Source organism: Macrosteles quadrilineatus, unplaced genomic scaffold (assembly GCF_028750875.1).
Source record: "Macrosteles quadrilineatus isolate MER2022 unplaced genomic scaffold, UCM_ALF_1.0 Scaffold_7__1_contigs__length_78375512, whole genome shotgun sequence".
NCBI classification, from domain to species: domain Eukaryota; kingdom Metazoa; phylum Arthropoda; class Insecta; order Hemiptera; family Cicadellidae; genus Macrosteles; species Macrosteles quadrilineatus.
The window spans coordinates 21,805,408-21,949,586 of NW_026542600.1; the positions used below are offsets into that span (position 1 = coordinate 21,805,408).

Genomic DNA, 144,179 nt, shown 5'->3' on the forward strand with positions numbered 1-144,179 from the left:
ATAGTATTAACATCGTATTGGTGGATCTTTTGTAGTTAAACACTTCCGTGATTTCATCAGTGTAATATGCTTTTATTTGAAAAGAAAATATTTGGGGAAGGCATATTCTAACTTCAAAGGGAGGTATATCCGTTACAGTGTAAGTTTGATCTTTCCTTCGTCACGTCGCGTCAGCTCATATCGTACCATATCGTACTTCTGTGCCAATTAATAACCCTCTAGCACAGTTTTGAGAAATTGGTTGTGGGGTTACTGTTAAATCTAGAATTCCTTGACATGGGGGGTGTCAGTTAATGACAGGGTGAATGACAACCACAACGTAAGCAGCTGTAGTGATAACCTGGGTATTTTACATAAATGCACCAAAGGCTCCTTAATGAATGTCCTTGAAAGCTATGAAATCTACAAAGCAACAAAAAGGTTTCCCCACGACATCCTGAATGAAAAGCTAAATTTTGGTCGCAACATAGTATTTGATAGGATTGAGGACATTGATAACAAAGGCGCTCATAATCAGCTGTCCCACCCCTCCTCCAAGGTCAATGTCACCAGACCAGCGGCAGTCGGTAGTTGAGTCGTGTTCGTCGTGCGTGTAATGGCCGGCCGCGCGTCTTTCTGTATATTAATGTATTTGTGCGTGTTAAATGTTATATTTGTGTACTTTGACGACGACATTATGTTCAAGTAATTTTATGTTTGACAAGGCTTGAAAATGAAACGTCAGTTTCGAAACTAGTCGCTAAAAAGACTAACCTAGGATTGACGACGTAAAGGTACGTAACCTATTTTATATTGTCTTAAATCAATCCTGGAGGCAATGCTGAATAAAGGTGTCAGTTAGTTATCTCAGCCTTATCAGTTACATAAAGTTGTCAATATAATCTATCTATGGAATGTTAGGTGTAGTGGAATATACTTGAAGTGAAGTTAGCTTTTATTCTTGAACTGTTAGGGGCCTCCTCATTTATATGGTCGTGCAGCTTTATTGGCAACAAATAATGCGAATGACATAGTAATGTTACATTTCCAAAAAGCAAAAAAAAATGTAAATTGGCTGTTACGTAAATATTGACGTTTACATGCATTGTTAATCAACGTATATCATAAAGGATGATGTGATCTAGCTGAAAAGAAAAGGAATATGACCTTTCTGTCATGACAGTAACTGCTTAAATATTATTTACTCATTGGGCCATTTTTACAGCCAGTCGTGTTATTTTCAATAATGTTACCAACCCAGTGGGCCACGGTCCGTAATATAGGCCACTGCAAATAATTTGCCAAGATAGGTACAATTTAAGGCAAGGTTTCTGTGTTTGGATGTTATTAGAAACGGTAAGGGAACAATAAAATTCTTCTGCAGATGAATTTTCTGTTTGAGAAATTCTTAGTCGAATTATAAATGTAACAATGTGAGTTTGAGCATTTTTTAACTATATTATATGGGTAAGTTACATAGATTTTTTAGGCTGCTGCTCTGTGCACTTAAGGAATATATATTTTAGAGATAAATTAAATGGTTTTTGTTGCTGATTAGCGCTAGTAAACATGCTCAACCCTTTTCGTTAGTCTAATAACATTCAAAGGCTCTCTAAGAGTTCAAGTTCTTATTTGTATACATATCTATATTATGTTTTCACTGAGCTGAATGAATATATCGAAGTAACCTCTCTGAAAAGTCTGCAGTATATTGCAGTTTTCCAGCTTAACGACTTTCTAAATCTATCTATATATTTCTACATAAATATTGTAAAATGTTTTATCCAGTTGCTGTAAACTACTATTAATTTAACAAAATATGGACACGGCTCAAATGGGAATGTGCCCATTCTGCACTTGTATTATTTTGTATTGTATTAAACAATCAAAGATTTTCTCAATGATTGAAAGCATGTATGACAATAATCTCATGAACCTATTATGATCCGTCTAGAATAATATGATAAAATAAAGGGAGAAGGTGTGAAAAAGTCAGACACCAACCTGTAAAATAGATATAAGATAGTTCAATAAGAAATAATTGTAAGAGTTATTGTGATAAAAAGATTTTCACTGATTTCGTACTGGAACTTTATATTGCAACATATGACATGATACAGAAGAAAATCAATTTTAAAATCAGAAAATAACATTGCAAATACTTCTTTTGGACAATTCAGTAACTCCCAATAAATGTGTGTTGTTTAAAATACAATTTTAAAATTAACAGCTGCTTTATTAAAAAGTATTTATTTATTATTATAAATCTAATTTTTCAGGTAAGTAACCTTTCCTTCCAGCTTCCTCCCCTGAATTGTAGTAGTTGACATTTGATATTTTGCTCTACAATTCTCAAAAATACTGAAAACATGTGTTTTGCTAATTACTTCAAAACTAGGGACATCATTAATCTAAGTGGCACCCTCATTATCCATGTTAGGAGGCTGCTATTAAATGTGTAGGTAGGCCTCACCACAACCATTATATAAGAAATTTTTTATACCTAATTATACATGGGCAAAAACTAGGAAAACAATAACAAAATATGTTGTTGAATTTTGAGGGTTTAATGGAATTAAGGGCGGGTTTCTGAGTCAGGGATTTATAAGTCCAGAACTAGGCTAGTCATGGATTAAAATTAGTCATGTACTAAAATGAGCTTTAGTCTAAGACTAGCGCTAATACCTGACTCAGAAACCCGCCCTTAGTCTCCTTAGTAAGATCCCGTGAAGGGGCCAAAGTATAAGGCAAGGCTATGTAATTTGTTAAGGTTGAAATTAGGCTACGGTTTAGTTTAGAATTTCTTCCTATAAAAATATGGGGTTTTCAAATCAGTCCCTCTATTATTCATTATCTACACCTTGGGCCCAAACATTTTAGCTTGGATTAGGCAGGCCTAACTCTTACGTCTTAACTTAAATCTTTCCTCTTCACCGCAGTTGTGTTGAGACTGGATAATCGAATCGTCATTCCCTTTCCATGAGTGTGTTTGTTAATAGGACTAAGTTAGTGCTCATGAGTGTTAAAACCTTGGTAAGTTCTGGTAGGGGCTGTTAATTTTGTGCAGGCTTAACTTAGGCCTAGTTAGAGTGTAAATTACTAAGTTACCGGTTGTGTATTACAGTGTGCTGTTGTTCAATGTAGGTTCTGAGCTAGCCTATGTGTGGATTCTTCACAATTTGTAGTTGATGTTGGTGTCGTCAGCGAACATTATGCAAGTTAGAGGGGTCCGAGTAGGCTACAGATCCTTGAAGGATTCCTCGTTTAGTTAGTTGAGTGGGTGATCTAGTTTTTGTTTGTAATTTTATTAACTTAATCTGATAAATTATTTCGACCTGTTGCCTATCTTTGAAATAGTCTTTAATCCAATTTAGGTGTTTTCCTTTAGGCCTATATTAATTTGGTATAGTTTGCCAAACAGTATATATCTCTATCTAAGCTGTCGATGGCTTTCTGGAGGTCTAAGAAGAGTCCTCATGCTGGTTGTTTATTTTCCCACAGGGTGGTAATCGCTTCGTGGAGTTCATATAACTTTAGTGCAGAGTTGATAGATTTGTTTTTTCTGAATCCGTGTTCATGAGGGAATGAGTTAGTATTTTTAGGTTGGTTAGGTGCTCCATGATTTGTGTAGGTATAGATTATGTTTTCAATGTATTTAGAAATGTTAAAAATGTTGGTTAAATTTAATAGAATTTAATTTATGTAATTCATGAATTTATATTTACAATATATTCAAATCATTTTACAATTCTTGCATTTTATATCCGTATTCAATGATAGGCCTACTAGGCACTCATTGAACAAATCCAGCTGTCAAGTCTTTTATTCTTTACTAATAGTGGTTTATACAGAGTGCGGCAAAAGTACAGGTGCGATAGGTCATCCGAGAGCGAGGTTGTCGCACCACAGTATTAAGAACCTCTTTGACAAATGTTAAAAACAATTTGTGACACTACAGTCTTGCACACATTTGGCAAATAAAAAAAAACAATTTACTGAGTGTCAAGACAAATTAATGATAATTGTGTAAAAGATAGGTAGGTATTGAAGCAAAAATGCAGAGGGCAGCTCAAAAGCAATTTTATGTATTAAATGTCTCATTTTACTGTAATTTTTTTTAAATTTAACTTAGTTCATCAATGTAATTAGAGGAACTATATAAAATACCTTCATTTATTTATTTTTCAATTCAACAATTAGGCTATCGAGATAAGAAATTGAAGTCGACTAAGATTTAAACGCAGTGCAAATGAAAGTCATCTTTTTCAATTAGGCCTACACTTTATTTGTATCATCAATGTTTACAAAAAAATAAGAAAGTTGCTTTTGGGCTGTAATGCAGGGTTCTGCTGTACTAGAAACCTGTGCATCAGATCACGGTCCCCACCCCGAAAAATGTAAGTCTTTTTATTTCTTGTGAAGGTCAGCAGATGTTTGTAAATATTTTACATAATATCATTTATTTTTATATACTGATGTGAGACATCCCATCGATCTATATGGTCGCCAATTTGAACACAGTTGAATGAGCCATTCATAAAGTTCTATAGTGTCAAATACGTTAGTATATTTCATCACTAGGGCCTAAAGCGACTCTTTTTGACCCGAGCGAGGGTTGAAAAGACACTTTTATGGAACTATATTTTTGACATAACTTATTTTAACATTATACGAACAAACTATGTTACAAAACTAAAATAGTTTTAATTTAAAGATAGCTTTTCAAAACTACCCCTAACTGTTTTGCAATTTCACTTGTTTTAAGAAACAAGCAGCTGTTTAGGCCTAGTGATTAAGTGATTCAATAGTTTTTGTTTTTTTTTTTTCTATTACGATTGTGTTAGTGTACACTATACTATCGCTAAGTCAAACTATTTGAACAATAAAGCTGGGTTTTCCTAGGCGCGGAAGCGGAGAGAGGAACATGGAGAGCGGACTCCTCTTGTCTTAGGAAACTTAATGTTACCGGTACGGTACTGTTTTCCTAGAAGCGGAGTGGAATGCCATGTTAATTGCTTTTCCGCTCTCCGCTCTCCTCTTCCCCGTATAGGAAAACCGGCTTAAGGCAATAGTTAACTACAATCGATTAAACAATCAATACTTAATCTCGACAGCATTCCTGCTCTACTACACTACTGTCCGATACTGTAGTCTGGTTCATGATGGCCCAGTTATGGTATGAAGTTGGTTAAACTCCTAATCATATTTCAAGCAATCTTATAGACCTAAGTTATTAACATATGGTAAAGGATTAGGCCTACTTAATAAAATTTTGCAGCAAGTAACTTAGGTAAGTTATTGGATTATCTTTTGTGTAAATCTTTCGCAGAATTAATCGAACCTCAATAGGTGCAGACTGAACTCATTTAGGCATTTCTATAAGGCATTCTTTAAAAATAAGATCTGGCTTTTAGCAAATTTCCCATATAGGGAATAAGCTATTACCGTAGATCTCAAGGTAAGATTAGATCCAGGACCGATTTACTTTTTCGTTTTGACGTCCCCAGAGGCCAAAAAACCATCCGTTCAAATTCGAGCCTATATTTATATATGATCAGATTTTGATGAAATTTTGGTACAAACGTGTAAACCTACGTTTTATTCGAACGAGTTCACGAACCAGCATAATCAAACTATGAAAACGGGGGTGTATTATGGAGTAAAAATTTTTTTCCCATTTTTTAACCCAAAAAGTTTCGAGATTTCTCTCCAAACCATTTTGTAGAGCTTAAAAAGAAATAATTTTGTATATTGAAGCGTTGTTGTATGCCCAACGGTTACGGAGATAATAAATAAATATATAAATTTAAAATTCCCATGACTGTTGTTGTTAGCTTGTTTATGGACATAATCAAATTTGGCAATTTTGTTTATTTTATACTAAGCTATCATCATTTGTAATAAGAAAACACTGCTCAATATCTTCCCCGTAGCAGTAGCAGCAAATCTACTCACTGAAATTAATGTTATTCAAAAATTGAATAAATCTGACTATTTGTAGGGAATATTTTAAGAAATCAAGCCGGGTAAATGGGAATTCGCTTAGTCTGTAGATTTGCTGAAGTGTTTTTTTTTTTAATAATCTCCATAAACTGCAGTTATTATTTCCAATCATCTTAAAAAAGCATCTTAAAACTTAATAAATTAAAAGAATAATCAATTGATGTATCAATTATCTTAATTAAATATATAATTTAATTATAAAATAAATGTAAGAATTAAATTTAAAAAATTGTATTATAGCGTCCTTGACTTCCTTGCTAACGGCTAGTATTTAAAACTTCCCTGGCAACAAGGCAATAAGTTTTGAAAAATATATATGGTTCCAGTAAATGTTGTATCAAAAAAGTAACTGTGATCCTTCAAACTCGGACATGTTAAATTTTGTTCAAAATGATATAAGCACAATATTTTTGTATCAGACCAATTCATATAGGAGCTTTCACAAAACCTACCGAGCTTGGCGTGATAAGTGATAGACGGAGAGATGGTGAGCTAATAGAGAAAATAATTCAAATATTCAACTACTTGCATCACAACTACCTTGTGGTGAGAGGTGTTAGATTATAACATATCAATTACAGTAATGTGGACTGGAATATAAAACTGTTATAACTTATTTTAATTACTGGAGGACATTGAAAAAAGCCTGGTGATAGGTTTCAGAGTGAGTTTATTTTCAGTTACACTGGATTGATTACACTACCTTTTAGTTGACTGTCATCGTAAATTATAACTGTTATTCATTTTGAAATAACGCCTGCAATAGTTTGCAATTGCTTTAATTTGGATATTATTTATTGTGCTTTGACTGAAATATGACATTAGAGACTTGAGACACTATTTTTAACAGGTTTTGTGTGAACTTTATTGAGTGTTTACCAACGACGTATATCTCGAGTATGACTTTATCACTTTAAATAATATTTATTAGTTGTAAAGTGGTGGTGGTTGTGGTGTTTAAAATATTAACTTAAAACATGTTGTTTATTTAGAATTAACTTACTCACATGAATTAAAGCCATTAACATAACTGTGTTAGATATTTTTATATCATCATATATATTTTAATGTTGCATATAAATATATTTTTGGGTTATTAACTCAAGAGGACTTACATAATGCTTGAAACAACTAGGTTCGTAATACAATTTTAGTTAAACATGTAATTAATAGGTGTTGGCAGTATTTACTGCCACCGTAACTCATGTACCTCTTTCTACGAACAGCATGATTAATTTTCCAATCTCGTCCGTTTCCTAGATTCAGTGTCTGGTATGTTTGATTGTTTTAATAAATTGCTACTAAATTAATTTTGATCCTCATAAATTAATATTGAAACATATGCTATCTTATGTGGTTAGGCAATAGCTTTAAATAGTGTTATTAAGTTTATGATAGAACTCAAATGCTGATGAAAACAGATTGAAAAAGATTGAAATGTTTCACGCAAATAAGAGGTTAGTCACCTTTTCAGAACCTCTTGACACTACATTTTACTTTTCTGACTATGAAGATCGGAGATGCACCAGTTTGTTGGATAGAGATCGTTTTAAGCGAAGGATTAGTCAAGTTGAAATTGTTTTACAAAACTATCTCATGCTTAAGGTACATCATGTTAGTCACTACTCTCTTGATGATCATTCTATGTGTTATAAATTCTTAGTAAAATTAGGAAACTAACTCATCTGTTGTGCACAGTGTAATACACACTAACTTGTCAATTGGTGTCTAAACAATCCAACATTAATTTATATAATGGCCCTGCAGGGAGGTGGATGACATTAAATGAGTGGAAACTAAAATCTTCTTCTGCTAAACATCTTACTGATGGAGACTTCATCTGGATGCATAGCTAAAAGGATACCACTAAGTGCGTTTATTGTGGAGTAAAAATGTTTAAAGTTGCTCATCAAAACTTTTTAAATATGTGCAGGATATAAATTTTTTTAAGTGTTGATGTTTTTAGCTTCATACACACTACTACGTTATAATGAAAATTGATTTTAAGAACATTGGAGTGGATAATTATGTCATGATGTAACATGCTTAACACTTTATAAGCATATTCCAAAAATGTGGTTCCACGCAACTATTAAAATGCCAAAAGTTTTGTCAAGAGTATTTTAGACAATTTGACGTTTAGTGTGTTGTTGAACAGATCACTTCAAAACCTCCAAAGTTGATACATTTAATACACCGGCTGCTAATACAGTATTTACTTTAATGATAGATCTTGCGATTATACTACTAACAAACTAAATAGCTAATATATCGTCTTTACTCAATTCAAATTCGTTTAGATCTAATTACTTCTTCATCAGAGGATGGTGGTTCTATTTCTTTATTAGGGACTTTATATAGTTCCCCCCAATTTAGATAATCACTTTCCCCAGCAATAGGTAAATTGGCAGACCTTCCCGTATGTTTTTTATGGATATAGTTAAATAGAATCACGCTGAATTTTTTCAATTCTCTATCATGATGTTCCTTGTTTTGCGTTATTAAACCTTGATGGTGTGATATTTTCTCATTGATGGTATTAATATCGGATTGAAGTTTAGCCAAATGTGTAGACATTGGTATAAATTTATCATTCATACTTTTCTCCAAGTATCCTTTTGTTACAGCACCATCTTTACCCTCAGGCTCAGCTAGATGTGTTATTTGTTTTCTCTGGGCATCATAATGGGAGGCCTTAAGTGATATACAGAGTCGTTTTACAGTCCGGTAGTTGACTCCGTCAGTGTCTTCAATAGGATTTCCCACATTTATTAACCTTTTACTTCTAAGATTATAGGAGCGTCTATCACCCGGTATTATTTTTTTATCGACATATTCCTTTGAAGCCGTGTCATTACTGTTTTTGGGTTTACCTATATTGGTCACGATTTTGCCCTGTAAGTTGTAGTTCCCCTCGGCTGTAAGAACATATCCCTCACCTTTAATAGGGTCTTTGCCCGATTTGCTACTACGTCCAAACTTATCAATAGTCATTATATTAATGATTTAAACCTAGAGTTTCCACCACCTCTTATACACCCAGCTTCACGCAGCTCTTCTATGATACTAATGATCTCATTGGAATGTACTCTGTTTCCGGTCTCTGTAGGCATGATAATATACCCGAGTCGGTTTACAAGCTCATTTACATCATCCCAATATAATGTCTCGAGAATGTATGTTTTTCCATAAGCCTCTCCCTTGTTCTAACATTAATGGCTGTATAATTCTAAGATATTTAACACCTTTACTCGATTTAACTCGACCTGTAGGCTCATATTTCTCTCTATGTGCGTTTGTAGCTTACAATATACTTTTGTATGTATTCAAATCGTTTTCCATGTAAGTACCTTTATCGGGTAATCGTTTAAATAATAGTTCGTAAAGACCTTCAGACGCTCCATAGTTAACACCACCGATATATATATATATATATATATATTACCTTAACACCACCGATATATATATATATATATATTACCTTTATCGTTAAAGTCCAAGTTTTCACTACCAACCATTAACACACTGCCAAATGTATAGTCTAAAGTTGCTCTATTTTAGAGGAGTTTTTATGGGGGACAGTTTACCATTGAGAGTTCATGAAAATGAATCAGCAGTTATTAACCTAGATAGTATAAAGGGAAATGGTACTCATTGGGTGTGTTATTATAAGAGAGGTTTTCATATTGAATACTTCGATATTTTTGGCAACTTAAAACCACCAATTGAGTTACAACAGTATTTCAACACAGGATTTCATCCTATATTGGTCAAATATAACTATTTTCTAAAACAAAAATTCAACTCTGTCAACTGTGGTCATTTTTGTTTGGATTTTCTTGCTAAAAGAAGATGATTTGTATTACTGGAAATTCATCTAATTTAAATTGCTCACTGTTCCCTCCAATGGACTTATCATCAGCAAATGAATGGGAGCTAGGATTCCTGGATTTAATGACATATAACTCAATACCAAACGTGGAGGAATGTATAAACAACATTTTACATGTTGGAAATGATATACAAATATCCTTACCAACAGGATCTTATGAAATCAGTGACATCAACACGTATATAAATAAGCAGATTAAAAAAAAGCATCCTTCTGTTACATTTCAGTTGGTTGCTAATAATAATACTTTGAAAAGTGAAATCAAGTGTTCAGAAACTTTAGATTTTAGCAAACCTTCAAATATAGGTTTGTTACTGGGATTTAGTGAAAAAGTCATTCTTGAAGCGAATAAATGGCATGTATCTCCAACTCAAGTCACCATTAATAAAGTTGATGTCGTAAGAATAACATGCAATATTGTGTGCGGATCATACAGAGACGGTATTGAAGGACATGTGTTACATGAGTTTTATCCTTTAGTTGGACCCGGTTTTAAAATAGTTGAAAAACCAACATCAATCATTCACCTACCTATTTTCAATAGAAAAAGTCTGTCAGAGTTTAACATTAAATTAGAGGATCAAGAAGGTAGGCTTGTTAATTTTAGAGGTGAGAACATAAATCTACGGTTACACATTAGAAAGAAATCACAACATCCATAATGGGATTTATTTTTGATAACCAAAAATCAGTAGGAAAACCGCAAAAAACATACAAGCCAATAAATCCCAATCACACGATCAGTAACAATCGAGAGGTTAAACAGTTAACACTGAAGAACCGTTTATTCTTAAAATAACTAGGGTTTTACAAAAAAAAGATGAATGACATCCTGAAGATTAGTGAAAATGTGAACTATGATGATACCATATGCAATATAGAATATCACAGCCACACACCATACTCTTCCAATTCACTAAAGAACAGCGATGAAATACGAATCCCAGTTCATCAACAAGATGTCTATACACTGCCTAGTAAGAGTTTTTTAGTAATCGAGGGGAAAATTGTAAAGGCCACCAATAAGAAAGATGATACTACGACTGAATTGATTACCAATGCCATGTCTTTTTTGTTTGATGAAATTAGATATGAGTTATGTGGAACAGAAGTTGATAGAGTAAAAAATGTTGGAATTACAACTACAATGAAGAACATATTGACTTCCCGCTCTTCTGATCAAAATTGGATGGAAAATGCTGGCTGGAAAGTTACCACAGTAGCAGTGCTAGATGAAAAAACTAATTTTTCATTTTGCATACCACTGAAATTACTCTTAGGGTTTTCAGAAGACTATAATCACATTTTGTTAAAAGTTAAACAAGAATTGATTCTTTTAAGGTCTTCAACAGATAAAAATGCAATTTTTCAAGCTGCTACAGCTCTTCACGATGTCAATATAATCCTAGACAAGGTCTTATGGAAAATACCCTATGTCCAAGTTGAAGACAATACAAGACTTTCTCTCTTAAAAATAACCGATAGGGATCAACCTATATCTATGCCTTTTAGAAGATGGCAACTGTACGAATACCCAACTCTCCCAGTATCAAAACTACATTCTTGGACAGTCAAAACAAGCTCAATGATGGAAAAACCACGATATGTAATTTTAGGTTTTCAAACCGATAGAAAAGATAAGTCAAATAAAAATGCAGCTCATTTTGATATGTGTAAGCTGGAAAATGTCAAACTATAAATGCAAAATACTATCCTTATGATAATGTTAACGGAAACAAATCTCTAATGTTTAACTTTTACTCATCATTCCATTCTTCTTATTATAATGGAATTGACGATCAACCATGCCTTGACAAGGAAACCTTTATTAATAAGGCACCACTGTTTGTAATAGATTGTTCAAAGCAGACTGAAACAATTAAAACTGGATCCTTAGATATTAGAATTGATTTTTAAACTTCAGATGACATGCCTGCTAACACATCAGCTTACTGTTTAATTATACATGATGCTTTGGTTCAATATTTACCGCTGTCTGGTTCTGTACGAAAAATAATGTAATATATGATTAATAAAACAATTTTATATTACTTTATTTTCATTATTATATCCCTACCTTAACCATTATGGTCCTCTTAGTTGTAACACATATCAAAATTTGGGTTTATACAAAAAAATATACACAAGTCTGGATGAGGTTACAACTAGGTACTTGACAGTATGCACAAGTGCCATTGTTGTTGTATCCATCATAAAAAATTATGGTTATGTTTTTTATTAGCACTCAACACAATTCTGTTGACTACTTAGATAGAGTCAGCTGATTTTTCCAATACATTTAATTCCAAAAAAGGGGTTAATATTTTTTTCTTGAATGTTCAAGGGCTAGTGAACAAAATAGATATACTAAATGTGTATCTTAACCAATTTAAAATTGATGTTGTCTGCATTGCAGAACACTGGCTGGGTTTGCATGAAGGGGAGCATGTTTCATTACCAGGTTATAAGAATGTCAGTTCCTTTTCTAGGTCTTCAAAAAATAGAGGGGGTACAATAGTTTTTGTAAAAGAAGTTTTTAAAAGTAAATGTTTAAATAAAATAAATAATATGTCCTTAGAAATGATATGTGAGGTTTCAGCTGTAAAACTTATATCATGCAATGTAATAGTTTTGTCCCTTTATCGACCTTACACTAAAGAAAAGGAGAAGTTTTTGAAATTTTTAAATGTATTAGAAAATATTCTTCAAGAAGTGATCAAATTTAAATGTGAAATTATTCTGGCTGGGGATTTTAATGTGGATTTAAATTCTAAATGTTCCAATAGTTTAGATCTTATCACTTTATGTAAAAGTTTTCACTTAAAAAGAACCATATTTGATGTAACCCGCCCTGGTAATGTAAATGAAGGTTCTTTCATTGACAATGTTTTTACTTCTCTTGACTCTTTTATGTTAGATGCTAGTACTGTACATACCATTGTTTCTGATCACAATGCAATTATTTGTAAAACACTACTACAGGGCCCAGAGAATAAGAGTAACTGTAAAAATAGCATAGTCTCACGTATTATTTCAGATCATGCATGTCAAGGTTTCAAGGGAGATCTAAAATGCTACAATTGGCTTAATACATATTCAGAAATTGACATAAATACTATGGTTAAAAATTTTCATAGCAATTTTATGGGGTTAGTTTGATAGAAATTTTCCGTTAAAGACATTTAAGTTAAGTAAAGCTAAATCAGATAATAAGTGGTTTAATATGGATCTATTTGAAACTAAAGAAAAATGTTGTATGTTATATGATATGTATAAGCAAACAAGATCATTAAAAATTAAAGAATCCTATAAATCACTCAGTAAAACATATAAACAGAAAATTAAGAAAGCCAAAATTGAATACAACAATAGTTTAATATCCAAAAGTAAAAATAAAACAAAGGCTGTGTGGTCGCTTGTTAAAAAACTATCCAACCATTCGAGAATGTCCTCAGGAATTTCAGAACTTACAGCTGAGGGATTCAATAAGTTTTTTATATCAAGAGTCAACGAAATTGCAAAAAACATACGGATAAATCATCATGAACCTGATTTCACTTTTTTTCTTGGAAAAGTAGATATGAGACAGCATATTTTTGATTTTAGATTTGTGTCGGTTGAAGAAGTTTTTAAAACTATTAATAACTTACGTACAAGTAAATGTTTGGATATCTATGGAATGAATTCAATTATTCTTAAACACGCTTCTTTTAGTATTTGTGAAGTATTGACCACGATATTTAATAGGATGATAGAAAACGGTGTATACCCAACAGTACTTAAAAAAATTAAAGTGGTTCCAGTTCCCAAGAAAAATAATGATAGTTATGAAAGCTTCAGACCAATATCAATTGTACCAACCCTATCGAAGTTGTTTGAATTACTAATGTATAACCAAGTGTATGAATACTTTGAAAGTAATAACATGTTTACTGATAGGCAGTTTGGGTTTCGCTCTGGGAAGAGCACAAATGATGCTGTTGTTAGTTTAGTTATAGATGTGGTTAAAAATATAGAGAACAAAAGATTGGTTTGCTTTCGCTCTTTTGACATGTCAAAAGCATTTGATACTGTTAATCACAACATATTAATACACAAATTAAAATTTTATGGTTTTCAAGACAATTTAATTAATCTTATCAATTCGTATTTAAAAAATAGAGAACAATTTGTTCGTTTCAAAAATGAGTTATCTCTTGGAAAAAATATAGACGTTGGTGTTCCTCAGGGATCTTCTTTAGGGCCACTGCTATTTAATATCTATATCAATGATCTGCCATACAATTTGATAGGTGAAAACATCAATAGTTTTCTTTACGCTGATGACCTAGGCTTGAATGTTTGTTCTGAATCTAGAGATCAAATGAATCACATCCTGCAAAATGCTACGGATCTGATTTATCAGTGGTGTAATGCAAATAGATTATGCCTAAATCTAAATAAATTGCAAGATTTAGAAATTTGTTTCTCAAATAGGCAGCCTCTATTAAATGAGGTAAAACCTTTAAAATTTCTTGGAATTAATCTAAATGCAAAACTAGATTGGAAGGATCACATTGACATAACCTCAACCAAAATGTCGAAAGGTGTATACTGCTTAAGAAGATTAAAAGGTTGTGTACACAAGATGTTTTGATAACAGTGTATTATGCACAGATACATAGTTTATTGAGTTACGGAATATTGGTGTGGGGTTTCCAATCATATACCAAAAAGTTATTTAAATTGCAAAAAAGAGCGATAAGGCTTGTAAGTGGTGTACGCTCTAGAACTCACTGTAAACCTATATTTAAACATTTCAAAATTTTAACTTTGCCTGCAATATATATTCTTCAAGTTCTGTTAAAAAATCAATGAAATGTTCTCAGAAAATTCAAATAGACATAATTATGAAACCAGATTTAAAAACAACTTGCAAACAGTGCTCTGTAAATACTCAGAGTCAAACAAACATTCAATACATGGCAGCTAAATTGTTTAATAATTTATCAGTGGAGTCTCGGGAGTTGTCCTTGAACACTTTCAAATCAAAATTGAAAACATATTTAATACAAAAATGCCCATATACAGTGGAGGATTTTTTTACATGTCAAAATATTTCTTTTTAATTGTGCCTGTATTTATATATTTATATATTTTTTAATACTAGAACTTATTATATTGATTTATTACATCTAAGTATTCATTTGCTGTATTAATTTATGTATTTTATGACGATTGTTAAAACATTGTGAAATGTCTACAACAATAAATTGATTTGATTTTTTTTATTTTTTTTTTATTTTACTACAGTATGAACAATATGTTTTTTAGATCTAAAATCCTATTTTTTTCTCTTTTGAACAATTCAATTTTCCAAACAATCTTTGTAATCCTTAAATGGCATATAATTCATCACTACTGTTTTTAAACATCTGCAGAACTTAATTTTTTAGTTGCATACATACTACTATTGATTATAACAAATAGAGTTTTTAAAACAACAAGAACAGATAATCACACCATAATGTAACATGCTTAAAAGGCATGCTTTTAGGTATATGCCTAAAAATGCAATTCCATGCAACTACAGTATTAAGATATCAAAAGTATTTTCAACAGTCCTTTAGACAATTTGAAAAGTCACATTTATTGTGTCGTTGAACATGAGAGGGTCAGACCACATCAAAACATCCAAAGCTGGATATTAAATAATGATAGTGAATGAAAGATTTATCTCAGAAATATATCTGAGTAAAAGATGCAAAATATCCAACTTAAGATATAAAAAGTTGAATTTATTAGGTGAGAATAAAAAAGGATTATAAACCCTTTCCACTAAAGTTTACAAAATGCCATATCACTATTTTAAATTGATGTAAATGAGTGATTATCAGAGACATGATTCAAAGAAAACACGTGGTACCTAGGTTCACAGTTCACAGTCCACTGCATGTTAGAATATTCCGCAAAATTCTATAAATTGCAAAAACTTAACTAGCAGGAGAGCGGAGATTAGTAAGAACCATAATTGAAGAAAGTCTCTGTTAAAAAAAATCAACTTCAAACTAAATAGATTTGAAAGAAAATTTGAGCGAGTACCAGGAGCGCTGAAGATACTAGGAATCAAAATCGACGGATTCAAAAGTGCGCGCAAAAAAAATCTACTCCAAACAAAATAGATTTGAAAGAAAATTCGAGCGAGTATCAGGAGAGCTGAAGATACTAGGAAACTGAATCGGCGGAGACAAAAGCGCGCGCAAATGGAGATAAAGAAGTGTAAACAACAATGGCTGACGATGTAAACAGACGCGGCGACCCGCAGGTCGGGGAATCCCCGATAACGGATAACGCCGGAATGCGATTAGCACTATCGGCTGATTACTGGAGGTCAGGGGTCAAGGATTGTAAACAATAAACAAGGTATGGCTTCGCGGGGGGCAATACTTAACTTACTTCCGTATACTTCACTACTAATAGGGACTCGAATATAAAACTATTTTAACTTATTTTAATTAGTGGAGGACCTTGAAAAAAGCCTGCTGAACATGGCATGATAAGTGATAGACGGAGTGACTGTGAGCTAGTAGGCAAAAATAATTCAAATATTCAACGACTTGCATCACAACTACCTAGGTGGTGAGAGGTGTTAGATTATAACATACCAATTACAGTAGTGTGGACTGGAATATAAAACTATTTTTACTTATAATAATTACTGGAGGACCTTGAAAAAATCCTACTGAACATGGCGTGATAAGTGATAGACGGAGAAACGGTGAGCTAATAGAGAAAATAATTCAAATATTCAACGACTTGCATCACAACTACCTAGGTGGTGAGAGGTGTTAGATTATAACATATCAATTACAGTAATAGGGACTCGAATATAAAACTATTTTAACTTATTTTAATTACTGGAGGACATTGAAAAAAGCCTGTTGAACATGGCATGATAAGTGATAGACGGAGAGACTGTGAGCTAGTAGGCCAAAATAAATCTAATATTCAACGACTTGCATCACAACTACCTAGGTGGTGAGAGAAGTTAGATTATATCATATCAATTGCAGTAATAGGGACTAGAATATAAAACTAGTTTAACTTATTTTAATTACTGGAGGACCTTGAAAAAAGCCTGCTGAACATGGCATGATAAGTGATAGACGGAGTGACTGTGAGCTAGTAGGCAAAAATAATTCTAATATTCAACGACTTGCATCACAACTACCTAGGTGGTGAGAGATGTTAGATTATAATTTATCAATTACAGTAATGTGGACTGGAATATAAAACTATTTTTACTTATATTAATAACTGGAGGACCTTGAAAAAATCCTGCTGAACATGGCGTGATAAGTGATAGACGGAGAAACGGTGAGCTAATAGAGAAAATAATTCAAATATTCAACGACTTGCATCACAACTAGGCCTACCTAGGTGGTGAGAGGTGTTAGATTATAACATATCAATTACAGTAATGTGGACTGGAATACTAAACTATTTTTACTTATATTAATTACTGGAGGACCTTGAAAAAATCCTACTGAACATGGCGTGATAAGTGATAGACGGAGAAACGGTGAGCTAATAGAGAAAATAATTCAAATATTCAACGACTTGCATCACAACTATCTAGGTGGTGAGAGGTGTTAGATTAAAACATATCAATTACAGTAATAAGGTCTGGAATATAAAACTATAATTACCTATTTTTATTACTGGAGGACCTTGAAAAAAGCCTGCTGAACATGGCATGATAAGTGATAGACGGAGTGACTGTGAGCTAGTAGGCCAAAATAATTCTAATATTCAACGACTTGCATCACAACTACCTAGGTGGTGAGAGGTGTTAGATTAAAACATATCAATTACAGTAATAAGGTCTGGAATATAAAACTATAATTACCTATTTTTATTACTGGAGGACCTTGAAAAAAGCCTGCTTAAAATGGCGCGATAAGTGATAGACGGAGCCCAACAATTATTCTCTATTAGGAGACGGTACTCAAGTACGAGTACCGATAACGTGCCCAGCATGTCATGCCATTGTGGACCAAAAAGTTAGGTTTTTTTAATTAAACTAATTTATGTTTTAAATATTTTAATTTACCCAATTATAATCTAACTGCTTCCATGATCTATGTTATTTCAATTTTACAGTCACTCACATATAAATACGGAAAACACTATATTCTGTAATATTATTCGTTAAGCATCTACATGCTGAAGCAACACTCTTTCCCATTTTGAAATGCATAATCCCATATGTATAATAATTTGTTTATCTTATGATGGCGGCTAAGGGATGAAAGCGTCCTAAAATAGTCTACTAGGCTAGAAACTTATTATCTTGCATTCGCTTTGTATTGATTTTGTACATATTGTATAGTTTTGTATTAAATTGTTTTAAAACGTGGAAAGTCTAATGTCATAGAAATAAATTGTTTTATGTTTCTTTTGCATTTATTGTGCGTATACATTGTATAGTTTCATAACAAAGTGTGTATCGAAATTTTCCTCCGATTTTAATATTTTATTATATACCTTTCCTAAGAAACCTAACAAAAGTCTAAGGGAAGCTATGTTCAAGTTGACCTGATGCATGTTGAAATTATTTATTTATTTATTTATTCCAACGGCAATATCACCAATTTACAATGTGGATTCAAGAATCCTATGTGGTAACAACATGCATTTTAACAGAAAACTTAACAACTAACTTAAATCTATGGAAGGAGCAGAGCAACATTGGTAACAGGAAATATAATCTTAACTAGGAAAGCAATAATTTAACAATAAAGTTAAAAATAATTGTGAAAAAGCAATAACAAAGGTAAGAATTTGGACTGACAATACAGTTAAACAATCGATCAGCAAAAGCAAGGTAAATCTTTGGCTAGGAAAGCTATAATATAACAATGAGGTCGAAATAGAATCCATTCATGAAATTCATTCATTAATAGTTGATGTATTTTAGTGAATGATTCTTATAAGTGGCAAGGCAACGGCTTGGTTACGGGACCATTATAGATTATATTTTGAATCTTAAAAAGAATGTAAAATGTACACACTACATGAGTATAAATATAAACGACTGGTGTTTGTTACTTCTAAGACCCCTAAAATGAAAAAACTTGAAATTGTTCCCCGCCTAGGTCTTACTGTAACGCCTGCGGTAAAAGCTGCTTGCTTATGGAGAAATTCGGTAAAATTTTGATATTAAATACCAGTTTTATTCAAGATTAAAAGGGTTTCCTCTGCAATAAGTTATTATCCTACAAAAATAGTAGCACTTCGGCTAACAACCTCGTTCATTGTTTGTAGAAATCTTTGTAGGTTTCCTTCATTATAAAGACTAAATGATAAAGATAGTAAATTCTAAAAAAAAACATCTCTACTACGCTTTGCCTACTACCTCACCGTCTTTCCGTCTATTACTTATCGCGCCATATTCAGCAGGCTTTTTTCAAGGTCCTCCAGTAATTAAAATAAGTTAAAATAGTTTTATATTCTAGTCCCTATTACTGTAATTGATATGATATACTCACCACCTAGGTAGTTGTGATGCAAGTCGTTGAATATTAGAATTATTTTTGCCTACTAGCTCACAGTCACTCTGTCTATCACTTATCATGCCATGTTCAGCAGGCTTTTTTCAAGGTCCTCCAGTAATTAAAATAAGTTAAAATAGTTTTATATTCAAGTCCCTATTACTGTAATTGATATGATATAATCTAACACCTCTCACCACCTAGGTAGTTGTGATGCAAGTCGTTGAATATTAGAATTATTTTTGCCTACTAGCTCACCGGTTCTCCGGTCTATCACTTATCACGCCATGTTCAGCAGGATTTTTTCAAGGTCCTCCAGTTATTAAAATAAGTTATAATAGTTTTATATTCCAGTCCACATATAAAACACATATTGGTATGTTATACTCTAACACCTCTCACCACCTAGGTAGTTGTGATGCAAGTCGTTGAATATTTGAATTATTTTCTCTATTAGCTCACCGTTTCTCCGACTATCACTTATCACGCCATGTTCAGCAGGATTTTTTCAAGGTCCTCCAGTTATTAAAATAAGTAAAAATAGTTTTATATTCCAGTCCACATTACTGTAATTGATATGATATAATCTAACACCTCTCACCACCTAGGTAGTTGTGATGCAAGTCGTTGAATATTAGAATTATTTTTGCCTACTAGCTCACCGGTTCTCCGGTCTATCACTTATCACGCCATGTTCAGCAGGATTTTTTCAAGGTCCTCCAGTTATTAAAATAAGTTATAATAGTTTTATATTCCAGTCCACATTACTGTAATTGGTATGTTATAATCTAACACCTCTCACCACCTAGGTAGTTGTGATGCAAGTCGTTGAATATTTGAATTATTTTCTCTATTAGCTCACCGTTTCTCCGACTATCACTTATCACGCCATGTTCAGCAGGATTTTTTCAAGGTCCTCCAGATATTAATATAAGTAAAAATAGTTTTATATTCCAGTCCACATTACTGTAATTGATATGATATAATCTAACACCTCTCACCACCTAGGTACTTGTGATGCAAGTCGTTGAATATTAGAATTATTTTTGCCTACTAGCTCACAGTCTCTCCGTCTATCACTTATCATGCCATGTTCAGCATGCTTTTTTCAATGTCCTCCAGTAATTAAAATAAGTTATAATAGTTTTATTTTCCAGTCCACATTACTGTAATTGATATGTTATAATCTAACACCTCTCAACACCTAGGTAGTTGTGATGCAAGTCGTTGAATATTTGAATTATTTTCTCTATTAGCTCACCGTTTCTCCGTATATCACTTATCACGCCAAGCTCGGTAGGTTTTGTGAAAGCTCCTATATGAATTGGTCTGATACAAAAATTGATTGATAAAAAAATTGTCTGATACAATTGGTCTGATTGTGCTTATATCATTTTGAACAAAATTTAACATGTCCGAGTTTGAAGGATCACAGTTACTTTTTTGATACAACATTTACTGGAACCATATATATTTTTCAAAACTTATTGCCTTGTTGCCAGGGAAGTTTTAAATACTAGTCGTTAGCAAGGAAGTCAAGGACGCTATAATACAATTTTTTAAATTTAATTCTTACATTTATTTTATAATTAAATTATATATTTAATGAAGATAATTGATACATCAATTGATTATTCTTTTAATTGATTAAGTTTTAAGATGCTTTTTTAAGATGATTGGAAATAATAACTGCAGTTTATGGAGATTATTAAAAAAAACCACTTCAGCAAATCTACAGACTAAGCGAATTCCCATTTACCCGGCTTGATTTCTTAAAATATTCCCTACAAATAGTCAGATTTATTCAATTTTTAAATAACATTAATTTTAGTGAGTAGGTTTGCTGCTACTGCTACGGGGAAGATATTGAGCAGTGTTTTCTTATTACAAATGATGATAGCTTAGTATAAAATAAACAAAATTGCCAAATTTGATTATGTCCATAAACAAGCTAACAACAACAGTCATGGGAATTTTAAATTTATATATTTATTTATTATCTCCGTAACCGTTGGGCATACAACAACGCTTCAATATACAAAATTATTTCTTTTTAAGCTCTACAAAATGGTTTGGAGAGAAATCTCGAAACTTTTTGGGTTAAAAAATGGGAAAAAAAATTTTTACTCCATAATACACCCCCGTTTCCATAGTTTGATTATGCTGGTTCGTGAACTCGTTCGAATAAAACGTAGGTTTACACGTTTGTACCAAAATTTCATCAAAATCTGATCATATATAAATATAGGCTCGAATTTGAACGGATGGTTTTTTGGCCTCTGGGGACGTCGAAACGAAAAAGTAAATCGGTCCTGGATCTAGTCTTACCTTGAGATCTACGGTAATAGCTTATTCCCTATATGGGAAATTTGCTAAAAGCCAGATCTTATTTTGAGCTTTACATATTTGAATCACTTTTGTATCTGTAGCACCCTCCCAAACATTAAGCTAGGGCGTTTACCTGAAATAGGAATGTTCTCCGAGGGTCGGGGTCGGGCGCATACTTTAGAGCTGAAGTTTCCCTAACCCTCCATAACATTACGCAGGTTTGCTAATCTGCCATTGGAATGATCTCCGAAAGTTTGCATGCTTACATAAAAAATATTTAATTTGAACTAATTTCTTATCATCTCTACTGCGTGTGTGAAGTTATGTTGGCAAGCTCAACGCCTTTACTAAAACACCAGGTCAAATTTTAACCAAAATAAATTAATAATAAGTAATAATCAACGAAATAGTTGGTAACAGTTAGTAAAAAGTTCATTATATCGTCACTGACATAATTATACACACATAGTATTTTCAAAGGTATCGTTATTCTAGAGTCTAGATAGAGGTCGAGGTCTACTTGATTTTGGATTCAGCTCTGTTTGCCCTCGGCCTGTCGTAAATCATAGGGGCAAAAAACCATGTCGTCAGATAGGTTCGTCAGCTAAATTCAGCCTGGTCAACTCATGGTGTCTGTCTATATCAGAGTCCCTTTCCCGCGTGATCTTTCAAAGTGAATAGTTGACTTTTAAAGGTTATCTTTCAATTAAAATTTACCCGGTTGCTTCCTGTCTAACTTTATGTGTTCTGGTATACAGGTAACAAAATTCTAATATGTAATATCTAATTAATCTACCTTTTTCCTTTCAAATTTCCTGTCAATCAAATATCTTTATTTACTAATTTTCATTCAAAACAAAATCACATTCTGTTACAAAACACCATATTCACACACACGGCTGGACCTGTCACAGGTCTCCATGGCACACAGTCAGGTGGATTTAGGTAATCAACATGAAATAGACTTAGCAGTATCTACTATTTTACCACAAAATGAAAACGTGTCAAATGAACTCAAAAGGCCCCTCAGTGATGCAGGTTCAATATCACCGCACAACACAAAAAAGATCCATTCAGAAGAGACCAGATATAGCCCCCAAAATAAAGGGCCCTTCGAGGTCATTATTATGAAAGAGGATAAAACCAAAATAAGCCCTTTCACAATAGGAAAAATACTTAAATCAAATAACAAAATAAACTCAGTACGAAGATCTGGTTGTAATGTAACTATTACATGCCAAGACTACAAATCTGCAAATGATCTATTGTTTTGTAGCAGTCTAAAAGGGTATAAGGTATTTATACCTAGACTAAGAATACACTCTGTTGGAGTAATTAACATAGATCGAGATATATCTGAGGATGAGTTCCTCGCTGATGCAGTTAGCGAATTTCCTTTTGTCGCTGCTGATAGAATCAAAAGAAAGGTAAATGAAGAACTTAAAGATACATACTTCATGAAAGTTACATTTAACTCGGATTCTCTACCAAGAGAGGTTAAATTAAATCATGTAATAATGAATGTAGAACCATACATTATTCCAGTGAAGCAATGCTTCAGGTGTTTTTCTTATGGTCATGTAGCCTCCAGCCCCTGCAATAAAGCTCGCATTTGCAGAAATTGCAGTGAAAATTTCCACGATGGTGAGTGTATCAGCATCCTTAAATGCGTCCACTGCAACGCAGAACACAGCAGCACATCAAAAAAATGCCCCGAGTACATCAGACAACTTAAAAATCACATGAGCATTAACAGACTGGACTATTTCACCGCAAGCAAAGACTTCCCTATTACTTACAAAGCAAATAACCAAGTTAAACACAATTTAATACCAGTAACATCCTACTCACAAGCGGCTAAATTTGGCATAAACACCAGAGACACAGAAGACTTTCCTGCCCTAAATAAAAAAGTAATACTTAGGCATCCTAATAGAACAAAATTGGAGAATAACGCATGGCCAGTGACACGCAACCAATATGAGATCCTAAGTACCGGTAACTTTGAAGAAGAAAATGTTAGGCCTACACAAAACCCAAATCAGGAACAGAACATTTGGCGTAACCCCTACAACAGGCAAATAAAGACGGATAAACTCAGATTTCATCAAGGCAACGACCACACATACAGCTCACGTCGACAAACAACATCTTTACAAAATAAGGAAAAGACAAAAACAAAACCCAAAACAATTGACATCCCCACCTCTGACCGAACCTGGTTATCCAGGACCCTCAGGGCTAAATAGAGCAACATAAAATATCACTCAAAGAATGTAACAATATGGAAAACATAGATGAACTATTTCAACAACACCTGCATGATTACATTTTTGATAATGAAGACGAACCTAACTTCAATTACAGCAAAGCCGCTGCGACAAAGTTTAAAGAAAAAGGCAACTACAACACTCAAGAACAATAAGGAATTTAAATAAATAGGCCTATCAAATTAGACCATAAAAAATGGCAACAAAATTTAATGTTAAGGATTTAAATATTTTACAATGGAATGCACGGTCAATTTCCAAAATGGCCTGAATTAATGCACATATTTGATACAAGCAACATACATGTTGGTATAATACAAGAGACTTGGCTTGGAAAAAATGATAAACTAACACATAAAAAATTCCACATTTTAAGAACTGACAGAAATGATGGATATGGCGGTATCACTTTCATTTTACACAAATCACCAGGCCCGCCGAGAGGGGGGGGGCCAGCGGGGGCATTGCCCAGGGGCCCGGGCCCGGGCCGGGCCTGGTCTAAAATGTAGTATGTAGTATAAGTAGCTATAACGTAATAATATAATAGAGAATATTGCTGAACGTACTTTTTCAATAATTTCACAATCCATGTTGTATTTAAAATAAAACATTTTTAACGTCTTATTGATGATTTATGATGAAGATTTATTGATGATAATTGTTACAAAAGTTTTAAGTTTAAGGCTTATTGCGTAAGCTGTGGGGCACTGGCACTAATGTCTAATGTGATATTATTACCGACCGCGACGCACGACGGGTGACCATAGAATTTAAACAAACACGGTGTTTATTTAAATTCCAGGCGGGTGACGCTCGCTACGATTCGTAGGATTGTATACCCGCCACGGGCAATTTCAGTTTCAGCCTGAGGGAAAAAAGGGAAATTTCGGGCTTTGGCGAGGGAGGAACTGTCGAAGCGAAGTGGAAACACTGTTTTAGTAGTGTCAGTTCGTTGTTTTGATTGTGCAGTGAGTGAGGTTAATGTTCTGTTCTGCTGTTTACCGTGTGAGAAGTGGCGTTGCCGGCGTTGGTTTTTCTAAGCTTGTTTTGTTGTGAAATGACGATCGTTCTGTGTATAGGCCTAGTTTATTAATTGAAAAACTTTGCGTTTCTGAGAGTTTTGTAACTACAACTACAACTGTAATACAACTGTCCGGTAACCCACAGTGAACGTGTTAACAGCAATAAACAGTATTTAAGTATGAAAATATAGATATCTCTAACTAGCTTCTTATTTAAAAAGCTAGAGATCTTTAAATAACAGATCTCTTTCGAAAAAAAAGAAAAGTCCTTTATGGCCTTAAAAATGTATTTAAACTCTGAGATTGTGTGATAAGTGCTATTAATAAGTTTAAGACCATCAACCGCCGCGCCGGCGCCGTTGCGTTTGGGGGATGGGGGAGTGGAGTGGGCCCGCGGAACGATTGCCCAGAGGCCCGAGATTTCTCTCTGCGGGCCTGCAAATCACTAGATTATAAGATAATAAAAGAAATAAATACAAATTCAATTCAACTAATGGCTATCGATTTAAGCAACATCAACATACCGATTACAATTTTCAATATACCTATATTGTACGAATACCAAAATTCAACCAAATTTCTGGTCTGACAATATATTCTGCTATGACAGTGGTAATGTCATTATATGTGGTGATATGAATGCACACCATACCCTTTGGAATTGTGCAAAAAATAACACTAGGGGTAGTGACATTGTAAAACATTACACTAAATCAATGTTCATATTAAATGATGAATCTTAAACAACTACTTCCACATTAAATGGACAGCAATCTGTAATTGACCTCAGTTTTGCAACACCAGCTATACATAGGAAAATAGGAAAATGGGTAGTTGGGACGGATCCCATGGGAAGTAATCATTTCCCAATATTTATGACCATTAATTTAAGTAATATAAATTATTGTAAAAACCCACATATAAACAATACCAAACAAAACTACAAGAAAGCAAACTGGACCTTATATGTTGAGTTAATTAATAAAGAATTAGAAGCCATAAAAAAATTATCTCACAAAGATCAAGGTGTTGAACTGATAAACATGATAAACAGAGCTGCAGATAAGTCTATTCCATATGTTAAATCAAACTTCAGCGACCCAAATAAAGATAATTTCCAAACAAAGCGTTGGTGGACAAATGAGTGCTCAAAAGCAGTAGCACTAAGGAGGCTAGAATTCAAAAAATTTAAATTAAATATGACACATGAAAACTACAATAATTACCATAAAGCACAGTTAAGAGCTAAAGAGACTATTCAGGATGCAAAGAAACAAGGATGGATTAAAACATGCCAAACAATAAGTGAGAAAAAATCATCACAACACGCATGGAAAGTTGTAAGAAAGTTTGAAAAACATGGACAAAAACTTTGAAAGTGTGATGGAAAATAACTCTGATTTATGTGACAGATTCATGAAACACATAGTACCTGACTACGTATCGCAAGCTCCTGAAATTATTCAACCTAATATTATTGAGACTAATCATTTACTGGAACAAGATTTTAGCCTAAAGGAACTATTAGGAGCAATCGAGCTAAAAAAAGAGAGATACTGCACCTGGAGTGGATAACATAGCATATTCTATGATAAAAAAAACTACCAATAGAGGCATTAGAATTTCTGTTATCAGTTTATAATAAGATATGGAACAACAAAATTGAAATACCAGAGGGATGGAAACATTTTAAAATTATAGCCCTTCTAAAACCTAACCAAAATAAAAATGAAGAAAAGGCGTATAGGCCAATTTCATTGATTCCTTGCATATTAAAAGTCATGAATTTAATGGTCAAAAATAGACTAGAATGGCTAGTGGAAAATATGCAAATTGTGCCCAACTCACAGTACGGTTTTCGTAAAGGCAGGGGATGTGGAGACTATTTGATTAGTTTGATGTCCGATATATATACATCCTCTTCTCTCAATGAAACAACCATATTGACATCACTAGACATTTCAAAAGCCTATGATAAAGTTTAAATACCTGAGCTACTAATCAAAATGTTCAAATTCGGAATACCAAACAAATTCATCCTACATTGTCATAAATTTTTGACGAACAGAACATTAACCTTATTCTTTCCAGAACATAGTCACTCTAGGCTTACAAATAGAGGGATCTTCAAGGAAGTGTGTTGAGCCCTACCCTATTTAACATATATATATATATCTGAAATAAATAAGCAACTTCCGCCATCAACAAAATCCATCCAATTTGCTGATGATGTTGCGCTATATACATCAAATAAAGATATTGACACTGCCCACGATAATATGCAAGAAGCTCAAGAACTATTGATTCCCTACATCTTAAATTAAACCCAGACAAATGTAAAACAATGTACATCACAAGAAAGAGAAAGCAATACAACTTCCAAGGTTTTAATCTAGCAAACAAAACTATTCAAATTATTCCAGTCACAGAAATAAGACTTCTCGGAATTACTATTGATAACAAACTTTCATTTAAAGCTCATATTGAAAACATTCCTTGCAAAGGAATCAAAGATTTAAACATAATAAAATCACTAGCGTGTGGCAGAAAAGGTACTCACCCAGACTTTCTCCTGCAAATCTACCAAAGTTTAGTGAGATCAAAATTTGATTATTGCTGCCATATCTTTGGACACATTGCAAAAAACACTTAACATAAACAGGACATAATACAGAACCAAGCTCTACGAATCATCACTGGAGCCTTTAAAACAACACCTATCATAGGTCTTCAAACAGAATGTTCAACACTTCCACTCAAGATTAGAAGAAATATTTTGACAGAACGTATCACGTACAAGATACTATGCAACTCTGAACATTCATCACATTACAAAATTATTTATCTAAACCTACTCACAAATATCAATAAATTTTGGAAGAAAAGGGCTAAACCAAGCTTCATAAACTGTATTAATGACATATCATCTGAACTTGACATATGGAATGAGGAAAGGGACATCTACCCAAAATATTATAATTTTACAATACCAACACAAATAATGAGGAGCAACCTTAATTGTAAACACAACATTGAAATCTGTGACATAAATAAGAAAAATAACAACCCAGAAGTAATCAAACAAATGTTTTATTGGGATATGGACATAACCTATAAGGACTTTGTTGTTGTTTACACTGACGGTTCCAAAACAGTAGAAGGAGTCGGCGCGGCTGTCATGATTCCATCTGCAGACATTGTTGAAAAATACAGTATAAACAAAATTTTTTCAAGCTATTCAGCGGAACTAATAGCAATCTTCAAAGCCATCGAGCTTATTAAACAACTTGAAGGATTCAACTTTGTAATATGTACTGACTCACAATCGTCGATTAGAGCCCTAGAGAGTACGTATAATGGAATTGAGAAGACAGATTAACGTCAGAAATTATTTATCTTGCTATTGAATGTGAGAAAAATATAATCTTCAAATGGATACCAGGACATTGCGGTATACTACACAATGAATTAGTTGATCAATTAGCAAAAAAAGCAATATCAGAAGGAATCACATTACAAAACATACAAATACCAATCGAGGATTTTAAAACCCCCAGGCAATCCCATTACGTAGAAATATATAATAAAACTTTCCTGGAAACAAACAAGGCAAATTGGTACAAAAAATCCAAAATGAGTACAAAAAGATCCCCTGGTTTAGAAACACCAAAATGAATAGATTCGATCTTATTAACATTTTTAGAACTAGATTTGGTCACGCAAACGTAAACAATAGCCTGCATAAAATCAAAAAGTATTTCACACCACTTTTTATGAACTGCATGGATAACAAAGTTGAAACAATAGAACACATATTGCTAGAATGTCCACAGCATAGTTACGCAAGAATAGCATGCTTTAAAAAAATAAAAAAAAGATAACCGACAGGAAAAATAGACAAATTATCACCTTGACAGATCTAATGAAGACCGAAGACCTAGAGATATACAAAGAGTTAAATGCATTCCTTCGCATGATTAAAAGACCTCTTTAAAGACAAAACACACTGACACACTCAAAACAAACCTAAATGTTTCTAGTGTGTTCCTGGCTGGTGGGTTCTTCATTCCGCGGTCTTATCCCCTTTCGGGTTAGGAAAGTCTGCTTGATAGACCCCAAGCAGTGAAGACACTCAACCCTGACCTTCCTCAAAATCCCATCTTACCACAGAAATATCCCAATCTTTTTGAAAAACAAATAACAAAATAATATAACCATGTGTGAATAGTAACTATGCTAACAAAATTATTGACAATTAACCATGTGACTAACAAACTGTTTCAGATGACAATACTAACCTGAAGGAAGCAACCGAAATAAAAAAGTTATATTTAAAATACTGAACCACGCGGCTGCATTGTTTTAACCGAGCAAAGCCGGCCGTTTTTGGCAAAATAGAAAAAAAAAAAAAATCAGAGTCAGAGAGGATCACACACTGCCTGCAGTAAGGTCAATACTCAATAGCTAAACTCAAACTCAAATCAAATCTGCCATCAGTGCCATCTGCCCCATGTGCTTCGATTTGTATGTTTTCTACGCCAATATCAATTAACAATTGAATAATTGCTACGTTTTGAAAGGGAACAATCCACACCCTGGACTTTTTACCATCTAATAACGTCGACCTTTTTGTCAGTTAGGCCTAGCTTTATTAAGTGAATTCATGACCCGATGGCAAATGGAATCTGGGTCTGGAAACTAGGCCTATCTCGCTTAGATTCGAATCAGATACCTACGGAATTGAAGCCGAGCACTTCGGCTACTCGCTGTTTCTCTCGGCATTTTAATTGAAGAAATTTTGGCAGTTTTTGTTGGTTTACTTCATCAAAATGGATCAAGGTACAGTAAGACAAGTTCTATCTGTTTAAGTATGTGTTAACTCTTGTCTTAAGGTTTCAAAGGGGATTAATTTGAGTAGGCCTACCTAAGTAATACAAAATTAGTTCCAAAGTAGGAACTAAATTGGCTTCATAATCATAGTAATTTGGATTGCTACTTTAAATTATCCCAACATCTGCTAGGCCTAGTTAAGGCAATTGGCCTAAACCATTAAATTATAGCATGTTGAACAAAAGAAAATTTATTTTGTGCACTAGGCCTAGGATAGCCTAGGCTTAAATATACTTGATTTCATGAAGTTTGAGACACTTGCACGGACGCAAAAAAAATGCCTTCAAAAGGGGTATGGTGGGCTGTCGATACAAATTGCCACATAAGTTTCCTTTGGCCTATTCAGTCAATCAAAAATCGAGATGCTAGCCTACTGGCCTTTCCTCTCCTTCTCTTAAACCATTACTTTGCCTGGTGACCTATCTATTAGACCTTGGTCTAGACATTTGATATAGGCTATCTCTTTACCACGTTGACTGCTAACCATACGTTTACACGCTGTGTTGTAATGCACAGGTCATCCATGGAACCGTGTTGCTCTAAAGCCAACTAGCCATACTCAGTGTGGGACAGCTTTCTTCCAGGGGCTTTATCGAGCCAGTTTATTGAGTCCTCTAACCCTCCAGTACACGTGCCGCGGACTCAGAGTCTGCACATTTGGAAAAGCGTGCCGAAATAAGTGAATCTATGAGCGAATGACATGACGTGCTATTTACCTTCTGAAAGTTAGACAAACTATCATTTTAGCCTTTATTTATATAAAAACGTATTAAACCCATTTATAATCAATCAAATTGCACATTAAAAACTCTTACTTTATATATTAAAAAAATATATAGCAAACAAAAAACCACCATAGGTGGCCCACGTAGCTTCCCCGTTCCGTGGAATCTCCCACGTGAGCAGTGACACCCGGAGCCAGGCTTCTTGCTACGCTACTCTTCAGGTTTCAACGGATTAATAGGGTTGAGCAGGGGAGGTTTGAGAGCAAAATAATGTTCAATCGGTTCCTAGAAAGGGGCACAAAAGTAGGCCTTACTTGCTGTTCCTTGTAAAACTGCAGGTTGGCGATAACACATAAAAAAAAACAAAAACAAATGTGCCCGGTGGAAAACTCTAGGGGAACGTAACTTTCCGCAGTGTGAGGGTAACGGCTGGGTGCACTCAATCAGCCAATCCCTGTCTCTGAGCCCGGAAGGTATGGTTATGTAGAGTGTGGGGGGTTTCCTCTGGAACCTCAATTGAGTTAAGGGTGTCGCCACCTTTGGTGGATAGGTTCATCCGGGCGGGTCGCACTTCTAAGCCCGCCTCCTTTTGGGAAACCCGAGGGCCTGGCAGTGATGTTGGGCTTGATGGGGAAACCAAGTAGATCAGGTGTTGGGATCAAGCCCGCTAGGGGTATCTGGGGATCTATCGCCCTGGGTATCCCTGATTTCCCAGCAATGGGATGGCCTTGATCGGGTAGTGGTGGAATAGGGGGGTGGGGGTTCCCCCGTCAGCTTGCTGGCGAACCCCTTCCTCCTGGCTTTGATGGCGGGTTTTGGCCTGTCAAGGATTGGATAGGTCCCGAGTGTTGCTTGCACTAAATGCGTCAGGGCATTTCATTATGGGCCTTCAGGTTTTCTACCTAGGCTGGTTTCAGGTGGAGTGACGCTTAAAACCAAGTAGCCGGTATCCCTGGTTAGGATTGAGGGGCAACCATCTTTCTGAAGGGTTGCTTCGGCAGCCGGTGAGCCGGTGAGTGCGTATGCTCCGACCTACACCATGGGGCCCGGGTATGTTTAATTATAGGTACCGGGTTTGTAGTTGAGGGGCTTCGGCTCTTTCGACAAAACAAAATGGAAATGGAATGGTGGAAAGCTCCGTCACATATGGAGGGTTAAGGATATATCTGAGTGAAAATGCAATCAGACACATGGGAATTCGCTTAGTCCGTATTCTAGGTTTGCTGCGGGCATTTGTCTTTGTTATTGGTATCTGCAATAATCTCTTCAATAAACCGGTTTACCATTTATTACTAATATTGCTATGACTAATCTTTTATGTGGAGACACCACAATGGTATTTTGTATGTTGCGTTAATTACTTCGATGTACAGTCGTAGGAGCTCTGTTGTATAGAGGTAATATGACCCTAGATAGAGATTGTAACTACAGGATATTACCTGTACAGTTATTGATATATGATTGCCATCAGAGACTATTCAAATTGTATTATACAGGGAGCGGCAGAAATATCTGACGGTTTTCAAGCGAGTACAGTCCGGCAGCCGAGTGGAGGGGGGTGGTGGGGAGCGGCTCATTCTCAAGGCCAAGTGACCCCATTTCAGTCGCCATGGAGCAGTGGACCGGTATACCGGTATACATCGCGCGTTTGTCGTTGAGGCGTATTTTAAAGTGGCAATTCTGTTGATACGCAACATAAGTTTCGTAGGCATTTTAATGTGGCTTGTGGGGAACCTGTCCCATCCCGAAACACCATCAAATTGTGGGTAGATACCTTTAGATCCACAGGATCAACTGCAAAACGTAGGCCTACAGGCCATCCAAGGTCAGTGAGGACGCCGGAGAACGTGGAGCGAGTGTGACAAGCTGTGCTAACAAGCTTGCATCGCCTGGCGCGTAGACAAGCTGCTGCTCTTGGCATGTCTGATCGCTCTATTCGACGAATTTTGCACTCAGACCTTCACTTTCACCCACATAAAATAGCAATCGTCCAAAAACTTCAGCTTCACGATCACGCTAATCGTCAAACATTTTCAGAGCAAATGATAGATTTGATGGATGACGAAAACATTCTTGTAATGAGTGATGAGGCCCATTTTCACCTAGATGGCTATGTAAACAAACAGAATTTTAGGTATTGGTCACATGCTATTCGTTTTGCAGTTGATCCTGTAGATCTAAAGGTATCTACCCACAATTTGTGTTTCGGGATGGGATAGGTTCCCCACAAGCCACATTAAAATGCCTACAAAACTTACGTTGCGTATCAACAACAGAATCGCCACTTACACCTCAACGACAAACGCGCGATGTATACCGGTCCACTGCTCCATGGCGACTGAAATGGGGTCACTTGGCCTTGAGAATGAGCCGCTCCCCATCACCCCCCTCCACTCGGCTGCCGGACTGTACTCGCTTGAAAACCGTCAGATATTTCTGCCGCTCCCTGTACTAGTGTGATGTTGCTCGAATTTGAGCAATTGCAAAGTATTAGGCTACATGAGTTATTTCAAAACGAATAACAGTCATATTTACAATGAGTTTAAAAGAGTCAACTCAAAGATTACCGGTGTGTAACTCAGACCATGTTTATCTTCATTATTGATTAAACCTAAAGCATTCCGCCCGGTTTTCTCCTTCTCAAAATGCCTCGCTGAACAGGCAACACAGGTCATCGATAGAGGGCCAATTGAGAACGAAAAGTCGTTTTGGGGGTGATGTTAATGCACATTTGTAACCTAATAGTTGAGATTGTCCAGGGTCAGGTACTGACTGTGATGAGTTAAGCCTATTACGCGCCACTGTTCTGTAACTGCGGTCGTTATCACGATTACGCCTCCTGTCTATGTTTTGTTGACGTCGCGTTGGAGTCATTTAAAAGAAAAAAAACAACAAATAAACCAATTAGATAGCTACACAAAACAATGATAAATGCACAAATTTAAGTTACAATCATGCTAACACAATCCGTCATAGTGACACAAAACAACGATAAATACACAAATTTAAGATACAACCATACTAACACGATCCGTCTTGGGGGTTATAATTACACTACTCAAATAGTAAATAAATGTAGGCCTACTCAATGCGTTTCATTGAATTGAAAAACAAAACAGCAATTAAATTACAGCTAATCTAAATGTAAACAATTATGTTCTTCTTAAGCATAACATGGGAACTTTTAAAGCCACTTTCAAAAATGTAAGGCCAGTTTGCAAATCTATGCGACACGCTCTTTCCAATGTGACGTCAATGGAAAACATCGGTTAAGAAATGGCGGAGGAGTTCAACCGACAAAGTTTGATGTAGCGTAATAATTATATAGGCCTAGATCGAAGTTTTGTAAATTATTGTATTTGTTTTGCAGTTTTGAAATGTACATGAATTATTATTGTGGAGATTAAAATAAAAGTTTTATCAGCAATTTGGTTAAATAAATAAATAAATCTTTATTGTCACATAACGTTTACAAAATATAGCAATGCTATAAAACAGTGTGACATTGTCAATACAGTATACAAATACCTTAAAACTAAGGAGTTATAAAAGAATAAAATAAACTAACGCTATGAAAATAGAAATAATTGTTGTAGACAAAATAGATAAACTTAAACATTGCATTTAAAATACCAAATAATTACACATCTTGATCACATAAAAACTCATCTATACTATAATATGTTTTCCTTAAAAGAAAATTAGTAAGGCTGCTCTTGAAATGCTTAGACTGTATTCTGTTTTTGAGCTCTTGAGACAATTTATTAAAAAACTTTTTGCCCATGTATGTCGGAGTTTTTTCTACTAATGAAAGACGGTGCCGCGGATATTGAAAATTATATTTAAACCTAGTATCGTACTTATGCTTGACATTTTCACTAGATAATTTTTCAAAATTTCCCTCCACCATCAAAAGTGTTTTAAAAATGGTTAAACTCGGAACAGTCATTATCCCTAATTCTTTAAAAATAGGTTTACATGATGTTCTCCAAGGAGCAAATATCATTATTCTTAAAAACCTTTTTTGTATCTTAAAAATTAAATCAATGTTTGATGCAAAGCCCCAGAATTCAATTCCATACTGAAGAATTGAATAGAAGTATGCATAATATAACATCAAACGAGTTTTTAAGTCAATTGTGTTTCTTAAACATATCATTTGATAACATGCCGAATTCAGTCTACTAATCAAATTTTCAATGCTTTTGTTCCAATTTAAATTTGAGTCTACGTACAATCCGAGAAATTTTGCATCATCTTGAACACATAAATTTTGGTCACTAAACTCTCTTGCCTGATCAGTACAAAACTTTACCAATTGGGTTTTATCTTGATTCATTTTTAAACCGTTAATATTGAACCACCGTTCCAATTCCGATAGGGCTTGTTTAACTTTGAGAGATAGTTCTGAATCATTTTTAGATTTGACAACTGCAGTTGTATCGTCGGCAAATAAAACAAGGTTGTTGGAAACATTTTTAGGCAAGTCATTTATATATAAAATAAAGAGTAAAGGTCCGAGAATTGACCCTTGGGGAACACCAACTGTAATTTTTTCCCATTCTGATATTGATTTTTCATTATTTTTAAAAATTACTGTTCTTTGAAATCGATTTGTCAAGTATGAAGTCAACCATAAAACAGATTCTTTTGAAAAGTTATAAATTTTTAGCTTTTTTAAAAGTATATCATGGTTGACACAGTCAAATGCCTTGGATAGGTCACAAAACACTCCCATTGTGGTTATACTGAAGTTTTTATTTTGAAGTTATGCCGAGGATTGTTTGTATAACACTATTGAGGTATTGCTAACCTTACTACTTTGTATATAACCCTGAAAAGCAAAAATCCTTTTAGCGAATTTCCCTATAGGGAAGTAGCTATTACCGTAGGTGGCACGGTAAGACCTAGACCTGGGACCGATTTACTTTTTCATTTTGATGTCCCCAGAGGCCAAAAACACCATTCGTTCAAATTTTTATATATGTATATATATATATATATATTTATATACTTTTGTACCCACCCGGAGAGGCAGTCACCGCGCTGGTAATTTACTCGGTGTGGCAGTCACCCACCCGAAAGCCAGTCAGCTCTCCCAAAAGCCAGTCAGGTATGGCTTCCCGTGCACTTTATACGTTTGAAAACAGCTTAACCGGTGCTGCTGCCTGTGTCGATAAGCGTAACTGCAATACCAATGCGGAGACTGTCTCATCGTGTGTTCTTGTTCTATCGTGGAGTAGTGTAGCCAGTACGGCACCCTCCTCGCCTACTTTGTAGCGGTAACACCCAGCGGTCTGTAACCTTCGTTTACTCCTTGTTACTATTTATGTTGGGATAGTGATTAAATACGTGTTAATGTTTAAACATGTTCATATTCCAAATAAAGATGATGCACCTCTAATAAGGAACTACGAATATTAATTAATTATAAATGGTTGAATCTTAAAACCTACCCGGTCATCATCCCAAATTTTAAGTTTTATTTTTTTCACCTTGAGTAGAAATTTTAGTCAATATCTCCTTTATTGACGTACAATATTTACAGTGTGTCCACGGACCGGGAAGATCGGAAATTATACGGATTTTCTTTATCTCGGGAAATATACGTGAATCTTCTCCGAGATACGGAAACTGTTTTTTTACGCTTACTAACTTTAATAACTACGAAACTACACTCGATAGATAAAAGATGTTTATAATAATTTTAATTTTACAAACAAACCATTACATGAATTCTATTTTGGGATGGATGAAAGATAAGGAAGCAACAAAAAGTGGTCACGAGTGCTAATACGGGGGGAGGGGTACACCATGACAAACGCCAGAAACGATTATTTGTTTACTTTTCAGATTCCTTATCAAATCTCTCTCTCTCTCTCCCTTTCTCTCCCTCCCTCTCTCTCACTCCCCCCCCCTCTCTCTCTCTAACGATGTACAGTTTGTGGACTTTACTGAATGGCTCGTTTTAAGATCGTATCATTACGAATCGTATCATTTTAAGATTTTCTTACACGAGAAATGCATTTTCCATTTTTAAATTTCTCAGGTACAAATTTTATGAAATAACATTATTGCATTGTTTGACAATAATATTGTACTTAGGAACTGAAATAAAATTCAGGAGGTCAGTTATCAAACATACAATAGCGTACTTAAATAACGTTAAGTATTACTAATTGACGTTAATCAAAACCAGTAGTCAATATTTAGGTTTGTTGCACTAGATTTAGACACTGCGGACTTGCATTTGCTATTTTATATTCAGGTCGGATTTATTTAAAACTAAACAAATACAAACTCATTCGTGGTCCGAAAATTCCCCTCTTCCAAGTAAGGCTATAACGGCACATTACAAAACGAGAAAGTTGAAATTCTCAGAACTCATCTGAATGTTCGTCTACCTCTTGGCGCATCCATTGCAGTGATTCAATGGTGTCAGACTCCGACCAGCTTGTCGTGTGTCGAGTGCTCGAAACTGTGCAAATTTGACTAGTAGAGTAGCAGTCATCTTCTATAGAAATAAAATTACAGTTTTGTCTGTCCATTGCGTAGAATCATGCAGTTTTTTGTTGTTGTTATTTTTACGTTTCATAGCCTAAGAAAGCCGAAACGAGTATCATCTCAATTTCTGTCTGTCTGTCTTTCTGTAATTCTGTATGTACCGACAAAATGTAAATTTACGCTGCCTACTCCGAGAAAACTAGATTACGGTATGCTATATAGTATAAACATCTACCATATCCATAATAATGTTCTACCGCTGCATCTAAACAGCAGAAAAAAGGAAATCACCAAAGATTCGCACAATACTACAAATTATTTATAAATAAAAAAAACATTAGCATAACTGTAAACAATCCTATTTTGTCACTTCCAATTGTGTATCAAAGGTTTTTGTTGCGGCTTGGTTCAAGTTAGCTGTTGTCGTAAATGAAAAAAAATAATAGTGCTGCACTCTATTGGTAAACCCTATAAATCCTTAATGCTGTTGAATATCATAGAACCAACATGTGTAATTGAAACAACAGGTAAAATTCTTTAATTGATTTCAAATATGAATACTGATAAGGTTAACATGGGAATTCCCAGGGCCACTAGGGTGGAGCCCGAAAGGATCTGAGCCCGAAAGGATCTTTGAGATAAGAGTATGTCTACAGTATATGTTAATCTGGAATGTGAGCTATCTTCATATCGAATTCCAGCTCAATCTGACCAGTAATTAATGCGTAATTGAACTTCAAACAAACAAACAAACACACAAACTTTCACATTTATAATATTACTGTAGTAAGATTAGTAAGATAGGGGGTGTAGGTGTATGACCGAGGCTGTAATCCTCTTAATCACGGTCGGTTGACCTGTCAGTTTTAGGTTGGTGTCGAACGCTTCCGCATCAACCGTGCATAGCCGAAGCCGAACTGTTCGCGGCTAATTGTTAGCTCTATCACCGTCGCTGTCAAAACGTATCGTTTGTAGGTTAAATTTAAATTTAATTTTACCGTCATAACCTAACCAAACTAACCAAACTTGCTGATAATGAAAAATCGAATGAAGGTTTACTAATAAAAAAATAGCTCTGTTCATAAAATAAAATTACAAATGCCTAACATTTAATTTTATAGTTTTTTAAATTATAAAATTAAACTATCATAACCTAACCAAACCAACCAAACTTGCTGATAATTAAAAAACCAAATAAAGGTTGATAATCGAAAAATAGTTTTGGTCATAAAGTTATAAATTATAACAAAAGATGTACAGTTAAGAAGTAATCGCATTCTAAGCGAAATCTTTGACAAAAGGTTAACGCCTCCAGTGGGATTCAGAATTCTCGGTTCCCCACCCCTCCACTGGTGACCACTACCCTCAGGCCATAAATCAGGTGATTAACCCAAACAAAGATCTGGGACGCTGTCCGTCTCCCGTAAGATAGGATGTATTAATTAAATATTGATTACTAGCTGTATGCCTGTTCTACGCACGGGGATCTTATAGTGGTCAGTTATATAAAGAACAGCAGATGGTTTGCATATTTTCAGATATACTGGCCAAACTATTATATAGAAACAAATACAGTATCTGACAGTTTCAAGTAAAAAAAATGCGTACCTAATAGATCTATGTGGGGTACACTTTTGTATCTGATGGCACAAACAACTAAATGATTATTCGATTGTTTAATTCGATATATCGTTTGGTTAGTTAGGTTAGGTTAACCTTACCTAACTCACCAAACGACATAAAGTTAAAATACTATACCTCAACCTCGCCATTAAACATTCAGGTTGGAAATTTCACTATCAAAGGTGCTCTTTTCCTGTCTGTACGGAACACTGAGTAATATGCGCTACCAACTTATAAATAATTGTTTAGGCCTACGAACCCAAGAGATGGGCAATTGGTCTATTGGCTGTATGGTCCAGCGAGCAGCACATAGCGTTGAGAAGACACATTGGAAAAGCGATTTGAGCATAATCCGTAAACCTCTGTTACAATCACCCACTGCAGTTGTCACTGTACATTTTACCACAGACAACACAACCACCATTCAAGTGTCGTCAATGAGTTGAAACCTTTTGTGTAAGCTATTGGTAACGCTTATTTAAAAAATATAAGTTTCCCAGCCATACAGAACACTGATTCAAGGTCTTTTCCCCAGTTATCAAAACTCAATAAAAATGTTATACACAAAGAAGCTCTTTTTTCATTTACAGTTACCCTACACATTATTGCACTTGCGAAAATCCGTTATGTAAGGAAACACGGTTTTAATCCAACTTGGTTTGGATTCGCTTTTGAAACGTGATCGGAAATGATTGCGGTATTTCTAAACAACGTTTAATGTAAACATATCAGTGACAGCTATAGAAAAATAATTTTGATCCGAACAGCTGTTCGCTATTTCATAGATGATTATGTGATAAAACTTGACAAAAATCACACAAAATAGGGTTTTTAAACGTCCGTAAGTTTTTTTACAAATTAGTGAGGCCATATTTTAATAGCTAAAGACACTTTTGCCAATCTAGTGAACACATTAAAATGATTTGGATTTTGATAGGTACTCTTGTTTTTCAGGAGAAGGCCGTGTAAAATGGCTTTTGGTCCGTGACAGACGGAAGACAGACAGAAATTGAGATGAGACTTGTTTCGGATTCTTGAATGTATAAAACGTAAAAATAACCTAAAAGTACAGACAAAACTCTAATTTTATATATATAGATTTGTACCTCTGGTGATTTTTATTAGAAGGTTATTGAAGTAAATAAAGAACAATTTACAAACCATCCGACCAGTGTTTTCATTTAAAAAGTACGTAGGCCTATTTGATTGGCTTTGTTTTCTGAACTAAAATATCTATTTTCTGATCTATTTTGAGTTCCTGGTTTCGAAACATAATTTGGCAAAACAATTATTTATTCATTAAACAACTTGATTGGAAAATAATTTTTTAACTTTGGAGGACAATTTTAATCATAAAAAACTTTTGAATTCTAATAAACCTAGCTGCTGTACCCGTATTTTGCATCGGAGAGGATTTTGAAGAGAAAAAGTTTGATACACGTCATATATATCAAATCCCACTCCAAACACGTCATGTTAATACGTTTACTTCCTTAAATTAAGAAAGTCACAATCTCCAATTAACAGGCTCGTAGCAAAAATTAAAAGTTTCACAATTCGAATAGTTTCTACCTTTTGGACCGTAAAATCAAAGCACTGCACTTACAGCTGACTTCGTTTAACATTCTGTTATCTACATTCTTCAAAAATGTAAACATTGTGAAACTTTGAAATCCCATGGGGCGTAATTCAAAGAAAACACGTTAAAAGTAATCGGTATATGTGTCAACCAGGTACAGGGTTACCTCTTGAATTTATATAGATAATAAATCAAAAAATAAAGAAAATATAAGTTTATTGATTATTGGCCGTTATAAGATAAACAATCGAATCACGAAACATGACTTGATTAAGTAACCACACATCACTGCGTCTATATCTTCATTCTCATGTAAAAATTGCTTCGATTGTGGCTATATATAATAGGGAAGTAAGATTTCACTGTACAACGCGCTCAGTAAGCTCGAGAACCAGCAATAAGTTGGAAATAACCAGCCGAACCAACCATCCAGTGCTTCGCTAGTCGCTACCCCAGGTCGGTCGGTAGCCCATCAATGGAACCCGTTAGGTTCGCCCCTGCCTCTCGCCGCAAGAGAGACAAGAATTTTGCCTTGTTCTCCCGCCTTCGATTGTTTGAGGCGGGAAAACTATCTATGTGCTACGGCCCGCACAACACAGGATATTGTTTTCGTATTATAACTGTGAACGTTAGCTTTTATGCACTCCCTTGGAGAATAATTCAAAACTGCAAAGAACATTTATAATCCCACAGTATACTAGATATTTAAACTATAAATACTTTGGTTGTTTGAAAAAATATTTTTGGACGATAAATTTTGCAAATGTTTGAAACTATCCAAGATGGCTGCTTGCCTCCAAGGACTCAACAATAGGCCTACTTGTGCGACTATAAAAAAATAACTCCCCCCCCCCTTGCGCTTGCTAATTAGCTCGGTACATATTTGTATCCACAGTTGGCAGGACAATAGCCATTAAGATGACCAAAGATTACATTGGCATTTAGGTATTTAACCTGTAGAATAGTAATTTTTAAGTAATCTGGAAGACTACTAATTAAAATGAAGTGCGAAAGATTGGTTATAAGAGTGATCAATGCTTGAAGCATTATCCGTTTGTTTGAGGTGCGGATTTTCAAGCTTGTAGAACAAATAAATATTATACAAAGTAGAAGGGCAGGGGTGAAATTGACTGAAGTGACGGGATACCCAGTGGATTTTCAGTGACTGGATTCCAGTGGTATGCGGTAAAATATATAGTGACTGGCTTAGCAGCACAAATTTTACGTGACTGGCTTTCCCGTGCAAATGCGGTGGTGACTGCATTAGCATAGCAGTTTTTACGTAATTATATTTTAGTATTTTTAAGAAAAAAAGAGATATATACATTCAGAAATGTCTAGGCTTAAGATATTTACCAATATATATTATATATATATCATAGTCTTGAAATATATTGGGGGGTGCAACTGACTGACTTCCAGTGTATATTTCATGTGACTGACTTCCCGGGCGCGGCCGTGTATATATATATATATATATATGTTCTGTATTTAATTAATTATTACTATATTTATCATCATAATTATTGTTCAATTAGTGATAGCTTATTTCCAAACCAAATCTGTATTTTTAAATCTCATTTCAATTTCATTAAGTATTGTTGTATCAAATGTTAGAGTCTCACTCACACAAGCCTACATAAAACACACACACTATCTCGGCTGTGTTGCCCGATGCAGGACGAATCCTATTGGTTAAAAAATGTGGCGTGATATGGACATGGATAAATTTGCGGTACCCCTCTAAGAAACATTGAGGTAGCGTCCCTTCCCCCTCCAAAAATAATGTTCAGTTGAAATGTAACTCTCCTCGGCTGAATACGTGCATTGCGCCGTATTTCGTTAGTCTTTCTCTATTTATAAACTTTTACCTCTAAAACCGTTTCTCGGACTCTCTAACGCTCTTCTATCGTTTGTCACGAACAATTAATAAAACTTTCTCGACGTCAAACTCTGTAAAAGGTGTTTTTTTTTCTTAAATAAGTTATTAAGTACGTTATCACTGTCGCCGCTAAGTAGTTACATCCGCCGCGTCTTCGTCGCGAGTGCCTGTGTCAAGTGCCAACTTTAGTGGATTAGGATTACTGGATTCCCCACAAGTGTTCCCCAAAAGTGTGCACACTTCCCTCATCTCTACTCAACCTACAAGTTGGCTACCCTCTTCCCAAGACGTCGTCTTCTGCCATCCACTCACGGCTTCCGCCCATGTGCCACCTCTACTCTCTAGTGTTTCTTGTTACTCTTCACCCTTGGATTATTGGTGAGTCATATATTACCCTCTTTACGCCCCATTTAATGTTTTTTTTTTTTTTTTCAAGCAAAACCAATTATTTATTTATTGAATAACTTTAAAGCTATACAAATACAAATGTAATTTATATAATGAAAAAAAGAAACCTTAAATTGTTCTCTGCTCCGTGTTCAAAGGAAAACCTCGTTGTTGTTGACATCAATGTATAAAAAGAAAACAAAATTCGCAGGAAATAAATTTATGTCCCATCTTCCAAAAATACTTCTAACTGAAAATGATACAAAAAAGTTTAAAAATTGTCTGAAACAGTATTTGATTAAAATTGCCCCTTATTCTCTTAAAGAGTTTTGGGAGAACAAATAAAATAGATATTCTGTCTTATTTTTAGTTCTTAAATGTAAAACACTTTATTTTGCAAGATCTGACTCTATTCCTGTACAATTGTACTTAAATGAATAAAGGATATTTTGATTTGATTTGATTTGAATGTAGGAGACATAACCTGAGTCATCTAACCACTGGATCATGTAATGTGGCTCATCAGCTGTTACCAAGATTGGTGGATACCTTTGACCAGTCCTGGGGTACTCACCGCGATTAAGCCGCCATATTTCACGAAGCTGCAGTTCTCCGTTACCAGAAACAGCTAAATGGAAATGGGCACCAACGTCTGGTTGTAGAGGATCCACAGAATACGGACGTATTTCGTGAACCTGCAGCCCTTCGTCCGAGTCTGAATCGATCCTTGGTACTTCAGGAGAGGGTGGTGAAGAAACTCCTTCATCCTCAGAATCAGGAGAGTCGTATAATTTAGGATGGTCTTCTTCGTCCGAGTCTGAATCGATCCTTGGTACTTCAGGAGAGGGTGGCGAAGAAACTCCTTCATTCTCAGAATCAGGAGAGTCGTATAATTTAGGATGGTCTTCTTCGTCCGAGTCTGAATCGATCCTTGGTACTTCAGGAGAGGGTGGCGAAGAAACTCCTTCATCCTCAGAATCAGGAGAGTCGTATAATTTAGGATGGTCTTCTTCGTCAGAGTCTGAATCAATCCGTGGTACTTTAGGAGGTGGTGGCGAAGAAACTCCATCTTCCTCAGAATCAGGAGAGTCGTATAATTTAGGATGGTATTCTTCGTCCGAATCTGAATCGATCCTTGGTACTTTAGGAGAGGGTGGCGAAGAAACTCCTTCATCCTCAGAATCAGGAGGGTCGTATAATTTAGGATGGTCTTCTTCGTCAGAGTCTGAATCGATCCTTGGTACTTCAGGAGAGGGTGGCGAAGAAACTCCTTCATCCTCAGAATCAGGAGAGTCGTATAATTTAGGATGGTCTTCTTCGTCAGAGTCTGAATCAATCCGTGGTACTTTAGGAGGTGGTGGCGAAGAAACTCCATCTTCCTCAGAATCAGGAGAGTCGTATAATTTAGGATGGTCTTCTTCGTCCGAGTCTGAATCGATCCTTGGTACTTCAGGAGAGGGTGGCGAAGAAACTCCTTCATCCTCAGAATCAGGAGAGTCGTATAATTTAGGATGGTCTTCTTCGTCAGAGTCTGAATCAATCCGTGGTACTTTAGGAGGTGGTGGCGAAGAAACTCCATCTTCCTCAGAATCAGGAGAGTCGTATAATTTAGGATGGTATTCTTCGTCCGAATCTGAATCGATCCTTGGTACTTCAGGAGAGGGTGGCGAAGAAACTCCTTCATTCTCAGAATCAGGAGAGTCGTATAATTTAGGATGGTCTTCTTCGTCAGAGTCTGAATCAATCCGTGGTACTTTAGGAGGTGGTGGCGAAGAAACTCCATCTTCCTCAGAATCAGGAGAGTCGTATAATTTAGGATGGTATTCTTCGTCCGAATCTGAATCGATCCTTGGTACTTTAGGAGGTGGTGGCGAAGAAACTCCTTCATCCTCAGAATCAGGAGAGTCGTATAATTTAGGATGGTCTTCTTCGTCAGAGTCTGAATCAATCCGTGGTACTTTAGGAGGTGGTGGCGAAGAAACTCCTTCATCCTCAGAATCAGGAGAGTCGTATAATTTAGGATGGTCTTCTTCGTCAGAGTCTGAATCGATCCTTGGTACTTCAGGAGAGGGTGGCGAAGAAACTCCTTCATCCTCAGAATCAGGAGGGTCGTATAATTTAGGATGGTCTTCTTCGTCAGAGTCTGAATCGATCCTTGGTACTTCAGGAGAGGGTGGCGAAGAAACTCCTTCATCCTCAGAATCAGGAGAGTCGTATAATTTAGGATGGTCTTCTTCGTCAGAGTCTGAATCAATCCGTGGTACTTTAGGAGGTGGTGGCGAAGAAACTCCATCTTCCTCGGAATCAGGAGAGTCGTATAATTTAGGATGGTATTCTTCGTCCGAATCTGAATCGATCCTTGGTACTTTAGGAGGTGGTGGCGAAGAAACTCCTTCATCCTCAGAATCAGGAGAGTCGTATAATTTAGGATGGTCTTCTTCGTCAGAGTCTGAATCAATCCGTGGTACTTTAGGAGGTGGTGGCGAAGAAACTCCTTCATCCTCAGAATCAGGAGAGTCGTATAATTTAGGATGGTCTTCTTCGTCAGAGTCTGAATCGATCCTTGGTACTTCAGGAGAGGGTGGCGAAGAAACTCCTTCATCCTCAGAATCAGGAGAGTCGTATAATTTAGGATGGTCTTCTTCGTCCGAGTCTGAATCGATCCTTGGTACTTCAGGAGAGGGTGGTGAAGAAACTCCTTCATCCTCAGAATCAGGAGAGTCGTATAATTTAGGATGGTCTTCTTCGTCCGAGTCTGAATCGATCCTTGGTACTTCAGGAGAGGGTGGCGAAGAAACTCCTTCATTCTCAGAATCAGGAGAGTCGTATAATTTAGGATGGTCTTCTTCGTCCGAGTCTGAATCGATCCTTGGTACTTCAGGAGAGGGTGGCGAAGAAACTCCTTCATCCTCAGAATCAGGAGAGTCGTATAATTTAGGATGGTCTTCTTCGTCAGAGTCTGAATCAATCCGTGGTACTTTAGGAGGTGGTGGCGAAGAAACTCCATCTTCCTCAGAATCAGGAGAGTCGTATAATTTAGGATGGTATTCTTCGTCCGAATCTGAATCGATCCTTGGTACTTTAGGAGAGGGTGGCGAAGAAACTCCTTCATCCTCAGAATCAGGAGGGTCGTATAATTTAGGATGGTCTTCTTCGTCAGAGTCTGAATCGATCCTTGGTACTTCAGGAGAGGGTGGCGAAGAAACTCCTTCATCCTCAGAATCAGGAGAGTCGTATAATTTAGGATGGTCTTCTTCGTCAGAGTCTGAATCAATCCGTGGTACTTTAGGAGGTGGTGGCGAAGAAACTCCATCTTCCTCAGAATCAGGAGAGTCGTATAATTTAGGATGGTCTTCTTCGTCCGAGTCTGAATCGATCCTTGGTACTTCAGGAGAGGGTGGCGAAGAAACTCCTTCATCCTCAGAATCAGGAGAGTCGTATAATTTAGGATGGTCTTCTTCGTCAGAGTCTGAATCAATCCGTGGTACTTTAGGAGGTGGTGGCGAAGAAACTCCATCTTCCTCAGAATCAGGAGAGTCGTATAATTTAGGATGGTATTCTTCGTCCGAATCTGAATCGATCCTTGGTACTTCAGGAGAGGGTGGCGAAGAAACTCCTTCATTCTCAGAATCAGGAGAGTCGTATAATTTAGGATGGTCTTCTTCGTCAGAGTCTGAATCAATCCGTGGTACTTTAGGAGGTGGTGGCGAAGAAACTCCATCTTCCTCAGAATCAGGAGAGTCGTATAATTTAGGATGGTATTCTTCGTCCGAATCTGAATCGATCCTTGGTACTTTAGGAGGTGGTGGCGAAGAAACTCCTTCATCCTCAGAATCAGGAGAGTCGTATAATTTAGGATGGTCTTCTTCGTCAGAGTCTGAATCAATCCGTGGTACTTTAGGAGGTGGTGGCGAAGAAACTCCTTCATCCTCAGAATCAGGAGAGTCGTATAATTTAGGATGGTCTTCTTCGTCAGAGTCTGAATCGATCCTTGGTACTTCAGGAGAGGGTGGCGAAGAAACTCCTTCATCCTCAGAATCAGGAGGGTCGTATAATTTAGGATGGTCTTCTTCGTCAGAGTCTGAATCGATCCTTGGTACTTCAGGAGAGGGTGGCGAAGAAACTCCTTCATCCTCAGAATCAGGAGAGTCGTATAATTTAGGATGGTCTTCTTCGTCAGAGTCTGAATCAATCCGTGGTACTTTAGGAGGTGGTGGCGAAGAAACTCCATCTTCCTCGGAATCAGGAGAGTCGTATAATTTAGGATGGTATTCTTCGTCCGAATCTGAATCGATCCTTGGTACTTTAGGAGGTGGTGGCGAAGAAACTCCTTCATCCTCAGAATCAGGAGAGTCGTATAATTTAGGATGGTCTTCTTCGTCAGAGTCTGAATCAATCCGTGGTACTTTAGGAGGTGGTGGCGAAGAAACTCCTTCATCCTCAAAATCAGGAGAGTCGTATAATTTAGGATGGTCTTCTTCGTCAGAGTCTGAATCGATCCTTGGTACTTCAGGAGAGGGTGGCGAAGAAACTCCTTCATCCTCAGAATCAGGAGAGTCGTATAATTTAGGATGGTCTTCTTCGTCAGAGTCTGAATCGATCCTTGGTACTTCAGGAGAGGGTGGCGAAGAAACTCCTTCATCCTCAGAATCAGGAGAGTCGTATAATTTAGGATGGTCTTCTTCGTCAGAGTCTGAATCGATCCTTGGTACTTCAGGAGAGGGTGGCGAAGAAACTCCTTCATCCTCAGAATCAGGAGAGTCGTATAATTTAGGATGGTCTTCTTCGTCAGAGTCTGAATCAATCCGTGGTATTTTAGGAGGTGGTGGCGAAGAAACTCCATCTTCCTCAGAATCAGGAGAGTCGTATAATTTAGGATGGTATTCTTCGTCCGAATCTGAATAGATCCTTGGTACTTTAGGAGGTGGTGGCGAAGAAACTCCTTCATCCTCAGAATCAGGAGAGTCGTATAATTTAGGATGGTCTTCTTCGTCAGAGTCTGAATCGATCCTTGGTACTTCAGGAGAGGGTGGTGAAGAAACTCCTTCATCCTCAGAATCAGGAGAGTCGTATAATTTAGGATGGTCTTCTTCGTCCGAGTCTGAATCGATCCTTGGTACTTCAGGAGAGGGTGGCGAAGAAACTCCTTCATTCTCAGAATCAGGAGAGTCGTATAATTTAGGATGGTCTTCTTCGTCCGAGTCTGAATCGATCCTTGGTACTTCAGGAGAGGGTGGCGAAGAAACTCCTTCATCCTCAGAATCAGGAGAGTCGTATAATTTAGGATGGTCTTCTTCGTCAGAGTCTGAATCAATCCGTGGTACTTTAGGAGGTGGTGGCGAAGAAACTCCATCTTCCTCAGAATCAGGAGAGTCGTATAATTTAGGATGGTCTTCTTCGTCAGAGTCTGAATCAATCCGTGGTATTTTAGGAGGTGGTGGCGAAGAAACTCCATCTTCCTCAGAATCAGGAGAGTCGTATAATTTAGGATGGTATTCTTCGTCAGAGTCTGAATCGATCCTTGGTACTTCAGGAGAGGGTGGCGAAGAAACTCCTTCATCCTCAGAATCAGGAGGGTCGTATAATTTAGGATGGTCTTCTTCGTCAGAGTCTGAATCGATCCTTGGTACTTCAGGAGAGGGTGGCGAAGAAACTCCTTCATCCTCAGAATCAGGAGAGTCGTATAATTTAGGATGGTCTTCTTCGTCAGAGTCTGAATCAATCCGTGGTACTTTAGGAGGTGGTGGCGAAGAAACTCCATCTTCCTCGGAATCAGGAGAGTCGTATAATTTAGGATGGTATTCTTCGTCCGAATCTGAATCGATCCTTGGTACTTTAGGAGGTGGTGGCGAAGAAACTCCTTCATCCTCAGAATCAGGAGAGTCGTATAATTTAGGATGGTCTTCTTCGTCAGAGTCTGAATCAATCCGTGGTACTTTAGGAGGTGGTGGCGAAGAAACTCCTTCATCCTCAGAATCAGGAGAGTCGTATAATTTAGGATGGTCTTCTTCGTCAGAGTCTGAATCGATCCTTGGTACTTCAGGAGAGGGTGGCGAAGAAACTCCTTCATCCTCAGAATCAGGAGAGTCGTATGATTTAGGATGGTCTTCTTCGTCAGAGTCTGAATCGATCCTTGGTACTTCAGGAGAGGGTGGCGAAGAAACTCCTTCATCCTCAGAATCAGGAGAGTCGTATAATTTAGGATGGTCTTCTTCGTCAGAGTCTGAATCGATCCTTGGTACTTCAGGAGAGGGTGGCGAAGAAACTCCTTCATCCTCAGAATCAGGAGAGTCGTATAATTTAGGATGGTCTTCTTCGTCAGAGTCTGAATCAATCCGTGGTACTTTAGGAGATGGTGGCGAAGAAACTCCATCTTCCTCAGAATCAGGAGAGTCGTATAATTTAGGGTGGTATTCTTCGTCCGAATCTGAATAGATCCTTGGTACTTTAGGAGGTGGTGGCGAAGAAACTCCTTCATCCTCAGAATCAGGAGAGTCGTATAATTTAGGATGGTCTTCTTCGTCAGAGTCTGAATCGATCCTTGGTACTTCAGGAGAGGGTGGCGAAGAAACTCCTTCATCCTCAGAATCAGGAGAGTCGTATAATTTAGGATGGTCTTCTTCGTCAGAGTCTGAATCAATCCGTGGTACTTTAGGAGGTGGTGGCGAAGAAACTCCATCTTCCTCAGAATCAGGAGAGTCGTATAATTTAGGATGGTATTCTTCGTCCGAATCTGAATCGATCCTTGGTACTTTAGGAGGTGGTGGCGAAGAAACTCCTTCATCCTCAGAATCAGGAGAGTCGTATAATTTAGGATGGTCTTCTTCGTCAGAGTCTGAATCAATCCGTGGTACTTTAGGAGGTGGTGGCGAAGAAACTCCTTCATCCTCAGAATCAGGAGAGTCGTATAATTTAGGATGTTCTTCTTCGTCAGAGTCTGAATCGATCCTTGGTACTTCAGGAGAGGATGGCGAAGAAACTCCTTCATCCTCAGAATCAGGAGAGTCGTATAATTTAGGATGGTCTTCTTCGTCAGAGTCTGAATCGATCCTTAGTACTTCAGGAGAGGGTGGCGAAGAAACTCCTTCATCCTCAGAATCAGGAGAGTCGTATAATTTAGGATGGTCTTCTTCGTCAGAGTCTGAATCAATCCGTGGTACTTTAGGAGGTGGTGGCGAAGAAACTCCATCTTCCTCAGAATCAGGAGAGTCGTATAATTTAGGATGGTATTCTTCGTCAGAGTCTGAATCAATCCGTGGTACTTTAGGAGGTGGTGGCGAAGAAACTCCTTCATCCTCAGAATCAGGAGAGTCGTATAATTTAGGATGTTCTTCTTCGTCAGAGTCTGAATCGATCCTTGGTACTTCAGGAGAGGGTGGCGAAGAAACTCCTTCATCCTCAGAATCAGGAGAGTCGTATAAGTTAGGATGGTCTTCTTCGTCAGAGTCTGAATCGATCCTTGGTACTTCAGGAGAGGGTGGCGAAGAAACTCCTTCATCCTCAGAATCAGGAGAGTCGTATAATTTAGGATGGTATTCTTCGTCCGAATCTGAATCGATCCTTGGAACTTTAGAAGGTGGTGGCGAAGAAACTCCTTCATCCTCAGAATCAGGAGAGTCGTATAATTTAGGATGGTCTTCTTCGTCAGAGTCTGAATCAGTCCGTGGTACTTTAGGAGGTGGTGGCGAAGAAACTCCTTCATCCTCAGAATCAGGAGAGTCGTATAATTTAGGATGGTCTTCTTCGTCAGAGTCTGAATCGATCCTTGGTACTTCAGGAGAGGGTGGCGAAGAAACTCCTTCATCCTCAGAATCAGGAGAGTCGTATAATTTAGGATGGTCTTCTTCGTCAGAGTCTGAATCAATCCGTGGTACTTTAGGAGAGGGTGGCGAAGAAACTCCATCTTCCTCAGAATCAGGAGAGTCGTATAATTTAGGATGGTATTCTTCGTCCGAATCTGAATCGATCCTTGGTACTTTAGGAGGTGGTGGCGAAGAAACTCCTTCATCCTCAGAATCAGGAGAGTCGTATAATTTAGGATGGTCTTCTTCGTCAGAGTCTGAATCAATCCGTGGTACTTTAGGAGGTGGTGGCGAAGAAACTCCTTCATCCTCAGAATCAGGAGAGTCGTATAATTTAGGATGGTCTTCTTCGTCAGAGTCTGAATCGATCCTTGGTACTTCAGGAGAGGGTGGCGAAGAAACTCCTTCATCCTCAGAATCAGGAGAGTCGTATAATTTAGGATGGTCTTCTTCGTCAGAGTCTGAATCAATCCGTGGTACTTTAGGAGGTGGTGGCGAAGAAACTCCATCTTCCTCAGAATCAGGAGAGTCGTATAATTTAGGATGGTATTCTTCGTCCGAATCTGAATCGATCCTTGGTACTTTAGGAGGTGGTGGCGAAGAAACTCCTTCATCCTCAGAATCAGGAGAGTCGTATAATTTAGGATGGTCTTCTTCGTCAGAGTCTGAATCAATCCGTGGTACTTTAGGAGAGGGTGGCGAAGAAACTCCATCTTCCTCAGAATCAGGAGAGTCGTATAATTTAGGATGGTATTCTTCGTCCGAATCTGAATCGATCCTTGGTACTTTAGGAGGTGGTGGCGAAGAAACTCCTTCATCCTCAGAATCAGGAGAGTCGTATAATTTAGGATGGTCTTCTTCGTCAGAGTCTGAATCAATCCGTGGTACTTTAGGAGGTGGTGGCGAAGAAACTCCTTCATCCTCAGAATCAGGAGAGTCGTATAATTTAGGATGGTCTTCTTCGTCAGAGTCTGAATCGATCCTTGGTACTTCAGGAGAGGGTGGCGAAGAAACTCCTTCATCCTCAGAATCAGGAGAGTCGTATAATTTAGGATGGTCTTCTTCGTCAGAGTCTGAATCAATCCGTGGTACTTTAGGAGGTGGTGGCGAAGAAACTCCATCTTCCTCAGAATCAGGAGAGTCGTATAATTTAGGATGGTATTCTTCGTCCGAATCTGAATCGATCCTTGGTACTTTAGGAGGTGGTGGCGAAGAAACTCCTTCATCCTCAGAATCAGGAGAGTCGTATAATTTAGGATGGTCTTCTTCGTCAGAGTCTGAATCAATCCGTGGTACTTTAGGAGGTGGTGGCGAAGAAACTCCTTCATCCTCAGAATCAGGAGAGTCGTATAATTTTGATGGTCTTCTTCGTCAGAGTCTGAATCGATCCTTGGTACTTCAGGAGAGGGTGGCGAAGAAACTCCTTCATCCTCAGAATCAGGAGAGTCGTATAATTTAGGATGGTCTTCTTCGTCAGAGTCTGAATCAATCCTTGGTACTTTAGGAGGTGGTGGCGAAGAAACTCCTTCATCCTCAGAATCAGGAGAGTCGTATAATTTAGGATGGTCTTCTTCGTCAGAGTCTGAATCAATCCGTGGTACTTTAGGAGGTGGTGGCGAAGAAACTCCTTCATCCTCAGAATCAGGAGAGTCGTATAATTTAGGATGCTCTTCTTCGTCAGAGTATGAATCGATCCTTGGTACTTCAGGAGAGGGTGGCGAAGAAACTCCTTCATCCTCAGAATCAGGAGAGTCGTATAATTTAGGATGGTCTTCTTCGTCAGAGTCTGAATCAATCCGTGGTACTTTAGGAGGTGGTGGCGAAGAAACTCCATCTTCCTCAGAATCAGGAGAGTCGTATAATTTAGGATGGTATTCTTCGTCCGAATCTGAATCGATCCTTGGTACTTTAGGAGGTGGTGGGGAAGAAACTCCTTCATCCTCAGAATCAGGAGAGTCGTATAATTTAGGATGGTCTTCTTCGTCAGAGTCTGAATCAATCCGTGGTACTTTAGGAGGTGGTGGCGAAGAAACTCCTTCATCCTCAGAATCAGGAGAGTCGTATAATTTAGGATGGTCTTCTTCGTCAGAGTCTGAATCGATCCTTGGTACTTCAGGAGAGGGTGGCGAAGAAACTCCTTCATCCTCAGAATCAGGAGAGTCGTATAATTTAGGATGGTCTTCTTCGTCAGAGTCTGAATCGATCCTTGGTACTTCAGGAGAGGGTGGCGAAGAAACTCCTTCATCCTCAGAATCAGGAGAGTCGTATAATTTAGGATGGTCTTCTTCGTCAGAGTCTGAATCAATCCGTGGTACTTTAGGAGGTGGTGGCGAAGAAACTCCATCTTCCTCAGAATCAGGAGAGTCGTATAATTTAGGATGGTATTCTTCGTCCGAATCTGAATCGATCCTTGGTACTTTAGGAGGTGGTGGCGAAGAAACTCCTTCATCCTCAGAATCAGGAGAGTCGTATAATTTAGGATGGTCTTCTTCGTCAGAGTCTGAATCAATCCGTGGTACTTTAGGAGGTGGTGGCGAAGAAACTCCTTCATCCTCAGAATCAGGAGAGTCGTATAATTTAGGATGTTATTCTTCGTCCGAATCTGAATAGATCCTTGGTACTTTAGGAGGTGGTGGCGAAGAAACTCCTTCATCCTCAGAATCAGGAGAGTCGTATAATTTAGGATGGTCTTCTTCGTCAGAGTCTGAATCGATCCTTGGTACTTCAGGAGAGGGTGGCGAAGAAACTCCTTCATCCTCAGAATCAGGAGAGTCGTATAATTTAGGATGGTCTTCTTCGTCAGAGTCTGAATCAATCCGTGGTACTTTAGGAGGTGGTGGCGAAGAAACTCCATCTTCCTCAGAATCAGGAGAGTCGTATAATTTAGGATGGTATTCTTCGTCCGAATCTGAATCGATCCTTGGTACTTTAGGAGGTGGTGGCGAAGAAACTCCTTCATCCTCAGAATCAGGAGAGTCGTATAATTTAGGATGGTCTTCTTCGTCAGAGTCTGAATCAATCCGTGGTACTTTAGGAGGTGGTGGCGAAGAAACTCCTTCATCCTCAGAATCAGGAGAGTCGTATAATTTAGGATGTTCTTCTTCGTCAGAGTCTGAATTGATCCTTGGTACTTCAGGAGAGGATGGCGAAGAAACTCCTTCATCCTCAGAATCAGGAGAGTCGTATAATTTAGGATGGTCTTCTTCGTCAGAGTCTGAATCAATCCGTGGTCCTTGGTACTTCAGGAGAGGGTGGCGAAGAAACTCCTTCATCCTCGGAATCAGGAGAGTCGTATAATTTAGGATGGTCTTCTTCGTCAGAGTCTGAATCAATCCGTGGTACTTTAGGAGGTGGTGGCGAAGAAACTCCATCTTCCTCAGAATCAGGAGAGTCGTATAATTTAGGATGGTATTCTTCGTCAGAGTCTGAATCAATCCGTGGTACTTTAGGAGGTGGTGGCGAAGAAACTCCTTCATCCTCAGAATCAGGAGAGTCGTATAATTTAGGATGGTCTTCTTCGTCAGAGTCTGAATCAATCCGTGGTACTTTAGGAGGTGGTGGCGAAGAAACTCCATCTTCCTCAGAATCAGGAGAGTCGTATAATTTAGGATGGTATTCTTCGTCCGAATCTGAATCGATCCTTGGTACTTTAGGAGGTGGTGGCGAAGAAACTCCTTCATCCTCAGAATCAGGAGAGTCGTATAATTTAGGATGGTCTTCTTCGTCAGAGTCTGAATCAATCCGTGGTACTTTAGGAGGTGGTGGCGAAGAAACTCCATCTTCCTCAGAATCAGGAGAGTCGTATAATTTAGGATGGTCTACTTCGTCAGAGTCTGAATCGATCCTTGGTACTTCAGGAGAGGGTGGCGAAGAAACTCCTTCATCCTCAGAATCAGGAGAGTCGTATAATTTAGGATGGTATTCTTCGTCAGAGTCTGAATCAATCCGTGGTACTTTAGGAGGTGGTGGCGAAGAAACTCCTTCATCCTCAGAATCAGGAGAGTCGTATAATTTAGGATGGTCTTCTTCGTCAGAGTCTGAATCGATCCTTGGTACTTCAGGAGAGGGTGGCGAAGAAACTCCTTCATCCTCAGAATCAGGAGAGTCGTATAATTTAGGATGGTCTTCTTCGTCAGAGTCTGAATCAATCCGTGGTACTTTAGGAGGTGGTGGCGAAGAAACTCCATCTTCCTCAGAATCAGGAGAGTCGTATAATTTAGGATGGTATTCTTCGTCCGAATCTGAATCGATCCTTGGTACTTTAGGAGGTGGTGGCGAAGAAACTCCTTCATCCTCAGAATCAGGAGAGTCGTATAATTTAGGATGGTCTTCTTCGTCAGAGTCTGAATCAATCCGTGGTACTTTAGGAGGTGGTGGCGAAGAAACTCCTTCATCCTCAGAATCAGGAGAGTCGTATAATTTAGGATGCTCTTCTTCGTCAGAGTCTGAATCGATTCTTGGTACTTCAGGAGAGGGTGGCGAAGAAACTCCTTCATCCTCAGAATCAGGAGAGTCGTATAATTTAGGATGGTCTTCTTCGTCAGAGTCTGAATCGATCCTTGGTACTTCAGGAGAGGGTGGCGAAGAAACTCCTTCATCCTCAGAATCAGGAGAGTCGTATAATTTAGGATGGTCTTCTTCGTCAGAGTCTGAATCAATCCGTGGTACTTTAGGAGGTGGTGGCGAAGAAACTCCATCTTCCTCAGAATCAGGAGAGTCGTATAATTTAGGATGGTCTTCTTCGTCCGAGTCTGAATCGATCCTTGGTACTTCAGGAGAGGGTGGCGAAGAAACTCCTTCATCCTCAGAATCAGGAGAGTCGTATAATTTAGGATGGTCTTCTTCGTCAGAGTCTGAATCGATCCTTGGTACTTCAGGAGAGGGTGGCGAAGAAACTCCTTCATCCTCAGAATCAGGAGAGTCGTATAATTTAGGATGGTCTTCTTCGTCAGAGTCTGAATCAATCCGTGGTACTTTAGGAGGTGGTGGCGAAGAAACTCCATCTTCCTCAGAATCAGGAGAGTCGTATAATTTAGGATGGTATTCTTCGTCCGAATCTGAATCGATCCTTGGTACTTTAGGAGGTGGTGGCGAAGAAACTCCTTCATCCTCAGAATCAGGAGAGTCGTATAATTTAGGATGGTCTTCTTCGTCAGAGTCTGAATCAATCCTTGGTACTTTAGGAGGTGGTGGCGAAGAAACTCCTTCATCCTCAGAATCAGGAGAGTCGTATAATTTAGGATGGTCTTCTTCGTCAGAGTCTGAATCGATCCTTGGTACTTCAGGAGCGGGTGGCGAAGAAACTGCTTCATCCTCAGAATCAGGAGAGTCGTATAATTTAGGATGGTCTTCTTCGTCAGAGTCTGAATCGATCCTTGGTACTTCAGGAGAGGGTGGCGAAGAAACTCCTTCATCCTCAGAATCAGGAGAGTCGTATAATTTAGGATGGTCTTCTTCGTCAGAGTTTGAATCAATCCGTGGTACTTTAGGAGGTGGTGGCGAAGAAACTCCATCTTCCTCAGAATCAGGAGAGTCGTATAATTTAGGATGGTATTCTTCGTCCGAATCTGAATCGATCCTTGGTACTTTAGGAGGTGGTGGCGAAGAAACTCCTTCATCCTCAGAATCAGGAGAGTCGTATAATTTAGGATGGTCTTCTTCGTCAGAGTCTGAATCAATCCGTGGTACTTTAGGAGGTGGTGGCGAAGAAACTCCTTCATCCTCAGAATCAGGAGAGTCGTATAATTTAGGATGGTCTACTTCGTCAGAGTCTGAATCGATCCTTGGTACTTCAGGAGAGGGTGGCGAAGAAACTCCTTCATCCTCAGAATCAGGAGAGTCGTATAATTTAGGATGGTCTTCTTCGTCAGAGTCTGAATCAATCCGTGGTACTTTAGGAGGTGGTGGCGAAGAAACTCCATCTTCCTCAGAATCAGGAGAGTCGTATAATTTAGGATGGTATTCTTCGTCCGAATCTGAATCGATCCTTGGTACTTTAGGAGGTGGTGGCGAAGAAACTCCTTCATCCTCAGAATCAGGAGAGTCGTATAATTTAGGATGGTCTTCTTCGTCAGAGTCTGAATCAATCCGTGGTACTTTAGGAGGTGGTGGCGAAGAAACTCCTTCATCCTCAGAATCAGGAGAGTCGTATAATTGAGGATGGTCTTCTTCGTCAGAGTCTGAATCGATCCTTGGTACTTCAGGAGAGGGTGGCGAAGAAACTCCTTCATCCTCAGAATCAGGAGAGTCGTATAATTTAGGATGGCCTTCTTCGTCAGAGTCTGAATCGATCCTTGGTACTTCAGGAGAGGGTGGCGAAGAAACTCCTTCATCCTCAGAATCAGGAGAGTCGTATAATTTAGGATGGTCTTCTTCGTCAGAGTCTGAATCAATCCGTGGTACTTTAGGAGGTGGTGGCGAAGAAACTCCATCTTCCTCAGAATCAGGAGAGTCGTATAATTTAGGATGGTATTCTTCGTCCGAATCTGAATCGATCCTTGGTACTTTAGGAGGTGGTGGCGAAGAAACTCCTTCATCCTCAGAATCAGGAGAGTCGTATAATTTAGGATGGTCTTCTTCGTCAGAGTCTGAATCAATCCGTGGTACTTTAGGAGGTGGTGGCGAAGAATCTTCTTCATCCTCAGAATCAGGAGAGTCGTATAATTTAGGATGGTCTTCTTCGTCAGAGTCTGAATCGATCCTTGGTACTTCAGGAGAGGGTGGCGAAGAAACTCCTTCATCCTCAGAATCAGGAGAGTCGTATAATTTAGGATGGTCTTCTTCGTCAGAGTCTGAATCAATCCGTAGTACTTTAGGAGGTGGTGGCGAAGAAACTCCATCTTCCTCAGAATCAGGAGAGTCGTATAATTTAGGATGGTATTCTTCGTCCGAATCTGAATCGATCCTTGGTACTTCAGGAGAGGGTGGCGAAGAAACTCCTTCATTCTCAGAATCAGGAGAGTCGTATAATTTAGGATGGTCTTCTTCGTCCGAGTCTGAATCGATCCTTGGTACTTCAGGAGAGGGTGGCGAAGAAACTCCTTCATCCTCAGAATCAGGAGAGTCGTATAATTTAGGATGGTATTCTTCGTCCGAATCTGAATCGATCCTTGGTACTTTAGGAGGTGGTGGCGAAGAAACTCCTTCATCCTCAGAATCAGGAGAGTCGTATAATTTAGGATGGTCTTCTTCGTCAGAGTCTGAATCAATCCGTGGTACTTTAGGAGGTGGTGGCGAAGAAACTCCTTCATCCTCAGAATCAGGAGAGTCGTATAATTTAGGATGTTCTTCTTCGTCAGAGTCTGAATCGATCCTTGGTACTTCAGGAGAGGATGGCGAAGAAACTCCTTCATCCTCAGAATCAGGAGAGTCGTATAATTTAGGATGGTCTTCTTCGTCAGAGTCTGAATCGATCCTTGGTACTTCAGGAGAGGGTGGCGAAGAAACTCCTTCATCCTCAGAATCAGGAGAGTCGTATAATTTAGGATGGTCTTCTTCGTCAGAGTCTGAATCAATCCGTGGTACTTTAGGAGGTGGTGGCGAAGAAACTCCATCTTCCTCAGAATCAGGAGAGTCGTATAATTTAGGATGGTATTCTTCGTCAGAGTCTGAATCAATCCGTGGTACTTTAGGAGGTGGTGGCGAAGAAACTCCATCTTCCTCAGAATCAGGAGAGTCGTATAATTTAGGATGTTCTTCTTCGTCAGAGTCTGAATCGATCCTTGGTACTTCAGGAGAGGGTGGCGAAGAAACTCCTTCATCCTCAGAATCAGGAGAGTCGTATAAGTTAGGATGGTCTTCTTCGTCAGAGTCTGAATCGATCCTTGGTACTTCAGGAGAGGGTGGCGAAGAAACTCCTTCATCCTCAGAATCAGGAGAGTCGTATAATTTAGGATGGTATTCTTCGTCCGAATCTGAATCGATCCTTGGAACTTTAGAAGGTGGTGGCGAAGAAACTCCTTCATCCTCAGAATCAGGAGAGTCGTATAATTTAGGATGGTCTTCTTCGTCAGAGTCTGAATCAATCCGTGGTACTTTAGGAGGTGGTGGCGAAGAAACTCCTTCATCCTCAGAATCAGGAGAGTCGTATAATTTAGGATGGTCTTCTTCGTCAGAGTCTGAATCGATCCTTGGTACTTCAGGAGAGGGTGGCGAAGAAACTCCTTCATCCTCAGAATCAGGAGAGTCGTATAATTTAGGATGGTCTTCTTCGTCAGAGTCTGAATCAATCCGTGGTACTTTAGGAGAGGGTGGCGAAGAAACTCCATCTTCCTCAGAATCAGGAGAGTCGTATAATTTAGGATGGTATTCTTCGTCCGAATCTGAATCGATCCTTGGTACTTTAGGAGGTGGTGGGGAAGAAACTCCTTCATCCTCAGAATCAGGAGAGTCGTATAATTTAGGATGGTCTTCTTCGTCAGAGTCTGAATCAATCCGTGGTACTTTAGGAGGTGGTGGCGAAGAAACTCCTTCATCCTCAGAATCAGGAGAGTCGTATAATTTAGGATGGTCTTCTTCGTCAGAGTCTGAATCGATCCTTGGTACTTCAGGAGAGGGTGGCGAAGAAACTCCTTCATCCTCAGAATCAGGAGTGTCGTATAATTTAGGATGGTCTTCTTCGTCAGAGTCTGAATCAATCCGTGGTACTTTAGGAGGTGGTGGCGAAGAAACTCCATCTTCCTCAGAATCAGGAGAGTCGTATAATTTAGGATGGTATTCTTCGTCCGAATCTGAATCGATCCTTGGTACTTTAGGAGGTGGTGGCGAAGAAACTCCTTCATCCTCAGAATCAGGAGAGTCGTATAATTTAGGATGGTCTTCTTCGTCAGAGTCTGAATCAATCCGTGGTACTTTAGGAGGTGGTGGCGAAGAAACTCCTTCATCCTCAGAATCAGGAGAGTCGTATAATTTTGATGGTCTTCTTCGTCAGAGTCTGAATCGATCCTTGGTACTTCAGGAGAGGGTGGCGAAGAAACTCCTTCATCCTCAGAATCAGGAGAGTCGTATAATTTAGGATGGTCTTCTTCGTCAGAGTCTGAATCAATCCTTGGTACTTTAGGAGGTGGTGGCGAAGAAACTCCTTCATCCTCAGAATCAGGAGAGTCGTATAATTTAGGATGGTCTTCTTCGTCAGAGTCTGAATCAATCCGTGGTACTTTAGGAGGTGGTGGCGAAGAAACTCCTTCATCCTCAGAATCAGGAGAGTCGTATAATTTAGGATGCTCTTCTTCGTCAGAGTATGAATCGATCCTTGGTACTTCAGGAGAGGGTGGCGAAGAAACTCCTTCATCCTCAGAATCAGGAGAGTCGTATAATTTAGGATGGTCTTCTTCGTCAGAGTCTGAATCGATCCTTGGTACTTCAGGAGAGGGTGGCGAAGAAACTCCTTCATCCTCAGAATCAGGAGAGTCGTATAATTTAGGATGGTCTTCTTCGTCAGAGTCTGAATCAATCCGTGGTACTTTAGGAGGTGGTGGCGAAGAAACTCCATCTTCCTCAGAATCAGGAGAGTCGTATAATTTAGGATGGTATTCTTCGTCCGAATCTGAATCGATCCTTGGTACTTTAGGAGGTGGTGGCGAAGAAACTCCTTCATCCTCAGAATCAGGAGAGTCGTATAATTTAGGATGGTCTTCTTCGTCAGAGTCTGAATCAATCCGTGGTACTTTAGGAGGTGGTGGCGAAGAAACTCCTTCATCCTCAGAATCAGGAGAGTCGTATAATTTAGGATGGTCTTCTTCGTCAGAGTCTGAATCGATCCTTGGTACTTCAGGAGAGGGTGGCAAAGAAACTCCTTCATCCTCAGAATCAGGAGAGTCGTATAATTTAGGATGGTCTTCTTCGTCAGAGTCTGAATCGATCCTTGGTACTTCAGGAGAGGGTGGCGAAGAAACTCCTTCATCCTCAGAATCAGGAGAGTCGTATAATTTAGGATGGTCTTCTTCGTCAGAGTCTGAATCGATCCTTGGTACTTCAGGAGAGGGTGGCGAAGAAACTCCTTCATCCTCAGAATCAGGAGAGTCGTATAATTTAGGATGGTCTTCTTCGTCAGAGTCTGAATCAATCCGTGGTACTTTAGGAGGTGGTGGCGAAGAAACTCCATCTTCCTCAGAATCAGGAGAGTCGTATAATTTAGGATGTTATTCTTCGTCCGAATCTGAATAGATCCTTGGTACTTTAGGAGGTGGTGGCGAAGAAACTCCTTCATCCTCAGAATCAGGAGAGTCGTATAATTTAGGATGGTCTTCTTCGTCAGAGTCTGAATCGATCCTTGGTACTTCAGGAGAGGGTGGCGAAGAAACTCCTTCATCCTCAGAATCAGGAGAGTCGTATAATTTAGGATGGTCTTCTTCGTCAGAGTCTGAATCAATCCGTGGTACTTTAGGAGGTGGTGGCGAAGAAACTCCATCTTCCTCAGAATCAGGAGAGTCGTATAATTTAGGATGGTATTCTTCGTCCGAATCTGAATCGATCCTTGGTACTTTAGGAGGTGGTGGCGAAGAAACTCCTTCATCCTCAGAATCAGGAGAGTCGTATAATTTAGGATGGTCTTCTTCGTCAGAGTCTGAATCAATCCGTGGTACTTTAGGAGGTGGTGGCGAAGAAACTCCTTCATCCTCAGAATCAGGAGAGTCGTATAATTTAGGATGTTCTTCTTCGTCAGAGTCTGAATCGATCCTTGGTACTTCAGGAGAGGATGGCGAAGAAACTCCTTCATCCTCAGAATCAGGAGAGTCGTATAATTTAGGATGGTCTTCTTCGTCAGAGTCTGAATCGATCCTTGGTACTTCAGGAGAGGGTGGCGAAGAAACTCCTTCATCCTCAGAATCAGGAGAGTCGTATAATTTAGGATGGTCTTCTTCGTCAGAGTCTGAATCAATCCGTGGTACTTTAGGAGGTGGTGGCGAAGAAACTCCATCTTCCTCAGAATCAGGAGAGTCGTATAATTTAGGATGGTATTCTTCGTCAGAGTCTGAATCAATCCGTGGTACTTTAGGAGGTGGTGGCGAAGAAACTCCTTCATCCTCAGAATCAGGAGAGTCGTATAATTTAGGATGTTCTTCTTCGTCAGAGTCTGAATCGATCCTTGGTACTTCAGGAGAGGGTGGCGAAGAAACTCCTTCATCCTCAGAATCAGGAGAGTCGTATAAGTTAGGATGGTCTTCTTCGTCAGAGTCTGAATCGATCCTTGGTACTTCAGGAGAGGGTGGCGAAGAAACTCCTTCATCCTCAGAATCAGGAGAGTCGTATAATTTAGGATGGTATTCTTCGTCCGAATCTGAATCGATCCTTGGAACTTTAGAAGGTGGTGGCGAAGAAACTCCTTCATCCTCAGAATCAGGAGAGTCGTATAATTTAGGATGGTCTTCTTCGTCAGAGTCTGAATCAATCCGTGGTACTTTAGGAGGTGGTGGCGAAGAAACTCCTTCATCCTCAGAATCAGGAGAGTCGTATAATTTAGGATGGTCTTCTTCGTCAGAGTCTGAATCGATCCTTGGTACTTCAGGAGAGGGTGGCGAAGAAACTCCTTCATCCTCAGAATCAGGAGAGTCGTATAATTTAGGATGGTCTTCTTCGTCAGAGTCTGAATCAATCCGTGGTACTTTAGGAGAGGGTGGCGAAGAAACTCCATCTTCCTCAGAATCAGGAGAGTCGTATAATTTAGGATGGTATTCTTCGTCCGAATCTGAATCGATCCTTGGTACTTTAGGAGGTGGTGGGGAAGAAACTCCTTCATCCTCAGAATCAGGAGAGTCGTATAATTTAGGATGGTCTTCTTCGTCAGAGTCTGAATCAATCCGTGGTACTTTAGGAGGTGGTGGCGAAGAAACTCCTTCATCCTCAGAATCAGGAGAGTCGTATAATTTAGGATGGTCTTCTTCGTCAGAGTCTGAATCGATCCTTGGTACTTCAGGAGAGGGTGGCGAAGAAACTCCTTCATCCTCAGAATCAGGAGTGTCGTATAATTTAGGATGGTCTTCTTCGTCAGAGTCTGAATCAATCCGTGGTACTTTAGGAGGTGGTGGCGAAGAAACTCCATCTTCCTCAGAATCAGGAGAGTCGTATAATTTAGGATGGTATTCTTCGTCCGAATCTGAATCGATCCTTGGTACTTTAGGAGGTGGTGGCGAAGAAACTCCTTCATCCTCAGAATCAGGAGAGTCGTATAATTTAGGATGGTCTTCTTCGTCAGATTCTGAATCAATCCGTGGTACTTTAGGAGGTGGTGGCGAAGAAACTCCTTCATCCTCAGAATCAGGAGAGTCGTATAATTTTGATGGTCTTCTTCGTCAGAGTCTGAATCGATCCTTGGTACTTCAGGAGAGGGTGGCGAAGAAACTCCTTCATCCTCAGAATCAGGAGAGTCGTATAATTTAGGATGGTCTTCTTCGTCAGAGTCTGAATCAATCCTTGGTACTTTAGGAGGTGGTGGCGAAGAAACTCCTTCATCCTCAGAATCAGGAGAGTCGTATAATTTAGGATGGTCTTCTTCGTCAGAGTCTGAATCAATCCGTGGTACTTTAGGAGGTGGTGGCGAAGAAACTCCTTCATCCTCAGAATCAGGAGAGTCGTATAATTTAGGATGCTCTTCTTCGTCAGAGTATGAATCGATCCTTGGTACTTCAGGAGAGGGTGGCGAAGAAACTCCTTCATCCTCAGAATCAGGAGAGTCGTATAATTTAGGATGGTCTTCTTCGTCAGAGTCTGAATCAATCCGTGGTACTTTAGGAGGTGGTGGCGAAGAAACTCCATCTTCCTCAGAATCAGGAGAGTCGTATAATTTAGGATGGTATTCTTCGTCCGAATCTGAATCGATCCTTGGTACTTTAGGAGGTGGTGGGGAAGAAACTCCTTCATCCTCAGAATCAGGAGAGTCGTATAATTTAGGATGGTCTTCTTCGTCAGAGTCTGAATCAATCCGTGGTACTTTAGGAGGTGGTGGCGAAGAAACTCCTTCATCCTCAGAATCAGGAGAGTCGTATAATTTAGGATGGTCTTCTTCGTCAGAGTCTGAATCGATCCTTGGTACTTCAGGAGAGGGTGGCGAAGAAACTCCTTCATCCTCAGAATCAGGAGAGTCGTATAATTTAGGATGGTCTTCTTCGTCAGAGTCTGAATCGATCCTTGGTACTTCAGGAGAGGGTGGCGAAGAAACTCCTTCATCCTCAGAATCAGGAGAGTCGTATAATTTAGGATGGTCTTCTTCGTCAGAGTCTGAATCAATCCGTGGTACTTTAGGAGGTGGTGGCGAAGAAACTCCATCTTCCTCAGAATCAGGAGAGTCGTATAATTTAGGATGGTATTCTTCGTCCGAATCTGAATCGATCCTTGGTACTTTAGGAGGTGGTGGCGAAGAAACTCCTTCATCCTCAGAATCAGGAGAGTCGTATAATTTAGGATGGTCTTCTTCGTCAGAGTCTGAATCAATCCGTGGTACTTTAGGAGGTGGTGGCGAAGAAACTCCTTCATCCTCAGAATCAGGAGAGTCGTATAATTTAGGATGGTCTTCTTCGTCAGAGTCTGAATCGATCCTTGGTACTTCAGGAGAGGGTGGCAAAGAAACTCCTTCATCCTCAGAATCAGGAGAGTCGTATAATTTAGGATGGTCTTCTTCGTCAGAGTCTGAATAGATCCTTGGTACTTCAGGAGAGGGTGGCGAAGAAACTCCTTCATCCTCAGAATCAGGAGAGTCGTATAATTTAGGATGGTCTTCTTCGTCAGAGTCTGAATCGATCCTTGGTACTTCAGGAGAGGGTGGCGAAGAAACTCCTTCATCCTCAGAATCAGGAGAGTCGTATAATTTAGGATGGTCTTCTTCGTCAGAGTCTGAATCAATCCGTGGTACTTTAGGAGAGGGTGGCGAAGAAACTCCATCTTCCTCAGAATCAGGAGAGTCGTATAATTTAGGATGGTATTCTTCGTCCGAATCTGAATCGATCCTTGGTACTTTAGGAGGTGGTGGGGAAGAAACTCCTTCATCCTCAGAATCAGGAGAGTCGTATAATTTAGGATGGTCTTCTTCGTCAGAGTCTGAATCAATCCGTGGTACTTTAGGAGGTGGTGGCGAAGAAACTCCTTCATCCTCAGAATCAGGAGAGTCGTATAATTTAGGATGGTCTTCTTCGTCAGAGTCTGAATCGATCCTTGGTACTTCAGGAGAGGGTGGCGAAGAAACTCCTTCATCCTCAGAATCAGGAGTGTCGTATAATTTAGGATGGTCTTCTTCGTCAGAGTCTGAATCAATCCGTGGTACTTTAGGAGGTGGTGGCGAAGAAACTCCATCTTCCTCAGAATCAGGAGAGTCGTATAATTTAGGATGGTATTCTTCGTCCGAATCTGAATCGATCCTTGGTACTTTAGGAGGTGGTGGCGAAGAAACTCCTTCATCCTCAGAATCAGGAGAGTCGTATAATTTAGGATGGTCTTCTTCGTCAGAGTCTGAATCAATCCGTGGTACTTTAGGAGGTGGTGGCGAAGAAACTCCTTCATCCTCAGAATCAGGAGAGTCGTATAATTTTGATGGTCTTCTTCGTCAGAGTCTGAATCGATCCTTGGTACTTCAGGAGAGGGTGGCGAAGAAACTCCTTCATCCTCAGAATCAGGAGAGTCGTATAATTTAGGATGGTCTTCTTCGTCAGAGTCTGAATCAATCCTTGGTACTTTAGGAGGTGGTGGCGAAGAAACTCCTTCATCCTCAGAATCAGGAGAGTCGTATAATTTAGGATGGTCTTCTTCGTCAGAGTCTGAATCAATCCGTGGTACTTTAGGAGGTGGTGGCGAAGAAACTCCTTCATCCTCAGAATCAGGAGAGTCGTATAATTTAGGATGCTCTTCTTCGTCAGAGTATGAATCGATCCTTGGTACTTCAGGAGAGGGTGGCGAAGAAACTCCTTCATCCTCAGAATCAGGAGAGTCGTATAATTTAGGATGGTCTTCTTCGTCAGAGTCTGAATCAATCCGTGGTACTTTAGGAGGTGGTGGCGAAGAAACTCCATCTTCCTCAGAATCAGGAGAGTCGTATAATTTAGGATGGTATTCTTCGTCCGAATCTGAATCGATCCTTGGTACTTTAGGAGGTGGTGGGGAAGAAACTCCTTCATCCTCAGAATCAGGAGAGTCGTATAATTTAGGATGGTCTTCTTCGTCAGAGTCTGAATCAATCCGTGGTACTTTAGGAGGTGGTGGCGAAGAAACTCCTTCATCCTCAGAATCAGGAGAGTCGTATAATTTAGGATGGTCTTCTTCGTCAGAGTCTGAATCGATCCTTGGTACTTCAGGAGAGGGTGGCGAAGAAACTCCTTCATCCTCAGAATCAGGAGAGTCGTATAATTTAGGATGGTCGTCTTCGTCAGAGTCTGAATCGATCCTTGGTACTTCAGGAGAGGGTGGCGAAGAAACTCCTTCATCCTCAGAATCAGGAGAGTCGTATAATTTAGGATGGTCTTCTTCGTCAGAGTCTGAATCAATCCGTGGTACTTTAGGAGGTGGTGGCGAAGAAACTCCATCTTCCTCAGAATCAGGAGAGTCGTATAATTTAGGATGGTATTCTTCGTCCGAATCTGAATCGATCCTTGGTACTTTAGGAGGTGGTGGCGAAGAAACTCCTTCATCCTCAGAATCAGGAGAGTCGTATAATTTAGGATGGTCTTCTTCGTCAGAGTCTGAATCAATCCGTGGTACTTTAGGAGGTGGTGGCGAAGAAACTCCTTCATCCTCAGAATCAGGAGAGTCGTATAATTTAGGATGGTCTTCTTCGTCAGAGTCTGAATCGATCCTTGGTACTTCAGGAGAGGGTGGCAAAGAAACTCCTTCATCCTCAGAATCAGGAGAGTCGTATAATTTAGGATGGTCTTCTTCGTCAGAGTCTGAATCGATCCTTGGTACTTTAGGAGAGGGTGGCGAAGAAACTCCTTCATCCTCAGAATCAGGAGAGTCGTATAATTTAGGATGGTCTTCTTCGTCAGAGTCTGAATCGATCCTTGGTACTTCAGGAGAGGGTGGCGAAGAAACTCCTTCATCCTCAGAATCAGGAGAGTCGTATAATTTAGGATGGTCTTCTTCGTCAGAGTCTGAATCAATCCGTGGTACTTTAGGAGGTGGTGGCGAAGAAACTCCATCTTCCTCAGAATCAGGAGAGTCGTATAATTTAGGATGTTATTCTTCGTCCGAATCTGAATAGATCCTTGGTACTTTAGGAGGTGGTGGCGAAGAAACTCCTTCATCCTCAGAATCAGGAGAGTCGTATAATTTAGGATGGTCTTCTTCGTCAGAGTCTGAATCGATCCTTGGTACTTCAGGAGAGGGTGGCGAAGAAACTCCTTCATCCTCAGAATCAGGAGAGTCGTATAATTTAGGATGGTCTTCTTCGTCAGAGTCTGAATCAATCCGTGGTACTTTAGGAGGTGGTGGCGAAGAAACTCCATCTTCCTCAGAATCAGGAGAGTCGTATAATTTAGGATGGTATTCTTCGTCCGAATCTGAATCGATCCTTGGTACTTTAGGAGGTGGTGGCGAAGAAACTCCTTCATCCTCAGAATCAGGAGAGTCGTATAATTTAGGATGGTCTTCTTCGTCAGAGTCTGAATCAATCCGTGGTACTTTAGGAGGTGGTGGCGAAGAAACTCCTTCATCCTCAGAATCAGGAGAGTCGTATAATTTAGGATGTTCTTCTTCGTCAGAGTCTGAATTGATCCTTGGTACTTCAGGAGAGGATGGCGAAGAAACTCCTTCATCCTCAGAATCAGGAGAGTCGTATAATTTAGGATGGTCTTCTTCGTCAGAGTCTGAATCAATCCGTGGTCCTTGGTACTTCAGGAGAGGGTGGCGAAGAAACTCCTTCATCCTCGGAATCAGGAGAGTCGTATAATTTAGGATGGTCTTCTTCGTCAGAGTCTGAATCAATCCGTGGTACTTTAGGAGGTGGTGGCGAAGAAACTCCATCTTCCTCAGAATCAGGAGAGTCGTATAATTTAGGATGGTCTTCTTCGTCAGAGTCTGAATCGATCCTTGGTACTTCAGGAGAGGGTGGCGAAGAAACTCCTTCATCCTCAGAATCAGGAGAGTCGTATAATTTAGGATGGTCTTCTTCGTCAGAGTCTGAATCAATCCGTGGTACTTTAGGAGGTGGTGGCGAAGAAACTCCATCTTCCTCAGAATCAGGAGAGTCGTATAATTTAGGATGGTATTCTTCGTCCGAATCTGAATCGATCCTTGGTACTTTAGGAGGTGGTGGCGAAGAAACTCCTTCATCCTCAGAATCAGGAGAGTCGTATAATTTAGGATGGTCTTCTTCGTCAGAGTCTGAATCGATCCTTGGTACTTCAGGAGAGGGTGGCGAAGAAACTCCTTCATCCTCAGAATCAGGAGAGTCGTATAATTTAGGATGGTCTTCTTCGTCAGAGTCTGAATCAATCCGTGGTACTTTAGGAGGTGGTGGCGAAGAAACTCCATCTTCCTCAGAATCAGGAGAGTCGTATAATTTAGGATGGTCTTCTTCGTCCGAGTCTGAATCGATCCTTGGTACTTCAGGAGAGGGTGGCGAAGAAACTCCTTCATCCTCAGAATCAGGAGAGTCGTATAATTTAGGATGGTCTTCTTCGTCAGAGTCTGAATCGATCCTTGGTACTTCAGGAGAGGGTGGCGAAGAAACTCCTTCATCCTCAGAATCAGGAGAGTCGTATAATTTAGGATGGTCTTCTTCGTCAGAGTCTGAATCAATCCGTGGTACTTTAGGAGGTGGTGGCGAAGAAACTCCATCTTCCTCAGAATCAGGAGAGTCGTATAATTTAGGATGGTATTCTTCGTCCGAATCTGAATCGATCCTTGGTACTTTAGGAGGTGGTGGCGAAGAAACTCCTTCATCCTCAGAATCAGGAGAGTCGTATAATTTAGGATGGTCTTCTTCGTCAGAGTCTGAATCAATCCTTGGTACTTTAGGAGGTGGTGGCGAAGAAACTCCTTCATCCTCAGAATCAGGAGAGTCGTATAATTTAGGATGGTCTTCTTCGTCAGAGTCTGAATCGATCCTTGGTACTTCAGGAGCGGGTGGCGAAGAAACTCCTTCATCCTCAGAATCAGGAGAGTCGTATAATTTAGGATGGTCTTCTTCGTCAGAGTCTGAATCGATCCTTGGTACTTCAGGAGAGGGTGGCGAAGAAACTCCTTCATCCTCAGAATCAGGAGAGTCGTATAATTTAGGATGGTCTTCTTCGTCAGAGTTTGAATCAATCCGTGGTACTTTAGGAGGTGGTGGCGAAGAAACTCCATCTTCCTCAGAATCAGGAGAGTCGTATAATTTAGGATGGTATTCTTCGTCCGAATCTGAATCGATCCTTGGTACTTTAGGAGGTGGTGGCGAAGAAACTCCTTTATCCTCAGAATCAGGAGAGTCGTATAATTTAGGATGGTCTTCTTCGTCAGAGTCTGAATCAATCCGTGGTACTTTAGGAGGTGGTGGCGAAGAAACTCCTTCATCCTCAGAATCAGGAGAGTCGTATAATTTAGGATGGTCTACTTCGTCAGAGTCTGAATCGATCCTTGGTACTTCAGGAGAGGGTGGCGAAGAAACTCCTTCATCCTCAGAATCAGGAGAGTCGTATAATTTAGGATGGTCTTCTTCGTCAGAGTCTGAATCAATCCGTGGTACTTTAGGAGGTGGTGGCGAAGAAACTCCATCTTCCTCAGAATCAGGAGAGTCGTATAATTTAGGATGGTATTCTTCGTCCGAATCTGAATCGATCCTTGGTACTTTAGGAGGTGGTGGCGAAGAAACTCCTTCATCCTCAGAATCAGGAGAGTCGTATAATTTAGGATGGTCTTCTTCGTCAGAGTCTGAATCAATCCGTGGTACTTTAGGAGGTGGTGGCGAAGAAACTCCTTCATCCTCAGAATCAGGAGAGTCGTATAATTGAGGATGGTCTTCTTCGTCAGAGTCTGAATCGATCCTTGGTACTTCAGGAGAGGGTGGCGAAGAAACTCCTTCATCCTCAGAATCAGGAGAGTCGTATAATTTAGGATGGCCTTCTTCGTCAGAGTCTGAATCGATCCTTGGTACTTCAGGAGAGGGTGGCGAAGAAACTCCTTCATCCTCAGAATCAGGAGAGTCGTATAATTTAGGATGGTCTTCTTCGTCAGAGTCTGAATCAATCCGTGGTACTTTAGGAGGTGGTGGCGAAGAAACTCCATCTTCCTCAGAATCAGGAGAGTCGTATAATTTAGGATGGTATTCTTCGTCCGAATCTGAATCGATCCTTGGTACTTTAGGAGGTGGTGGCGAAGAAACTCCTTCATCCTCAGAATCAGGAGAGTCGTATAATTTAGGATGGTCTTCTTCGTCAGAGTCTGAATCAATCCGTGGTACTTTAGGAGGTGGTGGCGAAGAATCTTCTTCATCCTCAGAATCAGGAGAGTCGTATAATTTAGGATGGTCTTCTTCGTCAGAGTCTGAATCGATCCTTGGTACTTCAGGAGAGGGTGGCGAAGAAACTCCTTCATCCTCAGAATCAGGAGAGTCGTATAATTTAGGATGGTCTTCTTCGTCAGAGTCTGAATCAATCCGTAGTACTTTAGGAGGTGGTGGCGAAGAAACTCCATCTTCCTCAGAATCAGGAGAGTCGTATAATTTAGGATGGTCTTCTTCGTCAGAGTCTGAATCAATCCGTGGTACTTTAGGAGGTGGTGGCGAAGAAACTCCATCTTCCTCAGAATCAGGAGAGTCGTATAATTTAGGATGGTCTTCTTCGTCAGAGTCTGAATCAATCCGTGGTACTTTAGGAGGTGGTGGCGAAGAATCTTCTTCATCCTCAGAATCAGGAGAGTCGTATAATTTAGGATGGTCTTCTTCGTCAGAGTCTGAATCGATCCTTGGTACTTCAGGAGAGGGTGGCGAAGAAACTCCTTCATCCTCAGAATCAGGAGAGTCGTATAATTTAGGATGGTCTTCTTCGTCAGAGTCTGAATCAATCCGTGGTACTTTAGGAGGTGGTGGCGAAGAAACTCCATCTTCCTCAGAATCAGGAGAGTCGTATAATTTAGGATGGTATTCTTCGTCCGAATCTGAATCGATCCTTGGTACTTTAGGAGGTGGTGGCGAAGAAACTCCTTCATCCTCAGAATCAGGAGAGTCGTATAATTTAGGATGGTCTTCTTCGTCAGAGTCTGAATCAATCCGTGGTACTTTAGGAGGTGGTGGCGAATAATCTTCTTCATCCTCAGAATCAGGAGAGTCGTATAATTTAGGATGGTCTTCTTCGTCAGAGTCTGAATCGATCCTTGGTACTTCAGGAGAGGGTGGCGAAGAAACTCCTTCATCCTCAGAATCAGGAGAGTCGTATAATTTAGGATGGTCTTCTTCGTCAGAGTCTGAATCAATCCGTAGTACTTTAGGAGGTGGTGGCGAAGAAACTCCATCTTCCTCAGAATCAGGAGAGTCGTATAATTTAGGATGGTATTCTTCGTCCGAATCTGAATCGATCCTTGGTACTTCAGGAGAGGGTGGCGAAGAAACTCCTTCATTCTCAGAATCAGGAGAGTCGTATAATTTAGGATGGTCTTCTTCGTCCGAGTCTGAATCGATCCTTGGTACTTCAGGAGAGGGTGGCGAAGAAACTCCTTCATCCTCAGAATCAGGAGAGTCGTATAATTTAGGATGGTCTTCTTCGTCAGAGTCTGAATCGATCCTTGGTACTTCAGGAGAGGGTGGCGAAGAAACTCCTTCATCCTCAGAATCAGGAGAGTCGTATAATTTAGGATGGTCTTCTTCGTCAGAGTTTGAATCAATCCGTGGTACTTTAGGAGGTGGTGGCGAAGAAACTCCATCTTCCTCAGAATCAGGAGAGTCGTATAATTTAGGATGGTATTCTTCGTCCGAATCTGAATCGATCCTTGGTACTTTAGGAGGTGGTGGCGAAGAAACTCCTTTATCCTCAGAATCAGGAGAGTCGTATAATTTAGGATGGTCTTCTTCGTCAGAGTCTGAATCAATCCGTGGTACTTTAGGAGGTGGTGGCGAAGAAACTCCTTCATCCTCAGAATCAGGAGAGTCGTATAATTTAGGATGGTCTACTTCGTCAGAGTCTGAATCGATCCTTGGTACTTCAGGAGAGGGTGGCGAAGAAACTCCTTCATCCTCAGAATCAGGAGAGTCGTATAATTTAGGATGGTCTTCTTCGTCAGAGTCTGAATCAATCCGTGGTACTTTAGGAGGTGGTGGCGAAGAAACTCCATCTTCCTCAGAATCAGGAGAGTCGTATAATTTAGGATGGTATTCTTCGTCCGAATCTGAATCGATCCTTGGTACTTTAGGAGGTGGTGGCGAAGAAACTCCTTCATCCTCAGAATCAGGAGAGTCGTATAATTTAGGATGGTCTTCTTCGTCAGAGTCTGAATCAATCCGTGGTACTTTAGGAGGTGGTGGCGAAGAAACTCCTTCATCCTCAGAATCAGGAGAGTCGTATAATTGAGGATGGTCTTCTTCGTCAGAGTCTGAATCGATCCTTGGTACTTCAGGAGAGGGTGGCGAAGAAACTCCTTCATCCTCAGAATCAGGAGAGTCGTATAATTTAGGATGGCCTTCTTCGTCAGAGTCTGAATCGATCCTTGGTACTTCAGGAGAGGGTGGCGAAGAAACTCCTTCATCCTCAGAATCAGGAGAGTCGTATAATTTAGGATGGTCTTCTTCGTCAGAGTCTGAATCAATCCGTGGTACTTTAGGAGGTGGTGGCGAAGAAACTCCATCTTCCTCAGAATCAGGAGAGTCGTATAATTTAGGATGGTATTCTTCGTCCGAATCTGAATCGATCCTTGGTACTTTAGGAGGTGGTGGCGAAGAAACTCCTTCATCCTCAGAATCAGGAGAGTCGTATAATTTAGGATGGTCTTCTTCGTCAGAGTCTGAATCAATCCGTGGTACTTTAGGAGGTGGTGGCGAAGAATCTTCTTCATCCTCAGAATCAGGAGAGTCGTATAATTTAGGATGGTCTTCTTCGTCAGAGTCTGAATCGATCCTTGGTACTTCAGGAGAGGGTGGCGAAGAAACTCCTTCATCCTCAGAATCAGGAGAGTCGTATAATTTAGGATGGTCTTCTTCGTCAGAGTCTGAATCAATCCGTAGTACTTTAGGAGGTGGTGGCGAAGAAACTCCATCTTCCTCAGAATCAGGAGAGTCGTATAATTTAGGATGGTCTTCTTCGTCAGAGTCTGAATCAATCCGTGGTACTTTAGGAGGTGGTGGCGAAGAAACTCCATCTTCCTCAGAATCAGAAGAGTCGTATAATTTAGGATGGTCTTCTTCGTCAGAGTCTGAATCAATCCGTGGTACTTTAGGAGGTGGTGGCGAAGAATCTTCTTCATCCTCAGAATCAGGAGAGTCGTATAATTTAGGATGGTCTTCTTCGTCAGAGTCTGAATCGATCCTTGGTACTTCAGGAGAGGGTGGCGAAGAAACTCCTTCATCCTCAGAATCAGGAGAGTCGTATAATTTAGGATGGTCTTCTTCGTCAGAGTCTGAATCAATCCGTGGTACTTTAGGAGGTGGTGGCGAAGAATCTTCTTCATCCTCAGAATCAGGAGAGTCGTATAATTTAGGATGGTCTTCTTCGTCAGAGTCTGAATCGATCCTTGGTACTTCAGGAGAGGGTGGCGAAGAAACTCCTTCATCCTCAGAATCAGGAGAGTCGTATAATTTAGGATGGTCTTCTTCGTCAGAGTCTGAATCAATCCGTAGTACTTTAGGAGGTGGTGGCGAAGAAACTCCATCTTCCTCAGAATCAGGAGAGTCGTATAATTTAGGATGGTCTTCTTCGTCAGAGTCTGAATCAATCCGTGGTACTTTAGGAGGTGGTGGCGAAGAAACTCCATCTTCCTCAGAATCAGGAGAGTCGTATAATTTAGGATGGTCTTCTTCGTCAGAGTCTGAATCAATCCGTGGTACTTTAGGAGGTGGTGGCGAAGAATCTTCTTCATCCTCAGAATCAGGAGAGTCGTATAATTTAGGATGGTCTTCTTCGTCAGAGTCTGAATCGATCCTTGGTACTTCAGGAGAGGGTGGCGAAGAAACTCCTTCATCCTCAGAATCAGGAGAGTCGTATAATTTAGGATGGTCTTCTTCGTCAGAGTCTGAATCAATCCGTGGTACTTTAGGAGGTGGTGGCGAAGAAACTCCATCTTCCTCAGAATCAGGAGAGTCGTATAATTTAGGATGGTATTCTTCGTCCGAATCTGAATCGATCCTTGGTACTTTAGGAGGTGGTGGCGAAGAAACTCCTTCATCCTCAGAATCAGGAGAGTCGTATAATTTAGGATGGTCTTCTTCGTCAGAGTCTGAATCAATCCGTGGTACTTTAGGAGGTGGTGGCGAAGAATCTTCTTCATCCTCAGAATCAGGAGAGTCGTATAATTTAGGATGGTCTTCTTCGTCAGAGTCTGAATCGATCCTTGGTACTTCAGGAGAGGGTGGCGAAGAAACTCCTTCATCCTCAGAATCAGGAGAGTCGTATAATTTAGGATGGTCTTCTTCGTCAGAGTCTGAATCAATCCGTAGTACTTTAGGAGGTGGTGGCGAAGAAACTCCATCTTCCTCAGAATCAGGAGAGTCGTATAATTTAGGATGGTATTCTTCGTCCGAATCTGAATCGATCCTTGGTACTTCAGGAGAGGGTGGCGAAGAAACTCCTTCATTCTCAGAATCAGGAGAGTCGTATAATTTAGGATGGTCTTCTTCGTCCGAGTCTGAATCGATCCTTGGTACTTCAGGAGAGGGTGGCGAAGAAACTCCTTCATCCTCAGAATCAGGAGAGTCGTATAATTTAGGATGGTATTCTTCGTCCGAATCTGAATCGATCCTTGGTACTTTAGGAGGTGGTGGCGAAGAAACTCCTTCATCCTCAGAATCAGGAGAGTCGTATAATTTAGGATGGTCTTCTTCGTCAGAGTCTGAATCAATCCGTGGTACTTTAGGAGGTGGTGGCGAAGAAACTCCTTCATCCTCAGAATCAGGAGAGTCGTATAATTTAGGATGTTCTTCTTCGTCAGAGTCTGAATCGATCCTTGGTACTTCAGGAGAGGATGGCGAAGAAACTCCTTCATCCTCAGAATCAGGAGAGTCGTATAATTTAGGATGGTCTTCTTCGTCAGAGTCTGAATCGATCCTTGGTACTTCAGGAGAGGGTGGCGAAGAAACTCCTTCATCCTCAGAATCAGGAGAGTCGTATAATTTAGGATGGTCTTCTTCGTCAGAGTCTGAATCAATCCGTGGTACTTTAGGAGGTGGTGGCGAAGAAACTCCATCTTCCTCAGAATCAGGAGAGTCGTATAATTTAGGATGGTATTCTTCGTCAGAGTCTGAATCAATCCGTGGTACTTTAGGAGGTGGTGGCGAAGAAACTCCTTCATTCTCAGAATCAGGAGAGTCGTATAATTTAGGATGTTCTTCTTCGTCAGAGTCTGAATCGATCCTTGGTACTTCAGGAGAGGGTGGCGAAGAAACTCCTTCATCCTCAGAATCAGGAGAGTCGTATAAGTTAGGATGGTCTTCTTCGTCAGAGTCTGAATCGATCCTTGGTACTTCAGGAGAGGGTGGCGAAGAAACTCCTTCATCCTCAGAATCAGGAGAGTCGTATAATTTAGGATGGTATTCTTCGTCCGAATCTGAATCGATCCTTGGAACTTTAGAAGGTGGTGGCGAAGAAACTCCTTCATCCTCAGAATCAGGAGAGTCGTATAATTTAGGATGGTCTTCTTCGTCAGAGTCTGAATCAATCCGTGGTACTTTAGGAGGTGGTGGCGAAGAAACTCCTTCATCCTCAGAATCAGGAGAGTCGTATAATTTAGGATGGTCTTCTTCGTCAGAGTCTGAATCGATCCTTGGTACTTCAGGAGAGGGTGGCGAAGAAACTCCTTCATCCTCAGAATCAGGAGAGTCGTATAATTTAGGATGGTCTTCTTCGTCAGAGTCTGAATCAATCCGTGGTACTTTAGGAGAGGGTGGCGAAGAAACTCCATCTTCCTCAGAATCAGGAGAGTCGTATAATTTAGGATGGTATTCTTCGTCCGAATCTGAATCGATCCTTGGTACTTTAGGAGGTGGTGGGGAAGAAACTCCTTCATCCTCAGAATCAGGAGAGTCGTATAATTTAGGATGGTCTTCTTCGTCAGAGTCTGAATCAATCCGTGGTACTTTAGGAGGTGGTGGCGAAGAAACTCCTTCATCCTCAGAATCAGGAGAGTCGTATAATTTAGGATGGTCTTCTTCGTCAGAGTCTGAATCGATCCTTGGTACTTCAGGAGAGGGTGGCGAAGAAACTCCTTCATCCTCAGCATCAGGAGAGTCGTATAATTTAGGATGGTATTCTTCGTCCGAATCTGAATCGATCCTTGGAACTTTAGAAGGTGGTGGCGAAGAAACTCCTTCATCCTCAGAATCAGGAGAGTCGTATAATTTAGGATGGTCTTCTTCGTCAGAGTCTGAATCAATCCGTGGTACTTTAGGAGGTGGTGGCGAAGAAACTCCTTCATCCTCAGAATCAGGAGAGTCGTATAATTTAGGATGGTCTTCTTCGTCAGAGTCTGAATCGATCCTTGGTACTTCAGGAGAGGGTGGCGAAGAAACTCCTTCATCCTCAGAATCAGGAGAGTCGTATAATTTAGGATGGTCTTCTTCGTCAGAGTCTGAATCAATCCGTGGTACTTTAGGAGAGGGTGGCGAAGAAACTCCATCTTCCTCAGAATCAGGAGAGTCGTATAATTTAGGATGGTATTCTTCGTCCGAATCTGAATCGATCCTTGGTACTTTAGGAGGTGGTGGGGAAGAAACTCCTTCATCCTCAGAATCAGGAGAGTCGTATAATTTAGGATGGTCTTCTTCGTCAGAGTCTGAATCAATCCGTGGTACTTTAGGAGGTGGTGGCGAAGAAACTCCTTCATCCTCAGAATCAGGAGAGTCGTATAATTTAGGATGGTCTTCTTCGTCAGAGTCTGAATCGATCCTTGGTACTTCAGGAGAGGGTGGCGAAGAAACTCCTTCATCCTCAGAATCAGGAGTGTCGTATAATTTAGGATGGTCTTCTTCGTCAGAGTCTGAATCAATCCGTGGTACTTTAGGAGGTGGTGGCGAAGAAACTCCATCTTCCTCAGAATCAGGAGAGTCGTATAATTTAGGATGGTATTCTTCGTCCGAATCTGAATCGATCCTTGGTACTTTAGGAGGTGGTGGCGAAGAAACTCCTTCATCCTCAGAATCAGGAGAGTCGTATAATTTAGGATGGTCTTCTTCGTCAGAGTCTGAATCGATCCTTGGTACTTCAGGAGAGGGTGGCGAAGAAACTCCTTCATCCTCAGAATCAGGAGAGTCGTATAATTTAGGATGGTCTTCTTCGTCAGAGTCTGAATCAATCCGTGGTACTTTAGGAGGTGGTGGCGAAGAAACTCCATCTTCCTCAGAATCAGGAGAGTCGTATAATTTAGGATGGTCTTCTTCGTCCGAGTCTGAATCGATCCTTGGTACTTCAGGAGAGGGTGGCGAAGAAACTCCTTCATCCTCAGAATCAGGAGAGTCGTATAATTTAGGATGGTCTTCTTCGTCAGAGTCTGAATCGATCCTTGGTACTTCAGGAGAGGGTGGCGAAGAAACTCCTTCATCCTCAGAATCAGGAGAGTCGTATAATTTAGGATGGTCTTCTTCGTCAGAGTCTGAATCAATCCGTGGTACTTTAGGAGGTGGTGGCGAAGAAACTCCATCTTCCTCAGAATCAGGAGAGTCGTATAATTTAGGATGGTATTCTTCGTCCGAATCTGAATCGATCCTTGGTACTTTAGGAGGTGGTGGCGAAGAAACTCCTTCATCCTCAGAATCAGGAGAGTCGTATAATTTAGGATGGTCTTCTTCGTCAGAGTCTGAATCAATCCTTGGTACTTTAGGAGGTGGTGGCGAAGAAACTCCTTCATCCTCAGAATCAGGAGAGTCGTATAATTTAGGATGGTCTTCTTCGTCAGAGTCTGAATCGATCCTTGGTACTTCAGGAGCGGGTGGCGAAGAAACTCCTTCATCCTCAGAATCAGGAGAGTCGTATAATTTAGGATGGTCTTCTTCGTCAGAGTCTGAATCGATCCTTGGTACTTCAGGAGAGGGTGGCGAAGAAACTCCTTCATCCTCAGAATCAGGAGAGTCGTATAATTTAGGATGGTCTTCTTCGTCAGAGTTTGAATCAATCCGTGGTACTTTAGGAGGTGGTGGCGAAGAAACTCCATCTTCCTCAGAATCAGGAGAGTCGTATAATTTAGGATGGTATTCTTCGTCCGAATCTGAATCGATCCTTGGTACTTTAGGAGGTGGTGGCGAAGAAACTCCTTTATCCTCAGAATCAGGAGAGTCGTATAATTTAGGATGGTCTTCTTCGTCAGAGTCTGAATCAATCCGTGGTACTTTAGGAGGTGGTGGCGAAGAAACTCCTTCATCCTCAGAATCAGGAGAGTCGTATAATTTAGGATGGTCTACTTCGTCAGAGTCTGAATCGATCCTTGGTACTTCAGGAGAGGGTGGCGAAGAAACTCCTTCATCCTCAGAATCAGGAGAGTCGTATAATTTAGGATGGTCTTCTTCGTCAGAGTCTGAATCAATCCGTGGTACTTTAGGAGGTGGTGGCGAAGAAACTCCATCTTCCTCAGAATCAGGAGAGTCGTATAATTTAGGATGGTATTCTTCGTCCGAATCTGAATCGATCCTTGGTACTTTAGGAGGTGGTGGCGAAGAAACTCCTTCATCCTCAGAATCAGGAGAGTCGTATAATTTAAGATGGTCTTCTTCGTCAGAGTCTGAATCAATCCGTGGTACTTTAGGAGGTGGTGGCGAAGAAACTCCTTCATCCTCAGAATCAGGAGAGTCGTATAATTGAGGATGGTCTTCTTCGTCAGAGTCTGAATCGATCCTTGGTACTTCAGGAGAGGGTGGCGAAGAAACTCCTTCATCCTCAGAATCAGGAGAGTCGTATAATTTAGGATGGCCTTCTTCGTCAGAGTCTGAATCGATCCTTGGTACTTCAGGAGAGGGTGGCGAAGAAACTCCTTCATCCTCAGAATCAGGAGAGTCGTATAATTTAGGATGGTCTTCTTCGTCAGAGTCTGAATCAATCCGTGGTACTTTAGGAGGTGGTGGCGAAGAAACTCCATCTTCCTCAGAATCAGGAGAGTCGTATAATTTAGGATGGTATTCTTCGTCCGAATCTGAATCGATCCTTGGTACTTTAGGAGGTGGTGGCGAAGAAACTCCTTCATCCTCAGAATCAGGAGAGTCGTATAATTTAGGATGGTCTTCTTCGTCAGAGTCTGAATCAATCCGTAGTACTTTAGGAGGTGGTGGCGAAGAAACTCCATCTTCCTCAGAATCAGGAGAGTCGTATAATTTAGGATGGTCTTCTTCGTCAGAGTCTGAATCAATCCGTGGTACTTTAGGAGGTGGTGGCGAAGAAACTCCATCTTCCTCAGAATCAGGAGAGTCGTATAATTTAGGATGGTCTTCTTCGTCAGAGTCTGAATCAATCCGTGGTACTTTAGGAGGTGGTGGCGAAGAATCTTCTTCATCCTCAGAATCAGGAGAGTCGTATAATTTAGGATGGTCTTCTTCGTCAGAGTCTGAATCGATCCTTGGTACTTCAGGAGAGGGTGGCGAAGAAACTCCTTCATCCTCAGAATCAGGAGAGTCGTATAATTTAGGATGGTCTTCTTCGTCAGAGTCTGAATCAATCCGTGGTACTTTAGGAGGTGGTGGCGAAGAAACTCCATCTTCCTCAGAATCAGGAGAGTCGTATAATTTAGGATGGTATTCTTCGTCCGAATCTGAATCGATCCTTGGTACTTTAGGAGGTGGTGGCGAAGAAACTCCTTCATCCTCAGAATCAGGAGAGTCGTATAATTTAGGATGGTCTTCTTCGTCAGAGTCTGAATCAATCCGTGGTACTTTAGGAGGTGGTGGCGAAGAATCTTCTTCATCCTCAGAATCAGGAGAGTCGTATAATTTAGGATGGTCTTCTTCGTCAGAGTCTGAATCGATCCTTGGTACTTCAGGAGAGGGTGGCGAAGAAACTCCTTCATCCTCAGAATCAGGAGAGTCGTATAATTTAGGATGGTCTTCTTCGTCAGAGTCTGAATCAATCCGTAGTACTTTAGGAGGTGGTGGCGAAGAAACTCCATCTTCCTCAGAATCAGGAGAGTCGTATAATTTAGGATGGTATTCTTCGTCCGAATCTGAATCGATCCTTGGTACTTCAGGAGAGGGTGGCGAAGAAACTCCTTCATTCTCAGAATCAGGAGAGTCGTATAATTTAGGATGGTCTTCTTCGTCCGAGTCTGAATCGATCCTTGGTACTTCAGGAGAGGGTGGCGAAGAAACTCCTTCATCCTCAGAATCAGGAGAGTCGTATAATTTAGGATGGTATTCTTCGTCCGAATCTGAATCGATCCTTGGTACTTTAGGAGGTGGTGGCGAAGTAACTCCTTCATCCTCAGAATCAGGAGAGTCGTATAATTTAGGATGGTCTTCTTCGTCAGAGTCTGAATCAATCCGTGGTACTTTAGGAGGTGGTGGCGAAGAAACTCCTTCATCCTCAGAATCAGGAGAGTCGTATAATTTAGGATGTTCTTCTTCGTCAGAGTCTGAATCGATCCTTGGTACTTCAGGAGAGGATGGCGAAGAAACTCCTTCATCCTCAGAATCAGGAGAGTCGTATAATTTAGGATGGTCTTCTTCGTCAGAGTCTGAATCGATCCTTGGTACTTCAGGAGAGGGTGGCGAAGAAACTCCTTCATCCTCAGAATCAGGAGAGTCGTATAATTTAGGATGGTCTTCTTCGTCAGAGTCTGAATCAATCCGTGGTACTTTAGGAGGTGGTGGCGAAGAAACTCCATCTTCCTCAGAATCAGGAGAGTCGTATAATTTAGGATGGTATTCTTCGTCAGAGTCTGAATCAATCCGTGGTACTTTAGGAGGTGGTGGCGAAGAAACTCCTTCATCCTCAGAATCAGGAGAGTCGTATAATTTAGGATGTTCTTCTTCGTCAGAGTCTGAATCGATCCTTGGTACTTCAGGAGAGGGTGGCGAAGAAACTCCTTCATCCTCAGAATCAGGAGAGTCGTATAAGTTAGGATGGTCTTCTTCGTCAGAGTCTGAATCGATCCTTGGTACTTCAGGAGAGGGTGGCGAAGAAACTCCTTCATCCTCAGAATCAGGAGAGTCGTATAATTTAGGATGGTATTCTTCGTCCGAATCTGAATCGATCCTTGGAACTTTAGAAGGTGGTGGCGAAGAAACTCCTTCATCCTCAGAATCAGGAGAGTCGTATAATTTAGGATGGTCTTCTTCGTCAGAGTCTGAATCAATCCGTGGTACTTTAGGAGGTGGTGGCGAAGAAACTCCTTCATCCTCAGAATCAGGAGAGTCGTATAATTTAGGATGGTCTTCTTCGTCAGAGTCTGAATCGATCCTTGGTACTTCAGGAGAGGGTGGCGAAGAAACTCCTTCATCCTCAGAATCAGGAGAGTCGTATAATTTAGGATGGTCTTCTTCGTCAGAGTCTGAATCAATCCGTGGTACTTTAGGAGAGGGTGGCGAAGAAACTCCATCTTCCTCAGAATCAGGAGAGTCGTATAATTTAGGATGGTATTCTTCGTCCGAATCTGAATCGATCCTTGGTACTTTAGGAGGTGGTGGGGAAGAAACTCCTTCATCCTCAGAATCAGGAGAGTCGTATAATTTAGGATGGTCTTCTTCGTCAGAGTCTGAATCAATCCGTGGTACTTTAGGAGGTGGTGGCGAAGAAACTCCTTCATCCTCAGAATCAGGAGAGTCGTATAATTTAGGATGGTCTTCTTCGTCAGAGTCTGAATCGATCCTTGGTACTTCAGGAGAGGGTGGCGAAGAAACTCCTTCATCCTCAGAATCAGGAGTGTCGTATAATTTAGGATGGTCTTCTTCGTCAGAGTCTGAATCAATCCGTGGTACTTTAGGAGGTGGTGGCGAAGAAACTCCATCTTCCTCAGAATCAGGAGAGTCGTATAATTTAGGATGGTATTCTTCGTCCGAATCTGAATCGATCCTTGGTACTTTAGGAGGTGGTGGCGAAGAAACTCCTTCATCCTCAGAATCAGGAGAGTCGTATAATTTAGGATGGTCTTCTTCGTCAGAGTCTGAATCAATCCGTGGTACTTTAGGAGGTGGTGGCGAAGAAACTCCTTCATCCTCAGAATCAGGAGAGTCGTATAATTTTGATGGTCTTCTTCGTCAGAGTCTGAATCGATCCTTGGTACTTCAGGAGAGGGTGGCGAAGAAACTCCTTCATCCTCAGAATCAGGAGAGTCGTATAATTTAGGATGGTCTTCTTCGTCAGAGTCTGAATCAATCCTTGGTACTTTAGGAGGTGGTGGCGAAGAAACTCCTTCATCCTCAGAATCAGGAGAGTCGTATAATTTAGGATGGTCTTCTTCGTCAGAGTCTGAATCAATCCGTGGTACTTTAGGAGGTGGTGGCGAAGAAACTCCTTTATCCTCAGAATCAGGAGAGTCGTATAATTTAGGATGCTCTTCTTCGTCAGAGTATGAATCGATCCTTGGTACTTCAGGAGAGGGTGGCGAATAAACTCCTTCATCCTCAGAATCAGGAGAGTCGTATAATTTAGGATGGTCTTCTTCGTCAGAGTCTGAATCAATCCGTGGTACTTTAGGAGGTGGTGGCGAAGAAACTCCATCTTCCTCAGAATCAGGAGAGTCGTATAATTTAGGATGGTATTCTTCGTCCGAATCTGAATCGATCCTTGGTACTTTAGGAGGTGGTGGGGAAGAAACTCCTTCATCCTCAGAATCAGGAGAGTCGTATAATTTAGGATGGTCTTCTTCGTCAGAGTCTGAATCAATCCGTGGTACTTTAGGAGGTGGTGGCGAAGAAACTCCTTCATCCTCAGAATCAGGAGAGTCGTATAATTTAGGATGGTCTTCTTCGTCAGAGTCTGAATCGATCCTTGGTACTTCAGGAGAGGGTGGCGAAGAAACTCCTTCATCCTCAGAATCAGGAGAGTCGTATAATTTAGGATGGTCTTCTTCGTCAGAGTCTGAATCGATCCTTGGTACTTCAGGAGAGGGTGGCGAAGAAACTCCTTCATCCTCAGAATCAGGAGAGTCGTATAATTTAGGATGGTCTTCTTCGTCAGAGTCTGAATCAATCCGTGGTACTTTAGGAGGTGGTGGCGAAGAAACTCCATCTTCCTCAGAATCAGGAGAGTCGTATAATTTAGGATGGTATTCTTCGTCCGAATCTGAATCGATCCTTGGTACTTTAGGAGGTGGTGGCGAAGAAACTCCTTCATCCTCAGAATCAGGAGAGTCGTATAATTTAGGATGGTCTTCTTCGTCAGAGTCTGAATCAATCCGTGGTACTTTAGGAGGTGGTGGCGAAGAAACTCCTTCATCCTCAGAATCAGGAGAGTCGTATAATTTAGGATGGTCTTCTTCGTCAGAGTCTGAATCGATCCTTGGTACTTCAGGAGAGGGTGGCAAAGAAACTCCTTCATCCTCAGAATCAGGAGAGTCGTATAATTTAGGATGGTCTTCTTCGTCAGAGTCTGAATCGATCCTTGGTACTTCAGGAGAGGGTGGCGAAGAAACTCCTTCATCCTCAGAATCAGGAGAGTCGTATAATTTAGGATGGTCTTCTTCGTCAGAGTCTGAATCGATCCTTGGTACTTCAGGAGAGGGTGGCGAAGAAACTCCTTCATCCTCAGAATCAGGAGAGTCGTATAATTTAGGATGGTCTTCTTCGTCAGAGTCTGAATCAATCCGTGGTACTTTAGGAGGTGGTGGCGAAGAAACTCCATCTTCCTCAGAATCAGGAGAGTCGTATAATTTAGGATGTTATTCTTCGTCCGAATCTGAATAGATCCTTGGTACTTTAGGAGGTGGTGGCGAAGAAACTCCTTCATCCTCAGAATCAGGAGAGTCGTATAATTTAGGATGGTCTTCTTCGTCAGAGTCTGAATCGATCCTTGGTACTTCAGGAGAGGGTGGCGAAGAAACTCCTTCATCCTCAGAATCAGGAGAGTCGTATAATTTAGGATGGTCTTCTTCGTCAGAGTCTGAATCAATCCGTGGTACTTTAGGAGGTGGTGGCGAAGAAACTCCATCTTCCTCAGAATCAGGAGAGTCGTATAATTTAGGATGGTATTCTTCGTCCGAATCTGAATCGATCCTTGGTACTTTAGGAGGTGGTGGCGAAGAAACTCCTTCATCCTCAGAATCAGGAGAGTCGTATAATTTAGGATGGTCTTCTTCGTCAGAGTCTGAATCAATCCGTGGTACTTTAGGAGGTGGTGGCGAAGAAACTCCTTCATCCTCAGAATCAGGAGAGTCGTATAATTTAGGATGTTCTTCTTCGTCAGAGTCTGAATTGATCCTTGGTACTTCAGGAGAGGATGGCGAAGAAACTCCTTCATCCTCAGAATCAGGAGAGTCGTATAATTTAGGATGGTCTTCTTCGTCAGAGTCTGAATCAATCCGTGGTCCTTGGTACTTCAGGAGAGGGTGGCGAAGAAACTCCTTCATCCTCGGAATCAGGAGAGTCGTATAATTTAGGATGGTCTTCTTCGTCAGAGTCTGAATCAATCCGTGGTACTTTAGGAGGTGGTGGCGAAGAAACTCCATCTTCCTCAGAATCAGGAGAGTCGTATAATTTAGGATGGTATTCTTCGTCAGAGTCTGAATCAATCCGTGGTACTTTAGGAGGTGGTGGCGAAGAAACTCCTTCATCCTCAGAATCAGGAGAGTCGTATAATTTAGGATGGTCTTCTTCGTCAGAGTCTGAATCAATCCGTGGTACTTTAGGAGGTGGTGGCGAAGAAACTCCATCTTCCTCAGAATCAGGAGAGTCGTATAATTTAGGATGGTATTCTTCGTCCGAATCTGAATCGATCCTTGGTACTTTAGGAGGTGGTGGCGAAGAAACTCCTTCATCCTCAGAATCAGGAGAGTCGTATAATTTAGGATGGTCTTCTTCGTCAGAGTCTGAATCAATCCGTGGTACTTTAGGAGGTGGTGGCGAAGAAACTCCATCTTCCTCAGAATCAGGAGAGTCGTATAATTTAGGATGGTCTACTTCGTCAGAGTCTGAATCGATCCTTGGTACTTCAGGAGAGGGTGGCGAAGAAACTCCTTCATCCTCAGAATCAGGAGAGTCGTATAATTTAGGATGGTATTCTTCGTCAGAGTCTGAATCAATCCGTGGTACTTTAGGAGGTGGTGGCGAAGAAACTCCTTCATCCTCAGAATCAGGAGAGTCGTATAATTTAGGATGGTCTTCTTCGTCAGAGTCTGAATCGATCCTTGGTACTTCAGGAGAGGGTGGCGAAGAAACTCCTTCATCCTCAGAATCAGGAGAGTCGTATAATTTAGGATGGTCTTCTTCGTCAGAGTCTGAATCAATCCGTGGTACTTTAGGAGGTGGTGGCGAAGAAACTCCATCTTCCTCAGAATCAGGAGAGTCGTATAATTTAGGATGGTATTCTTCGTCCGAATCTGAATCGATCCTTGGTACTTTAGGAGGTGGTGGCGAAGAAACTCCTTCATCCTCAGAATCAGGAGAGTCGTATAATTTAGGATGGTCTTCTTCGTCAGAGTCTGAATCGATCCTTGGTACTTCAGGAGAGGGTGGCGAAGAAACTCCTTCATCCTCAGAATCAGGAGAGTCGTATAATTTAGGATGGTCTTCTTCGTCAGAGTCTGAATCAATCCGTGGTACTTTAGGAGGTGGTGGCGAAGAAACTCCATCTTCCTCAGAATCAGGAGAGTCGTATAATTTAGGATGGTCTTCTTCGTCCGAGTCTGAATCGATCCTTGGTACTTCAGGAGAGGGTGGCGAAGAAACTCCTTCATCCTCAGAATCAGGAGAGTCGTATAATTTAGGATGGTCTTCTTCGTCAGAGTCTGAATCGATCCTTGGTACTTCAGGAGAGGGTGGCGAAGAAACTCCTTCATCCTCAGAATCAGGAGAGTCGTATAATTTAGGATGGTCTTCTTCGTCAGAGTCTGAATCAATCCGTGGTACTTTAGGAGGTGGTGGCGAAGAAACTCCATCTTCCTCAGAATCAGGAGAGTCGTATAATTTAGGATGGTATTCTTCGTCCGAATCTGAATCGATCCTTGGTACTTTAGGAGGTGGTGGCGAAGAAACTCCTTCATCCTCAGAATCAGGAGAGTCGTATAATTTAGGATGGTCTTCTTCGTCAGAGTCTGAATCAATCCTTGGTACTTTAGGAGGTGGTGGCGAAGAAACTCCTTCATCCTCAGAATCAGGAGAGTCGTATAATTTAGGATGGTCTTCTTCGTCAGAGTCTGAATCGATCCTTGGTACTTCAGGAGCGGGTGGCGAAGAAACTCCTTCATCCTCAGAATCAGGAGAGTCGTATAATTTAGGATGGTCTTCTTCGTCAGAGTCTGAATCGATCCTTGGTACTTCAGGAGAGGGTGGCGAAGAAACTCCTTCATCCTCAGAATCAGGAGAGTCGTATAATTTAGGATGGTCTTCTTCGTCAGAGTTTGAATCAATCCGTGGTACTTTAGGAGGTGGTGGCGAAGAAACTCCATCTTCCTCAGAATCAGGAGAGTCGTATAATTTAGGATGGTATTCTTCGTCCGAATCTGAATCGATCCTTGGTACTTTAGGAGGTGGTGGCGAAGAAACTCCTTTATCCTCAGAATCAGGAGAGTCGTATAATTTAGGATGGTCTTCTTCGTCAGAGTCTGAATCAATCCGTGGTACTTTAGGAGGTGGTGGCGAAGAAACTCCTTCATCCTCAGAATCAGGAGAGTCGTATAATTTAGGATGGTCTACTTCGTCAGAGTCTGAATCGATCCTTGGTACTTCAGGAGAGGGTGGCGAAGAAACTCCTTCATCCTCAGAATCAGGAGAGTCGTATAATTTAGGATGGTCTTCTTCGTCAGAGTCTGAATCAATCCGTGGTACTTTAGGAGGTGGTGGCGAAGAAACTCCATCTTCCTCAGAATCAGGAGAGTCGTATAATTTAGGATGGTATTCTTCGTCCGAATCTGAATCGATCCTTGGTACTTTAGGAGGTGGTGGCGAAGAAACTCCTTCATCCTCAGAATCAGGAGAGTCGTATAATTTAGGATGGTCTTCTTCGTCAGAGTCTGAATCAATCCGTGGTACTTTAGGAGGTGGTGGCGAAGAAACTCCTTCATCCTCAGAATCAGGAGAATCGTATAATTGAGGATGGTCTTCTTCGTCAGAGTCTGAATCGATCCTTGGTACTTCAGGAGAGGGTGGCGAAGAAACTCCTTCATCCTCAGAATCAGGAGAGTCGTATAATTTAGGATGGCCTTCTTCGTCAGAGTCTGAATCGATCCTTGGTACTTCAGGAGAGGGTGGCGAAGAAACTCCTTCATCCTCAGAATCAGGAGAGTCGTATAATTTAGGATGGTCTTCTTCGTCAGAGTCTGAATCAATCCGTGGTACTTTAGGAGGTGGTGGCGAAGAAACTCCATCTTCCTCAGAATCAGGAGAGTCGTATAATTTAGGATGGTATTCTTCGTCCGAATCTGAATCGATCCTTGGTACTTTAGGAGGTGGTGGCGAAGAAACTCCTTCATCCTCAGAATCAGGAGAGTCGTATAATTTAGGATGGTCTTCTTCGTCAGAGTCTGAATCAATCCGTGGTACTTTAGGAGGTGGTGGCGAAGAATCTTCTTCATCCTCAGAATCAGGAGAGTCGTATAATTTAGGATGGTCTTCTTCGTCAGAGTCTGAATCGATCCTTGGTACTTCAGGAGAGGGTGGCGAAGAAACTCCTTCATCCTCAGAATCAGGAGAGTCGTATAATTTAGGATGGTCTTCTTCGTCAGAGTCTGAATCAATCCGTAGTACTTTAGGAGGTGGTGGCGAAGAAACTCCATCTTCCTCAGAATCAGGAGAGTCGTATAATTTAGGATGGTATTCTTCGTCCGAATCTGAATCGATCCTTGGTACTTCAGGAGAGGGTGGCGAAGAAACTCCTTCATTCTCAGAATCAGGAGAGTCGTATAATTTAGGATGGTCTTCTTCGTCCGAGTCTGAATCGATCCTTGGTACTTCAGGAGAGGGTGGCGAAGAAACTCCTTCATCCTCAGAATCAGGAGAGTCGTATAATTTAGGATGGTCTTCTTCGTCAGAGTCTGAATCAATCCTTGGTACTTCAGGAGAGGGTGGCGAAGAAACTCCTTCATCCTCAGAATCAGGAGAGTCGTATAATTTAGGATGGTCTTCTTCGTCAGAGTCTGAATCAATCCGTGGTACTTTAGGAGGTGGTGGCGAAGAAACTCCATCTTCCTCAGAATCAGGAGAGTCGTATAATTTAGGATGGTCTTCTTCGTCCGAGTCTGAATCGATCCTTGGTACTTCAGGAGAGGGTGGCGAAGAAACTCCTTCATCCTCAGAATCAGGAGAGTCGTATAATTTAGGATGCTCTTCTTCGTCAGAGTCTGAATCGATCCTTGGTACTTCAGGAGAGGGTGGCGAAGAAACTCCTTCATCCTCAGAATCAGGAGAGTCGTATAATTTAGGATGGTCTTCTTCGTCAGAGTCTGAATCAATCCGTGGTACTTTAGGAGGTGGTGGCGAAGAAACTCCATCTTCCTCAGAATCAGGAGAGTCGTATAATTTAGGATGGTATTCTTCGTCCGAATCTGAATCGATCCTTGGTACTTTAGGAGGTGGTGGCGAAGAAACTCCTTCATCCTCAGAATCAGGAGAGTCGTATAATTTAGGATGGTCTTCTTCGTCAGAGTCTGAATCAATCCGTGGTACTTTAGGAGGTGGTGGCGAAGAAACTCCATCTTCCTCAGAATCAGGAGAGTCGTATAATTTAGGATGGTCTTCTTCTTCAGAGTCTGAATCAATCCGTGGTACTTTAGGAGGTGGTGGCGAAGAAACTCCTTCATCCTCAGAATCAGGAGAGTCGTATAATTGAGGATGGTCTTCTTCGTCAGAGTCTGAATCGATCCTTGGTACTTCAGGAGAGGGTGGCGAAGAAACTCCTTCATCCTCAGAATCAGGAGAGTCGTATAATTTAGGATGGCCTTCTTCGTCAGAGTCTGAATCGATCCTTGGTACTTCAGGAGAGGGTGGCGAAGAAACTCCTTCATCCTCAGAATCAGGAGAGTCGTATAATTTAGGATGGTCTTCTTCGTCAGAGTCTGAATCAATCCGTGGTACTTTAGGAGGTGGTGGCGAAGAAACTCCATCTTCCTCAGAATCAGGAGAGTCGTATAATTTAGGATGGTATTCTTCGTCCGAATCTGAATCGATCCTTGGTACTTTAGGAGGTGGTGGCGAAGAAACTCCTTCATCCTCAGAATCAGGAGTGTCGTATAATTTAGGATGGTCTTCTTCGTCAGAGTCTGAATCAATCCGTGGTACTTTAGGAGGTGGTGGCGAAGAATCTCCTTCATCCTCAGAATCAGGAGAGTCGTATAATTTAGGATGGTCTTCTTCGTCAGAGTCTGAATCGATCCTTGGTACTTCAGGAGAGGGTGGCGAAGAAACTCCTTCATCCTCAGAATCAGGAGAGTCGTATAATTTAGGATGGTCTTCTTCGTCAGAGTCTGAATCAATCCGTGGTACTTTAGGAGGTGGTGGCGAAGAAACTCCATCTTCCTCAGAATCAGGAGAGTCGTATAATTTAGGATGGTATTCTTCGTCCGAATCTGAATCGATCCTTGGTACTTTAGGAGGTGGTGGCGAAGAAACTCCATGTTCATCAGAATCACTATCAGAGTCGTATAATTTAGGATGGTCTTCCTTGTCTTGATCGTTGTTGGCCATTGTGTGTGATTGAACCGTCTGGTCTGGGTCTGCCTGCTTACGTCTCACATCACTACACACACAACTCACTGCGACTGCGCAGCACACCTACGGGCGCCGCCCCCCTCTCTTCAAACTGTAGTAGTGGGGACTTTGGCGGGAAGGCGAATCAGCGGCAAGGCGGCAAAGATGGCGGCCACACCATAACTGGGCAATAATAATATTTAATTATAAATTATAAATCATCATCACTGCCCCCAATAAATAATAATATTTAGTTATCTGCGTGAACGGGATAACTTGAGTAATTTTTGTCAGATTTTGATGAAATTTGGTTTAAAGGTGTAAAGCGGGATAAACTTGAATGAGTTCGCGAACCAGCATGATCGGCCCATGGGAACGGGGCTTTACGGGGGGTTTTATGGGGTAAAAATTGGTTTTTCTCACTTTTGACCCTTAAAACACAAAATTTCCCAATTTTTCTTTAGACCTTTTTAAAGAGCTTAAAAAAACAAATAATTTAGTATATAAAAGTATTTTTGTTCGGTTATTAATAACGGATAAAATTTAAAAAATTGTAAATTTAAAAATTCCCATGTTATTCTTATGTAGAATATTGTCAAATATTGTAGTTTGCTTGTTTATGGATATAATTTGATCAAACTTGGCAAATTTATTTATTTTGTACTAAGCTATCAATATTTGACTAAAAAAACACACTTTATTAGTTTCCTTGTAGCAGCAAACTTAGGTACTCGTTAAACCTAATGATATTAAAATATATTTAATTGAAAATAATTTCAGACAAATGGAAATTCGCTTAGTCAGCAGGTTTGCTGCGGCGGGGGTATTTTATGTTAAAATGGTATAAGATTACCTGTTTCTGTCTATGATCCTAATTTGTAGTATGAGCTACCGGTTTCGAGGTTATGACCTCATCATCAGGCTCTTGTCACTCTTGCAAGGTTGTCGAGTTTTACAAACACACAAAACACTGACATTTAAATAAATAAAATACATGACATTGACGGATTTTACTTATTATGTATTTTATTTATTTAAATGTCAGTGTTTTGTGTGTTTGTAAAACTCGACGACCTCGCAAGAGTGACAAGAGCCTGATGATGAGGTCATAACCCCGAAACCAGTAGTAGCTCATACTACAAATTAGGATCATAGACAGAAACAGGTAATCTTATACCATTTTAATTTTTCAAGAAAAGTGATCCTGGACCAAATAACATCATTATTTTTTATCTTTACAAATTTGTCAAATTATTACAATTAGTGTGATAGGGTACTTCTTGGTTTGGACATCAGCTGATAAAAAGTGACTACAGTATGTATTGTAATTTGTATAGACAATATTGGTCTTTATGTTTATTAGACCTCTTCATTTAATGGAGATCAATTATTTTGTGATGTAATAACAGGCAGTAAATACCTTAATACATGGTTTGTCTGACTATAATTTACTATTAACTCTAAGTCTTTGTTCTCAAGAGAACACTAAGATGCAATCATTGGTTCTACAATTGATTTAAAGTATTGATGATTACAGGTGGATCCAGTAACATTACTGACACAGTATGTCACTCATCTGCTATTTTGGGAAGAGTTGGTAGACATATCGAAGTTCTTAACGAGGAAGAAACATTTAAACTTTGCACTTTTCACGATATTCTTGATGAAAGAACTTTGACAAAACTGAAGGACGAAATAAAACATGTAAACTTGGAATTGAATGCCAGTGATATGATGCACCTGCACCAATCTGCAGATTTAAGCCAAATAGACCAACTAGACGATTTGCCATATTTAAAAAAAGTCATCACCAACCTAAAAACGAATATAAGAAAACAAGTGGAAGAAATATTTCATGTGGAAACAAGTGAAGAAATCACAGCAACTATCAGTAGCTATAAAAAGGGAGGTAAGATCTTAAAAGTACCTTCTCTCATAGGTCTTTGCCTCATAGGTACTTATTCTGATTTAAGATAGCAATGGCAAAATTTGCCACCAGCAATCTTTTGGACAATCTAGATCTGACACACCTTAATTATTTAGTTATTAGTTAACCCTTTGGGTCCCAAGGGCCGATTACATCGGCTCTGCCAATAGGTTTTAAAATGCCCACAGGCCGATCTGATCGGCTTTGTAATTAGCCGTGAAAAGACCCGAGGGCCGATGAGATCGGCCTAGCAACAAGACACGAAAAAACCCAAGGGCCGATGTCATCGGCTTTTAGTATTTGTTATGCAATTATGTTAATTTTCGTAATAAATGTCTATATAATACATCAAAGGACAGATAAAGACATTGTCTGTGGAAATATTTTCAGAAAACATAAATATAATATTTTATATAGTGCTACCAAGAGCCGAAAGTCAACGAAATTTACGTGGCATCACGCTTCGCTTGACAGTTTCCCGCCGACTGTACCGTTGTTGTTTAAACGTCATAATATAAAATACAATAATTTAGTAAACAAATAACTAAGTAAAAATAAAAATAAATAAATAAATATTCTCATTTAGTGATTACACAACAACTTTCACCTTCAGAGCTGTTATATAATGAATGTGTAAAACTAGCCTATTCTTCCCGCGTTAGTGTTTTAACGCCGATTTGCTTCTTTTGGCGCATTTTCCACCGACTTCACTGTTGTTGTTTGCTCGGATTATATAAAACACATCAATTTAGTAAACAAATAACTATAAGTAAAAATAAAAATAAAGAAATAAATATTGTTATTTAGTTATTACACAACAACTTTCATCTTCGGAGCTGTTATATAATGATTCTGTAAAAACTTCCCGCGTTAGTGTTTTAGCGCGAATTTGCTTCATTTGGCGCATTTTTATTTAGTTTCGCCCGGTCTTTCTGTGAGTGAACATCGATTTGTGACTATCGCGAATGTTTAGCTGTTTGGTGAAACTTGTGCGTGGGAAAATCCTTTGAAAAATGAGTGACGGAAACCGTAAAAGATGCCGGTCGCCCGCCAGTGAAGGTACACTAATCAATAATGTTATAGAAAGTGGTTGTAATTTTGTTGACGAAGACAATAGTAGTGACTCATTTGATGAAATACCATCTTCCGAAACGAGTGACGACTATGTGGATGACACTGACGAGGACCCAGACTACAATCCAAATAGAAGTAAGGAAAATAATCGTTTTAGTTTTTTGGCAAATAGGCCTAGTCGAACTGACTATGTAAGCGAATCAAGCTCTGGTTCTGATGATGATGATGATGATCAGTCTAGGCGTAGATGTAACTTATTTGGGCAAAGAGACCCTCCTAATGATGCATCTGAGGAAATAGTAGATGACCCTGAACCAATCAATTTGCCAGGCACAGCACATGACCTTGAACCGTTCAATTTGCCAGGCACAACACATGACCTTGAACCAATCGATTTGCCAGGCACATCGGCTCAAATTCCTAGAGGAAGGGAAGGAATATCTAGAGGAAGGGGAGAAATGTCTAGAGGAAGGAGAGGAATACCTAGAGGAAGGGGTAGGGGAGGAACTAGAGTTAGGGGTAGGGGAAGGAGAGATCAACCATCCAGTCCAGATAGTAGCGAATGGGAGGAGGTGGGAGAGGACGAAGATCAAGAACGGCAACACGGCAACACGACTTCACATACTCTGAATTGCCTGGGCCCAAACATTGTCCTCCCCGGAATTCTAAGCCTATTGATTATTTTCACCTTTTTTTACGATGAACCTAATTACCACTTTGGCAAATGAAACTAACAGATATGCCCAGAACTTTTTTAACAATAATGACGTAGCTAGAAATAACATGAAAGATTGGTGTAACGTCACCGTACACGAAATGAAAGCGTTTATCGCTGTAATTTTGAACATGGGGATTTTGAAAAAACCATCTATACGAAGCTACTGGTACACAACTCCATCACAAAAAACTGATTGGTTTGGCAAAATGTTCAGCAGGAATAGGTTCCAGTCAATATTAAAATTCTTCCACATTGTTGATTCCAGGACTTTGCCACGACAAAACTCTCCCAATTATGACCCATGCGGTCGATTCCAGCCTCTTATAGATCACTGCAACCGGCTTTTTCAATTCTTCTACATACCGTTCCAGAAACTTTCTGTTGACGAGTCCCTGGTTGGAACGAAAAAAATAATAGCTCTGACTCACTACCTGCCAAAGAAAAAGCATCACAGATGGGGTATTAAGCTGTGGGTCCTTTGTGATGCCACCACAAATTATTGCTTAAAGTTCTTTTGTTACAAGGGCGCCAAGTACGAAGATAATAGAGAGGAAATTGAACAACTAGGCCAGGGTTTCTCCGTTGTAAAGAGATTGTTACAGATGAGCAACCTTTTGAATAAAGGGTACCACCTTTATTTGGATAATTTCTTTACGTCAAAAAAGCTAGTGAGATATTTGTACAACAACAAAACTTGGTTGACAGGGACGGTCCGTATTGATAGAAGAGGAGTACCGGAACAATTGCTCGGGAAATATCCTGTAGGGAAAAAGGTTTACGTAAGAAAAGACCCAGTTCTATGGATGGCATATCGTGAAAAAAGCACAAACAGAACCCAATTCATTTTAGTTTCGTCAAATGCCAAAGCTGCCAACGTTCGCTATGTTATTAGAAGGGGGGGGAAGGTTGTCATAAAATCTAAGCCCCATGTCGTTTACGAATACAATCACGGAATGGGAGGCATCGATGGCACCGATCAGATGCTGTATACATACCTGGACGAGCGTCGTTGCATGAAACATTTAAAAAAAGTCATTTTCAACATTTTTGGTAGGATGATTCTAAATGCCTACGTGCTTTATAAGCTTAATACAGACAAACCTGTCTCCCGATTGCAGTTTCAAATAGACATCATAGAAGAATTGGCGTTACTATGGTTCACAGAGAAAAATCCTGGAGTTGATGCCCGAGGATGTGGTGACGGTCCTGGTCCTTCTCCCAATAGTAGAAAGTTTGGCCTCGAAAAGCTGGAGGGAACCAAAGAAAAAAACTGTTGCGTTTGCAGTGGTAAAAACGACCCACAAGGAAAAAGGAGGCGGTCCAAAACCATTTGTGTGAATTGCAAGCTTGGTTGCCATTTGGACTGTCTGCCCAACCACAAGTGTAAAGTGTAATTTGGGGGGGGGGCACTTGTAAATATGTAAATAATTTTTATAACATTATTTGATGAAATGGACAAGAGGATATTTGTGTTAGGTATTAGTGTTTATAGAGAAAGTTAGTGAAAGAAGACATGTTTCAGACTTATTTTTCATCTGCTCGTGAAAACCTGGTGAGTGACCCTTTTTCTATAAGTGCATGATATTGGAAAAACCTGCATAGAAACTTTATTTTTTAACTTTTTGTGGTCAAATTTGCATTATGTTATCTTTACAATGTAGTGAACTGAAATATGAAATTTTTTTAAAGAAGCACGCATATTTTATTGGTACTTTTTAAAAAAAATATATAAAAAATAGGTAATTGTGAAAAAAAAATTTTTTTGCAAAAAAATATAAAAAAAAAATTTAAAAAAATAAATTACACTATTACAGTTTACACAGTCGCAATGTACATACAAATGCCTTCAAAATAAAAAAAAAATTTATTTCTAACTGCAATAATAAGGGAGTTATACATTTTTCTTCAAAACATGTGTAAAACAGGTGTTATTGGCTTGGGATTCTTGAGTAACAGCTGGCATCAAATGGCTGGGCCGCCCCAGCTAACGCAAGCCAAAGTGCACGGGACTACTCAAACTAAATCTAGGTTAAATTATTGGGATCCAAAGGGTTAATACAAATATTTTTAGCTTACGTTTTTGAATGTGTGCACATGAAAATGTAATCTATACTGCTATCTTTACAGATGGACTGGTTTTTATATCACCTATACTATAGGATTTCCCTTGTGTGTGCAATTTCTCTGAATGTAAAATGAAGACAATAACATTGTGATTGCAGCTATGCTATACATCCAAGTTATATAGTCTTAAAACTCATCTAATTATCTAATATATTTTTACGAATGATTTTTACGAAATCCCCAGTCTAAAAATATGATTCTGGACCAAAGTAGCATTTAACTAGGTACATAGAACACAACATACAAAATCATAGACACTTTACATATACATAACTTTGTTTCTTACACTAGCCTAGGACCACACAACCAAACAATAGACTACATACAACTTTGTTAGCTGGAACTATTACAACACTCTAAAACACACACCAATCCCACAAGATTAAAGCCACAATTTACAAATGATAAATTTTTTAGGGTAAAATAGAGAGAAGAGAGCTTTTAAAAAAAGATTATTCTGCTTATGAAAAATGTTCATTTTTAGTGTGAGGTTATGTTCAACCAACAAACATGACACGAGCAACTCTTTTTTAGCGAATTTTTCTATAGAGAAGTAACTATTACTGTAGGGGGCAGGGTGGAGCCCGGACCGATATACTTTTCCATTTTGATGTCCCTAGGCCAAAAACACTGTTCGAATTTATTACAACTTGTTTATGGAAATATTTTTATCAAATTTATTTATTTTATATTAAGGAACTAATATTTTATTTAAAAACACATTTCATTAGCCTCCCTGTAGCAGCAAACCTAGGTACTCGTTAAACCAAATGTTACTTAAATAGATTTAATATAAAATCAAATCAGGCAAATGGAAATTCGCTTAGTCTGCAGGTTTGCTGCGGCGGAGGTATTTTTCTATCGGACACCGTCACTCATTCCACTACCATACAACATAAACTCACAAATCCAAACACAACAAAGGATTGCAATCATCAATCTCGGTAGAGTGCTGTTGGTAATAGGAGTTTCGTTCCTACTTCTTAATATGTTATTGTTATTGTTTATTGTTGCACTTCTTTTTAATGCTTTTAGAATTAAGTATTCCTGCCAAAAATACTTTTATAAATAAGTGCCTGCCACAAACCGCCTTAGAGTTAGTTTCATATTTTTTTGTACTTAAAAAAAATTAAAGAAAAAAAAATACTGTAATTGTTTATAATGATTGTCATTTTTTTAAATCTATTGGTCCTTGCCAAAAAGTTTTGTAAACTAGGCGAGGCCATCCATGAAATATCTTGAACAAATATATTTGAATTTGAACAGAAGGAGTATTTGATATTCAATTGTTATGTTTAATTTCAAATATTCTTTCTCTATGCTGTATTCATTATGTAACAAGCGCTCATCAAAATACAATAGTATGCATATTATTTGAGTTTACGTGTGGATTAAAGGCCTGTTTGTTTTATTTATTTTTTGAAGTTATAGATTTGACAGATTTGTAGTAAAATAGATTAAGATTATATTATAAAGTAGATTATTAACTGAGGATACACCAATTACTGCTATATGGTGAGTGCACCAGTGAATGACCGTTTAAGGTTGACTTTCTACTTGTAAACGACATGGGAAAATATACTACTAAGCTACAATGTACGAAATCATTAAAATGTATTGCCCACATTTCCCTGTACTTCCCGGTGATACAACTTAATTCATTATGTAAAAAAAGTATCAAAAAATACAATTTTTTGCACATAAATCATTGCACCAGTGAATGACCGCATATTGTATAACAATTTTAAAATTGTATTAAACCTCCTCCTTTTTACCGAATGACCCCCGTTCTAGATTTTCGCATCGAAGCTGTAAACCCTGTAGTGAAAAACAACGATATCAGGGTCCTTAAAATATTGGTTCTAGTGAAGGATCATCTTTTATCTAAGAAATGACCGTAAGATTTAACCCATTGGCGCCGACTTACGAGCGTTACTCGTACGGCCGCTGCAGGCCCGACGGCCGACTTACGAGTGCCGCTCGTGTCACCGCTAGGCAGCGCCATTAGTTATTTAGTTATTATTATTTTTCGCCCTTTTTGTTTCTTCTTACTATTATAATGTTTATAAATATCTTGCTTCTTGATTTGCGTTTTTACTCATTTATTTTAGCGAATAACAAACAATTTTGTGTTGCCATGGAAACCACATATCACCAAAAATCAGCTGCGGTAAGGTAAACAAACAATTAAAAAAAAATGTTATTACTTATAAAAGTAGGCTACCTACACAACTTTTGATTTTTCTACGTAGGGAATCGATTGAACTTTATAATAGTAGTGTTATTTGGTGTCTGGATTGATCTTGGAATTTGTATATCAAGTTTACTTTCAAAATATTGTTTTTAAAATTTTTATTTTTATAATCTTTATATATATATTTTTTTTAGTTTAGAACTTTGACTATCCAATTACCACTTTTCTGTAGACAATTTTACTGTGAACAAAAAGGTGAAAGAATTATTAATTTATTACTTAAGGTTTTCTTTCTATAGCAGTTAGAGTAAAAGTCTACAAATTCGGTAAAATTAATTGCCGCCAGAGGGTGCTGCAGGTAGCGCATTAATTCCTTCCCCAATGGGTTAACTCGCATTCAAACTTTGGTTATAGTTTATCCACATAATTTATGATGAGATTTTGCGTTTCCTACCAATCGCTTACTCCATCAGAAAACATTGTCATCAATATCTAAAGAAAATTGACTTAAATCCAGTTAATGAACAAAACGGTCATTCACTGGTTATACCCTAATTTGTGAACCAGTAATTGACCGGCTGTTTAAATATACAATTGGTTAGGATTTTGATCTTTAAATGAGATCAGAATTATAACATGTTAACTGTGAATTACATGTAATATATTAAAGTTCAAATCAATAATTAAGGAACCATGACAAATTACAACCAACCATGTTTGTGCGAGACGCCATAGTGGGAAGCTTACAAATGAACTGCTTTGAAACATTTTGTTTATGTTACAAAAGTATGATTGACACTTTCTTTTTTAATAAGTGACAGAGTGTAGGACCAATAAGACCTCAAAGTTAATTTTAAAACTGATTGTGATAGACTAGGAAAAACAGAAAGCCTGATATGATGTTTTTTATACAAATCGGTCATTCACTGGGGGATGGTCATTCACTGATGCACTCACCCTACATGTTTCCTGTAACGTTTTTCTTTGTGTTAATAAATTATTTGATTTAAACTTAAAGAGAAAATTGGTAGGTGCTGATGCTTAGATCTGGTAATAGTTCCTGGTGACAAACATAGTCGACTAGGACATTCTAGAGGTCAAGTTTCACCTCGTATACCCAACTACACTTTTGCTGTCCCTTCAATATTTTTATTTCTGACAACTGCTCCTAGATCTGACTATTTTGGACATACAAAACTGCAAGTGGGCCTAGACCTTGATTTACATTTTGTGTTTTGTTTTAGAGTTAGGCCTACTGTTAATAATTGTCACTATTAGTCTCAAGTCTTCATTAGTTATATGGCCTACATAATTTATGTTTTTTTTTTACAGATTTCCTCCTCTGCCATGATGACAAATCGGGGACAAGGGCCGTTGCTTTCATTCTCTATTTAAGTGATCTATTGGAAGAAGAAGATGGAGGAGAACTCCGGTTTTTTAGCACATATCCTGGTGGTAAGTGTAAATTCTTTCTCTATTACACATTCATTGTAAAGTAACATTAATGCACGAATAACTTGGTATATGTTGTTTTTAGAACAAAAGGTTTAAATTACCTGTATCCTGTCAAGTGATCCTAGATTGTAGTTGGTTGACTGACTGCAGCTGTTTCATGTTCACAAACACATCTTCAGTTCTAATTTTACGTTGATTTATTCAATGGAATGGTCGTCATGAGATTAAACGTTCACAAATAACACTTACACCTACACAAAAAATTTAACATTATTGGCCAAAACACAAATATAAAAAACGATAAATTTAAAAAAGACATCGGACACATGCATTGCCAGCAGAAGGTAGGTCATGACTGCAAGTCATGTCGGATGTCTTTTTCAAATTCCACGTTTTTTATATTTGTGTTTTGGCCAATGATGTTTAATGTTTCGTGTACGTATAAGTGTTATTTGTGAACTTTTAACCACATGAAGACCATTCCATAGAATAAATCAATGTGAACATTTGACCTGAAGATATGTTTGTGAACACAAAACAGCTATTGTCAACCAACTACAATCTAGGATCACTTGACGGATACAGGTAATATAAACGTTTTGTTGTAAAAATGAGTGATCCAGAGGATACAATACCAATGAAAATGAAATGGTTTTTTAGCCTTCTTTGGACTGTTTACATTAAATTTTAAATTGTTTAGTATTATGTTGTGTGTATATTATGAGTGTTTGTTATTGTGTTGTTATTGGCCTCATTTAAGGTTCCAATTAAAGAAAGCTTAATAACAACACTTTTCATGTTAGTCTTCTTAAACTGTTGTTGTTCGATAATAAATCAATTTGATTAGGTCATCATGAACCCTAGATGTTGCTCAAGCAAACAATCGTGAAAGATTTTATTTTAGTAACTGTGTGATTGATATCTGATATTGTTTGTAGATCGTGATCCTAAACAAGATAGATATTTTAAGAAAGTCAAACCTGCCGAGAACACACTTCTGATGTTTAACGTCTCCGACTTTTCGTTTCATGAGGTAAGTTGTATCACATAAAACTCAATTTAGTTTTTATATCTCTTATTTTTATACTTTCTTATTGTCCAAGAATATTGTTCCTAGTCGCTCATATGGCAAAACAAATTTCCTAGCCTACCCAAAGATTTTAGATTTTTATCAAGTTGGACGGATATACACATTTTTGAGCATGAGATTGGATACAATACAGGTTTTAGAACTGAGAATACATTGTATTTTAAATTAATGGTAAAATTACCATATGACATTAAAAAAAATATTTTGCTTTAAAAAAGTGTACAAAGCAACACAAAATGATTTGTTTGATCTGTTAAGTTTTTAGTTACAACAGCATGCTCAATTTACTAAAGTATAATTCTTTTTCAGGTAGAACAGGTGTACGTCGACAAGGAAAGACTGTCTATAAATGGATGGTACCATTTACCAAGTCCATTAGATGAGAGCCTTACATGTGTAAAAATTAACCAAAAAAGCAAGGTCTTGCAATTGGAAATGGCAATAAAACCGGTGAGCAAATCTTACTTATTTACAATTATTTTCAAGAATTGCGGAATTGTTTTGTCTAACAAAGACCTGTAATTTGATGTGCATGTTGACCCATGCTTACATTTATGATTTTTTCTGACTACAGTAGACCGCCTCTTAACCGACCCAAATGGGACCAGACCTAGGTCGGATAACTCAAAACGTCGGTTAAAACGGGTAATACCTAAAAACACAATGAAATTAAGTGTTGTATAATCACTATTTTGAAGTAGTAGTTGCATTATTTATAAAATAAACTACACTTATCTCCTTTTTTCGTACACTAATAAACAAAATAACACGGTTAAGTCAAATACTTTCAGTAGAATAAATTATAGTTGTAGGCAAGAATCAATAAAAACTGTTATTTTACTGTACTGTTATAACTTAAGTACGTTCTTGTTCTGTTAATTGATGCTTTCAAAATACAGTACAGTATATCGTAATACAGTACAGAACTCTTTGTTGAAATTAAAGATACAAGCAACATATTGTTACGATACAGAATGTTTATTTATAGCCTCTCACTGGAAGCTCGAGTGACAAAAACAATCTTGACCTTGGACTTGGAGTTGTTAACCCTCTCCCCTTCCCGCCCCTACAAGTTGCATTGTTTGTTTGTTTACTCTAGCGATAAGATAACTCTGGAATATATATTACAAAAAATAGCAGCTGTTTTCAGACACGTTAAGTAACTGGTAAATAGTTATTTGTGCAACTAGTGAGAAAAGTGAACAATTGACTCACTCGAGAGAAATCCTTACTCACGAGCCGTAGGCGAGTGAGGAATGGTTTCTCGAGTGAGGCAATTGTACTTTGAACTCGAGTTGCACATTATACTTTTCCTACAGTTACAAACAAAACAGTTATAAAACAAATAAATTGGTGAAGAAACATAACCTATTTTTACACAGAAGTGAACTTTAAATATAACATTTAACGTGAAGTGACAAATACAACAGTACAACAGTTGACCAGCTGATTTACAGCCAGTGCTGCCAACGTATTTCGCGCGCATACGACGTTGCCTGCATGTTACGCGCTCACTATTTCGTACCTTCACGTTGCAAATCTGGAGTGAGACAAAGTAATTAGAGTGAGACAATGTTAACATTGTCTCACTGATGAGCGAATTGGCCACTTTGCTTTCTCAAATCAGTGAGAGAACATGTACATTGTTAGGTAACTGTAGGAAAACTATTTTGTTTACATACCAATTGCTCTTTGTACAATCGATCTCGCTGATTTGCTTTGGTTTGACACACTGAAGATCCACCAGAAAACTTAATAAAAAACACCTTCAATTTTTCACACCCGATTACTGTATTGAATTGAAACACACACACTACTTTACAGTAATAAAAAAATACAATAAACCATTGATAAAAATTAGCGATTTCTTTTACACTGAAGCTAGCTTACTTCACTTTTTCTGTCTATAATAATACATTTATTATTATTATAATAATACAATAATACACTCTACATATTATTGAATGAAACCACACAAACTTAAGAGATGAAACAATATTTTCAATCAACCCAATGATAAAAAAGAACAGTTTTAATTACTTAAGCTTACTTAAAAAGTCAGTGATTTTTTTCTGTTTAGTGTTTTTCATTGTCCAGTGTCTGCTTGGAGGCATAGTCTCGCCATGTTTTAATAAACATCACATCTGCAGAACTTGATACTTTTTGTTGTTCAACATAACTTGCAGCTAAAGTAAATGCCTTTCTTGCCTCGGAATGACTAATTTTGGATTCCTGATCTAAATCTTAGACTTCATCTTCCTCCTCATTGTTATCTTGACGGGTGACTGCCATAACGATTTCTTCGTCTGTCATCATATCGTTCCCCAGCTTGTCGTCAACGTGAACAATCCATTGTTGAACATCTTCTGCTTCTATGACGTAATCACCACCTGTCAATGTTTGAAGATCCTCCAATACTAATTGTTCACTTGGGTCAATCTCTTGTTGGCGAACTTCTGCTGATGGATTATCGTTGTTATGTTGTTTAATACCGCTTCTTCTACTTCAGGCCACAGTTTACTCCATGACTTTACTATTGTAGTTCTTCATACGACTTAGCCACCATGTAAATGACGTCCTTTACATTGATTGTTTTTAAGACGTCAACAAGTCCTTTACTGTAAAACTCCATCCTGTTCAAAATTTCAGAAAGTAACTTTTTCTTTTATTGTCTCTTGAAACTATCGATTACGCCTTGGTCCATAGGTTGGACAATGCTGGTAACGTTAGGAGGAAGAAAATAGCATTTTATTCCACTGTCTTCCTCGCTTTCAATGCCTTCTACATGACTGGTAGCATTGTCCAAAAGCAAAATTACCTTTATTGGCATTTTCAGGCTAGTCAATGTTTTTTCACGCTGGGAACAAACTCGTTGATAAACCAGTCCTTAATAATAAACTCATCCATCCAAGCAGATTGCTGCGCTTTGTAACAAACTTGAAGAGCATTTACGTTTATGTTTTTGAATGCTCTTGGCTTTTGATATTTGCCAATCACTAAGGGAGGTAGTTTGTGGGTTCCAGACGCATTAGAACATAGGGAAACTGTTACCCTCTCTTTGTTCATTTTGAACCCTGCAGCCGATTTTTCATTGCTGGCGGCAAATGTTTTGTCTGGCAGACGTTTAAAATTTAATCCAGTTTCATCCATGTTATAAATTTGTTCTGGAGGTAAACCCTCCTCCTCAATATAGTCCTTGAATTTTGTAGAAAATTCACTAGCTCCAGTAGGATCTGCCGACAACTTTTCACTGCAAACAGATAAAAAGTGGACGCCATGTCTTTTTTTCCCCCTGTCGAACCAGCCGTTACTGGCAGTGAAACTGCCGCCGTTTTCAATCTTAGAATGAAGCATGGTTGCTTTTCCCTTTAAAAACGGGCCATTTTGGGGTTCCTTTACGCCTTTCTTTTGTGAACCACAACCACAACGCGTCATCTACGAGATCATTTGTTGGTTTTTTTAATATATGCCGAGTCGCCAACGCCGTGCCAGATTCTATTTGAGTACAAAAATCTTGTAAAGATTTCCTGTTACGACGCCAGTCTTTGACAGTTGTTAGTGACACCCAGCTCGTCACTAATTTGTTTCACAGATGCACATTTGTCAAGACGGTCCAATGCACTTAGTTTCTGTTCCACAGTAACAACGTTCTGTTTTCGTTTTACCAATGCCATTTTGTAGTTTACTGTACTGTATTTGTATTTCATAAAAACACTTTACTGTATTTTAAAATGACTATTTTTACATTGTAATTAAAACTGAAGCATGGTCCGATTAATTAAATAAACTAAACAGCCAAACACACACTTCCACACACTTTCTGATATTACTGTATACATTTTCCGCACAGAGAAAAAATTAGATGTGCTCGCAAGACGTACGATGATGACAAACTGGCAATACGCAATATTGTTTGGGATAGCTATAAAATACTAATTGTTAGTCCCATCCTGTGGAGATAAGTGAATGTTCCCATAGCCCAGCGTGGGAGCGGAAATGCCGAAATTCCTAGAAAGCGGCGGTTAAACCGAGCTGCTCCCAAAGCAAGGTCGGTTAAACAAACTGTAATATTTTGCGATCAAGGGCGGATAATCCGATTATCGGTTAATGCGAGGTCGGTTAAGAGGGGGTCTACTGTAATCATAAACCTGAGGAGGTAGCGTTTAATTGCATTGTAAATACAAGGAACTTTGAACGGCTGTAATTTTTGACTCATTTGTCCGTTTGAGTTTGCGTTTTTGGCATAATATTTTACTAACAGAAACCTTAAATATAATGTGCATTTTGACCGATGCTTACATTTATGATTTTCTCCTGACTCCTAGCAGGCCGTCGCCCCTGAGGAGGTAGCGTATCACTGAATAATGTTTTAAAATGGCATTTATGCCCAGTGATATTGTACCAAGGTTTTATAGCTATATTTTCTTTATTATTTTTTGAAATATTTAACTGTCCCGGTACGTTTATTTTAGTGATGGGCCGATCCAAGAAAATGTCGGTTCCGGATCCAGATACACAACGTCATAAGGGTGGGTTGAAAAAAACTTAATATTAACAGAATGCCAATTTAAATCATACTGTTTAAAATTATCCCCTCAGTTTTGGGGGACACTAAAGTTTTCAAAATCATAAAATGAAACATTGTGTTTGCATGACCACCAAAAGAGTATCTGTGTATATTTTACTATCCTTCGATCTTGAGTATCATGCTATATCGTGGTTTTTGCATGCAGCATCAAATTTTTTATGCCTGGATCACCTCTTGCTAATCTCTTCCTTAAATTTGTTCCAGGTCTACAGTACTGATATCCGGGTGTGAAGTTTTACAGGTAAAATACCTGCGTCTGTGTACAAGAAGACTATCTGTGTACTAACTGTGTTCTAACTTAGAAAAATATTTGATGGGGTGTCTTGACTTTTTATTCACCCTGTATGGACACAGATAGTCTTCTTGTACACAGACGCAGATATTTTACTTGTAAAACTTCACATACCCGGATATCAGTACTGTGGACCTGGAACGAATTTAAGGAAGAGATTAGCAAGAGGTGGTCCAGACATAAGAAATTGGATGCTTCATGCAAAAACCACAATGTAGCATACTCAAGATCGAAGGATAGTAAAATGAGATCAGTGGCTGACAGCTTGAGAAAGGGTAAAAGCTTCAAACTCTAGTATTGGTGAGAGAGCTGCCGCCTGGGCAGCTACTAACATAATGAAAACTAACATAATTGCAAAATTTAGTTGGGGTAAATGGGCAGACTTCAAAAATTAAACCATTAAGTAGTTTGGATATAGTAAAACTTGCTGCTGATTTGAAGTTGCCTAAATTTTAGAGGAGTCTTCTTGTACACAGACACAGATACTTTTCTTGTACACAGACACAGACAGTCTTCTTGTACACAAACACAGATAGTCTTCTTGTACACAGACACAGATAGTCTTGTACATGAATACAGAAGGCTTTATGTTAGTAAAAAAATCGGAAAAAATTAGATCCATCAAAATCGTATCCAGCCCAAGGTTCTAGCTCGGATCCGGCAGATCCGGTAGTGCGATATCCGGATCCCACCATCACTAAGTATATTTAACTATGTATGACTCTTAAGGACAAAGAATTATATATTGGTTTTAATGCAACACAAATTTAAAGCCTAGAACAGTTCTTAGAACCGAAAAAATTAATGAATTAATTTTACATTTCTTAAAAAATGTTAATAGATAATTTTCCTTCCCTTACATTTCTGCTTATCCATCCTTGCCATGACCGGTTGAAGTATATAATAATCAAGTCTAACTTGTAACTCCTGCATATTTATTCCTGTTTGAAAATGTAAAATTCATGCATTTTGACATTTGCAGATTTTGAAACAAGAGAAAATCATTTCAAGAATGCTCCTGTCAGACATGTTTTTAGACTCAGTCGCTGCTGCTTTCCAAGAAAGTGATGAGGCAGGGATAATAATTCCCAATGTTTTGGACACGGAATTTTACAGAACATGCGTCAATGAATTTGAAAGCATTGAGGATATGTATTGGAATGACGTGGGACCCGCAAACTATAGGTATTTAATTTACACATCTTTCAACTCAAAGATCATAAGTTCCCAGACATATTTCCTTTAATTCAGGGGATTAGCTGACACCCAACACATCAGCTTATAAGTTATAAGTGCTCCCAATATTTAGTGATTTTTTCTTTTGCTATGATAAAAATACTAATTAGCGATGTCCACTTCAAATGTACTCTACATCAAGCACAATAACACCAACTTACAAAGTCTAGAAGAACAGAAGACACTGCTAGGTGCTAACCATGACAATCAAGCTACAAGAATTGTGCAAATGTGATGGTACATCTGAGACAAGTGTAAGGGTAAAAACACACTGTGGAGCAGGGCAGGTTGCCTAATTGCATAGTCTCTGGTTACCTGGATGGAAGCTGGACACACACACAGTGGCGCTCAGTCAGTCGCTTGTCAGCTGACCTTTTACTTAATAATTACAGTTACAGTACCCAAATAAATTAACTATAAGTTATATCTGATGAATTAAAAAAAATAATGGGAATCTAACGTCGTGGGATGAGAGGGGAAAAAATACTGGATTGTCTGAGTTTTAATTTTTGCAAAATAAATTTGATTTCTGTATAATCATGGAGTTTATTACTGTATTTTGTAGAGTCGTCAATTGCAATCCCTTTGAGCCACATTAGTATTAATTACCCTGTGCATGGCTCTCTCGACCCTATTAATATTACAACCCACATGCCAAGTTTCATTTACATAAATTCATTAACAATCATTTTGTCACACTTTAATATTATTCTTTAGAATAACAAGGGGGTTGAGAACACTGGTTTGCTGCTATAGGAACCACCTGCAGCTTAGGCTATGTTTAAGAATAAATGGTGATTTTGGTTTTCAGAGAACCTGAAGTCCAAACAAAAAGTACCAGGCTTAGTTATTGGTGTTAAATTCTAAATTCATTTGCTTTTTTATAAAAAAAAAACCGTTGAGAATGTGACAAATATGAGGGTCTAAATGGGGTTGGCACCACAAAAGCACACAAATGAAAACCTCTGCTATAATTTTTCCACATCCATTATTTTAATTCATGTACAGAAAACAATAATTAAACAAATCATATCAACCAACACAATAAACAACACTCTGTACATTGGAATACTCAGTGAAAAGTTCCATGTGGCACATACAATTTTGAAAACTTGGCTGTCAAGTGCTATTGCGCATGCCCCATTCGAGCCATCCCCGCTTACAGTTAACAAACAAAAGACTTGGCAATTCTTGCCACTTGCCGCGTAGCTTACTGCTACCTGCTAGGCGCGACTGTGTACGTGCCCGTAACAACGCGTGCTTTAATTTTACATCACAGTAAGAGAGTCAGCGACCTGCCAGGCAACCAGCTACCTTCCCTGCACCACTGTGTTTGAATCTTAAATCAACAGACAAAACCTTGACTCTGTAAGTTAACTTTGAAATACAATATTGAAACACAAAATCAAAACTTAAAAAATAATAAAACCCTCTTTACAATTTAATAGCATACTTTTCTTGCAGCATCATCTTTAAAAAACCTTATCATCTGCCATTTAACTAAAATAAATAAAAAGTTATATTTCCCTTAAAATATAGCCTACTTAGGTACTTAAAGTATACTAAACATCAATTGCCAAATCAGCTTGATTAACTATCAAGAAGGTATAAGTGACGTCACAGACAACTTAATCCGAATTTCCAATTCCAACACACTAGTTTTACACATCCCCACCAACTCTATAAACACATCAGCAAACTTGCCACTAAGACAGACCGACAAGTGACCTGCACTTGAAACCTTAGCAACCCTGACCTAGGCACTCTGCCTACCTACAATAAACATATGCCTACATTGACATGACACTTGATTGTCAGTTGATCAAGCACAACTATTAACAGAAAGCCATTTTATTTTATTAACAGATTTTAATCTTAACTGAACCTTAGGAACCAGTCAAACCTCCAGCTAAACTGCATCCCTTTGCATCTGCACAATACTTAATCAGTACAGTTTCCTTTTAATACAATATTTTCTTTAAAAATAAACTCTGTAAGAGAGAACAAACCATGAGCCATATAAATCCATCAGAAAATGAAGCCAAAGCACTATGGCAAGTAATAAATAATAATAACCAACAAACAACACCCCGATTCAGCGTAATTGTGAAGGAGAAATAATAGACAATCCACAAAAAATAGCCACTTGTTTCACACTTTTGGTTCCACATTTAGAAATTTCGTGAAACCTGTTATTTTTTTACTTCTCATGATGGCAAATGTCTGCAATAATGACTTGGATAATGTTATTCGTTAATTCACCATAAAAAATGAAATATTTGTGCAAAACTGTTAACTTTAAGAAAAATTAGACATCAAGACAAATACTTTACAAATATTATTTAGTAAATCATTGAATACAAAGGAAGTTATCACAGGCTTAACTTACCATGTTATTTGTGGAACTTCTCATCTTGGGCTTGAGTATTTGTAAAAAGTTGAGAAGTTACTAAATAACTCGAAACTTGAATATTTTAAAGCTCCTAGAAATGAAATTTATTTAATGACTAAAACAATGATACACCATACTTTAGTATGACATAATCTCTTGTAGTTTTATACTGCTTCAACGTGTGATGAGTTTTCTTCTTTGAATCATTCTTATAGTGGCCTTAATTGGTATTTTATCAGGTCCCAAGCTTACATAATCTGCAGTAATCTATAGCTAAATGTTTTTCCAAAGGATTGAGAAAAAGTTAATAAATAATTATTTTAAAACTAAAAAAAAAAAAAAAAATCAATAAGACTGAAACTGCCAGGCTTTGGTGAAAGCAGTTGTGAAAAGTGACAGCATGTAAATAGTTGTTCAAACCCTTCCTCCACAATGTGTGGATCTTGTGCTCGAAGTCAGCTGATTTTATGGCTGTAAAATCATCATTGTCCTGTAAAACCTATACTTCTAGCACCAATTTAAGCTTTGGTGGAAGTTGAAAAATGCCGTTTTTACAGTGTGGATATAATTTCAATTTGTTTGTTTGCATGATTGATTTGAGTGGCTATTTTCAGAAACTACTCTACAACGGAATTTGAAATTGAAGGACCCCATCTTTTCTTCGGAGAAAGTCTTTTTTACATTGGGAACATAGTCGACTATCTGCTTAGTAATGATTTCCTGAACATCCTGACTAGAATAACTGGAGCTACTTATGCAGTGTTTGGACGTAAGTTGATTTTAAACTTAATTGAATTGAGTGATAGAAATTACAAATCAAAGAAATTATTTTTATAAGATAAAGTAATTCAATAAATTATTGGCTAGGGAACGAATAATGATTTTATTCTACTGTTTGTTTGAATAGTGCTGAAAGTCTTTTTGTTCTGCTCCATCAGTTATCTGTTAAAGTCTTATTTTCAGACAGGTTTTGATGTTACTCGTACCTTGTTTGTATACTGTAGAATCTTGGTCTGCAATATCTTTGAATCAGCTGATGATTCGGATGGCTTTCAGGCCTTACCTTACAGCAATCCATTTAAAACATCAGTCAATATCTTTGCCAATTCAACGATACAATCATCTTTCAAGTTTGTTTTAATTATGTAGGCTACATACAAGTGCTTTGCTTTATTTAATCAACAATTTATAAATGTTAAAAAAGAAAACAGTAACAGTGACTTAAACCCTGAGTGGGGTGTTTTTTCGAGGATGCATATTAGACTTGCAAATTTATTTTTTTTATTGAAGCCTGTGGAAAAGTTAAGTTATATTTTTATAGTTATAATGGAACCTGTATCCTGAAAACTGGCCCTCTTTCTATCTGGGAACTGGCCAATGGTTAAGGCCCGGGCCATTTCCAGGTAGACCAAGGCCCCACTAGAAAAACAGGCCATGACGTCACACTTGTGGGTAGATTCCCATATCCCATATGTTTTTCGTAAATAAGCTGGCTGTTTACGTCTGGCAACTTTAGTACAACTATCCACTACTGAGACATGGTGTTGTGCAGCCTGCACTGCAGCATGGCCTGTTTTTCTAGTGGGGCCTTGGGTAGACGGAGGGGCGGTCAGGAGCCAGTTTTATGATACAGATTATAGTCTTATTGTAAAGTTTTTTTTCTTAATGTAATTATATGAAGAATAAAGGAGACTTCTTTGGTACAAGAAACACAAAACTATACACAAAAAGTGAAATATTACACTCTAAATGGCATTATTTTTAAACAAGGCAGTTTTGATTTTGGAAGAAATTTGACTTCTAATGATATCTGTGTCAGTGGTATAATTATTAATGGACCTGGAGACATCTCTCCAAGTCCCAACTATAACCTATTGTATGTAAGCCTACTATTATAACAAAAATCCTTAAAATGCCTTATGCTATATTTTACATCCTTGTTTTTGCAGCATATGTTCCACCATCTGCAATGGTTGAGGTGCAGAGGTGGAAGCAAGGGAATTATACCCTTCTATGTGACAATGATATAGAAAGAGATCAAACTTCTATTGAAGTGACAGTTGTCTTTCATCTGAAGAAGGACCTTATCAATTCCTATGAAGAAAACGGACTGGTTACACGGACAAGAAAATACCCAAAAGTAGGCAACTATTATAAGATGTGTGTCTTTTGAATGGCCAGGTCCCCTTAGCAACTCCAAATTACAAACAAATTGTTTGTAGAAATTTCTTGTGTAAATTTTTTCCGTCTAAAATTTAAATGAAATTTCATATATTGACAAGAATGAGTTAAGTCAGGTGATCAAGTATTTTCCCTTACATGGTAAGGGAAAAGCAAATTATATTAAGTTAATTTTTATAACCAAACAGCTTGAACAAATTGCTTACTATTAGGGGTCTGCGGTACAGAAAATTTAAGGTCGGTACGGTTCGGTACGGTACAATATTTTGTACCTCGGTTCTCGGTACAAAATCGGTACAGTACGCGGCTACCCGTATTTTTGCGGTTTTCTGCTCAGAACTGTATTCAAACCATTATTTTAAACTTTAATACATGACATTACTATGAAAATGGATAGTATCCTACATTCATGGTTTTTTAACAACAATTACTGTACCACACATTATTAAAACAAAACCTTTTACTACTGCGAGGATTGTGTCAATAAAAATCACAGTTAAGCTAAAGGCTTTACCTATTTTACTCTGAGATACTTTGAATAGCCATGATAAAAGTGGTTTTAAAAATAGGATAAGAATTTTTAGGAATAAACATGTTCGAAACATTTATTGACAAGATAATTTCACACAACTGGTAAATTATTTCCAACCAACACAATGTCTAGTTGTTTTTTAAATTTTTTAAAACATATAAAAGCATTTAGTATGATGACAGTGTAGTTGCCAGCTGTTCACAGCAGACGACAATGAAAAACTGGAGGTTATGATGAAGTAATGGCAAAGAGCATCTTTTTTTATCAGCTTCAAAACTAGTTATAAGATGGATACAACTCTTGCAAAGTTTTTTTCTGAAACTAAAATTTGGATTATCACAGAGTAAGATTATTGTCTTACTTAATTTACAAAGTGTCTTACAAAGTTAACATCCACAATATCAATCATATCAATCATTAGTTTATCTCAGGCTCAATCCAATTTTCTTAGTATATTTTAAAGCTCTTCCAAAGAATCAAAAGACCCAGACCTAGACGTAATTATTTAGGATGGCCTATATAAATTGATTAGGTTACAACGAGGGTGGCAAAATCACTAACTAGTTCATAAGATTTAGATCGCATAAAGTACCGTCAACACAATAAAAAAATACAGGAACCTAAAAAAACATTTAATCCTTAAACAGCCACATCTAACAATATAAGACAAGATACAGAACATGCAATGACATAATTAGAGACCGAGTAGGCTTGAATAACGGAAAAAAGTTATGCAAACAACAACAACTTTGCTTGTGGTTTCCTCAATAGAAAGATAAAATATCTATAACAAATATTTTAACTTATAAAATAAGATTGTAGATTAGTTACAAGTTTAATATGTAGTCATAAACAGTTTTATGGCAGTAGGCAATGACCAGCGGCAAATTTAACATTCACGAAAATACTGACTGAGTTAGAGATCATTTAACAGTCATCATAAAACTATTATTTTTATGATAAAATAGAATTGGGAAAAGTAGTAAAGAAATAAAAGTGATAAAACTCAACAGTTCTTGGAAGTACTTGAATACAACAATTATTGTCCTGATAAAATGTTAATGGATATCGGACTGCTAATGGGTTTTTTATTGCATCATCACCCAAGTAATAAATTATAAAGATCGTAAACAAACATCTGATAAGACTTTTATGTGCTCGGAACCAACTGTCATTGACTAAGATAGTAAACTGAAAGTAATTTATTATTATAATAGGCTGTACCGAACCGAATTTGTACCATGTAAAATGCTGAACCGAACCGATGGCGGTAATTAAGCTTGTACCGTACCGTACTGACTTTTTCGTTGCACCGCAGACCCCTACTTACTATCTGTTTCTTGTTTCTTCCAATTCCTAAAATTTCCTCCTATTTTTTTTTTTATCAAAATTCATTCCAGGAGAAGTTGAATTCAACTTTCACTAGTTAGGACAAGAATATAATTTACAAGAGATGGTAAAGACCCTATTACGTTTAAAAAAAAGTGTAGCCTTTAGATTAATGTGTATAATGTAAAATGGGATAAATATGTACATAAGTAATCATCTGTTTGCAGAAAAAGTTATACAATTTCTGCCATAACATGTGATTGGGAGTGATACAAAATCAAAATTATTTGAGAATGGCACTTTTTATCAAGGATGACTTGCTATTAAAAGTCTTGTTACTGAGATCCCAAGCTTTAATTTAAATTTTCTAAACAATTTCTTACAATGATTAAACATGTCGGCTTGAGTTCCAACTAAATACACGGAATTTTCCAGCTTACAGACAGTGAAAAGAACTCAAAGATTCGCACTAAGATTCAGAGGATGCTGGCTGACCACGAATGGAAGAGTAATCGTTACCCACCAAGGAAGAGAGTTAAATTCGAGAAATTGGTAATTTGAAAATTTTCTTTTGAATGTCTCTTTCTTTTTTTTTTAATTTTCTTTCTTTTTCTTTTAAATTTCTTAAATTTCTGTAACATTTTCTGTCATTCTTAGCCTTTGGTTCTTCTTAATTGTAAATTAAGCTTTAGAATTGGCAAATTCAAGTTTGCAAACAGAGGTGCCATTCTATTTTTTGGCTTGAATTAAGCATGAAATTTCAGTACTATTCACTCTTTTGTAAGGGTTACATATTACGAGTTAGCCAACATCATAACGCTTTATTCATCCAAACTAATGCTATTGGTTTAGTGTTTCTGTACCAAGTAAAAACAAATTTAACTGTATAATAATAACTTAATAACTAGGCTACCAGTAACCAAAGACATTTTTCAGGTTTATTTGTTTAAAGATCACTAAGATCTGAAACATATCTACATGTTAGACTAAGTAGCTGTAAACATACCTTTTTTTTTAATATCATTAAAGAGTTGCAAGATGTTACCTAGTATTTGTCATTAAGAAATTAGGTTTGTCCTTTATGAAACGTAGCTATTTACACCTTTTGTATATAGGAGGTACCCAAACTCATTGTACTTTCCATGACAAGTTATAAGAGTGTTGTTTTATTTGCTTTTTCATCTTAATTAGTTAGTTCAATTGACTCCCCCCTAGGTGACATTGTGGTATACACAAAGGAAAAGTGACTAACACTAAAGACAGAGTGACCAGTACTCACCCAACCTTTCACTGGCTTATAGGCCTCTGCCCTGGCCAACTGACCCCTTTCCTACCCAAGGAAGCCTACATATTAGGCCCATACTATACGGACGCTAAATGCGTCGCTTTAACGCCAAGGTTAGGGATAGACACACTGCCAAAATTACACAAACATTGCGGACCATGACACTGGCGTTGTGTTGTGGCTGTGTTTAGATAGTTTAGCTCAACATTCGTGAGTGGATAGTTGCGTTGTCCTCGACTGTTGTGAATGTCTATTTTGCCTCATATCTATAAATTAAATTGCTTGCTGCTGTTAGCCTGGTGCCATGCATGGCAAAAGTGTAAAACCTAGCGATAATTAATTAATTATATAGTTTATAAATACAAAATAACTGTGACTTTAAATTATACATAATGTACACTGTGAACAAAACAAGTTTTGTTTTCAAACATTAAATTTAGGCTAACTCGTTTATTAAATTTACAAATTTTAGAGTAAATATTGACATCACTTGGAGTAACTGATAATACTTGCAGCCTATTCTTTCTTAGGTAACATTAGAATGAAATCAGATTTTAGGTAACCTCGGTCTTATACAAACAACGACAACGACTTTTCCGCGAAACAGTTGAACGCAACTGCCTCTGCCTGTTTTACACAACTGTTTAGTTGGATAACGCACACGTTTGGCCAGCCCACAACCAAACCAAACAGTTTTTCAGTTTTTAACTGAGCGTTGCGTTAGCAGTCGTGCAGCTGTGAACAACGACAACTCCCTGAAACAGTTTTCGACAACTGCCAGTTCTCCACAACCGTTTAGTTGTGCAACCTCTGTCGCCACAACCGTTGTCAAACAACCATTTGCGTTTTCGTCCCACCTCTAGCCAAGGTTCAACGCATAATTAGTTTAGATTGTATGTACGCAAAATGTGTCAAAGTTGTCAGTTTTTTCAACATAGCCAACAACATAGTTTTCAACATAGAAATTCATCGTCACAGAATTTCAACTGACAACAAAATGAGGAGGAATTCGGGGGTAAAAATAGCTTAGGGGCATTCCCGGGATGAGGTGCGTGAAGTGTAGAGCCGGACACGACTGCCGACACCCATGATGCATATTTATATTAAGAAAAACTACTAAGTGCAGAGGAAAACTCCGCAAGCGCCCGCTTGAGGGTCAACAAAACAAAATGGCTGCATGTTCCTTTTTTTATAGTTTTGGAAGGTGAATCAGACTATATTGACTCTCTTGTTTTGTTCACTTCATGTTTATTTGCTGTAACTAATTTTAACAACATCAACGGCAAATATATCGTGCAAAAGATTCTCCACCTCCTAACCATAAATATGGGCTTTCGGCAGACCTAGCAAGATGTTTAGTCATTTAATTTACATTTGCGTTTTGCCTTTGGAGTATAGTTGGTTTTGCCTAAACCAAGCAATTTATACCTCTCCGCATTTTCAACAACTTTGTTTAAGTATGTTTTAAGGTCTGTTGACACTTGACAGTAAGAATTGTAAAGTAACTCGCTAGCATAATGATTGTTCGTTGGTTCTGCCATACTGTACGAAGATAAATGCTTCCAAAAATCTCATTAAAAATCTTGACTGTTCGTGTTTTTAGGGAAAGCTCAATTTGAGCAGAGTAATGGAATACTTGCTAAAAATACCTGACTTGAGTACTCGTACACTGCTACTATATACTCACCAAAACTGCTACTGAGTGCAAGGCCCTCAGTGTTTACATAAACACCTTCAGCACGCCTCTTAGCTTGCAAAGTCTGACCAAATAGCATCAAACCAGCTCTCCTAGTCGTCTACCCTCCATTACAATGGTAGCTTCTCTCCAACTCCAAAGTTTTGTCTTTATCTTTTAACTCCTTGCTCAATGTCCCTTCCCACGTGGTTTTTTTTTCAACACCTCTCTTCTTATTCCTGCGGGATACCACTCAAATACCTCTAGCTATGTCTTGTTCTCTCTTCCGCTTGTTATGCACTGATCTCCATTTCCTTCTTTGATCAAAACTTCAATTGGGACTTGATTTGAGTGACAAATCTTATTTTTTATTGTTTCTGTCCACCTTACTCACAATATTCAATATTCCTTTAATTTACACATGATTTCAGCATATTCATTAGTGCATTGTTAACATGTAGTGGCTTTCAACATGTTTAATTTGTTACAGACGAAAAAATTAGCTGCCATAGCCTCTGAAAAGCTACGGAAGATAAATGAGCACCGATCAAAAATGCAAGATGTAAGTTATTGTTCTTTCTTAATAATAAATAAAAAAAAAAAAAAAAACGAGCATCTAACCGGCAGACTATTGAGACTTAGGAAACTCCCATTTACCTGGTTAGATTTTCACTCAAATGTCTCCTTAAAATTGTCAGATTAATTTTCCATTTTAATGACTGAGTACTTGGATTTGCTGCTACACAGGGAAGGTAATAAAGTGTGTTTTGTATTGAAATGTCAATAGCGTATGAAATAAACAAATTTGTTAAATTTGATCATATTAAATCCCTAAACAAGCAAACTATAACAGTTTATCTATTATCCATTTAGAAATAACATGGGAAAATTACAGTTTTTTTTTAATTTTCTTTGTAAATTTAAGATAATTCAGATGTTTCCGAAGCTTGTTGTTGCATTTCCTCAACTTTACGTTTGTACAAGTTAGAATTGTTGGTCCAATGCTCAACCCCCAAGTGAATGGAGGACTGCACCTACTTATGGTCAGTGGGTCCCTTGGAACTAGTCGGGAGGAATACTGTAACAAATCCACCAACCTTACCCCTATCCGCCACCCAGGGGACATGGTAATGTAAGACAACGTACTGTCTATGTAACTATTAGGCATACAACAATGCTCATTGTATGCCTAAAATGTATACTAAATTATTTGTTTTTTAGCTTAACAAAATAAAAATAGTCTGGAAAGAAATTGGAAAATGTTATGTTTCGGGAGTCAAAAATCAGAAATCCTATTTCTACCCCATAAAACCCAGTTCCCTTAGTCCTATAATGCTGGTCCCAAATGCGTTCAAAAAAATGTAGGTTTACAATTTTGTACCAAATTTAATCAAAATCGGATAGGTTATATTCGAATTTTATTTTATATGAATTTGAACGGATGGTTTTTTGTTGGTCTCTGGGTACTTCAAAACGTAAAAAAGTAGATCGGTACTGGGTCTGGGTCTTATCGTGAGACTCACGGTAATAGCTTATTCCCTATATGGAAAATTTGCTAATGGGGAAATCCCGATTCTTGATTCCTATAAACCTCTGGACCTCAGGGATATCAAGGAACCGTCAGTTCTTGATACTTCGAATTCAATACCAGTTTCAGAATCTCCACCTATTCCGTTGAAATTGTAATCAATCATCTACAATTGCGTTGACGAAATAACCATCTACTCGCGCGATCTACTTACTTAATCTGGTCCTCTTTCTACCAATCGGTGTCGAGGTTACAAGGCACTTCCATCTCTTCCTATCCGCAGTGATTGGTAGAGCCTCTCTAAGGGAGACTCCCCTTTCAGCAGAGCTTCTTCGACTCATGCGATCGTGATTTAAAATTGTGCAAACTTTACATACTTCTATTGCTTTAATACCTTGAGATTCATATTAAAAAATCAACATACGGTCAACTTTTGTAATTTACGTTTAAAGAATCAGTCAGGTGCCAATGGTTCCGGTATCGACAATCGATTTCGGTCATAAACCAGTACCGTTACAGACTTAGATAAGTCACTCTTTAATAGGCACCTTGATTCATGTTTTTTTTTCTTAATGTTGTCAATATTGTTTTTGTATTTGTCTGTTTAGATTGTCTCACAGTTTATTGTGGAGGACAACCAAATGTTGATAACGGCTGGGAAGAATGACTTAGCAAAATTCTACCCGTACATCAGGAAGCCCAACAAAACATCAGAGGAAATCTGTTTCTACGCAGTTAGCGTAACCTATTTCTTGGCTGAATAATTTGTAACAAACAGTCAAAATCAATGAGTGATACCATAGACAACACAAGTAAGATCTGAAGCTTGTTTTACATAAGTCTAGTTCGTGTTGGTGACACTGGGCACTAGTGTTAATAACATTTTGGTTCTAATATATTACGACTTATTTTATAATTTGTGATTTATTTCTGGTTATATCGCCAGGGATATTTGTTACGAGTAGATTGTTTTATTTATGTTTAAATACTAACTTTCAGACCAATAATTAGATAGCATCATTGTTGTGATGGCATTATAAACAAATGTGATGTTTTTACAATTATTAGCCTTTAATAATATTTTATTGTAAAAAGAGATATGAAGGTGAGTTATATTTGTGATGTGGAAAGCGAATAGGGACCTCTTGTCGGGAATTTTCGATTTTGAGTTATATATATATTTGAACTCCTTATTAAATTCTAAATTACTTGGTGCACGTCTCATACATCAACGATTTTTTTTTTTAGTTATAGGACTTTGAAATTTCGTTATGGAAAAGGGTCATTTTGAGAAAAACCGTTTTGAAAATTACAAATACGTATAAAAATAGTTTTTTTCTTTTTTAAGAAACAATTTTGATATCAAAATAAAGCTTACAATGTCCTCTTTGGAGGCTATACCAATTTTTGTCTTAACTCACTGTAGTTTCCATTTAAATAATTGTTTTATCAAAGCATGTCATAAAAATCACCCTTCAGAAAAGGAACCTCTTGTCGGCCCTATGTTATTTCTCCATATCTTACCTCATAAAGGTACCTCTTGTCGGGACCAAAAATTTGTGAGATATTTGTTCTCCGTAAACTGAATTTGTAGATCTATAAATTTCCACTAGAATGCAGGACAATTAATCTTTTGGGCTAAAGTCTGTTTATAAAGTGAAAGATAAGAGGTCCCATTTCACAGACCGTGCAGAGGCTAACAAAATGATTTATTTCGACCTTTTACATCTTCAATTCGATATTTTAACCGATACTGTCCTGTTCTATGTTGAGGTATAACAATCAATAAAACACCAAATTTCGATATTTTCAACCTTAATTACTTATATCGGCCGTACTGAAAATTTTGCATCGCCGACAAGAGGTCCCTTTTCGCTTTCCACATCACATCTAATGAAGTTCCTACTTCTGATATGCTTTGCAAAGTGTATGTGCAAACTAGCAAAATCAGTATTTAATATTATTGTTTTTGTTAATACCATCGTTCATATAAACCAGTATACAAACAACTGTTTGCAAATTAAATAGAGCTTTGGTAAAAAACGTAAATAGCTTATACAAAATACATGACCTTTTGTGGTAAAAAATGGGTTTAGGCCAGTATTTTTAGGATTCTGTGATGGACAGGTTAACAGTAGGCTTATCTTACCTTACAGACAAAAATATTTGAAAACGCTCAAATAAACATATAAACACAACAAAACTTATTAAATACTTTGGTTAAGAAAACAGAATAAAATATAAAATACAAATCAAATTGTTCACAAATGACATGACTAAATGAAACAGAGTGGTATACAAACCATAGACGTTTCGTAACATTTAACTGGCTGCATAGCGTAACATGATCCTGGCTACCAAAACGGCTGGTCTTAGCCTTTTACTAAAGCTACATAGATCACCTCACTATATTCCAGTGATGGTTGAAACCATAAATTTTGAATCTCAAAACCGAAACGGAAATTTAAAAATTCAAATCTCAAATCCCAAAACTGATACGAAAACTTTTTTATTTGCTCAGTCAAGGCTACAAAAAAATTAAGGTGATAATAAAATGTTTATTATCCAATCAAAACTGAAAGAAATTGGACCCAGACCCTGACATACTAATTGTTTGAATATGTGGCTTGTAAAATAAACCTTAGAATCATATATTCACAAACACTAAAATAAATTAAACCTCTTAAACTTACATAAATATAAATATTAGATCTAGATCTATTAAAAACATTCAGTGGTCAATATTTATTTGGTTTAGTTAATACCGATGAGAAACTGTATGGTAAGTAAGCTGTTCCTGTATTAATATTTATGATACCTATTGCAGTTTATACTCTATATTACTTGTTACATCAGTGTTACTGATGATTTGTTTGCTCCTTTTGCAGCCAGCTTGAGTGTAAGAGAAAAAAATGATGCCAAAAAATTTCAGCAATTTCAAAATTAGAATTTCCAAAATCTTTTATTTAGAATATTTTGAATCTTAAAACTTGAAACCGAAACTTTTCCAAAGTTTTTATGGTTTTGAGATTCAGTTTTGACACATCACCACTCTATTTTACACTCATCCTTTTCTCATATTTGTTTAAATACGCACTTAGGTGGCATCCCACCTCAATTAATCGATAATTTAGAATATGATTTATAATATTTCAGCAGTTACAACAAACCAAACATTGATAGATTTGCAAAACTTATGAATTTCTTATTTCTTCTTTAATCATTGTATTGTAAGTATTTTTGTAATTTATGATACCACCAGTGCCTTAAGGCAGTTATATTAAAAGATTTAAAAGACTGTTAGGGTTTAATGATTACACTAGTTAGTTAATAATAGTTCACAAGTGCCAAAATAATTTTTTACCGTGCCACCATTGGTAAAAAATCAAATAGAAAAATGATGCTCAAATTTGTTTACTGAACATCTTATATTCATTGATGTTAGATTTTAAAACTATTAGTTCTTAAAAAATGTTTCTACATCAAACCACAAGAATAACTGTTTCAAGAAAAAAACTGTTAAGTAGCTATACAGTAAAACCTCACTAACTCAACAGTCAACGGCTGACGGAGTGCACGCAAAACATTTGAACATTTAGTCTGAATTGTTGAATATTCAACATTTTTTAAAAAGATTTTTTACTCAAATATGTAAAAATACATGTAAGTACAGTAGTATGTTTATATGTAAAAATTAGTCTGTTATGTGTTAATTATATTAAAACCCATCAAAAATTTCAATGTTCTGGACTGGATAACTAGACAACCCCCAAACTCGACCATCTCTGGGTCCACATATCTTTGAGTTAAAGAGGTTTTTCTGTATGTTAAAATTATTTCTTTGTTACATCAAATAACTGTTTTGAAGTATGTGGCCCGGTTTAAGTTTCTACCCTGTCCACCTATATTATTATTTAGAAGATAGTTTTTGTGTTAAAATTAAGCAAAAAAATTGTTTATGTTTTGTTTTATTGTTATAAAGAGTATGTTTTAGTCACTTGTTTTACTGTTAGTTAATGACAGTATGCTGTAAGTTCCATAGCTATGCTACAGTTACCTATTGTTATTTTTTTAACTCCAATAAACTAAGTGTTCATAAAATAAACTATTGTTCTTGATGTTCCCTGATTTTTTCTCTATTTCTAATCTTTAAGTAGAAATTGATTGTTGAATAGGATATAAAGAAATAATATTCAATGCTCAGTATTTTGAAAAAAACTGTGAGTTCAAATAAGTTTTATGCTAAAATATTTTGAAAAAATGATTTAGTGTCAAATAAGTTGCCTTGACAAATATAAATATAGCATTATAAATCTTGATTAATCATTACTACTGTTAAAAGTTCTTTTTAAAATTTGGCATCAATATGTTTTTATATATTCATTATATTCAATAAGTATTGTAAGACTTTAACGACAAAACAACTAGTCCAGTGAATAGAGGTCTGTTAACTTACAAACGGTCCGGTACTTCTAATTTTTTTTATATGTTGTTTAGGATGGTAAGTAGGTGTTAAAAATGCAAAATAAAAGAATGGGTAAATTTTAGTGATGTGACGAGTTGAGTTGGCGAGTCGAGTTGACTCGAGTCATCTCATTCACAACTCGAGTTGGTACGAACTCGTACGGGGATTGCCGAAGCTACACGAACTCGAAGCGTGACGAGTCCGACTCGCAAAACTTAAACGCTAGTGGCTCACAACCTCAAAGCAAGTCAAGAAACCGAACTCATATGGAGAAAGCCGAACCTTTACGAACTCGGGAATTAACGAGTTGACTCGGTTGACTCGCGAAACGTAAACGCTATTGGCTGAATGCGAGTTGAGCCGACTCGCCAAACTATAACCCTATTGGCTGCGCTGCGAGTCGACCTGAACTCGACCGATGGAAGCCGAAGTTTCATGATGATACCGAGTTGAGTCTGACTCGAGTTGACATAGTCCTGACTCGAGTCAAGAAAATACTCGACTCGTCACACCACTAGTCAATTTGTTTGCTTTTGTGACTTTTAGCTGTAATTCTCAGTTAATAATACCCCACAGCAAACCTGCAGACTAAGCGAATTTCCATCTACTGGGTGGAATTCCACTAAATTATTCCCTCAAAATTGTTAGATTTATTTCCTATTTAAATATCATTAATTTTAATGAGTACTTAGGTTTGCTGCTACAGGAAAGAAAAGGACGCGTTGCAGAAAGTCAACAGTCCCGGAAGGTCAAATAATTTATACCTGTGCCGCTAGGTCAAAAACTACAATGTTTGCAGTGTCTGTAGATCAAAAATCCCAGTAAGTCAAATAGTACAGTCCGAGCTAAAAACGTGGTCTATGTTAAAGCAATTGACTTATTGGGAATTTGACCTAATGCAACAGCAGTTTTAATATAACGAAATAAGATAAAATATAAGTTCAGTTTCGCTGAGTCAACAGTGCCGGAAGGTCAAAAGTATAATCTGTTAAAAACAATGATAGTCCTCTCGACGCATTACTTCAATAATTTCGTGTTTTGGTGTACTTAAAGTTGTGCTAAAATTTTGAAAATTGGCACAGAGCTTCTTGGTTAGTCCTACTCGATGACTATTTTGTTGGAACTTTAAACTATTTACCGATCTCATTAATAAAAATTGATATGTATGGTGAAATAGTTTTAAATCGTGATTTCTAACATGGAAAAGTTAGCATGCGAGATTTTTTGTTGTTTTTGGATTAGAGAGGTTTCGTCTGTGGCAAAGTTGTAGCCAAAAGTGTGATGCGTAAAATATATTTTTTTTTGAATTTTTACAATCAGTGGTTCAATAGATAACTTGGGTTGAAGAGGACGGCAAATTTAGCATTTTGCAACGCATGGAAATAACTGCATCGTTATGAGTGGACTTTTAATTTACAGTTCTAAGAACAAGAAAAAGATGAATATACAGATCACCAGTACATTCATGTTATTTATAAAACATCTTTCTGTATTACCAGCTTACATTTTTCACTTATAAGAATACATCATAAACAGGATGTTAAAAATAGCGGGGAGATACTTTACCTAGTAATTCCTTGGGTCAAAATAAACCGAAAATCAAGGATAACATTTTTTCCGAAATCGTTTCGTTAACCAGATATCCACCATTTTGTATTTTTTACATACAAATATTTATCTTTGCACTTTTCCAACCGATGTTTATGAAACTTGGTATGTATGTTAAGGTAGGAGAGACCCATGTTATAAAAAAGATTCATCTCGATTCACCCTAAAATTTCAAAATTTTACACTTAACTACAATATAATACACTTTACTACACCACAATATTTACGTATCTCCATAAATCTTTAACAAAATAAAACGTTATAATTTTTAATACCCCCGCCGCAGCAAACCTGCCGTCTAAGCGAATTTCCATTTGGCCGAATTGATTTTCAATTGATCTATTTAAATAACATTCGGTTTAACGAGTACCTAGGTTTGCTGCTACAAGGAAACTAATAAAGTAGTGTGTTTTTAGTAAAATATTGATAGCTTACTATAAAATAAATAAATTTGCCAAGTTTGATCAAAATATATCCATACACAAGCAAACTACAACATTTTACAATATTCTCCATAAGAATAACATGGGAATTTTAAATTTACCATTTTTTTTAGTTTTCTCCGTAACCAATAACCCAACAAAAACACTTTGATATACTGAATTGTTTGTTTTTTTAAGCTCTTTAAGCAGGTTTAGAGAAAAATTGGGAAATTATGTGCTTTGATGGTAAGAAGTGAGAAAAACCAATTTTTACCCCATAAAACCCCCATAAAACCCTGTTCCCATTGTCCGATCATGCTGGATCGCGAACTCATTCAAGTTTATCCCGCCTTACACCTTCAAACCAAATTTCATCAAAATCGGATAAAAATTACTCAAGTTATCGTGTTTACGGACACACATATATATATATATATATATATAAATCTATATATATCTATATATATATATACATATATAAAAATTTGAACGAATGGTGTTTTTGGCCTCTGGGGACATTAAAATGAAAAAGTAAATCGGTCCCGGGCCTAAGTCTTACCATGAGACCTACGGTAATAGCTACTTCCCTATAGGGAAATTCGCTAAAATCCAAAGTAAATCAATATAATCTTTCTTTTTTAAAAATATATTTTAAAATACCCCCGCCGCAGCAAACCTGCAGTCTAAGCGAATTTCCATTTGGCCGAATTGATTTTCAATTGATCTATTTAAATAACATTATTAGGTTTAACAAGTACCTAGGTATGCTGCTACAAGGAAACTAATAAAGTAGTGTGTTTATAGTAAAATATTGATAGCTTACTATAAAATAAATAAATTTGCCAAGTTTGATCAAAATATATCCATAAACAAGCAAACTACAACATTTTACAATATTCTCCATAAGAATAACATGGGAATTTTAAATTTCCCATTTTTTTAGTTTTCTCCGTAACCAATAACCGTACAAAAACACTTTGATATACTGAATTGTTTGTTTTTTTAAGCTCTTTAAGAAGGTTTAGAGAAAAATTGGGAAATTTTGTGTTTTGAGGGTAAAAAGTGAGAAAAACCAATTTTTACCCCATAAAACCCCCCATAAAACCCTGTTCCCATGGTCCGATCATGCTGGATCGCGAACTCATTCAAGTTTATCCCGCCTTACACCTTCAAACCAAATTTCATCAAAATCGGATAAAAATTACTCAAGTTATCGTGTTCACGGACACATATATATATATATAAATCTATATATATATATACCTATATATATATATATATATATACATATATAAAAATTTGAACGAATGGTGTTTTTGGCCTCTGGGGACATTAAAATGAAAAAGTAAATCGGTCCCGGGCCTAAGTCTTACCATGAGACCTACGGTAATAGCTACTTCCCTATAGGGAAATTCGCTAAAAAGGCGAATGATGGTAAAATAACGACAGGCGAGTTTCGATCTGGGTGTTTCAGGTTGGAATCTAGGAGGATTTAACATTAATTAGGTAACATTAATGTTTAATCCTCCTAGGTTTGAACTGATTGAGAGGAATACATGAAACCGAAGGGGGGAGGTAGCAACAAGTGCACTAGTTGCACTAGTTGTAGTGAACTAGTGGACTAGTGTCCAATTACAATTTGATGGATTTAACCAAAACCTTTTCTATTTCACTTATTTTCAGCTGTTAAATTTCAAACGATACGTTTTAGCGACATCATTAACGTTATTATCATCATCATCGTTTGAGTTTGGGTTTGCGGCAATGTATTTTTATGAATAAAACCTTTAATTTGATACCAAACCTGACCTCTGCTGCTATTAATTGCCTGTATGCACTATTAATTAACAGCTGTGTCTAAGGATTATGTCGGCCTTAGTCACAAACAGGACAACAAGATCGCTCCACTCATCCCACACTCATCTCCATTCATACTTGGCTTAAAATGCATACATTTGTATGGTCGCCATTTCAAAGCAACATGGCTTCATTATCAATGACAAACGTGGAAAACCTTATACGAGTGTGAGTAAGTCCGAAAACAGAGTAAGTCCGAAAACAACTCTAAAAAACAATAAGCAATAAATTGCAAGAACCGTTGCTTATATCATTGGGTATACACGTATGTACTGACGTGTATACTCAATGCTTATATCGAACGAATGTACATCGTGAGAATTTCCATTAGTTGTTCCATTTAGTTGTGTGTCCATTAGTATAATAGTTTAGTTGACTCTTTTAAGGTCAGCGGAAATTGTGACTGTTATTACCCTTGAAATAATGTTTGTGTAGTACTTTGCAATCCTACCAATGCTTATAGAATCATACGATTACAATTTTCTGGTTAGAATATGTCGCATAGAGTGGTGACTACTGTATCTTTTTGGTTTGCTTGTAAAACAGGATCAACAGAGATTTTCCATCGACTTGAACAATACGATACTCTCAAATTGTTCATTGCTATAACAAACTATCACACAGTTTGATGAATATTTGTGTGTAAACCACATACAGTACACCTGTATTCTATCTATTTTTCCTTTTATTTTTCCAAGACTTTATAGAAAATCACGCATTACGTGATCAGTGAAGAAAGGCTGTATCCCATGTGTTTTATAGGTAAAGAAGTAAAGAAGAACACTGCTTCAGGTCAGAGCATTCAGTTATCATCAGCAATTGTAATTCCCGAATCAGTAACTGAATCAATAGTCAATAATGTTGGGGTTTTGTTGATTATCTATAATGCACTTTACATGCTCCATTTGATAGTTTATAATAATTTACTCGGAATCTATAAGACACCTTTGGCTTGTATTAAATATTGGGTTGGGCTGTTTAGTATTTTGAATACAATAGGGGTACTCGTCAAACAGTTAAATATTATTATTTCTATGAATTTAATGGGTAACTTTAAAGATTAGGTGGAATTTCTAACAATACATCACCGTAATCAGCAGCAAACATACATAAGGAATTCCAGTTATTGCAACAGACGCTCTGACAGCCCGTCAACATAAGACCTGCAGACGGGTCAACGAATATGCTGAAAAAATAACGAGATAAGTGAGTGTAAAGTGACTATTTATATCCGGTCGTCATACGCCACGAGACATTCCGTCAGTGAATGGGAGGCCCACACAAGGGTGAAGATCGATAACGCGCTGCATTTGGAATGGAATAATTTGCACAGGTCCTCGAAAAGTACTAAATTCTCGAGTGCCGAAAAAGTCAAGTGCCCAGAATGTCTTATACACTTACATATATATGAATTTGAACGGATGGTGTTTTTGGCCTCTAGGGACTCAAAACGAAAAATTACATCGGTCCCGGGTCCAGGTGTTGCCATGAGTACTACGGTAATAGCTTATTCCCTATATGCGAAATTCGCTAAAAACCTAATTCTAATATATAAAATTCTCGTGTCACAGTGTTTGTCTGCAAACTCCTCCGGAACGACTTCGCCGATCGTTATGAAATTTGGTGTGTAAATTCTGTAGGTATGCGAATCGGACGTAAACTATTTCCCGTTTTGAAATTCTTAAAAGGGCTCCGCCCCAGTGGCTCTGGAGTTTCCCATGTTAACCTTATGAGAAATGGAATTAATGAATCAGCTGTTTCAATTAAACAAGTTGGTTCTGTTCTATGATGTTCAATAGCATTAAAGTTACAAGGATTACCAACAGAGTGCAGCACTATTATTTCTTTTACATTTATGACAACAGCTAATTTGCAACCAAAAGGTGAGTGAGCGTAGCGAACGAACTTCAACCTGGAGGCGAGTGAGCGTAGCGAACGAGCTAACCTGGAGGCCAGTTAGCGTAGCGAACGAGCTCCAACCTAAAGGCAAGTGAGCGCAGCGAACGAGCTCCAACCCAAAGGTGAGTGAGCGTAGCGAACGAACTTCAACCAGGACGTGATTGAGCGATGCGAACGAGATCATCTTGAAAATTAAACGTAACGGTACTTTCTTTCCATCGGTCTGTCTTAAGATTCAAAATAACTTTATTCATTTTTCATACATGTGTACATAGAATAGCGTCAATTTAAACATTTTTCTAACTTACTACATTATACAAAAATATTAGATGTTAATGATTTCACTGCAATATACATGAAATAGACCTAGAGATGAGTTTATATCATTACATTAATAAAAAAAACTCATCTAGAGAGTACAACGGTTTGGATAGCATTACATTTTTCAGTTTTTTCTTAAAAACATTAAAATCTTCTGTGGATTTTAAATCCACCGGAAGAGCATTATAGAATCTAATACCTGCATAGGAAGGTTTCTTTTCATATAATTTAAGATTGTGGCTTGTATAAGCAAATACTCTATTGTTTCTAGTATTATAACTATGGTTTTGTCCTAACGTTTCTATTCTATGAGAATTCTTTTTTATAAACAAAATAAGTTCAAAAATGTATAGACTATATACAGTCAAAAATTCCAATTCAGTAAATAGGTGTTTAACAGAATCATCCCAATTTAGCTTTAAAATTATTCTTATTGCTTGTTTTTGAAGGATAAGAAGTTCATCTAAATTTTCATTTGAGGTATTACCATATAAAACAATACCAAAAGCGATATGAGACTGTACAAGGGCATGATAAAGGGTTTTCATTGTAACCAAAGTGCTAAATTTAGAAACCTTCCTTAATGCAAATAAACCAGAAGCTAACTTTTTAGAAATTGATAAAACATGATTATTCCAATTTAAGTTTTTGTCAATTATTAGGCCCAAGAATCTAGAATTATCCACCTCTTCCAACACATGATCATTAAGAAATATTGTCAACTCAGGTGCAGGTCTAATTCTAGAGCAAGCTGTAAAAGTGATGAACTTAGTTTTATTAGGATTCAGTAGCAAGCATTTTTCGTTAAGAGCCTGTTCTAAGGTTGAAATCTGGTTAAAAGCGGAAACTTCGATTTCATCAAGAGTTTTACGTGATATCAGCAAATTTATATCATCTGCATACATTGTGATATTATCAAAAGGTGTGATGCTAGGTAAACCCTTAAGATAGCATAGAAAAAGTAATGGACCCAGAATAGAGCCTTGAGGGACTCCGAACTTAATATCTTTAATATTCGAATTACGGTGTATTAACTGATTGAAATGATTAATATGTAGTTAATATGTGTTGTAGCCATCTGTTGTTGGTGTCTGGAGTCTGTGCAATAGGAGTAGACCATCCTTTCCAGTAAGAGGTTGATGAAGGGGTTGGTGGGTTCACTGTAGAAGGAGAATCAGTATCCAAATTAGGAGAGTTAGAAGTCGAGACTTGCGAACTGCTGGAGTTTGGGTCAGTATGGATCAAGCTTTCAGTAGAGATGAGCTGTTGTAAGCGTTTGATGAATTCCAAATGAGGATACCCTTGAAATAGAACCCTTTTGGCCGAAGGCTGCTCGTATGTAACTATCTTTACCTGAGCATTTGTGTTCCTCTGGAATTTGACAATTCTCTTGGCAAACAGTTCTAGCTTGATGTTGTCACGAACACAGCCCATGGGGGAGCATATTAATTCTTTCAGTTTTTTTTTCTTGAAATCTTCCTCCATCTGCGTGAATGCTGTAAGGTAATCTTCATCCGTTGGCTTTAGATTGTACTGAGCCTTAGTCACTAGACCATAAACAACAGCAGAATCAGCAGGCATTTGACATGTAAGGTGGTGGCTGAGAAAATCTGATGGAGAAGGTCTTTTGAATTGCTTCCGAAAAACAACGGCAACTCCTGCCGACATATTTCTATGACTGTTTACATCTGCAGATATACAGTGTGCAAATGCAACATGTTTGTCACTTTTGTATTTCTTGATTTCCTCATCCATGTTTTGATTCAAGATCGTGATACTATCGTTGTGAGGTATAGCATACTGATGTTTTGTAATGCCCTGAGATGGTGTAGACACAAGTATGTTGATTTTTTGGCTCAAAAACTGTTTTCCAAGAAAGTTCAGATGAATACCAGATGGTTCATAACAGCGGGCAGGCAAACCAGTAAGATCCAAGAATTTAACACCAGGTAAAGTCTGTGAAAGTTCATGAATGTAAAGGTTAACTTCCATAATGTCTTCATTAATTTGGTGATTGAGAGCCAAGTCGCGTCTGAATGGTATACTGCCGATCAAGACATTGCAAGGTTTTAGGGATAAAATTGCCGGTTTCAAATGATTGAGAACTACTTGTTTCTGTCCATTGTAAGTATCATTCGCTCCAGCAATGAGTACCACATAATCAGATTTATTTTTTGCTATTGTTTTAGATTTACTCATTACTACATCCAAATGTGCACCTGGCATTACGTTACTGCAAACTTGAAGAGACGAGTTTTTTTTCTTTATGAGATGATCCAAGTGTCTACCATGACTGTCACTTAGAACTGTCAGAGTTGGAGAATGTTGTTTAGTAGGGATTGGACCATTTCCAAATCCTTCTGGAGATGTGGCTTGTTGTATGTCCTCTTCAAGCGGTTTGAATTTGTTAGATGTAGGTAAAACAAATTTATTTGAATGATTTGGGCTTAGAACTGATCTTCTTTTTGGGGAATGTTGATTTGTAGGCTTTTGTATGTTCTTTGATTGTTTATTAAAAGAGTTGTTGGTTTGGCAGTTATTTCTTTCAAGCTTAGCTAAAAGATCTGTATTTACTTTTTCCAACATTTTACATTTTTCAGTCAACAGTTTGCAATTTGTAAGGAAACCTTAGGGGAAACCTATAACTTAGGCGATACGAAGTTCGCCGGGTCAGCTAGTAATTCTATAGAATAACTAGCTGTACCCGCTGGCTTTGCCCCGTTTAACTAATTAATTTTCAAGATGAGCTCGTTCGCATGGCTCAATCACGTCCTGGTTGAAGTTCGTTCGCTACGCTCACTCACCTTTAGGTTGGAGCTCGTTCGCTGAGCTCACTTGACTTGGGGTTAACTCGCCTCCAGGTTGAAGTTCGTTCGAAACGCTCACTCAGCTTTTGGTTGCAAATTAGCTGTTGTCATAAATTGTTTAATTGACACAGCTGTTAAGATTCATTAATTCCTTTTAAATATGAAAAATCATAAGGTTAACATGGGAAACTCCAGAGCCACTGGGGCGAAGCTCGAATGCCCTATCATAATAAAAATTACTCAGTTTTCCTATTTAATGCCCAAAGAATCGGTGTATCGAATTTCAGCCTCCTAGGTAAATGGGAAGTAGGAGAATTAGTGATGATGAGTGAGTGAGAGTGAGTGTGTCAGTGAGGGCTTTGCCTTTTATAAGTATACATAGCACATTCAACCAGCCATTTAACCATTTGTTAGTTAAAACAAATTATATTGGACTAAAACAAATCGATGATTACAAAGGATACTTTAAAAAATAATTTGAACATCCTACTACTGTATTTTACTATGCATATTTAATTAATCTGCCATCCTCGTACCGAAGAATTAAATGTATCAATGGTCAGCATTACACATAGTATAAATAAGCCAACCACTTTACATTTTTGTAAAGTAGTTTGTATGTATTTGAATTTTCTTCCAAATGCTGAATTTGTGTCACAAATGCTGAATGTTGCAGCTGTCATGTTAAGCAAATTATATTGTACTAAAAGCTAGCTAGAAGCATTGACTTATTGGAGAAGGTTAGCATCGGCTGCTAGACTTTTTAAAAACTAAAATTTAATTTATAAAAAACTGGGACACTAATTTTAAATTATAGCTTTGAAATTCCCTAGTTCTCAAAATTGTCTTTCTTTCAACGCAAAACTAATGAAAATCCATCGTCTGGTTGATTCAGAATCGTGAAAAAACCCCATTTACGTTTTAATAATATATATGATAGTTTGGACATGTTTCAACCCTTCCGAGGCGTAATACATTTATACAGTTTATATGTAGACTACATTATAACTCATAAAATATTTCTACAATTAAATGGATCTCCTTTTACAAACGTATATAATAACCAGAAATTTTCAGATCGTCCTTGCGGGTATTTTATGCCACAAATTTTGACGAAAGGCTATACCTATTTACAGTGTTGACCAAACAGTTGGCAAGAAGCATTAATAGATAAGCTATGTACCAAATATGATAATTTTAGCTCTATTCTAATTATGACAAAACACGAAGTAACTAAAAGCGAGTTTTGTTGGTGTAGTAAGCGTTGCAGGAGGTCTACTTTACACTGAATCGACGTTCACTTTTATTGCTTTTGATCTTCCGGCACTGTTGACTCAGCGAAACTGAACTTGTATTTTACCGTATTTCGTTATATTAAAACTGCTGTTGCATTAGGTCAAATTCCCAATAAGTCAATTGCTTTAACATAGACCACGTTTTTAGCTCGGACTGTATTATTTGACTTACTGGGACTTTTGATCTACAGACACTGCAAACATTGTAGTTTTTGACCTAGCGGCACAGGTATAAATTATTTGATCTTCCGGGACTGTTGACTTCCAGCAACATTCCCAAAGAAAATAGGGATTTTCAATTAAAATATCAATAGCTTAGTATGAAGTAAACCAAATTTCATAAAAATATGTCCATAGACAAGCAAGCTACTGTACAATAGTTTATTTATTCTCCATGAGATAATTTATAATTTTTAATTTATAATTTATAATATTATTTATAATTTTAAATTCAAAATTTTTTATATTATCTCCTTAGCAGTTAGGCATAAAACAATGCTTCAGTATACTAAATTATTTTGAGCTCTACAAAATGGTTTGGAAAGAAATTGCAAAATTTTATACCACAGGGTGAAAAATTAGAAAACCCCACTTTTATCCCATTAAACCCCCACTCCCATAGTCCAAACATGCTGGTTCGCAAACTCGTTCGAATAAATGTAGGTTTACACGTTTATACCAAGTTTCATCAAAATTAGATAATTTTTGCTCGAGTTTTTTATTTTAAATAAATAAATGAATTTTAAAAAATGTACTTGCTGTGTTGGTGGGTTGTTTGAAATTTAACAACTTCTCTCACCAGTGGATTTTGTAAGGGAAAGGGAATATATATAACTTCTTGATCAGCATTGTACGTTTTATTAAATTTACGGAAAGTAAATAACACCTAAAACATATACGGGGTGATTGGTACTCAGTGTGACAGAAATTTTTTGGTGTAAGTACAAAGTAAATGCAGTGTGATGATGCATATCAAATGTTCCAAGTCTAAAAATAGCTTCCCAAAGAATTATTTGATGATTTTCAAAAATAACCATGGTTTTAAACTTAATACAGCGATTTCTCAATTACCTGTATATGGATTTGAGTAGATAATGTCATTTTCGTGTTCTATATTAGATTTTGAACAAGAATAATAGAAAATGACGATGATCAGTTGTAAAAACTCTATTGGAAGTAGATTCAAAGATAAAAATAAGATGTTTGAAAAAATTTAAAAAAACAATGGTCTATTGCATTTTTCACACCCTGTATACAAGAAAGTGTCGGAATATGTAAAAAATTTAAAAACTGTGCCGTTTTATAAGCCGTTCTTGACACACCAAACAATGAGTAAACATATTGTTGTTTTTACATAACAATTGCTAGGGAAAAGTGAAAAATGCTTTATAAAGTAAAATACAGTCCTTATTTAATACAGTAGTAAACATAGGGAATAAACAGTACTGTACATTACAATGGAAACAATTACGGTGCGTATATCAATAAATACAGTATCCAATGAAGAACTACACTGTTCTGTCTATAGAGTACAGCGCAATGAGACGTTTGGATTAGTGGACGTTCGGATTACGGGGGTTCGGTTTAAAGAGGTTCTACTGTATATATAGTTAACGCGGAGGAGGGAGAATTGTGCATTTTGCATTTTTAACACCTACTTATCATCCTAGACAACATATAAAAAATTTAGAATTACTGGACCGTATGTAAGTTAACCCCCCTATTTTCATCTCTATTTACTGGACTAAACCTTATATTTTGGTATCCCTGTTTTCTTTACTTCATTGCCTAACACTGATATGTGTCATTGCATTGTTATCAACAAGGTTTAGTTTTTTTGATAAATTTATTGTAAATAGGGATGGATGAGATTGGACTTTTAGTTCGAGACGAGGCAGGATTTTTTATGTCTCATAAAATTTTGAGATGAGATCGAGACAGGATTTCCCTTCTCATACATAAAGGAAAATGCAAACAATTCATTTAACCTCATTTTATAGCATTGTTAAATAAATAACTACTGATTTATGACCAGAAGACGGGTTTAAACAATAATAATAATAATAGGCAAGAATATTTTAATAAAAAACATTAGTATAAAAAAAAATATTAATTAGGCCTGCCTTATTAAAAATAACCCTTTCACATAGGAGATATGGTGATATCAGTTAGAATATAGTTCACATTTGAAAAATACAAAATTTATCAGTCTTACTAGTATCAAGTAAAGATTTTTCAGTCTTGTGTTATTTTTAGAATGATTTTGGAGTGACTTTCTTTGGCTATGTTTACTAACACTTTTTACTTCTTTTTTTTTGCTATGTAAAACATGTCTCACACTGCCTACACTTAGCAAAACTTCTCATCATTTTCGATGTCAAAACAAAAAATATATAAAACGAAGTAATTTTTACAAGTAAATAATTAATTGAAGAACGCCTTCGCAAAAGAAACGCAACAACAACGCGTTTCTGTGTTGTGGGTATTGCATTGACTTTCTGAAGGAGTTTTAATTTTTTTTGTATACACTCGACTCAATCAAAATAAAATCTCGTCTCGTGGAACGAGATTTAATATTTCTCGAGAATTCGAGACCCACCCATCCCTAATTGTATATAAGACACAACAATTGGCATTTCGTTCCCCCAATCTTGTAGAGTTAGAGTTACGTTGAAAGTAAATCGTTGCAAAGACCACGGATTCAGTTTTCTGTTGGGTGTTTTTTTTCTTTCAAACAAAGCTCAAATTGCATGTTTCTGTCGTTATGTAAATAGTATTAATATTATCCACAAATTTGTTATGCGTGTAGGCCCGCAGTAAATTGATTGTAAAAATTGTGATTTTGCCATGAATAAATAAAATAATATAAAATTAAGTGACGTATTTATGTTTACTGTGTGCGTGTCCGTGTATGTGTTTACATAACCCCCTTGACTACTTCCAAGTGACCGATTTTTGTTGAAGATTGATTTTCTTGACAATAGCATCTGCGTGATCATGACACAACCGCAACCATGGTCGAAACCTTGGTTGTAGTAAAGAAGAACTAGATTTGAACTGACGAAAATAAAGGTATACTAAACCATTATATTGTTTAAAATCGGTTCCTTTTGAATTTTACTCTAGTTTCGATTTTGGGCATTGTTTTGGTTGGTTAAAAAACTCCTAAAGATTTTTGGGACAAACATAATTAATAAGTGTGTTGTAAACTCTTTAAAAAGAGACATCCGGCTTTGAGATGGAGAAAAAATATATTTTAAAGTGTTTCGTACCTATTAAAATTGCTCGTGGGAAATTACCGTCTTCCTGAACCTTGCTATCTTCTAACATTAGCCTTTCACAATGATGAAACTGGACCCTCGACTCCCATAAAAGTAACCAGCGTTGGACTACATATGAACTGAGCTGCTGATAAAAACCACCAATCCCTGACCAATGGTCAAATACCATCGACTTTTTGATACTAGTAGATTGATGTGATACAAAAGATTCTATAGGCCCTATCTTAAAATGAGCCATCTTACCAGTTTAACTTGGTTAAAAATATTCGACAAAAATTAATGTACATCAACGCAATCCGTCGGTGACTCTCTTCAACTATTTACGTCCATTTTGATTTAAAAACAGGCGTCAACTTATGGACATGGAACGTCTAGTTCAGTAGTTCTATCACTAGTAAACACTAATGTGTACCTACAGCAACTTTTTAACCACACCAACTTGAAAAGAAAACTTAGTGGCCTGTAGGGGCCATAGCGCCCAATTTAGACTACAATAATAAAAAAACTTAACATAAAAAGACAAATACTTGAAATATGTTTTTAAAATTATAATTTTTACGTTACTTAAAATTAACAGTGTTTCTTGTTTTATATCTTGCTTTCCCTTCCGTTGGAGTCGTATATTAGTTGCTTCTGATGTGTCAATGAAATACAATTGTCCATATGAAGGCAACTTCCCATTTCCCTGTAGTAAGTAGGAAATATACCTATGAATTTGTCCCTGAATTTTTAAACAGTAAGGCCCATTTCCCGGAATCCCTTTTTGTGTAGCGGAAAGCGACGCAAAAGCCATTGCACTGTTGTATTGCCTTAACCTTAACAGTTCTTTTAGTTCGTCATTTACTTGTGGTTGTGGCATGTTAATGAGTCCATTGTCGCAACATGTGTTGAAATGTCCATTTGTGGCCTCCTCTCGTTGCGCCCCAATGCATGCAAGTTCTGTTAAGAGGATCTAGATTGTGAGAAACAACACTCAACTCATTTTCCAGCGTTCTTCTGAATGCAGGTTGTAAACCAGCTTGTGGATTTCTTTCATAGTTAGTCCTTACTACATGACGTTCTCTTTTGTCAGTTGAATTCCTGGATACTCTTCCACGTCTTGCAAGTCTTCCCCTACCCTGTCTAGTTACTTCACTCATTAAAACGGGAAACAAAAAATTAAACAAACAAAATTCATTTTGAAACATTTAACAACATTGACTTTCGGAATAAATGTAAAAATTGCAAATAAATAAGTAACAGCTGATTAGAATGCAGAAGTGTTTCAGTCCCCATGCTTTTTAGACTTGAGTCGATTTAGCCCAAAAAGCCTCTAAGATAGAACAAATTCCAAAAAATGGTTTTTCGACGGTTTTTTGGTAGTAATAGGTGTAGAAATTACCAGGAAAAAAGTCTACCAAAATCGGACAACCGGAAGTCGGGTTTTTCCAAGATGGCCGCCGCGCCGTGAGGCCCTCAAATCGACAAGATGACTGCAAATTCGTCGATTCATAGTTCCAGGATTGGCCGATTTCCACGAAAATTGGCAAACTCATGTAGAACTATATTTACAGCCTTAAATATGAAAACTAGGCAGTCAAAGTAACCCAAAGATGAATTTTCAGGGTATTATGTGCTAAAAAGTAGATTTTTTACCTCAAATATATGTTTTTGTAATATTTTGTACAAAGTTTGTTATAATTTCAAATTTATTTTTTCATCATTAGATTCAACACAAAAAAACCTAACAATTTAGTATATTGAATCTTTGTTCTGCTTAAATTTGTTACAGAGATATTGAAAGTAATAACTTTAGTATGTTTTCTTGCCGAGATAACTCAATGTTAATCTTATGGAGAATAAGCATAAATATTAATATTATTTTTCATTAAACCTATATAGATAAGACTTTTTGTTCTGCTTCATATTATCTGTTTTAATATTTTGTTTACTAAAAATTCCTTTTTTGGCAGTTACCATTTCAGCAAACCTACGTATTCGGTTCCTCAGTTTCAATTATAAAGAGAATAAGCAAAAATCAGTTTCTTATTAGTCCGAGAAGTATAGAATATAACCTTTAAAAAGGTAAAATGCTAATAGAGCTACTAAACAATACTAAACAATACTACTAAACCACATGTAAATATTGTTTTAAAAAAGCTGCATTTAACTAAGAGAGTTTCTTGATTTTACTCTATTTTTATTTCTTTTTGCATCCATAAAGCATTAGTTCTCGATAAATCTATCTAGATAATTACAAAAAGGTTTGATCAAAATACAAAAGTAAATGAACATTTATTTCAGTACATGTAAACATTTGATACATCAATTAGTGCGAATAACCCTTGACGTAACTCCACAGCTTGAATGTCAAAAAGTAAAACAGTTCAAAGACAACTAAGACATTGAAACCGTTAAAAACAGCAACAATACCGATGGAATACGCCATGAACTGAGTCAGGGTGTTGGAACTGACTCGGATCTTTGATTCGTAAATTCTATCTCGTTCGAAAGTAAACGTCATAAAAATTTGACCACCATCATCCATGTTAAGATCTTTAAATTTAAAATCGTAAGTTAAAGAATTGCAATCAGGCAAACAATTACAATCACTTCTCGTCATAAAATGACTTTTTCCAATGCAAACCTCTACAGAACTGTTGGGTCTAGGCAAGAAATACGGGACACAGCCTGAATGTAAAAGTGAACGGTTCACTTGACATTCTGTCTCACAGTTCATCTGACTGTAATGTTTAAACATTGACAGCTGATTCTCATGAGTAAAATAACACCCTCTAACAGAAGGATCAAACTTCTCAAGGCCTTCTTCTGATGTCACTAGGTGAGGAATTATCTCTATGTGCTTAAAAGAGTTGATATCTATTGGGATATGATTTTCAAAGTTAATAGGAATTTCCACTGCGTTGTGTATTACAATTAAACCATCCTTTTCTACATTTAAGCAAGGTTGTTCATTTTCGTTGGTTGGTAAATGTAAATCAATCTCAACTGTTTTATTCGTGTATCTAGGTGTCGTAGGAAATGTGTCGTTTCCTCGATGATTCATCATATTGTCTAAAGTCCAACCTTTTCCTAGGTATTGATAATAAGTTTCCGGAATAGAGTAATTTATCATAGGTAAAGTAGCAATCACGTTTTTCTTATAAATATCTTCATGGTGGAGACCATTAATAGTAAAACACATACCTCGTGGTGATACGAACTTTTGACAGTCATTGGCATCACACCCATCGATGGAATAACTTTCGGGATCTAGACCTACTAAACCTAAAGACAGGCCTATGATCAAATCTTTTAGTTCAAAATTATTTGTAAAGTGGGTTAAAAATTGTTCACTCTGTAATGAACCATTAAAATACTGGTAAAATTTGAACCATGGACTGAAACTCGACAAAGTTGGATAACAGATCAATGAAGAAACGGCAAGAGACGCCACCTCTTCGAAGCTACATTCTTCATTGAATTTACAAGAATAATCTTCGCACAGGAAACATTTCTCCTTGAGCCCCGTGTAGTTCATGCTTAGAGATGGCGGTAGACAAAAGGTCATCGCGGGAAATGGTACTTCGTTGACACAGGTTACGTTGCTTGAAGTAATTTTGACAACAGGAGAGTTTTGCCATCTGTCATACTCTATCTTGATTAGAGATGAACTTGCCAACAGAGCGAGAACATGAACAAACAACCACAAGCAAGTATGAAACCAAGATTGGTTCTTCCCTAAGAGAAACTTCATGCCTGGTAGACTCAATGAGTGAATCAACTCTTGAAAGTATGTGTGCGGGAAACAGTTTGTATCATAAAGTGAACAATTACACTCGTGTGTAGAAACTTTTCTATTTTGCTCAACAACTTCAGATTCAAATTGCCTTGTAGATGTACCTTCAGCAGGGTCATGCGACTGCAGGGGTTTTAAGCTTGACAATACTGTTTTCATGGAGACTTCTAGTTGAATTATTCTTCTGTTTTGCTCATCTATGTGCCCTTTAAGATCTTTATTTACTTCAGATGATTTTGAAATTTCCATCTTTCGAAAATTAAATCCAATGCTAAATAAAAACTCTCTTGGCCCACTACAAACTTGAATCACTACAAATGTTATTCCTTTGATATAAACTGATCGTTACAAGCAGGAAACTTGCACCACTAAGATGATAAAAATACAAAACTACGACCTTCTATTCAATAATTAGGCTTTCTGATTATAACCACACCTAGTTTAATTGTCGGTGGCATAGCGTGTGTTTCATAAACCCCTGTCTCGGCAAACCTACAGAATCAAAAATTAACATTAGCCTGATTAGATTTTTACTAAAATTACTTCCTTCATATCTTTAATACAGGGTGTATCTTTTAAGGCGACCATTTTTGTATCTTTTAAAAGAACTGCGGATATATCATATTATACATTTTAACGACAGAACGAGCTAGTTGATATCCCCGTTTTTTTTTTATATTTCTGATCAGCTGATACTATTTATTTGTATTAATTTCATTGTTTTTTCTTTGCCCGTTAGATATATTTTACTATTTTATATATATAAGATATATTTCTTATAGTGGATATTTTACGTTATATCTCGTTTTCTGGTAACTTTATGGGAATTCTGTTATTTTTCCCGAGTCCCTGGGGAGACCCAAGACCTTTAATTTAAGACCTCTCCCAATTTTGTGCGACTAACCAGACGTCCACAATTTTCTGGTAAAAATTTTGTCTTACAGAATTATATAATAAGGATTTTTTATCTCACAAAAATATTTCAGCATCAAAAATTATGAAAGAAAATTGAATTTAGTCCTAAGCCACCAAGCAAAATTCAACGAATTACCAAATTCAGTGTGGATTAAAAAGCACTTCGGAAGACTCGTTCAACTATGTTGGCTACAGCTGTCCATGTACAGAGGTAAGTCAAAAGCCAATGCTATATCTCAGACTCGCAAGAGCGCCGGTGGTCTGCGGGCTTAATTGCGGACAGAGACGTGAGGATGCCAGACATAGCGGGCCCGCTGCCCGACAACCAGACAATTTGTTCCCGTGTCTGGAACAAGACGGGAATATTTCTTACATCTGTTGCATTCAGAAACTTAGACTCCTCTTATGAATTTGCAGTGCCCAACGTGTCAGTATTGTAAGTAATATTTTGGTCTTTAGTGTTTCCTTGCTTCGTCATGTAAATTTCTTGTCTTACACGTTTTTAAAATTTACTTCCGTATAAAATTATGTACAACCTGTATATACATAGTATATTGTTATGTCTCACGTTTAAATCTTTGAACGCTAGGCTGTAGCTCGGAACTGTTTTACACAGGATAAACCAGAATATTAAAGTAATCTGTATGAATAATTTTTAAAATAGTAACCGTATTCGTAATATATCGACGTGTCCCAAATAGGTCCATGTAAATTACAAGTACTATAATGATAACTCCTGGTCCTTGTTGGTTATCAGTTTGCTACGATGCAGCTCTATCTGACAGACACTCATGCACTATCATAATTATAATCTTCAGTGAGAAATCCATGTGAAAGTAACGTGTAAACCAACAGTATAATCGGAATGAGTTCGCAAACCAGTACGATGTGACTAATTTGTGGACTCCCCAGTACCCACGTACCCAGGGGTACGATGGGGGATAGGGGGAGGGTGTAACGTGGTACAAATTAGTATTCCCCATTTTTACCCCCAAAACATAAGATTTTGAAATTCCTTTTCAAACTATGTTGTAAAGCTTAAACAAAACAATAATTTAGTATATTAAAGCGTAAGCCTGAATGGTAACGGGGAGATTCCAAAATCTGTAAATTTAAAATGCTCATGTTATTGTTATGAACAAATACACTGTTGTAGTTTGCTTGTTTAGGGATAAATTTGATTAATTGTGGCGTATTTGTTAATTTCATACTAAACTATTAACGTTTCAATAAAAACACACTTTATAACTCGCGCGGCTTAACTTCGCGCGAAGATAAGCCGTGCGGCTTAAATTCGCCTCGTGTGGCCGGGGCCTTACCTACAGGCAAACCCTAGTACTCATTACAATAAAATTAATGTTATTTAAATAGGAAATAAAACAGACATTTTCAGGGGTTAATTTAGTGAAAATCCAACATGGTAAATGGAAATTAGCTTAGTCTGCAGGTTTTCTACGGATTAACCCCAGTCTATATCACATCTTACAACTTGAATCTTTCACATTGAATGATTTTTCCAACTGTTTTTGGAAGAACTAATACTATACTTATATGTAAAAAATACGACTATGGAATCAGTAATTCGTGTAACCTCGATTAGATGAAGAACTTATAAAGTTCTGAATTGAATTTCCAGCAGATTAACTCTTTAAAAATATGATTGAAGTAAATTATCTTTAATACCTCAAACAGAACATTCTTATACACTCCTTTTTCTCAACTAGAAAATCCTACTAAATTGTCATCAATTAGGGGTAAGGTGTAGAAAGAAAACACACGATTATGATTATAACATGTGGTAATGATTCAATAATCAATTTATATTGGTCCCCTAGAGATTTAAATTTGAGGAATCGATTCATGCCCTTTCCGGTGTTTAGCACGATGATCGGTTGTCATTAAAAGTCAGTTGAAACCCAAGTAAAATGCATGCAAAGAAAATGAAATAAAGAGTTTTAAACTAAACAAAGCAAATATTGACTACTTTTATTTTAAAGTTACATCAGCGTACTACATTATTAGTATTTTTTCTGTGTTTTGCCTAAAGTGTGGGTCCCTGTGCAGCGGTACCTTTCGCACATCCGGGCTCTGCATATCTTTGACATGATCAAGTATCAAACCTCCAATAGACTTACTGTAGATCATATAATCCAAAAAAGCCATTAATTGATTTTTCTGTTAAAGGATGGGATTTATTACACTTACCAGGACCCATCAAACAATAATATCACTTTTTCAAAGTGTTCCTGGTGGAATATTTGATTACTTACTAATAGTTTCCTTAAATATTCCTCCAGCTTCTATGCTTGTAATAATTTCAAACATTGTTAAAAACCACCTATTAAAGTATGTTTTTCCTTTAAACGTAGAATTTAGGGTTAAAGCAATACATTTTCGCCCTCACGCCTAATCGAATGCTCACAAACGATATTGTATTAGAAACAAACTGACAAACCTATCCCGCATCGGCCATGACGTACCCAGACCCACGTTTAGTTGCAGACCTTTTTTACAGATTCGCAAAAAATTATATAAAACCTGAAAGTGTGTTGACCGACTCCTCTGGCATTATGCTAGATGCGTAAACAATTTTCTGGATCATTTGAAAAGTTTGGAAAGCTGGAAACGTACAATTAAATCATTACCCTCTTTCTAATCTGAACTCAGTTTCAAACTATCAAAAAAAAAGACCCGTTTAAAAAGTACCTGTATACAGTATACTGTAACCTCATCTGTAGCAATCGTAAGCATTTTTTGACCGTCGCGTGAATGTCTAGCGGTATAAGTCGCTTCGCTCGTTCCCATGTACTACTTGCGATTGTGGTCCAAGTGAAATCAGCATTAGGTTTAAAAGGACAAGCCTAATGAAGTGTGCTGAGATTTTGTTTTATAAAATCCAAATATGTTAAAACGTAATTTGAATACCAACCTATAAACTGCTTACATCATAAGGTGTTGTTACTTTTGACATATTCGCAATTCAGGAGCTTCACACGATATTTAAAACGATATCGACTGGAAAATAGAGTTGTAATTTTACTTCTATATTTCTTATCTTATTAAGCACGTACTTAAAGGGAATCTACAGGAGCATAGTCCTGGGGGACGGGGTACACACATGTTGAAGATGGATGCAGACTGGTGACCCCTAAAAGATAAATGAGCCTAATTTGAGGGGTAGGAGCAGTAGAAGCCCACCCGCACCCTTCTCACCTATCCATCAGACTAGCTCTGACAGCAGCTCTCAGGGTGAGCTACTGACTGTCACACGTCACACCTGATACCCCGATATCCTGATACGCTAATACTGTTACAGTGTCCTTATACGCTGGTACTGTAGTAACCTGACACCCGAACCCTATCCTGGTACGCTAATAATGCTACACTAACAGTATCCTTATACGCAGGTACTGTAGTAACCTGATACCCGAACCCTAAATATCCTGGTACGCTAATAATGCTACAGTAACAGTATCCTTATACGCTGCTGAACCCTAAATATTCTGATACTTTGGTATCTGATGTTCTGATACGCTGATATTGTATTACTCTGATATCCTGATATGCTAATACTGTTACAGTGTCCTTATACGCTGGTACTGTATTATATCACTCTAATATTCTAATACGCTAATATTATGGTACCTGATATCCTGATACGCTGATATTGTATTACTCTGATGAGACTTATGTCTTATAACTTATCCTAATACGCTAATATTTTTGTATCTGATATTCTAAAACGCTGATACTTTGTGGTACTGATGCTATTACATGATAACCCGAATATATGGTAATACCGAAGTAACACTTAGACAAGCCATTGTCCCTCCCAGTACTAGCTGTTACAGTAGGCTAGCCGATACTCTAATCTTCTGATGTGTAAACTTCGTGTGCTGATTTTGGGGTACTCTGATAACCTGGTACACTAATAGGGGTCTGTGGTAACCTGATACGCTAATATTGTAGAAAAATTAAAGTCTTAACCAATTTTGTTTTTGAATAAGCCCCAATAATTGCCATTTATCTTAGTTTTGTGTTGTCGTCAAGTGAAAAGTCGCAATCGCTGAAAATGATTAAGATGTTTCCCTACTCATGGGAGTCGCTGTGATGGTAAACATCATCATGATTGTTGCCGTGGTCGAAAGCAATGATGACGGATGCTGTCACGACCACCAAAATGTATCTTCAAATGAGCAAGAACAATATGGCGATTGGGGGGGGGGGGTTGGCAGAAAGGGGCCCTATCTAAATCTTTGCACAGGGCCCCGCACTACCTAAGGCCAACTCTGAAGGTAGGTGGAAAGAGGGTTACATTTTTGATCAGTGACCCATTCTAGATGAGAAGAGAATGCCGTAGATCCATGCATGTATCCTTTGACACACTTGTTCCTTTAACTGTAGGTCTGTGCAAATTTCTTGGTCTGTAACAAACCATGCCGATGCTCTATCATTCTGTCCTCCTTAAATTCCCTTTCTTTGTCTTGTACCACTCATTGATGGGATAATTGTATGATCCCTGGTATTTAGTTAAAACATTCAAGATAATCGGTGATACACCAATTCATTGTGTATGAAGAATTTCTTCTTAAACTCAATAAAACATTGGGTAATGATAATGAACCATTTGCTAAAGCATGACAA

The 144,179-nt window shown here is 38.0% G+C and overlaps 1 protein-coding gene across 2 annotated transcripts; it reads left to right on the forward strand.

Moving 5' to 3' along the window:
* The first annotated feature begins 29,529 nt into the window (after positions 1-29,529).
* On the forward strand, positions 29,530-120,983 carry LOC128997986 (prolyl 3-hydroxylase sudestada1-like). Of its 2 annotated transcripts, XM_054423874.1 has the most exons (11): positions 29,530-29,866; positions 90,805-91,176; positions 98,637-98,759; positions 99,698-99,792; positions 100,159-100,299; positions 105,712-105,914; positions 108,972-109,126; positions 110,307-110,497; positions 112,835-112,951; positions 115,850-115,921; positions 117,496-120,983. In XM_054423874.1, the coding sequence occupies exons 1-11, from the start codon at positions 29,857-29,859 to the stop codon at positions 117,649-117,651; spliced, it is 1,635 nt and encodes a 544-aa protein (XP_054279849.1). In that variant the 5' UTR covers positions 29,530-29,856; the 3' UTR covers positions 117,652-120,983. The 2 variants fall into 2 exon arrangements, with proteins under 2 accessions (XP_054279849.1, XP_054279850.1); XM_054423875.1 differs by lacking the exon at positions 90,805-91,176.
* The last annotated feature ends 23,196 nt before the right edge of the window (positions 120,984-144,179 follow it).

Bases quoted from the DNA above. Each gene is read 5' to 3' on its own strand.
- LOC128997986 (XM_054423874.1), top strand. The intron at 91,177-98,636 runs GTAAGATCTTAA...TTTTTTTTACAG, and splicing joins CAGTAGCTATAAAAAGGGAG to ATTTCCTCCTCTGCCATGAT. The intron at 115,922-117,495 runs GTAAGTTATTGT...TTGTCTGTTTAG, and splicing joins ACCGATCAAAAATGCAAGAT to ATTGTCTCACAGTTTATTGT.